Raw genomic sequence first — 144,179 nt, 5'->3', positions numbered from 1 at the left:
GCCCGCAGCGGAAAGGAGAGGAGAAGGCCTCCACGGGCAAGACGCAAGTGAGAAGAAGCGCGTCCACCATCAACCTGTCTCTCCTCGCAAGGCGCTATTGGGATCCACGTGACCTCGAGAAGAATCTTTCTCTCCCTCAATCACTCTCTCTCTCTTTCTCGTCCGCTACGCGGCAGCACACGACAAGCGATCGGCCCGGTCGACTCGAACTTTCGACCACGCATGTGGGTAGGCTGTGGCGTTGTCTTGTCTTCTTGCACGGCTGACCGCCTTGGTCGCGCCGTGACCAGTGACGTGCTCTTCGAAAGACGTGTGTTTGTCGAGCTCACCGTCTCGCTTGAACGGCGGCGGTGGCCGTGTCCTGGCAGAAGCGAACCCGCGGACGACTAAACGACGACAAAGTGGCGCAGTCGACAGGACGCAGGTTGACGTTGACGGCCTGTCGTTGTGCCAGGAAGACAATAAGCGGTCGAATAAGAAATGCTTGCATAATGGAGGAAGACTCGCTCGGCCGGGTTTTAATTCGTCCCGTTCATTGCAAATTTTACGCTCTGTCCTCAAAGCCTTACCAATCGCTGCCAACAATGTTACTGTGTTTGTACGGGTCTTGCTTTAGCACGTATTCACTCGTTTAATGAGATAAATTCGGTGGTGTTAAGAAGTTCTTTGCAGTATGTACTATAAATGCTACGTGACAACGACGCAGTTATGGTATAGGACTGGGCGCAAAACATTACGAATAGGAAACTGCGTTTTTGGAACGCTAATAGTTGCCGTGTCATGAACTAGGCTTTATTTTTAACGGAATAGTGACTATTCTAAACGCTAGCAGATTGTTTGAACAGTATAGCACAGCACACGACACTTAGAGGGCTGGTGAAATGGTTCTCGGAAAAGTAGCAGCGGAGTAGACGACAACGATCAGTTGGTAGTCGAATGATGGGGACGAAAAGATTGTAAACGCAATCTAATTTTTGTTTTTGTTTCTTTTTGATTCTAACTTAACACGCATTGAGGCTCGATTTCACACGCGACGTCATCTTAGAACGCATCAACTTCAAGGCAGCTGCGGCAGTCTCTTCACCACTGATTAAAACAACACCGGCCTTCTAAGTTCTCTGAACGCAAGGCGTGTCCGAAATTTCATTGCTCAACGAAGATGATCCATCAGCACCTATCTTTATCTGTTTTTAGCACATATCTATTGACAAGTCTCCCTTCTCTCGGACGGCAAAAATGTACATCAGCCTGCGCCAGTTTTCTATGATTAAATTGAATACTTACGACCTCTCACAGGTCACGCTGACGGGAACGTTAACTATGTGGAATGTTTTTATCTTGATTTGAGGACGAGCGCACCGAAATATGATAAGGAGCAAGATCCTCATCGTCAGCCCTTAAAAAAATGTAAAGTGTGATGTTCTAAGGAATGTTCTATCTCAAATGTCGTGTCTTGGAGGTCCATAAGCGCCTCCTAACGGCCGATAGCTGTTTTGCCTATATCCCCAATCAAAACACTCGTGAACGGACCGGCCCCACCAGATGTCACCCACGATGGTACACGGCGGCGCCTCGTTGAATCCGATATGACTGCCGACGTCAGAACTGCCAGCGCAACCTCTTACGTCGTTAAAGAGTGAGTCGCGAGGCACGACTGTGTCGTCTGCTGACAAGTGAACGCAGACGACACATTGCCCTTGCTTCTGCGTCTGCCGCGGCGCGGCGCCACTGTAAACATCTATGAAGGAAACGTTTCTCCAACGGCTTCGGGGATCCGTACATATCGGTTCGAGCTTGTTTCCAAGCGAGCGCTTATTTGCATTTTCTCGAATCGTGCCGCAGTAATGACAGTCCGGAATAAGTATGTGGTCAGCAGGACGACCTCTAGCGGGAATGGCAGCAGACGTCGTCGGTTCCGTGAGTCACGGCACTCGGGCGGGTCGTCTGCTTAAAATGGTCCAGACGACGCCATTGATGGATTACCACGCCTTTGCTTGTTCGTTTCTCTTTTTTTCTTTTTTTTCGTACGCGGGTTCTTGCAAGAAAGCTGGCCGTTCAAGAAGATGACAAGCCGAGAAGAGAAAGCCCGTACCTCATTTACATAATCCGCAGCGGGAATGGCGTAACGTCTGTTTGTCGCTAAGCAGACGACGGACAAACCGTATGCCTCGCGTTCTGCAATTACATCGGTTGAGTCACCTATGATACGTAGTTGCACCAAGGCGCTCTTTCGGTATATATATATATATATATAGTGAGAGAGAGAGAGAGAGGTAAACGGGATGAGAAAGGCAGGGAGGTTAGCCGGACAATATTCTGGTTTGCTACCCTGCTCCGGGGGAAGAGTAAGGGGAAATGAAATACGGAAAGAACAGTGGAGAGCAAAAGCAATGAAAGGTTTCAAATGTGATGATGGTGTTGTAGGTACATAAGAGGGAGGACTTTTCTTAAAACAAAAATTACAGTTTTTCCCCGTGATTGCTACTTCACTACTTCACCATCCTTGCATATTACCCAATGCTACGTTCGACCCTGCCGAAAGCACAGTGCGCCCGGAAGTATATAACACGGCGAAGGATTTTGAAGCTTCTTAACATTTATACAACCATACGCTGCGTCCAAATGAAAATAGCAAGTGCACTGCTATAGTTGTGCACTTGCAGTCGGCTTCACCCAAACCTTAAGCCGCTTCCGGGAAGCCACACTTCAGGTGATTTTGTCACAGATGTGTTGAAGGCGCAGTACTGTATAGCGCAAACGTAAGTAGACCTGAGTTGGTTTAGAGATCGAATTAGGCTTAATCGAGCTGAACTAAATATGTATCGACGCAGCTTATCTTTGAGAAGAAAGTGGAACAACTACACCAGTTATTCCGTTGCTCCGCCGAGCGTTGTCGCTTTCATGCGAAATGAAATCGTAGTTGTATACCATGGAATGATTAGAAGTGCTAGTTAGTTAGCTGGTTAATCCTGTAGCAAGTGATTTTATACCGGCCGATTAATTCCTAGTTCATTTCCCTGAAACCATCTCCAACCACTATGTAATCAAATTTACTCGCCGTGGTTGCTTAGTGGCTTTGGCTTTGCGCTGCTAAGCGCGAGGTCGCGAAATTGAAAAAAAAAAAAAAAAAACAAGAAACGTGTACTATGCGTTGGGAGCCCGTTAAACAACCCCAAGCGGTCCAAATTAGCCCGGAGTCCCCCGCTACGGCATGTCTCATAATCATATCGCGGTTTTGGCACGTACAACCCCAGAAAATTATTCTTCGGGGGGGGGGGGGGGGGGGGGGGTAGAGGGGGATCGAATTTGGTACTCGTTCGGAGAGAGGGTCACTATCAATGTTGACTCTGTGATGAATGCTTCGTCCGCTACAACGGAGTTTCTAGTATTCCGGCCGAATACATAGCTTGATAAGACCCTGTAGGTTACCTGCAGTGATCGTGCAAGTGTGTGTTTTATTTTCTCACACGCACATATATCTCTCTATTCAATGCAGCATTACATACTACATCTGGAGTCAATTTCACAGCCTGTAGCTACGCTATTCACTCCAGTTAACTTCAGACTTCTCGTTCTCTCTGTCCGCTTCAACCTCTAGGATCGGTACGCATGTACATCGACCGAGGATGTAACACATCCTAATCAATCAATCAAGCTAACAAGCAATCAATCAATTGATTTATTGATTGATTGATTGATTGATTGATTGATTTTAACTCCACCAAACGAGGCCTGGGTTCCAAAGGAAACTGTAGTGGTTGGCAGCAATTGATTTCCAAGCCCCCTGGATATTTCGTCAATTTCAAAATTTCACTGCCGCGAACAACATGTTGCGCCCTTCGCATTGCGTCCTTTCAAAGAAAATATCAGGCTAAACGTAATCCCTCTGTCTATATTGCACTCTTTCTCCCGAATTTCTTGAAAATAAAGCATTGAGCCCATGTAAAGATATGGGTGCCGGAACTCCATGTAATCCCTTAAGCAAAAGGCAGTGACAGGTGCTGGTAACACGTTTCAGATTATTCATCGCATCGTGTTATCAGTTCTAGAGCTGAGAGCAAAAGTATAGAAGCATCAACGAGAAGACTTCAGTTAGAGACATGCGGTCACCATCGAACGAAACATTCACGGCTTACGGACGTATCAAATAAAATAGCAAAGCTCTATATCCACAGAACGCTCGATGCTATCGAAATAAAGTGGAAAGACATCGAAGCATGTAATAACACTCCAAAACACCGAAAGGTAGAAAGGCTGCCTTAAGGCGCACCAAGACAGCGAAAGTTCAGGTATCTCCCATCAATTCAATCGCATGTTGCATGCATACTACACCGGGCCAAACATTCTTTTGTACCCTTTACCATTGTCTAAATCGCTACTATTGCCCACATTTCAATATAATAAAGTGTCTTCATTCATAATCATCATATAGGCTGATGATTATGATGATAATGAATATAAGAAAGTGTACGGTTAGGGCTAAGAGCTCGAGACTTTCCGTTTCTGTTCGTCGTCTGTACCCGAAGGCAAACGAAAAGAAAAACATTCAAGGAACAGAAGTCGTCTGCGAACGCCCATGGACTCCTGACATCTCAAGGCCACCTACAGAGGCAACGCCGGTATTGGGAAGACAGACAAGTGCTCGCCCTTTGAAGCTGCGCAACACGCTTAAAAGGAAGAACAGAAGAACCTCAGCGCCTCGCTTTCTGTCGTAGTGCAAAAGGCAAGACAAAAAAAAGAACAACTAAAAACATGAAAGAAAGTAAAGGCTGGCAAAGGAGCTTGTCTTCTGCTACTTCTTTTTCGGCTGCTACTTCTACTACATGACAGACGGCGCGGAGGCTGAGAAGGAGAGCCTTCAAGGAGCAGACGGCAGAAAACGTGGGTGAAAGCGTTTCTGCGCAGGAAAAAGTACGAATGGCGCACCCCATGCCCGCCACCGCATTTCTTCGCGGCTACCAGAGACTTCAAGCCCGCGCGTCTCTTATGCAAAAAAGGTCGAATAGGAGGTGTGGTACGGTGGCGGTCGCCGGTGACCCGAGCTACCTATCGGGTCCCCTGCCACTCCTGTACTACATAGTGGACCCGCGGCTGTACTGCAGACGACAGGCAGACAGACGAACAGACAGACGAACAGACGGGCACGTTCGGTAATGGAAAGCGAAAACCTCCTTCCGTGAAGAGTCGAGGCTGCAGAAATCCATCGCTTTCAGCCGGTTAAAACGAGTCGAGTAGAACAAGCAAGCAATGCGTACAGCGTGCTGTACAGTGTATGCTGACAAATAACGCGAAGCTCGCCGAAGGCCGCCAGAGGGCAGCGTGAGCGTTGTCTGTGCGCGCGTGCGTCAGTGAGTGTGTCTGTCCGTGCTGTTCGCGTGTGTGGATTGCCGAACAGGTGGCCTTTCAATCAACGGACTCCTTCGCGCAGATGTGGGTTACGTACGGGGTCAAGTACGAAACGGCGCGCAGCTAGGCCTCGTCGGGTAGGAGGGTACGCGGGAAGTATTTTTGTTTGTTTGTACGTTGGTCGGCCGCAGTATACTGACGCCTTTCGAGGCAGTGTGTGTATATCGTGTCTGCCGATTGGAAACGCTTTTGCGGTTTACCGTCGAGCGCGCGCCCTGAAGTACTCGTTTTCGTTTAGTTACTTATTTGCTGCATAACGTTGCGTGGCTGTCGGTGAACTCAGTCGCAGATCCGCCAGAGGTTCTGTGCGTAATTGCAGGGGCGTTGCATAATCGCCCAAAATCAGATAATAAAGCTTTCTTTTCTTTTTTACTGGCTCCGTTTGATTAGCCCTTTCAGATGCTTTGTACACAATCGCGCACATTCCGAACTCGTACGTTTTCTTCAGATGTGTGCTACAAATGCTGCCCGTTCCACGGTTCCAAGCGAATTATGCCGCTCTTCGTCATGCGGACTGCGTGGTTTACTGCGTCATACAGCGAAACAGCGGATAAAACCATACGTAAAATATCCGGCATGGCATCACGTGGTTTGGCGTCACCAGATAAGCTATCTCTCTGATTTCTTTCTGCATTTTCAGCATTGCCCGTGATTTTCAACAAAAAAAAACATTGACCGTCGATATAACGATTTATATATAGAGTGTCTGAATGCCAAAATTACAACGAACGCACACGACGGGTTTCCTCTCAATGTCCTAGTTTGTGTATGGTCACAAACGTATGATGCGACGTGCTCGGAACGATCTACGCAAAGAAAAGGGCTCCACTCGGCTATCTAATGAACTCGCATATCTTGTTCTTATTCTTGTGTCCAAACACTGGCTCCTACCCACTACGGGGGATTGGACGAGAGGCAGGTGGTTTCGCGTGTGTTTTATTATGACTATAAATGGAATAAAATTTTGCCTAGGAGAGCGGGTGTTAAATAATGGTAAATTTAGAAATTCGAGAAAGTTTAAAGAATTTTGAGATCAAATAATTTAACATCAAGAAATAAAATAACCGAAATGGCTGATCATTTTGGAAATTCAGCGAGGTAATCTTTTTTTCTGCCCCTAATGAAATTGTAAATTGCGAGAAAAGCATCCGCGCGGCTGAATTCCAGCGCACACGCACCAAAGGAGAGAATGGTTGGAGAGATTATAGTGATAGCCCAAGTTGCCTAAATGACACTTCCGCGAGTTTTCTTGGTCTTAAAAATCGGCGGCGTACGGGAGAATAAAAACGCTGAATAGATATCTATGCAACGTTTATTGTGCTGCCTTCTTCCTCGTTTTATGAGAAGAATATCGACAGTGGGCACAAGAATTGTTTGAAGAAAGTCCTGAAAAAAAAACGGATGGAGAAACGTCTCGGATGTCGATCTAAATAGGCGACGAGGGGATGATGTTGCCGGAGTCCATTTTGATTTTCAAATAAGAATTTTATTTAGCTACACACTGCCACCCGATTCTTGGCATATCCCCTTTAGTGGGTATACGAACCATGATAGAGGTCCATAATCAGCACCATCGTCATCACCATCAATACTGCTTGCATTGAAGACTTTGATTATTATAATGTACTGTAGTATGATACAACTAAAAAAAAACAGCAGGTGGCAACAAAGGCACACGGACCGCGCGGTGTTGTGTTACTCCGCCAGCCAATCACAGAAGCAAACAAAATGGTCGTCATGCGACCTTTTCAAAATGGCGTCGTACTTGATACGACCGTACTTGTCGTACTTGTACGTTCCACTATAATAGGCGAGTGAGAAAGTATAAAATTACGCGTTTATAATTTTATTTTTGTGGTTACCGCCTTATTTAGGTAACAGGGAAAGTTTCAAGTACGAACTATTAGCAACCTCGCGGAGGAACAGTGGCTGGCGGTTATGAGGGCGTGGGCGGGGCTTCGCTGCAGGCTTAAGTTGCATCCGACTATATATAGATGCAAAATTTTTACAGGTATCTTTGCACTGTGGGAAAAAAAAGTGAAAGAAACTTTGCCGGTATATCCGCGACAACCTAAACATAAAAGGTCATACGTGCGCTGTTCAAAAGAGAACTGGTACAGATGTGCTATAGCCAATTAGGCTCGCTTATTAATGCGCAAGCATAATATGCCCCACTACGCGAAAAGCCGTCGTAGTAGGCGGGACTCAAAGGCGGTACCAGAAATAGCCGATGGCGTAAAGAGTAAAAACACGTTAAAGAACGCTCGGATTGACGTCAAATTTCTCAGGAGGTTCCTGCAAACAAAGTAAATGAATGACTTCCGAAAGAAAATCTGGTACCTGTCGGTCTGGGTGGGAATCGAACCCCGGGCCTCCGGGTTGCGAGCCGACTACGCTTCTCCGATGCTACGACGGCTTTTTTTTTCGCGTTTCTGGCAGACAAAAGGAGTGTCTAATGCGTGCGTTCATGGGCGCGTTCATGGGCGCGTTCATGGGTGCAATGTGCGCGTTCATGATGGTCCCAGGTCTACAGACTGAATAATGCTTTCATATTCCCGCACGTAAGCAGTCTTAAGTGTCGATGCCGAAATTTCTTTGCGCTTCGAAAGTAATTTAACGACACTACTACTACCTTTGAAACAAGTTGTAGTGGACGCGCGTTCAACCAGCTCGAATAGAAATGTTATTATTAGCATTAGCGTCGGCAGCGAAATATGTCTGAGTTATCACATCTTCACAATGTGAAGAAATCAGCCGTTACGATAAACGGCATCTTGTTTTGCTCCGTACAGGTCTGTCCTTCTCTGTCTGGTTTTAGGGCGAAACCTGAACGACTTGGCAAATTTTATGGTTGATCCTGGACATCACTGCTCAGCCAAAGGTAACATTTTAACTCGAAACAACGATCTTTTATTTTTCCAGTTAGTCTGCCGTCTCCATTAGCAGAGCAAATGTCACTAATCTGTGGCCTGATTCCAGCTGACTCGGCGGTCTGTCAGAGGTGAAGGCTAGGTGCACTGCGTTTTTGTGGGTGGAACTTGTATTGGATTCATAGGTCGTCAATGGTCGTCACCGACTAAGGCACTCTGAAATTCCGCCATATTGTCGAATTCGTCACGTTCATATATCTGATTGGTATGGAGGGTGGCCCCACCTTCTCTTACTAACTAAAGAACCCACCATCGTGGTGGATTTAGACACCGTCGTCGAATATGACAACGTGCAGAACAGCACCGCTGCTATCGTTGATAATTTAGCTTCCTTCTATGTAACGGCAGGCGTATAGGCAACATATGTTACGAGTCGTCAAAATATACTCGGTGTTAGTGAGCACAAGGTAGAGAGTAGGTCGTTGTCAGTGAACGTAAACACTGCTGTGCGCATCAGAAAACTGTTACAGAAGTTCGATGACTATCTATGAGAACGCGATAACATTTGGTGCTATATGGTATACAGTACAACACAGTTCGTAAGATTGTATTGTATTTATTGCGACTAGATATACGACATTCAAACTGAGTGTGGGGCTCAGTATATATATTATTCACTGCCTATGACACCGAATAAGAGATGGTGCGCGCTAAAATATGACACGTCTTCCCAATTTCAAATATCGTATACTTTTATTGCGATAGCAATTATATGGACACTTCAACAGGATTTCTGCCGTCGGCGTCGCCATCGCCATCGTCGTCGCCGTCGCCGTGAGGTTCCGTATAGATAAAATCTTCGCCGCGCGCCGTATGCCCGAGCGGAAGCGTGCGGGGGACGCGGAGGGAGGCGGGGCGACGCTGCGCTCCGGCACCAAAGGCCTATCTTGCAACCGGGCGAAGGGGAACTTTCCACTCAATCTCCCACGCGCAAGCAAGGAAGCGGGAAGCCAGCGCCGAAGGAAGCGGGGGGGGGGGGGGGGGGGCACTTCTACTCTGCCAACAACCGCGCTCGTCGCTCGCCCGCACCGTCTCTTATCTCCACACGGCTTTGACCTTTGTATGCGCGCTGCATTCGCCGCTCAGTTTCCGTTGAAGCGATAGACCGCACGTACCTTCGCCCGTTGCGGCGTATGGGCTCGCTGCCAGCGTTTTGACAGTCGTTGTCTCCAGTCATTCAGTGTGATCTATTCATGTTTGCTTGTGCGCGCTCACACCACGCTTATTCATTCAGTTAGTAATAGTCGGGCCACATTTTCGAACGCACGCTACACATGCAATGCTGCCCGGATCGGCAGTGCAGCTCTACAGGTGTGTCCCTTCGCACGCGCTACCCACGGGAAGCGCTTCTCATCAACACCACCGTTTCACACGCGCCTTCTCGTGGTCATCCAGTCTCTCTTCATGTCGGTCTACTTACGCCGCAGCACACCTGTTACTTAATCAGCTCATGTTTACTACAATTCATATTGCTACCAAAGCCGCTCACCTTACTTCGTATGACATTGCTGTGTTGCTATCGCATTCATTGCTTCGCCCTTAGGGCGAAACTGTGACATTTTTTGAAAATACGTGGTCAAATAAGCATAAGGTATTTGCGGTGGGTGTTAAGTGCGATCTACACCTCCAGATAAGATATTTCGTTTTCGGTGACTCTACTTTTAAATAATGTGATCCGCTAAAAACCATTTCTGGAAATAGGAAAGTGAGTTTACAACACAACTGTTTCGCATTATCTTCCTCTCCTTCTATTATTGCGAAGCATTAAACATAGCAAGCTCTCAGGAAGGTCACGCAAGGTCATTCTCAATTTTTCGGTTCACCTTATAAAATCAATTTCCCGCTTACAAATTCGGCAAAATAATGCGACGAACTTAGACTAGACCTAACGATGTCTTATATATTACTGAAAAATCATGAAGATATCTGCACCAGTTAATCAAATTTAAAATAAACTCAGTTTACTGGTTTTGTGAGGTAGTGTCAAGTGATGATAAGCTAACTTAGGAGTTTGAAAATAACCGACCTGTATTATCTAAGTCGTGATGGGTTCACTTAAGGTGAGTCACGTGACCATACGATAAATTGTGGATGCTGGGTCTTCTGGGTTCGAAGGCCCCATCGCCCGTAACAAAGTCCGAAGCCCCGCCCCCTTCACACGCTAGAGGCGCAGCTACAGCGCAACCTGGAGGTCACGTGTCGCGGAGGCGCGCGCTCATTGGTGCAATGATTGGACACCGGGCGCCACTCTCCACAGCTGCTCCTGCTTTCGCGAGGAACGTCAACATGCCTCGACCAATGAAAGTGAGCGTTGCTTCTACGTCATGCGCCAGAACAGCCAGTGATCTGCAGCGCTACCCTAATGTTACGAAAGAAGAGAAACAAGAACGGTTAGCAGGGAAGTGTTTGGTTTCTTCATCTTGTTTACATTCCTTTTGTTTTTCGAGCAGTGCAATGCAATTGTTGAGTAGCATCGTAGAGCGCCCTATCGCTGCCATAGGGTTCTTTTTTTTGTCTTATTTCTTATCATAAATCGGCGAAGATTCGAGGCCAAATAGATAGCTATATTCGGAAAATTGGGTGTGCAAAAAAATATATTCAATATCGCACATAAATCTCTGTGCAATCCTTGTGCAATTCAATTGTTTTCACAAAGGACCGACCACGCAGGAAAACTATTTACAGCTTTGCGAGGCCAGATTTAGGAAAGTGTCTGGAGATGTACGCAAATAAATGCTCTCGCATTTAGAAGACGGATCGAGGGAGCTCCACATTAGCGGCTAATCTTTTTCTTTTTTCGAGTTTCAGCCGTATATAGGGGCGTCGCCCGCCATCCGAAACTAAAACGGTCCATAAAACATTGACCTAAGAACGTACACCCGTTTAGAAGTGTCTCAAAGCAATAACTAAAACGGCCTATATAAAGCAGCATTCTAACAACGTCTACCTATTTAAAACTCTCGAAGCACAACGAAACAACAAGAAACACGCTCTCGCGGTTATTGTATTACTTCGAGCAAGCACGGTGCACCGACTTCACAACTTTCGAAAGCATTAACAACCGAAAAAAAAAAAACAACCGAGCGCCCCCTTTTACGCGAGCTTTCGCGGTTTTTAATTACAGCCCTCTCGAACCAAGGGCGTTCCCTCTTAACGACTCCCGCGACGACGAGGAGTCACTGGCTTCCGTCATTCCGTACCCGCTCCTTTTAGGGTTAAAGCCCGAAAGCCGTTAAGTACTGCGCAGGCGCAAAGCGATCACTCGCCCTCCCGGCAACCTCCTATATACCTGCGTGCCTCTTGACCAGCGAGGCTAGCGGCGGCAAGGTAAGAGCAGGTGCACCGGTCTTTCTTTTAAATGACCATACATAACTTCTTCCAACGGCCACACAGAGAAGATTACTTCCGGTTCATTTTTTTTTACCCCTTGAACCACGAAGCAAATGCTGGCCGGGAGCGGTTGCTCGGTGTCCAAGAAAAATCTGTGCCGCTCGAGTAGACAAAAAAAAAGCAAGAAGAAAGGAAAGAAAAGAAAGTTAGAATGATATGCATATCTATACAATCCGCATGGGGTCGCCTGGAGGATTAGTTCTGCTCTGCGTTCCGTCCTTTTCATAACCACAACGCCCAGAGAACGGCGCGACGCGTACATATAGCGGGCTTCGTTTTTTTTTTTTTTTTTTTGCGTTGACCGCGTCGATTATTCGGACGCGAGCTGTAGCGCAGTCGCTCTTAATTCTGAAGAATGGTCGCTGCCTTTTCAAGCTCTCTCTCTCTGTGTACTCGAGGGCTGCACTCTATAGTCAAAGCGCGCGCGTCGACAAAAGGAGATAACAAATGCAAAGCAGCTAACGAACCCGAATGCGAGCGACCTGCCGAAGACGACTTGTAAGCGAAGAGGCAAAAAGCGGGTGAAAGGAAGGAGTCACGTGCTCCGGTTACCGAGACCCTGCAACCGTTGTGCACGGTAGACCTCGCGTGCTGAGTATGTGCGATGGCTAAGTTTACTTCGTCCAAACGTATGCTAAAAAATAAAAAATAAAAGCTGTCAGCCCTTCCACTGGGGTGGAGATGGAAGACCAGCGAAGCTGTACTATGGTGGGAATTATGTATTTCCGATTATGACTATTAAGATGTGATGGTGTAACTGGTTATTTCAGCTATTAAAGAATGAGAAATATATATGATCCGGTGGTTTTTTATTTATTTAGTGACCACAGGGACCATGGCCTTATGGTTGCTACGGTACACCGCCATAGGGTGTACGGCAAAGGTTGGCACGTTCTTCGTAAACACGTCACCAACGCCGCGCACGTTCGGTGCGACCGCGGCCAAAACGCCGCCGCCGTCGACAACAGTTGTGCGCGTTGTTTGTGTGACGGCACACAACCGCTGTCAAAACGCTGGCTGCGTGACGGAACGGCTAAACGCCGTTGTCGACACAGATCAGGGAGAGGCGGGCGAGAACCCAGAGAGAGTCAGCGACACAGGCGGCAGAGGCCGGCAGGGCTGCGCGCATGCGCCGCAGTGGGAGAGCGGGTACGCACACGCACAGTCTAGGGTGCCTCGAGAGCTTGGTGGCACAACCCCTCCCCCCCCCCCCCCCCCCCCCGTTGAAAGGGGACGCTCATAGCATCCATCCATCCATCCATCCATCCATCCATCCATCCATCCATCCATCGGTGTAAAAGTTCGGGGCAGCGCCGGAAACACGGATTGTTCGTCCCCTTTGAACAGCGTTGCCTCTGTGTATTCCGTACTTTCCTTTTAAAACACAGCTCCTAGGCGCCCGTTCCTGAGGCGAGCGTCGGCGTCCTCGGCGTAACCGAGCGAACGAGCACAGCGAAGGGTTAGAGAGCGGACGTGGAGCGCAGCTGGGGATGAAAGACGGCGATAGCGAAGAGAGCCCGAGGAGGAAAGCGGAGGAGGAGTGTGCAGCAGAACCATGAGGCATAAAGCGGAGGAGGAGGGTGCAACGGCACCCATGAGAAGAAAAGCGTAGTACCGCGCAAGACAGGCTCTGCGGCGACGATGGCTACGAGACGGCGGCAGAGTATAGCGCGCGTTGTATGCTCAGAGATGACGCCAACGATAAGGCAAAGGGCGAGCGCGTCCACCGATACCATATATGGAAACAAAGCGCTGCATGAGCGGAGGTCTGTCTGCGGCGGCTGCTGCGTATCGCACCCACGCGTCACCCATGCGCTGCCTCTCGCGATCTCCCGATTAGCGATGCATTCGCGCCACACTTCGCTCCGTTTGCAACGTGCCGCACGAGACAGATTGTCCGCGCCCGCCAATATATGGCGAAATGAAAACACGTATAGAACTGCGCTCAAATTTCGCATTAGGAAGTATCGTAATCATCGGCGAATTTTTTCTTGCTCTGTTTGTTTGCTATCCACTGGCCATACACCCGTGGAATCGTGAACCAACCCTTACAAAAGTCGTTGCTCAAATTCTACAGTGATTTTATTGACTTTTCGCTGTCTTACATTGCCTTTCTGTTCAGACATAATTGAATATTGTGTGATTTCTGAAAGGAAAGCAGCGCGGTTTCAAGTTCAACAAGGCCGGATTTCTACCCTTGTCAAGTTCCGTGGGAAGTCCACTGCGTGTTTGCCCTTACACTATCTTGTCCTGGGTTCTTTTAACTGTGACTCTTACTGCACATGACACGTAAAAGCACGGCTTAGGCTCGTCTCTTCTAAATGTCTGCAGGGTCTATGGTTTCCAGAAGGACATACAGGCTTCAGTGGGCTATAATGAACAGAATTACCAGAAGAACAAAGAAAGACAGAAAAGAAAAGAAAGATGAAGATAATATACGAAAAATGAGCGAGCGAAATCACTTCGTTTAGCTTTGCCGACCGTAAATTACCCACGATGCAACGCTGAGCGCAGTAAACGGGATACCCACTCGGAAAGAAATATCGTTAATGATAACAAAACGAACAATGTTCCGGCTTCCGAGTGACCGAGCAGACGACAGCAGCGATGGTCAAATATGATCGCCTCAGTGTTTGAGGGTCTTGCAAACGGGCGTTTAAAAAAGAAAGAAAAAAAAAAGAAGGGAAAAACAGGAAACAAATAAATAAAAGGCGCATCCGCTTTCCCACACCCGTTCAGTGTCGGCAGCGGGAAGCCGAAAGCCGGGTCGAGCCACACGATCGTTTCTTTTTTTTTTTTTTTTTCAGCGCAGGAGAGCAGAGCAGACGAAAGTTAAACCGGGAAGCCGGCAGTAAAGCGGACGCCGTCTGCATACCGTGCAGTGGACGAACAGGACGCATTCCTAGCAGACGACAGTTGACCTCTCGCCGTTCCTAACGTGGTGTCGAGTTGTCAGCATAGCTGGGGCGTTGTCAGGTGTCGTAAGGATTAGGGTGCGAATGAGCGCGGTGGTGTCATGGTTGGGCCGTTAGTTAAGAGGAAGGCTTAGCTCGGATGCCGCCCATTCAAATACGTGTAAAACGCAGAAATGCATTTATGAGATAACTCCTGGACCGATTTCAATGCAATTTACTGCATTTGAGGAAAAAAAAGTTAAATTCTAGTGACAGTAGGAAACGGGATCTTGATTTAGGATGTGGAATTTTTTACAATAGTTACCGAAAACGGGTAAGTATAAAGAAAAATAGAAGCACGAAGTTTACAAATTCGTAACTCCGCAACAAACACATATATCGCAGTGCTATACCCTGGACGTGTTAGAGCATCTAGAGTGGACACATTTGACACAAGAATTTATAGCTCACGGTAATTTGTTATAATATTTACAAGGGTGTTGCTGCAAAAGCACTACTCATATATTAGTGGTATGCTTCAAAGCAACGTATAATACATCAAATTTGTCCACTTTAGTTGTATTACTATGTTCAGTTTACGTAATTGTGGTGCATTGTTTCATTACTGAGTTACGTAGTTGTTAACTTGATATTCTCGCTTTAAAGATGTTTCGATTGTCAAACATTTTTGCAAAAAAAAAAATCGTCGACCTAACTAAAAAATGTTCTTGATACAGCCACTAGATTTTGCTTTTTTTATTTAAATGCAACAAACCTCATTAAATATCGATGAAGTGTTTGTCGAGAAAAACGACTTACCCGTGTCCCAGGTATTTAAATAGAAAATCCAGTGCTGAAGCTTCCTTTTAAGAATCAAGAACCGCATGAGGAAAGTCGATATACGCGAATCTTGAAGGAAAAGCAGTTGAAGAAACGTATCGTGGGGTACAGTCAGTGTAACTGACACGCACGAAGGACACGTTTACGGGAAAACAAACTTTGGGCTAGGTGGTGCACCTTGTATAGCTTGTTTCAAGGTTAACGTTCAGTATAGTGAGGAAGAGGAGGACAGAAAGAGAGAAGGCAGGGATGTTAACCAGAAATGCGTCTGGTTGGCTACCCTACTCTGGGGGACGAGAAAGAGGGAATAGAAAGATGATACAGAGGATCCAAGTAAAGTGGCAGCTACGTCACTGAAGGCATGCACCTGCTAACGGCAACATCGATGCCAAAACAATGAAGTCGAAAACATCGCGAACGGGATAGGATGATTTGAGTCACTGAAACAGCAGAAGGCAATGAAAGGAACGGACCGACGATTCTGACATGCAGTGGGAATAAGCAACTTCACTCGATGCCGCTGCCACAGTTAGTACGTCAATAAAAAAAACGCATTCCGGACGAAACGACAAAGAACCTCACAAGCACCCGACAGCCGAACAGAAGGTGCAGACGTCCGTCTGCAGCAAACGGAAGACAGCCTACAGAAGCAGACGAAAGGTTCACCTTGGTCAAGTGTCAAGGTCGGGCAACGGGGGCACGCACAGAACGGTGGTAAGATACGCGGAGTCGCACGAAGGCAATTGCGAGCTTCATGACAAGTGAGTGTGAGGTGAGATGAGGGTGGAGAGGGGGGGACGCCAAAATGCAGCGGAATGACATCGCGAAGCCGATCGGATAGGACGTGGATGCAGACGAACATGCAAGAGCGGGAGCAGACGAAAAGCGGGCGGGTCAAGCGAGAGCCGGAGAGGTAACGAGAAAATGACAACGTAGGGAATGATAAAGAACACAGAAAGGAGGCCGCCCCGCTCCAAATGATGAGGTCACAACGGACCTTCGAGATCATGATCGAAGGGCGTATTTAACCGTCGGCGAGTGAGATAAGGTTATTGTCCGCGTGGTAGAAGAACGCAAGACGCGCAGGGCGGGTCCGAAGCAGATGAAACCGAATCGAGCAGACGAAATAAAAAAAAAAAAATGCAAGACGAGGCGCGACCTCTGGAGGCGGCTAATAGCAAGGACGCGGCGGCACAAAGCGAAAAATATATGAAGAAATAGAGACGCTAAAGAAACAATGAAAGCATGATTCAAGCAGTGTTGGAGAGGTGCTTATCAAGCGGATGTGATTCGCTATACGATAGCTGCCGCACCTTCGTCTGAATGACACAGGGAAAAAAACAAGCAAGATGAACATTTGTCTTCACCATCGCGCGCCACTGCAGGAGCTGCAGAATACGAAGCAGCGCACTACTTGTAAGCTGCTTTTAAATAAGGGGGCATTCACATTTACCAGATGATTAAGTGAGCATGACTGTGCATTGGTGTTTTCGAGGGAAAATGTCTGCGTGGTTTTCCTGCCAGACTACACAACGGCAGACTTGTATATATTGAAAGATAGCCCAGCGAACATGCAAAGTCTGGTCCATTGTGATATGAAACGAATTTTCTAACTTCTACATGCGACTTCAATGCATCCATCTTTAAGAAGAGTTACATATACTCAGCAGAAATTGATTGGAAATAGTCCTGGGCTCGTACTTAAATAGTAACTTTTCGTTATTTATTCACTCATTTCCAACACTAATGCTCCTAATCGAGGACCTAACAGGTATAGTTACATAATGCATAAAAAATGAAGTCAAGGGATTATAGAGACTAATGTAGTGCAAGGACAGATAAACGTAGCATGCGAATCCGAAACAATGCTGAGACAAGAACATGCCGAGTGGTGTGAGCACGCCAAAAAACACCAATCATACACGAATAATCATACAACGTTTTCCTACACCACATTCCACATTCCTACAATCATCATCGCAGAAATGAGACTATTAAGAATGCCGCAGCAAACAAATGTAAATGACAAGGTTGCTTAAGGACGACATGGTATGCTTAAACATCGAAAGACGCAGTGTTCTGGGGTTTACTTCTTCCACCCTCTCTCTCTGTGATCATCTACCTGTGTACCAGGTAACCAGAATGCATTAAGAGCAAGGAGATTTTCTAGACTAGACTTTTAGACACTGAATGCTAGCAGTCAAGACAAGTAACTTCAATTCAATCCAAACATATGAGTTCGCTTCCTGTTGGCTCACACTTATCTTATGTCTCCCCGACTGCTTAATGGCCTCCAGTTCTAGCTTTGACGCCACTGCACCGAATTATCGAAAGGTAGTGCGCAAAGGCGGTGGCGCAACAAACAAGCCTTCGGGTCTCCAAATGACGAAGAAAGCGATCGCGAAGAAAGCAATGGAGAAAAAAGAAAACAGAGAAAGGCCTAGGAGAGTCACTTCCTGGCCATTACTGAGGGTGAGGACGTGCTTGCGGCAGCGGAGGGCGAGAGAGGGTTAAGCGAAGCGGGCGGCGAACGAGCGAGTCGTAAAAGGGATCGGGCTCGGTCAACGAAGGTAGCGGATTCGAAACGGCGCCGAAGGAACGAAGGGGTCAGAGCTAAGTGTCAGGACGTGACCGAACGTTCGCCCAGCCAACCCTCTCCCACCCTGCTGTGGTTCTTCTTCGCTGGACTGACCGCGAGGCGGCGTCGGGTACACCCGACAAACTGGAATCACGGTCGCACCGCGCGAAATAAGAGAGAGAGAGAGAGATCTCGGTTGCTCCGGAAAAGTTGATCACTTCTATTTTCTCCGCCATTTCGCGAGGCTGTATATATAATCTGCCGGAATGCGGTTCCGCTCTCCCCGCCCCATCCCTTCCACTTCAATCCCTCCCTCGCCATTTTCTAACGGTCCGTCGCGCCGCTTCGTCTGCTTTGCAGATCTGCTTTCTCGTCATTCTGTCGTCTGTTTAAAACATCATAGCTGGCGTCGTCCCTCTGCTGCGATCTTCTGCTTTTTTGGCATCGTTGTCGTCTGCTAGAAAAGAGCATCGTCTGCAATAAAAGAGCATGTGTTTACGCCAGTTTCATCTGCTCCGTTACATTCGTCCACCGTGCGCGTGTCATCATACGGCTACAGCGGTCGTCTGCTTCCCGTCTGCGTGTCGTCTGGTACAGCTCTTTGGAGAAGCACGCACTGACGCAGTTTCGTCTGCTGCTCATTGGTGTTGCAGAAACCTCGAGCAGCTCAGGGTTGTGTTACAGAAGAAAATAACAAGACGAAGAAGAGAGAGAGAGCGTTTAGCGAGGATCCGCAGCTACAGTCTCCTCCATCTTAGAACTCCGACACGATGACACTGATGTTGACGACTGCTGTGGTCAGTGTCGTAAAACAATGCACCGGTCCTATTTTTTTTTTATTTTTTTTCATTCAGACCATTTTCTGCCGAAGTATGCTAGTCGGCAATTGTTGCGATGACCAGCTTCCCTAGAAGGACGTCTCGGCTTCTGCTATTTTCTGTAAAGGCTCAGACTGCCTGGTAGCAAAACTTAAGAGGAAGCTTTAGCTCGGAGGTTCCTATCTAAATACATGGGAAAGGAGAAATTGTCTTTCTCGGCAATCATTGCACCAAATCTGATGAGATTTGTTACAATTAAACGAAAAAAAATAAAATCTAGTGACCGTTGCAAGGTGATTAAATTTTATTTAAGCCGTCAGTTTCCTTATAAAAATTGTTTAAAATATTACATTTTCAGAAAACGAAACTATCAAATTTACAACTCAATAACTCGGAAATTAAAAAGGATATCAGAATCCTGTAAATTGCATCTAATAGTACGTCTAAAGCAGACAAACTTGATCTATTATACGTCCTTATAAGATATGCAACCAATGTGTTAGTGGGAGTTGTAACAAATTCACATAGAATATAAATTAATACATGAAATTTGCCTGCTTTGGATGTTCTAACAGATGCAGCTAACAGAACTGAGATATCTTCTCTCGGTGCCAGACCAACCGGAGCAATCGTCAATACCACCTGCCCTCTTTGATGCATCTTTGTATGCCAGCTGGACTACGCCGAAGAGAGGCCACTATGCTTTATCGCTTATGGCTAGGGGTGGCATTCACTAAATCTTATTCATTTCTGATTCTAATGGCCGACAACGCTCTTTGCAATGCCTGTCTTTGCGAGGAGACGCTGGAACACATTCTATGCGACTGTCCTGAATATAATGTTCAGAGACAGTCCCTGGCATCCGTTATAGCGCAACTTGACAACAGACCAATGTCAGTTGAAGTGATTCTCACAAGTCGTCGACGGAAGACATCGCAGCTGAAGGCGACGAAGGGACTACTTCGGTTTTTAAAAGAAACGGGCTTGGACAAGCGGCTGTGACAGTGATGTCGCGTACCACGCAAGAGTGACGGACTGTGACTGACGATGTGTGTGCTGTGCTGTGTACTCTCTCTCCCTCTCCTTCCCATCTTTCATTCCCCCTCATCCCGCTCCCATGTGTAGGGTAGCAAACCGGTTGTGCTGAACTGGTTAACCTCCCTGCCTTTCCTTCTCCACTCTTCCCTTCCTTCCTTCCTTCTCTCGGTGCAGAGTTATGGATTTGTAAGCTTCGTTCATCTATTTATTTTCAGACTAACCGACTAAAAAGCATATCTGCGTTTTACACGTGTTTGAGTAGGTGGCATCGGAGTTGAACCCGAGCTAAAGCGTTCTCTTAATCACAGGGGTCTGTCTCGCAGGAGTGTTGAAAGGACACTTTTAAAAAGGAAGAGTTCTTTTAGCTGCTTGAGTAAATTACCCTTCCACGATGCCACAAAATCCACACTTAGTGCTAGAGGAAGGCTTGATAAACCAAATAAGACGCATAAAAGAAAGACTCATGGTGACGCCGCATTGAAGTTGCCGCAACACTTGCCGTGACGTCATCCATTTTGATTACGTCTGCTCGAGCCTAGTTATAGTCCTTTATGGATAAAGACTGTCTTCGTTATTTATTTTTTTAAGCGAGAGAAAAAAAAAAAGACTCCACGTAGGAAGTTTTCACGACCGTTACTGGGTCAAAACAGCCAGAATGCGAAAACGAAACGTCTTGCAATAAGCGACGTCACATTGGCGCGCAAGCTTCGGTGTTTCGGCGCGAAATTCGAAAAATGGAACTCTCGCCTTATTACCACGAAATTAGCGAATATAGAGCTCTTCAAGAATATCCTACCAGTCGAAGCTGATTTGACGTTCGTCGTTTAGTGCCCCCTTCATTAAAACGCAGTGACCATATCAGTGCCCATGCCATATTTGAGCGAGTCGGCAAAGATTCAACGTGTTCTCTCAGGCGCTTAGCATATAATGCTTAAAAAAAACGGGGGGGGGGGGGGGAGACAGCGGAACAAACCATGGTCCGTCATCACTATTTTATTGTTCTGCTTGGCGCCAAAGACATGACATTCAATCAACTAACCCCTGTCAGGATGCGTCATAATCTCAGACGTCACTGGCAGCTACTTCGTGAACCATATGCGACGGCATAGAAGCCCTCCTCAAGTAATTTATGGAGCATCTTAGCATATCGAACCTTCGAGAGCCCCTGTTTCAGAACTGTAATTGACAAAGGTGCGGACCGATTCAATAAATCGATGGCGTCTTCTTTTTTTTCTTTTTGAGAGAGAGAGAGAGAGAGTGCTCTCATTTAACGTTTAATCCACGCTAAATTAGGAATTCCGCCACTCTCGCGTTTTTAAGAAATAATGCCACACAGTCCACAAACAGAAAACACACTCAGATGCGCTATGGCATCGCGGCATACCACCCAAAATCCAACAGGACCTTGGGTGCAAAGAATCCGTTACTTGCCTCGATACGGTAAGTGTCGCGGTGGATTATAGCGTGACATCCGAGCGCCGCCCGCGCTGTTTAGCCGACAGCATGCACGAATCCCACGGCGGGTAAGAAGAACGATCCAACACCGGATTAGAACCGGCCGCGCTTAGGAATAATTCAGTCGTATAGATAACCGCCGCACACCCAAACATACGTATAGAGCCTCCAACATTTCTGTCTAGAGCGCACGAGCGGGCCGCCATACGTTGTTGTTACACTTACCGTTATCAAGCAATGGCCTCGACGGAGCGCAGTTTGTGCTAACGCCCTGTAGGTGCTTAAGGAGCCGTAAAACTTCTGCACCGTACTGGTCCAACACGCGACCGTGCGAAGGATTATACCCCGGTATACAGAGATAAGAGCGCCGTCCAGCTGTGTGTATACATATAACTAGTTCACTGCAATGGCGTCCAGATAAGAGCATTGCAGTATAAGGGCTCGCTGATACGGGCGTCCGGACGCTTCATTAGCAAAGCAGAGTTGGCGTGTATCGAAAGTTGACCGGCCGCGTGTATCAAAGACGCAATCCAGAACGGGGAGGAGAGTGTGTCGGGAATCTTTAACGAAGCCTAATCTCTTTCACTGAGAGTAACGATCATCAATTCTCACCGTTGGTAGGTATACGGCCGGGTTCCACGTAAGCGAACACCACGGACGTTAGCATTTCGAGCCGCTATCACTTTAAGACGACAGGCTTAAGGGGCCAGCTTCGACTTCCCGATTCATTTTCATGTGAAACGCAGAAATACCTCTTATTCGACGACCGCGGAACTGGTTTGAATGAAACGTCTTGCGCTTGAGAGAATTCTGGGCATTCTACCGAGTTGGAAAAGCAGAATTTCGATCTATGCCCTTTGAATTATTCACAGATATTGGCGAAAATTGATAAGTTTAAGAAAATTGAAGCATGAGGTCTACAAATCCGGAAATTTTCACACACACAAAAAAAATTCAGAGCCCTTCTACTTCTGTGAAGATGGAAGCCAGCCAGCGATGCTGTGACTGCATAGTGAGTCCAAAGGGGAACGCTGATAACAGCGCTAGCGCGATCTCTACGTCACGAGACAAAGGGGCACAGTGATTGGTGGGACGTGCCGCTGCGGAGTATCGCGACACTTCGGTGGCGAGGGGCATAACAATGGGCCATCCATCATCCGTTTTGACACCTGTGCTAAGGCACTTTATACATAAACCGATATATATCCGCCGCCTAAAATTGCTGTTCTACGCGTAGTTTTGCCCGCGGACGCGATCCGCCAGAACCTAGCCATATACAGCTTCGCTGTAAAAGTACATGTCACAGTTCTCTAAACTCCACCTATTAGAGCATCTGAAGTGCACAAATGTGATACGCTTGCTTACGGCTTAAGTATACGTGTTACAATGCTTTACGGGGGTTTTAGAAACGTCCTATACACACAAGCTTTCTTTCTGTCAGGGCTAAAACAATTTCACTGTGAACAACCTTCTCAGCCAAATCACCAGCCTGATTAGTGATTAAATGTACCAGACGTCGCTCAGCGCTGAATGCCAGCGCGAAGCGATGGCAAAGGAACCAGCATTCTTTTACTGCTCCCGTAGACACTGTAGTCGTACCAGAGTCCTTTCTAGCAATTTTCGTACAGGCAAACTCTGTTCCTTCCGCAACGTTGACATTTCACCACGAATAACATTTTCACCTGCACAAAACGATCAACCTCGTTCAAACACTGGCATCGCACGCCGCATCACCGCACGCCGACGCGTTACGTCGTAAGCGTGACGGCCGTGGCCTCGAGCTCTTGCGTTGGACCTTTCGGTGCGGCGAAATGCCACGCCGAAACCAGATGGGCCGCTTCCGTCACGTATAACGGCCAGTGCGACTTCTTTCCATTTCCTTTTTTTTTTTTTCTACGTCGGCGTTCACTGCTGTCTCTTTTTCAAGGAGCGAGCGTGACACTCGAAATGGTCGACGACTTATTTCCCAACCCGTCATTTGACGGCGAGCTGGGTGCAGCCGGTGTTCTTTTTTTTTTCAGTCGAGCTACGCGGTGACGTTTAATGGATCACGCGGGAAGTTTATGGCCGACCTGTCGCCACTCCGCGCAGTGTACACAGCGTCGTACCGCAATTATACTTAAATACTTGCACTGTCAGCCCCGCCGGACTGGTTCTGTTGTGAAATAACATATTCGGCAGGGGGCGGGCGGGGGGGGAGGGTATTCTGTAAGAGTCCACCTAGCGGACTCTCCATTTCGGCTGTCGCTGATTGGCTGAAGTTGCACGAGCCAGAAGGAGATTGGCTGGGGCCAACTGTCTCCTCCTCACTCATGCAGCTGCAGCCAATCAGCAGCGGCCACAATGGACAGTCCACTAGGTGGACTCTTACAGAATACCCCCCCCCCCCCCCCAGAAGCCATCTCACAAAGACTGGGGACAGTAATGCGTTTAGCATTGAATCAACACAGCGACACACTGTATTGCCACCGTCGAAACGTGTTATGTATGAGGCGTGTACTGGCAGCGGGACTCCTCTTTCGCGCTTGCCTTAGAACACTCGGCGCCATCTAGCGCCACCCCGCGAAGCCTGAGCGTGGCCTCCGAAATGCGTGGCGCGCCGGCGCGTGCGAACGCTTATGAAGCGCGTCATGCGGCAACCGGGCTCCTCTCTCGCGCTTCGTTCTGGACACGCAGCGCCATCTAGTGGCGCTGCCGAGAAGTTCGAGCGTGGCCTCCGAGACTAGAAGCGTGGCGCGCCAGTGCCTGCCATACGCTGAAAATCGTTCCCTCGCTTGCCGCCCACACAGTGGAACATACTCAATGACCCAAGTTGGCCAGAGATTCCTTGAAGGGCGGCACATACCCAGTGCATTCACGGCGCAGCTCGCTAAAACGTTGGCGGCGTGAAAGGCGTTCATTTAAAACCGGCGTATGCCCAGCGCATTTGTGGCGCAGCCTGCTAAAGCGTCTGGTTGCTGTCCTTGAAGAATCCTTCTGACGTGGGTTGGATTCCGCTCAGCATCGGATAAATTTTAAGCTTTTTCCGTCATTGTAGAGCGGCACGTTATCAGTTGTACGTTCGCCCGCTATAACATGCCCAGTGCTCCAAGTCGGCGTCAAAGAGTTTCACTGACCAGCCGTACCTACCCAGCCCGGCATCTACAGCAATCCATGTCGGCCTGAAAGAGGTTCCTTGAAGAACGGCGCATATATGTAGACGCTGCCACATACTCAGCCACCCATGTTGGTTCCGACGGTTGGTTTGGAACCCTGTTCCCTGTCCCCATTCGAAGATGAACCACCCAGTGAACCAGGTAGGCTGGGAAAAGATACAAGCGTAGCCGTGCCCCAGAAAGTGCGTCAAGTACCCTACAAGAATGCTAACGTATAAAAAAAAGTTCCCTTGAGCAGATACCACTTAGGTGCCGCTCGGCATCTTTCCGCCCCCGCGTAACAACCCCACAAACCACGCCTTCTTGCAAATAACTAAATATTGTGACGCGTCGGTTTCTTCTAGTGCATCGGCCAATCGAAACTCGCAAAGCGTCTCAACGCGCCGGCGTGAACGCGAGAAAGGGTGTTCAATGCCGCTTGTCGAAGCATGCGTCCATGGCGTTCGACGTTAGAGGCCATGCAGATGCGTACGAAGAAAATGCATCGAACTCGACTAGAAAGCTTCGCTTTAAGAAACACAAAATGTGAGGAGACTATAAGAACAGCAGACGCTCATGAGAGGTGATGTCAGCTTAACTAATATACAAAAAATGCAATTTCACTACTGTTCAAGCGGAATTTATTGATTCACTGACTAATCGACCATATGAGAAAACAGTGTGTGAGGATTAATAGCTTTCTACAAGTGTCACACAATGCACTTTCTTTTTTTTTTTACCACGATCGAGTCAGACCGGGATCAAAATTTTCGCACCGCGATTGGCTTCCTTCCACAGCTTGCGCAAAGGAGCCAATCGGGATCGAGAAATACCATCCAGATAGAACTCGATCGCGATATAAAATGCATCGCGTGATACCCGTCTTAGAGATCATGAGTTTAATCGCTATACGCTCAAACAGCGCTCGTACGGGACAAAGCTTTCTAAGTATGTTATAGTCCTTTAATATTGAAACCCGCGAGCAGCAAACACCACCAATCAAGCAATCAATTAATGCAGTTAATATTCTGCCTGCGCCAGCGTGCAAGTGTTACTGCTACGCCGGGAAGCTGAACGTGCCTGTGGAAAATCCACATTCGGCCGCACTTACTTGTGGTTTGTTGTATAACTAGCGATAGTTTAAAAGGCCTGCACAGAGATCAAAATTCGTGTCACTGTTGCTTTTGCATTATAGTTTAATTATTATTCTCGCGAAATATTTCAACGGCAGTCAAAGAAATAACTTGAACAGCATTTATGGTTGCTTAAGATAGCCAGCATTCAGCAAAGCACTACAACTTTGGCTCCACTTACATTGGAAAGTACTGCGGCAACAAGACTTAACCTGCAGATCGAAGAATTACAACTCTGCTTTAATTTTTTTTACAATATCCAAATGAACTTGACACATACTTTCTCTAAAGCTTTATTAAAGACGATAGTCTTTCTTGGGGAACTTAAACGCTGAAAATTTGGTCTGTCTGTCTGTCTGTCTGTCTGTCTGTCTGTCTGTCTGTCTGTCTGTCTGTTTGTCTGTCTGTCAACCGATTCAGCCACCCGGCTAAAGTTGGACCACTTGCTTACCGCCCACACTACTTAAACTGGTACGGCTGTTCATACTTGTGAAGGTTATCGACCAAAAGGAAATATTACGCATATCTGAGGCGCAACATCACTAGGTAAGTATTAGGAGGTGTGTTCCTTTAATAGAAAATACATAGATACGTAACTCTAAAGACCCTAGTTTCTTAAGCTGCGCTGAAAATGCCATGCTATGCGCGCCGACGAACGACGTCTGCCACGAAGGGAGGGAACCCTCTGCACAAGCTCGTGTTTCCCCGACTGCGCGCCGACGAGCGCCCTCTGCCATGGAGGAAGGACACCCTCTGCACAAGCTCATGTTTCCCGATGTATTGCCAGAGGGCGTCGCCATCTACATCCAAGAAATGGGACACATTGCCCTCTGCACGACGCGCGCCGACCTAATCTTTGACAACTCTATGGATCCTAGTGTTGATGCTCGCCATATAGGTGACATCTGCGCAGTTTACATGCGCCTAGAGTGCACGCCACTGCTAGTGGTAGCTGTGTATGTGTCGCCCGGCCACACTCACGAGGCCATCAAGGCGTTCCTCCGAACGCGCCTTTGGGCCCATTCGAAGCTGCCTGCTCAGAAACAACATTTCGAGGGCACCCACCGCACGCTTGCGGACATGCCAATGATAATCACTGGCGATTTCAACGTCAACTTGCGTAATGGCCAAAACCAATGGCTACCAAACTTCATGCGTGACCTCTTCGGCATGAGCTTGGCAAGCGAAAGCGAAGTGCCTACAACCCGGTTTGGAACGACTCTCGACCACGTCTTCCAACGCGGGCTAAAGAACGTGGAAGTACTGAAGTACGCCTCCTACTTCAGCGTACACAGACCTCTGCTCTGCTTGGTTGCCAATGCGTCGGACGACGAGGGATGTCATGGTGACACTCAGTGTGCCAGTGGTACCAGTGCCACTGTGGAACGTGATCGTGCCTCACACCCTGGCGTCACCGGAGACGGGAAGGCGTCTACTTCGGCGCACCAGTAACGCACATGCGCACAGCCATTGACCCTTCCACGCAATAAAATACATTCATGTCTCACAAATGGTTCTTCTTTGCAAACTATCATGCTATACAGTATACCACACGCGACCGAAACATTGCTGACATATCGTGGAGGTACGAACACATGGCATGTCAGCAGTGATAATGCGGTAAAATGAAATCTGTTCAAACAAACCTCCATTGCATTTATCATGCCAGGACGGAAATGGTACGAGAACAGCCTCACGGGTGGCCGCGGATCACACCAGCACTCATGTAGTACGGCCGGCAGAAGACTATCGTCTTTCGACGACATTGGCAGCGAAGCACGCAGATACGCGGCCATTTTACGCCTGCTCCGTTTAACGCCGGCTTCTTCGCCAAGCTCCCGTATTGTGCCACGGCCGGACTGGCGAGGCGCGCGCCTCTCCAGTCCGGCCGTGAGTGAGCAAGCACCATGGTATAGGGAGCAAGCAAGCAAGCCACGGTCGCGGCCTACGGAAGCGGAAACGTTCCAGTGTGCATGTGGATGACATTCTTTGGAAATATTTCCAGAACGTACTAATCCACATACACACTGCAGCCGATCGAGTGGCTTGCCTATATAGGTCATGACCATACGATCTACCGAGTTATCGTCATCATGCCGTCATCGTCTTCGTTTCCTTCACCGTTGTCGTGTTCGTAGACGTGCTGTCGTCGACCGCAATCGTGCGACATTCGCCGCCGCTTTTCGTCACACTAGAGTGTACTAGAATGTGGTCTAGTACACTCTAGTCACACTTGCGTCTTGCTACCATCATGGTCGGCATAACTGTCATTGTTGCCGTGTCGTTGTCTTCGCCCTGGACTTGCCTACCAACTGCCCTCAGTGCGACTTCTGCTCCAGCATGTTGTTTTCCTTTCTTTTTCTTTTTCAACAGATGTTGCCACCTTGTTTCGGCCCGTTGTGACAGGAATACACCCAATTTTTTATCCCGAAATCGTCCAGCCAACCTGTCTTGCCCCCCCTTTGCTTCACCCGCCCCATCTGGCGGCAGGGGGTATAAACACCGGAGGCCAACGATGGTCACGGAGACGCGTCCGTCATTTGACGAGTTCTCTCAAGCGCACGCCTGTACTATACAACGGCAGCCCTTGCCGGCGACCGTGGCCGGCGCCAATCGCTCAACGGGTCAGCGGTTTTTCTTCGGGGTCTACGGGGCGTCTCCGCGGCAGACCGCGCGCGCTCGCCACCGCCAATAGGTACGCGGAAGGCCTGCAAAACAGCGGCGAAAACAGCTCGTACATCAGAGTATATAGGAAAAAGGCTCCGGCTGGCTGCATGCTTACAGGGGCAAGAATGACAGCCATCGAATGCATAACCCGGTTCGTCCAACGTAAGCCAACAAGATAAAAAAGAAAGAACGCTTACCAACATGCATGCAAAAAATTTGGAGGACGCTTATGCTTAGCCTTTAAGAGTGGAACGCGACAGCATTCAAAGATCCCTGACTGCTTCTCACGCTTCCCGGCAACTGCAGCTTATGTAAACGTAAAGTTTACCGGGAAACACTGGCGGCGAACGCTATGCACGAAGGCAAGCTTTCTGGTAGAAACGCGGCCTCTTGCGTGGGCCGGTCCGGAGGTAGTGCACAGCAGCGTCAAAAAAATTACATCATTTTCAGGTTTCGGTTATTTCGGTTATTGTTTCGCACTTTTTAATATTTTCGTCTGAGGACATTTAACATAAAAGACATGCGCCGTCGGTGTTCTGTTTCGTGACATTTGTTTGTGGGCTGACATTCTCAAAATTCCGAGGAATAACTGTGTCAAGAATGTAAGACAAGGTATGAGCAACTTTGGTGATATATTAGTGTGGTAATATAACCCGCATAACCGCATGTTACATAGCAAGGCGCGGTATATAGCACATATACCTAAATTTATACGGTAATTTTCGTTCACGTGACGCCGACGCCGGACGCCTACACCTGGGAGGGGGGGGGGGGGGGGGGAGGTATTCTGTAAGAGTCCACCTAGTGGACTATCCACTTCGGCTGTCGCGAGTGGCTCCTGCGGCACGCGCGAGAAGAAGCCAGTCTCCTGAACGGGGCCCTTAACGCTGTCGCGTTAAAATCTTGGTAGGCTTGCATCTAGAAAAACGTCAAGTCGGTAGAGGAAAGTTCTAAAGGCCCACATTCGAATGCAATATGTAGCTAATGCCGGAGTCTTCATAAGAGACCATTCAAACATGCAGCAGCTTAAAGAATACAACTATGAATTTTTGGCAGCGGGATTTGAACATGCAATATTTAGCTGGTGCTTGAATCTTCATAGAGATGCTTCAAACCTGCAGCAGTTGACATGAAGACCCTATAAACCTTTGGCATCAGGTTTTTCAAATGCGATATTTAGCTTATGCTGGAGCCTTCAAAGAAATCCCTCAAACCTGCAGCAGTTGTCATGGAGACAATTGTGAACTTATAGCATTGGGATACCAAAATGTAATATTTCTCCGATGACGGAGTCTTCATCAACGTCACTGATATCTGCGGCAGTTTACGTAAAGGTCAATATAAGCCTTTCCCATTCGAATTTCCAAAAGAAAGTTTTAGCTCATGTTGGACAATCAATAAAAATTGTCAGACATACAGGAACTTGCATAGGGTCAAAACTTGTTTTGCTGTTGCTGAAGTTTTCACAGGAAGCAGAAGTTTCAATTACAATCTTTAGATAATGCAGGAGTCGTGATAAAGATCAATCAATACTGCCGAAGTTTTAGTAATACCGTTATAAGTTACTACATTTGTTCTAGCGCTTAGCACAAGAACTTGAGACAAAACGGACAGAATCCGGTGTGTGTCTCAATTTCTGTTCATTTTGTCTCGCGTTTCTGCACTAGGCACTAGAAAAGATGGACGAACAAGGCCAAAACTTACTGCACTTACTGCGTTTGAATTTTTAAATTGAATCTATAGCCGATGTTGAGTCTCTATAGAGATGTCATGCTTGCTGAATACTGAAGACCAACGTACACTTTTGGTATTTCGATTTTCAAGATAATGTCTTTGGGCGATGCTGCAGAGTCTTGAAAAACATTAGCCAAGGCTGCAGAAGTTCAAATCATGATTTTTGTGACGTATTGCAATTGCATTTCCAAATGCACTCTTTAGCTAATGCTGGTGTTCTCGAAGATATCACTCAAGCGTACAGAAGTTTACGCACCTGGACACTTGTAGACTAATGGCAGTTGGTCTTTTTTTTCCGAATGTAACCTTCAGCTTCATAAAGATCAGTCAAGACTGCAGAAGTTTGCATGTGGAACATTTTCAACGTATCGCGCATGAATTATCGAAATGCAATCTTTAGCCGATGCTGGAATCTTGATAAACTTCAGTCAAGCCTACAGAAGATTCAAACGAGACCATTCTAAACTACTGCAATTGAGTTTCCAAATTCAATCTTTAGCTTATGTTGTAATTCCCAAGGAGATCACTCAAGTGTACAAAAGATCGCATCTCGACTGTTGTACGCCAATGACACTTGATTTTTTTTCTGAATGTAATATTCAGCTTCATAAAGATCTGTCAAAGCTGCAGAATTTTGCATGGGGAACATTTTCAACTTATCGCGCATGAATTATCGAAATGCAATCTTTAGCCGATGCTGGAATCTTGATAAAGTTCAGTCAAACCTGCAGAAGATTCAAACGAGACCATTCTAAACTACTGCAATTGATTTTCCAAATGCAATCTTTAGCTTATGTTGTAATTCCCAAACAGATCATTCAAGTGTACAAAAGATCGCATCTCGACAGTTGTACGTCAATGACACTTTATTTTTTTTTCTGAATGTAATATTCAGCTTCATAAAGATCTGTCAAGGCTGCAGAAGTTTGCATGTGGAACATTTCAAACTTTTCTGCATTAATTTTCCAAGTGCAATCTTTAGCTGATGCTGGACTTCCCAAACAGATCACTCAAGCGTAAATGTCTGCATCTAGATAGTTGTACGTCAACGGCACTTGATTTTCCAATTCATGCGTTGCCACGAGACTCTAGAATAGCTTGGCTTAACCCATTAAGGTCAAGAAAAAACTACTGGACAGATCTCGTTTATTGCCACCCAATGGTCTTCACAGCCTATAACCGCATTGTTAAAGCTATCTGAATTTTTATTTATTATTTCAAACGCTACAATAGCGTACTTTAAAAAGTACGCTGGCCCTCTATGGGATCAAAACCCAATGCAGGTCCTCGAAGGTATGCTTATAGTTTGAAACTTCTTAAAGCGAAAAGGCTCACACTGAATGGTGAAATTAAACTTTATACAGGTCCGCTTAGCCTTCTAATGGCAAAATTTGCATTTTATTGGCAATAATTATTTTAGGAGGTGTTTTTACTATACAAGCACGTAACATATTACGTCGGCTGGTGACTGGGAAGGGCTTTAGTGTTGCTTTCCGATGTACAAGCTATGCTGATATATTATTTGATACTGATGAAGACATGATGTTTTACATAGAATTCAGGCGTACAAAAGTAAAGCATTCAACACTTAGTTCAGTGGTGGCTGAAACTTTCAACCTAATGGTGGCCTCTTTTGCGATGACAGTCGATTTCTTGCATTATAATACTGTCACGCACGATTTGTTCCGTGGCATCTTTTGTTAAAAGTTTCTGACCTATCATGAGATGCAGCCCTCCTCTAGGTCCCGAATGCGGGTTGACCCATTTTTATTCCGTAGCTAATTTCATTTGCAAGAGGAATATGCGTCGTTTTGGTTTTCTCCTGCGTACTTTGCAATTTGTAATAAAAACGAGCATAAATGACTTCTACTTATAAACATAGTTCATAAAATATCTAAATTGTTGGCAACTAAAATAATAATAATTTGTAAAAAAAATTTTTAATAAATTTGTAATAATAATGCAATCTCACGCAATCATTATTTACAGCATTCTTTTCTAAAAATTACACACAAAAGTCAACTTCGATAAGCAAATACTAAGCATTATTAACAGCGGTATTTGCTTTGTTCAGAACTTCTCCAAATTTAGCGATGAACCGATCAAACACATCATGCAGCTGAGTAAGAACTACAACGTGGTCTTGGCAAGACCCTTCTTAGTAGAATGGCATATTAAGGAGGGCAGTATGTTTCTTCTGTACTTATTTACAAATGAAAATGGTGCTGTATTTTCAAAAGTTCACTGGGCCCTAACAGGATAAAGAAATTGTGTATTTCATTTAAAGGCGGTCGGGCGAGGGTGGGGGCATTAAGTAACTGATTCAAAGGCGTCCTGTATGACTACGTTCTGACTCGCAAGAATAAACCAACATGCTTGATCTTCCCGTTCAGCAGTTTCATGAATATACTTTATGTTCCTGACAAGGTTCCATTTGTTGCCTTAATTTTGTCCAGAACAACACACTTCTTTACATTCGTGCACGTAAAAGATACATGCATATATAAGTTCTCTCCCGAGTCTTACAAGCACAGCCTTATGGTTCTATGGTTCCCGTTTCTGTGCTTGTTAGTACTCTATTAGGCGCAATAAGATTGACTGATTGATTGATTAATCGAAGAATTTCCAGCTCCATTTCAGCAAGTTCATGACGGAAACTTATTCTCAGACTCACCCTAAGCCGAAGAAAACTCAAGTAACGCTCACACGACCTTGTCCGTAAGTGAAAGAGATTGAATGAACTCAAGGAAGCCCCCACCACCTAGCACGATCTCTTTCTGCTGGCTTGCAAAGAGGAACTTAAAACCTCGCACATGTTTCTGCTATTGAGGGCAAGAGCAGGGCACTTTTCTCCGTACCACCAACAAAGCTGGTAGGGCTATACGGGAAGAGGCGCACTTAACGGACCATAACCGCGAATGCCTGAATCCTCCATCGCAGTTTCTTTTTTTTTTCTGTTATTTTCGATATAGGAAGCGCTGTTTCTGTTGCTATATAGCTGTACGGCCGCGATACCAGTACTGAACTCATTCAGCGTATACGGAATCGCGGTGGTAGCGCGTTCTTACTGCTCCTGTGAGATACTATCGAGATGGCGGCTACCGCTTGTATACGTTTGGTTTTCGCTATGCGAGAACGAAAACCGCGCGCACTTCCTCTCCCCGAGCGTAGAAGAAACGAAGCCGCTCGGAGCCAGCAAGGATCCAACTCGTAGCCAGTCATCCGCGTCGACACAGCAAATGCAGACGACCTCCAGTCGTATATAGGCGCGCAGTATACTTATCGTCTGCATGAGCCACTGTATACGGTATATCGTCTGTGAGTTCGGATCACGAGTCCTGCCTTTATATTTTTCGTCCTGCTCTTTCGAAAACCCAATGCTTCCATTTTTCGAGCGACGAAAACCGTTCTGACCGTTCCTGGTGGCCCGCAGTATTCATTTCCTCTTTTATATTGCATTACTTCTTTCCTTTCCGTTCTTTCTTTCTTTTTCTTTTCTCATCTTCTGCGGCCAGGCTGAATGGCGTGAGGTTAGATTGCGGGCAGACGATATTTTCAGGAGCAGACGACCTCTGTATGTATAGCAGACGATGTTTTCGTTGCAATTGTTGCTTCGTATATACTTTTTCTTCTGCTTCTAAACCGGCAGCTTCGGAGACGGATTCCGCTTCCGCAAGGACTACCGTTACTCGGAATACAAGGCCACCGTCACGCAAGAGTGGCCGCTAATATCTGTCAACAGTTCGTGACCCAGCCATATGACCGCTGCTGCTATGGCATTGTGCCGTTTATCCAGGTCACCGTTTGCTTCTTTTTTCAACAGTGCAAAAGGATCACGCACTGACACTTCCCCGTAAACGTTCGAAAGAACCTCAATCCCGCCAAAACGACTACGCGGCTCCACTAGACACGCCTCTTGCAGAGCGAAGTTTTCATGATTGGACTGCGACAAGGCAAATATATAAAAGTGTGACGTTTATCGCATATAGCACACTTTGTACTGAAACAATCGCCGCCTCGCGTTAGATCGACACGCGATTTTGAAGGTTTCACTGAAACGAAACTCGTCGGAATGCGGCGGGGCCATTTGACGCCGTGCCAGTGAATGTCGCCGCACAGTACGGGTCAATGGACGCGATGCGTCACTCGGACGGCGGCTTCGTTAATGTGCCCTGCAAACCACATTCTGCAGCACCTCTTACCACTTTGCCGGTGTAGGTTACGAGGGGCAGAGTGGCACGGGTTGCGAAAGAGGCTCGCATTCGCGCGTTCCTCGTCAGCAAGTTAAAATGTTTTAAAATGTTCCGAGAACAGCAAATCGCGAGATAGCAACGTTTTTTTAGGCAGCCGTCTTTCCTGCACCTTCTTTATCTGGTAGTGTTTCGGAGAGAGAAAATTGTTTTGGCGCATGTCAGATCCCTGTTGAACCCGATCATGATGTTGCTTGTGTGATTTGGTTTCTTGAGAGTTCGCTTTTTTTCAGGGGGGGGGGGGGGGGGGGGGGAGGAGTGGGACGAGTGACTGAGGTTTTAAAACCGTGCTCTGGACACCTTAGGAGTGTTCTAGACGTAATCCCTGAATCTTTGGCTCTGCCGAGTTTCATGCGTCAGCTGAAAAGTTCAGTTGTACTTAGTGAACTGCCTGTAAATACTCTCTAGGTATAGTCTCGTTATGTTAAAGTTATGAAACAACTTCTTATGGAGAGAAGTAACGAAGGCGGCGGCAGTAGGTGGGAACGACAAGAAAAAGTAGGGAAGCAGAAAGTTGTCTCTTTGGCTCGGGGGCTCGTATCTAAATACATGGTAACGGAGAAATCGTTTTTCTGGGCGACCTCCGCACCTATTTCGATGAGTTTCGTTGCATTTAAACGAAAAAGTTAAAATCTAGATACTGTTGGAAGCCAACTTTTATTTAGGCCAGCAATCTTAAATAAAAATTGTTGAAACCTGCATTATTTCAGAAAACGAAATTACCACGTTAACAACTCTGCAACTAAGCAACGAAAAAAGATATTACAATCCTGGAAACTTTAAGTAAGAGTACGTCTAAAGCGGGCAACACTGATGTATCATACATGGCTCTCAGTTACACCCCTAATATGTGAGTAGGACTTTTGCAAAACCCTCGTAAACATTCTATTCAATTCACGTAAGATATAGACTGATATACTAAATTTGTCCGCTTTAAATTTTATAACGAAAGCAGTTTAAAGAACTGCGATAACTTTTTTCGTGAAGAGAAACTTCGTGTTTCTGTTTTTCTTTTTCCCAACCTTACCGATTATTCAAATTTTTTGTAAAGATCCCTAGGCCCTAGCTAAATGAAAATTCCGCTTGCTACAGTCACTACAATTTTGTTCTTCTCTCAAGTGCAGCAGATGTCATTCAAATCGTCCCAGGGGTTTCGGTGTTTCATGAAAGAATTTCTGCGTTTTACGTGTCTCCGAATCCGCGGTATGGGAGCTGGCCCCGAGCCAAAGCTTCCTCTTAAAGGTGCCATTCAAAACAGTGACAGCAGAACACCATATTTGCGGTCAAAAGTGATTATTTTTATTGCGATAACAATTACACGGAAACTCGAGACGCATTCGCACAGTCGGTGCCGCCGCCGCCGTGCTGTCACGATAACTACGGGCATGCGCAGCCCGCGCGTGTAGGGTTAACAAGTCCCCCATAATACGCGAGAGACGCGCAGTGCGTTTCTGTGCAGAAATGAGGAAGCCACAGCTGGACACGCCCTCGAGCACACTCCATTCAATCGTTCTGCCTCACTGCTGACGCGAGCGTTATCCGCACAGACACAACTCATCTCTGTGTGCATAGCACACCGTGGTGCACACATGCATTGGCCCGAGCGGAACGGACAGTTCATTTCGAGCTACAAACTTGTGTCCCACCTCGTCCACCATTGAGGTGCGACGCCTGCAACGATGAGGAGCGCCGGTGAGGAGCGCCGCCAGCGCCGCCCGGGTGTGGCGGCGCTCCTCACCGGCGCTCCTCACTTGCGCTACTCATTGTCGCGGCGCTCCTCAATGCGTAAGCGTTTTGAGAGTCCCAGTAGCTGCCAGGTAGCTGCTTCTGCTGCTTAGCAGCAGTTGCCTCACATGCTGCGTCATGCCAAGTTATCACGCCCGCGCATATTCTTAGAAGTTAGAGCACCATCTGATAAGCTTCAGTGGAACGTTGACCATTGCAATCTCTTTCAGTATACTTCGCCTTTCGGGCGAGGCTGCCCAACGTATCTTCTTCCTGCGGTAAATTAAACAAAATATTCCGCGAGGACATTTTGTCGAAATGAGAACTATATATATAGCACATACATCAGTGAGTCATGTTCAGATTCGCATGTTCGCGAATACCACTGCCTGGACACAGATTGAGCGTATCATTTCAGTGCGGAGTTGAAGCGGAATGACAGCCACAGTTTCGAGAGGGCATGCCAGTTGATTCAAACTATGTACACTTGTTGCTTCGCTTTTTTATTTCCTGGCTTCGGTAATTTAAAAAAGACACTTTAGGCTTTAGATCAGGTATTTCTGTCCTAGAGTCACTACAGTTCAACCCCCTTTTTTTTAGGATGAAACAACTTCCATGAAATTTGTGCTACCCTGAAAGCTTCAGAGTGAGCTTTGGATCTTTAGGATAACAACTTCCATGAAATTTGTGCTACCCTGAAAGCTTCAGAGTGAGCTTTGGATCTCGCGCTTGCTCGCCAACAGTGGCGCACATGTTGGTGTGCGAACCTGTGTGCACCGAATGTATTATGACAGACGCCAGCAAGCGAACCAGGAACACTTAACAAATGTCGCTATGAAAATAGAACCGTCGAAGCAACAAACGACAGCAAGTTTGTTCACTGGCGTCTGCTTTCCTTCGTAGCAGACGGCGGCAAAGTTCATCGTCTGGTCGCCGATCGTCGTCTGCACCGGTTCGATACAGGTGCGACACACCCGTTCACGAGTCATTAAGACGCGCATTTATAAACACCGCGCGCTCTCTAAATGGCAAAGCAACGCTCGGCGATTCGTACGCGTTAACAAATGACACTTGCTGGAGCGGTGCATAGCTCTCTGCATTGCGACCGGAATGCGAGAGACAGAACGCGGAAACACACAACGTCTGCAAGTTAGCGCCCACCCGTCTGCTTCCGCGATTAGCAGCAGACGACGACGGCAAAAGTTTATCGTCCGTCCGATCGTGCGTCTACGGGGGGTCGCTCGCTGCAGTGCTCTGACGGGAATCTTGCGCGTTCTTCGAATTTGTCGCGCACGTTCCGACCGGTCCACTGTGCGGACGTTTCGGCTCACGTGCACCTAAACAGCATCGAATCGCGGTGTAGACGTTTTGTTTTGTTTCCGCGTCGTCTCTTCCTCTACACGTCGTACATACACGTGTAGGGCGGTCGCTTTGCAAAGTTTTACTTCGACTCGTGACCTCAGATCGGGAAGCGACACGATGTTTCTCACCGAGAGCTTTCTAAACTCGAGCCGTTGCTGCATAGTACACCTTCTCATTTTTGTTTTCTCACATTTTTTTTTCTCAACTCTTTGACGCTCACGCTGTACTGGTCATCGTGATTCTTCGCCGTCTGCTACATGGTTCGCGCCCTTTTGTCTTCTGGTCCGTCTCGCCTTGGCTTTGAAACTGCCTTTACTGAGGAACGTGTTTTTCCGAGCGTGGGCTATGCGGAGCGTTTTTCTTCTGCTTTTCGCGTGCCTCCATATTTATAGCTCAACCTTGCCCGCATTTATCCTTTGACTCTCTGCGGGGGTGTTCTGCGGTCGAGGTGGTCCGAAAGAGAAAAATGGCGCCCCGGTGCCATAGCTTTAGTCACGATCACCGGGCGCGCTGCTCCGGTATAGTGCGAAGTCACGCGTTTCACTTCCTTTTTTTTTTCTCTCTCATCTTTCGTTCCCTTTGTAGTTATTACTGGCTCCGTGCCCTGAAGAGATCACTACGATTTGAATCAGACCAGACCATTTTTTTTATAGCTTGACGTTGCTTTAGCGGACGGTGGAATGCTGCACTTTTTTATTCGTGTGTGTGTGTGTGTGTGCTGTTGCATATAGTATATCACGTAATGTGAATTCTCCAAGCAGTCTCAGGTCATGTTCGTCTTGTCTGAAGTCCAGTAACTACAGCTCGCAGAACTTAATATGTTTTCATAACGGATACCTGTTGCGTCATGTATGATTCACTAGTATATGGAATGCTATCCACGCTTGCGATAAACGGAATAACTTTTCATGTGCCTTAAACATTTCTACCTCATAATCACTGCTTCTACACTGTTATTGCACTGTTATCTCGTACATGGTAGGTGCCTTGTAATTCTTGAGTATAAATGAATGAAAAAAATCACAGTTCTTTCTTTTTCTAGCTATTACTCTTTAAAAATCGCCTGCGGCATGCAGCGTAATTCTACTTCTTGAGCTGGATTGTTCTAAGGGGAGGTCATTATTTGCACGAGAAATCTAAATACATATTCGCCTAATTTCCCAATTTTTGCTAAGTACTTTTTAAACTAATTACTTTACGGCACACGCGTTTCAATTAACGAACTCTAGACGGTGAGTTAGCAAAACATATCCGCTTGGAAAAAAAATTCTGAGGACTACGCCGGTTTCACGATATGCGTTCCCAAAATTTGAGACGAACTACATTGGCATTTCAGTTCATTCATTCATTCATTCATTCATTCATTCATACCTCAAATGCCCCTGGCATGGGGCATTTGAGGGGTTGGTTACATTTGTGCGAGGTCGTCGATGAATCACTTGAATTGGCTAGGATGGGAGTGGTGCGCAGCGTCGGTGGGCAGATCATTCCAGTATTTAGCTGTTCGAATGAAATATGAGTTGAAATGCGCAGTAGGGGTGCGCGCAGGCGGTGGGTATACAGCTTTAGAATGACTGCTGCGGAGCGAAAGGCGATGAGCAGGTACGATAATCGAGTGAGGAAGAGACGAGTGGTTAAACCTGTGGTAGAAGGACAGGGGCGCTATTTTTCTGCGTGACACAAGGGTGGGAAGATCGGCTGTATGTTTTAGATCGGTGACGCTAGAATAGTACGAATAATCCGAGAAAACAAATCTAATAGCACGGTGTTGGATGGACTCGAGAGATTTTTGCAGGTTAATCTGGTGCGGGTCCCAAACTGCGCATGCGTATTCCAGTTCGGGACGAATAAACGTTTGGTACGTTAGCAGTTTTAAGTGAGAAGGGGTGAACTTGAGGGTATGCCGGACAAAGTCAAGGACACGGTTAGATTCGTTTGTTATACTTGCTATATGATGCGACCAGCTGAGATTATGAGTCACTGTCATAGCCAGGTACTTATATGATGAAGCTAAAGATAATTTGGAGCCAAAAACGACGTACCCATGCGCTTGGTAGCAAGCTCGGCGGTGGAATGAGATCTGCGAAGTTTTCCTGATATTTAAACACATCAATCAAGATCTGCACCAGTTTTCAACCATTAGTAAATCGTTTTGAAGGGAAATGTTAGCATGGAAGCTATGGATAGCACGGTAAAGGACACAGTTGTCTGCAAAAAGGCGAATACAGGAGGAGATGTTTGTCGGTAGGTTGTTGATGAAGATTTAAAAAAAAGTAATGGTCCGAGGACGGTGCTTTGAGGAATTCTGGATATAACAGGCGCTAACGAGGAAGTGTGCCCATTAATACAGACAAACTGTTTCCTGTTTTTTAGGAAGTCACACAGCCAGTCGGAGACAAAGGGGTTAAGATTTAGGTGTGAGAGCTTAAGGAATATCCGTTTGTGTGGCACCTTGTCAAAGGCTTTCTCCAAGTCGAGGAATAGGGTGTCTATGGGAATATTGTGACCAATGCTTGAGCTGATATCATGAATAAATATTGCAAGCTGAGTCTCTCAAGATAAAACCTTTTTGAAAACCATGTTCCTGTGGGTGAAAGAAGCCAACAGAGATTAGAAACTTTGTTATATGCGAATAAATGACGTGCTCCATTAATTTTGAGGACACACTCGTTATTGAAATGGGTCGATAGCTATTATGTGAAGACGTAGTACCTTTCTTTGGAACTGGGATGCCCACCTTCCAGTCCTGTGGCACCACTCCTAATGACAGTGACTGTTGGAAAATATGAGACAGGATGACACTTGTACTATGTTTGGCATTTTTTAACACCTTCGAGTTAATTCCATTGACGCCTGCAGAAGATGATAACTTAAGATTGTCAATTAGTTTTCTGACGCCATGAGGGCTGACTTGTATGTCGGGCATAGTAGGGTAACTAAATTCAGAAAAATCGAACAGTTCATCATTGGGTTCGAGAGCGAATACAGAAGAAAAAGCTTCATTGAGTACATCAGGAACGTCTGCTTCAGGAAGAGGGTTATTGTGATCGTCGCATAAAGAAACAGTTTTATGGTGGCCTGGTTTAATTGTTTTCCAGAATTGCTTTGGATTATTACGCAACGTTGTAGGTAATGTCGTAGAAAGGAATCGTCGCTTAGCTTCCGCTGCAAAGCGCTGAAATGATTTTTCTGCCGCGTTGCATCTTGCCTAAGCGCGTGCATTGTTTGTATTTTTGGCAACTCGAAAATGTCTCTTCTTTTTGTTGTTCAGACGTTTTAAGTTTTTATTGAACCAAGGGGACGATACGCGCTCCGTAACATAAATGGTTGGTATGTATCTATTAGTTAGGTCGCCGATGTTTGTGCTTCACACGCAATGACGTTATCTTAGAAAAAGTAAGTGAAACAACACTGAATATTTACCGCAAATTTGGCGGCGCTTGTCTCTAAACTAGTGCCAGTTTCAAGGAGGAGGAGGAGGAAAAAAAGAAGAAAGGAAAGGCAGGGAGGTTAACCAGACGCACGTCCGGTTTGCTACCCTTCCGAGTGCATGTGCCTCAGTACTCGCTGTCTTCAATTCGTAAAATGCGATGTGTAGCCTATCGTAATCAGTTAAAAAGGTGATTAGTTAACTTTCGTTTATTTGTCGATTATTCATTTTATTTATTGCGCAAATAATCGGGTACTCGAACTCAAGCATTAGATTAGCGCTGGATGTCACAGTCAATTAAAACAAAATTCCTGTTATCCCCAAAAAAAGCACTGTATATTTTGCCCAAAGAAAACTATTAATCCACTCATTACTTCTTTTTATAATTTTCCGCAACTTCTGTGAGAAAAAAAAAGGCAATGGAGGCCTTATCGATATAGTCTTCGCTCAATAGTTAGTAGAATGTAACTTTTTCTTTTAAATGCGACAAATGTATTAGCACTCCTTTAAGCGGTTGCCTGAAAATAACAGTTCCGCGTTTTACACGTACATGAAATGGGAAGTGAGTGTGCGCAGTAAAACTTATTTTTGATAGAATAATGTGCTGCAAAAGCAGATTTGATCCAAGTTTTCAGTTAAGCCTGGCTCGTTCTGTCATCCTCTACTACACGAAACCTCATGGTTAGTCCTGTTGGTAATGCAAATAAGCTGATCAGAATGGGCTCGAAAATGAATGCTGTATTTTAAACTAAGATGTACGCGTTTTCGCGATTCATGTATGGGCTTCGTAATAATCTGCTGTATTGAGATAATGACTCGTTTTCTCATCCAGAATAGAAAGAGAAAAAGAGGGAGAGAGTGAGTACTGAGTACACGTGGGACGATGTAAAGGGACGCTATAAGCGATCTCTTAAACAAGTGCACTTCAAGTAGGGTAGCAAACCGGACGCTCGTCTGGTTAACCTCCCTGCCTTTCCTCTACTTGCTCTCTGTCACTCTCTTCCCATCCCGAAACCGAAACTATGTTGCGAGAACGTCTGCCATAACTATTCTATTGAGTGGTGGTGAGCCATACAAGGTCGATCCACATAGGTCGCGAAGCTTCGGGCGAAAAGCGGTTCAGAACCAATTGTCACCGACATAGCAAGGGTGGTTATGGGAGCAGCGATTGAAGCGCGACTATGTTTGGACACTGGGAAACACTGGGAAAGAAAAAAAGCGTTTTTAAATTAAAGCGAGACGCAGTTAGATTCATTCAACGAAAATAAAATTCCTAATTCATTTTATATATGCATGGCGAGAAAAGATACAACTGTATTTTACTAGGTCATTATCAATATATACCTTTTTCCAGGGCCCACCGTGAGAGCGCCCATCGATAGCGGCGGGCGTTGACGCCGCTATCACTTGCAATGCCATGCAACTCTTGAAGTGTGCAGAAAGGCGCGCTCGTAAAGTTCACCTGTTACAATACGCCCCCCTCACATGTGTTGTGCTGCATGTCGACGTTTGTCTGAATTAGGTGACGTGGGTAGTTTTATTGTCTCTTAACCTGTGCAGTCAAAAGTAGTGAGTTGCGACCGTTAGATACTTGTTTACTTTAGTTGTTTTCGTGCAACAGCGCTGGCCGACGGGCTTGGCGTCCGACGAAAGGACGGGCACTCTACGCAATCTACGCCCAAAGTGTTCGTCGGCCTCCAAAGAAAGTATGTTCTGTGCAGCGATGCGATTTCGACACCCGTACGGCTGATCTTTTCCGGCATCGCTTTTCGCGCTGAAAACTCGGAACGATCATTAAGTCGAATGGCGGGGCATTTGAATATACAGCTCTAATGGCAGGCCTCCGAAAACAAATTTCGCGCGTATGAGAACAAAATGACGTCACTTCTGTTTTTGACGGATATGACGTCAAATTATTTTTTCTTCCGCCGGAAGTGTTCCCTCCTCACACAGAAGGCGCTTAAGCCCCATGAACCGGCGGTAAGCAACCATGTTTTGAACGTATGGGCTTCTATGGAAGCTTCGCTACCAGGTATATCTACCTTGAGCCATATCTGTATTCTCAATCATGTTGAGTGACTGGGCACTTTGGTTACTCTGAAGAAATGGAAATTGTACATGTGACGACTGTTCTCTTTTAGAGACATGAAGCAACGTTTAAGATGTAGATCCCGTAAACGAAAACAAACTGTGAATAAAAATGGGTGATCAAGCGCCTGAAACAGATTGGCCGACGTTCCGATTGGTCGACCTTTCTTTGTCAAAGACGCCTCGTTGTACGTGCGTATCAGTGTATTGCGGATAGTCATACGACGTCACGCACTGTTGCTGCGTGGTACCGACGGCAATCTGCGAAGCATCTTCATTTAAAATTGCCACCGGTAACAACACCACGTGACGCCTCTCCACAACCTAACACTAGTGCGCTCGCTGAATAACGGCGGTAGAACAAGGAACGCCACTGAGACCAAAGTTCCGACAAGGGGACTTGTCTTGGTCAGGGCAGCAATCCGTGTTATTCACTTCAAGCCACATTTGCCATGTTTGGCAATTTTGCCCTTGTTTGGACAAGCAAGCCAAGGATGACGATATCCACCGCCTTCGATATAACCAGCTTTCTCATCAGAACGCCGGGTCAGCTCATCTCACATATTTGATCTGATAGAGTGGTCATCCTCCTTCTGAATCAACATTAAAGTAATCTCCATGAATCTGACTCACCTGGAGCGATCCGTTTTCTGCCGGCCAGCCTCCTCCACCACAACGCCGTAGCAGACGAACTCGCGACGACGCGGCTCGTAGCAGACGACGAGTCGCGGGTCACACGATCAGACGAAAGCGGCGTCGTCAGCAGCACTTCCATATTCCCGCACGTCACTCAGAGAAAACGGGCGCGACGCACCAATTAGCGACCACTTGACTACACCGCAGTAAAGGCCTAATATCTGGCTCTTAGCCAATCACCTTGGCACACTAAACCACTACCACTGGTTCAAAAGCCCGCCGAGATGTTCTTGCGTGATTACGGGAGTCGGGAACCAACGCCGAGTCTTCGGCAGAAGCACGTCGGAGACGAGAAAAATAGATTATTGTCGTCTAGTTGGTAGTGCGAAGTCGGTTATCACATCCAGGCGTGCACGTGACAGCAACTGGCACGTCTCTCGGTTGGTATCAGAGTCGATCGTCCCTCAGCTGGCAAAGGTGCAACTCAGATGGTGACGCTTCCGGAATCTTATCAGTCAGAAAAAAACTCGTCGCGCCGATTAATCGACGGAAACGCAAGACTCGTACATCCCGAAGGAAGCGCACAAACCACGGATCTGTCACCAAAGCCGTCTGCTTGGAAAAAAAAAAGTCTGGCCAGAAGGCGTTGGTCCTACTCCCACAAACGCAGTTCTTCTTCTGGAGTCCCTTTCGTCTGGTTCGCACGCGTACCGCACGGTATAGCAGATTCGTGCCGAGATAAAAAAAAAAGGCTTAGCGTAAAAAAACATGCCCCGCGTCTCGCCCTCCTCACCCGCTGCAGACCCCAAGAAAGCACCCGGACGACGCTATAGGCGACGACATCGGCGGTTCGCTCCGAACCTCTGACTTCTTTCTTTCCCCGCCTTTCGCTTGACTCCCGATACGCTCCAAGTCGAAATCCAGGGCAAGCCGGGCTTAGGGCAGGGCCGCGAGAGAGAGAGAGAGAGAGGAGCCGATGCGCGCAAAATAAGCGACCCGCGCACAACGGACGACGTTAGAACAATGACTAGAAACGCAGGCAAGGGGAACCGTATACAGTCGGTTCGTCGCGGTTCTTCTGTTTCTCTGTCTTCTTTCCCGCCCTTTTTCTCTCGATTTCTAAACACGGCGCATTTTCTTTACCCAAAGACCGCGTTGCGTGCTTACTCAATACTCACGCACACACACAAGCCCGCCCTCTCGCGTTAACGCGCCACCTCTCTCGACTCACGACGCACTGTCGACGTCGTCTGCTACTGCACACTCACGCCTGCACGCCCGCCCAGAAAGCGTCGTCTGTTCCCGCGAGTTCACGAGGGAAACGGTACCTTCTTTGGGAGATAAGAAAGCGAGCAGTGGGGCGTGTTCGACATTCAAATGTGGGGAAATGGCGCCGCCGTATATATAAATACATATATATGCAGCGCTCAACAAATCCAAGGAAGGCAAGGGCGCGAGCAGAAGTCGCCATGCGCACGTGCTGCAGACGTGTACTATAAGTATACATGAACGTCAGGCTATATACGCCACCTGGGTAACAACGGCAAGTTTCGGGTGCCTCAAAAGAGAAAAATAAAGAGACGAATTGAGCGCATATATATACACGAGTGAAGACAAAGAGAGGCGTACGATTCCGTACACACATAGATAGGCCCGCAGGTATACAATCACAGCCATAAAACGCGATGCATCACATTCGAGGGCCGCGCGCTGTGGAAGGCCGCCATGTTGTATGGCGCCGCGGCCCGTGACCGTCTCTGTTGCCGCGTATGGTAGCAGACGAAAGAAAGAAAAAGAAATCTTCGCGCTCTGCTGCGCAAGCTGGCAACATGTTGCCGCGTGAGAAGGCGGAAAAGAAATGCGCCATCGTATACGCGCTGAAATGAGCGTATAAGATGGAACAATAAGGCGAAGCACTCCTCTTTTCTGAGGCGGCTACAGGGTGCCGTGTGCGGAACGGAATGAAACGAAAAGAAAAACGTAACCTCTACGCGAGAACACACACGCCGCGCAGGTGGTGCGCGGAAGGCTATAACAAGACGACGAGCTTAGGAATTCCGATATCGCGTGCTACCCAGATGGAACGCAGAATAATATATACCGGCATGTATCCGCCGACCAAGAGTGAGCAAGGCGTGGACTTTGGGCGAACAAAGGCACCGGCCAGGCGTAAGGCTATGAAAGGGATAAAGAAAACGTTCAAGCGACCGTGCCTGGTTCGGGATCGCGTACGCTTACGATGGAAATTTACCAGACGCGTGCATTTGCGGTCGTACTATATAGCGTATCAGGGTCGCAAACGCGCGCGAATCAGAATGCAGTGCGTTGAATGAGAATGACAGGCGCTTGATATGCACTTCAGGGTCGCTGCTCACTCGGTTAAGCGTGACGGTGCCTGCGGGAAGCGCATGCGCGGGTAAACGCGGTGCGTGCATTTAAGCGGTAGCGCTTATACCTCCAGTTTAACGGTTCCGCTAAACGTACAATTATTGCGGTTAGAAAAACAAGCTCACTCGGTTAAGCTTGACGGTGTTTACGGAAAGCGTATGTGAGTAAACGGTGCGTGGGTTTGAGCGGTATATTATGCAGTTTAGCGGTCCCGTTAAGCGTAGGTATAACGGTTGCAAAAACAAGTTCCTTTTCCCATGTTATCATGTTCGGTCTAAGTAGGTAATTCACCGGTCTAAAGAAAAACCACTTTTTCGTTCGTGAGCAAGGAAAATCAAATACATTTTATACGGTTTAATCGTGAGCAGTACAAGTGAACAGTCTAACGGTTCCGCTAAAACATACTGCGATACCGGTTAAAAGAAACAAGTTACCTCAACTGTATTACCACGCTTGCTTTAGGTAGATAACTCACCCATGTCGTGGGAAAAAAAAACGTTCTCGTTAGTAGCAGAGAGAAACCTGTGCTCGTAGCCTCTCAATACGACAAGCGACTATAGGAATGAGCACATTGTTTTAGCTGTATATAAACCCCTTAATACCAGATTTATGTTAGAGCCCTACGATTCCATTCCATTTTTCCATTCCATTTTATTTTCCTTCGTCAAAAAGGAGGGGACGGGACTAAAAGTCGCAGCAGCGCGACTTGACAGAGGTCCCGACTCCCTAGCAAGTTTCTAGAGCTTCTGGCCATATGCGTACAACAATTTAACCGGAATGAATTATTGCCATTGCTATTTATTTATTTATTTATTTATTTATTTATTTATTTATTTATTTATTTATTTATTTATTTATTTATTTATTTATTTATTTATTTATGTACCCTAAGCGCCCGAGGGCATTACGTGGGGGGGGGGGGGGGGTGTATTACGGATACATGAAATCTATACACAAGGCAAGGTATACACAAAAAAAAAAAACATTTTAGCAGGAACGTATACACACTATTAAAAAGACAAATTGCTCTGAGTAAAACAGGAAACAGAACACTAAATCAGGTAGCTAGGCTGAACATTCACGTCAATAAAGAATACACAGTGAACAGAAGCAATACAAGCAATATGCAGAATTTCACATATTATTACAAGTATGTGGGTAAAGCGTTCACACCCCAAGATGACTCTAATTTGTGAGTGAACTCGTCATGGTCGGTGATGCAGGCAAGTGTCGCGTGGCAGTTTATTCCATTGTTTATAGCAAGGACAAGAGGTACAAGTAAACTGGAAACTGCATTGAGTGGTACACCGGGTGTCCATTTTTACGTTTTACGGAATTTTCAGAAATCGCCTGTGGCAGGTAGCATAATTCTTATCGTTGAGCTGGGTTATTCGAAGAGGCGGACATTCGCAGCACGAGAAATCGAAACACACATTCAACTAATTAACAAAAATTAACTAGTGAACTCCTTAGTTAATTACTTTACGCCACATATTGCAATTTACGAATTGTAGCCGGTAAGCTTGCAAGACGCATCCACTTGAAATGAATTTCCAGGATGACACCAGTTTCGAGATATTATTTCCCAAAGTGTGGGACGAAATACATGGGCGTTCCAGTTACTTTTGTGCTTCAATGTATAAAACAGCATTTTGGTAAAAAAGTGGAACAACAGTGCATTTTTACAGCGAGTTTGATGGCGCACATTTCCAAACTGGTGTCATTCTGGAAATTGATTCCAAGTGGATACGCCTGAAAAGCTCACCGGCTATACAATTCGTAAATTGCAATACGTGTCGTAAAGTAATTAACTAAGAAATTAATTAGTGATTTTTTGTTAATTAGTTGAATATGCATTTCGATTTCTTGCGCTACTAATGTCCTTCGCATAACCCAGCTCAATGATAAGAATTATGCTACCTGCCACAGGCGATTTCTAAAAATTTCTAGAAACTTAAAAATGAACACCCTGTGTATATAGTATAGGTGTATAGATATACTGCGAGTTGGTGACATTGAGCATTAGGTCCTTATTCGACAAATGCCGTACATTCGGCCTCGCTGGTTCAACTGCCGGTGGAAATTGGAGGAGTTGTTGTGTTCACTGAGGCAGAGGTGCAACATTGCACTCGGAGCACACGAAAACCGTGCATGAAACTGTGCGCTGTAAGGTGTCCGAAACTTCGGCCGTTCTTATTTCGCCCGTCTACGGGGCCAGGCTGTCCGGACTGAATGTACCATGCATTACTGTCCCATTTTTGCTCGCTTACCTCCTTGCCACTTATTTTTTTAAAGGATGGTTTTCTGCATAGTATAAAGGTGTCGCGAAAAAGTAACCAGACTTTGTCCTTTTCGAAAAAAAGAAAGAAAGCTAACACTTTAAAGCTTGCTTCTCTTGCTCCATTTATTGAAAGTTACAAAATATGGGTTCCGGTTAACGAGTTATTTTTCATCATCCAAATACAAAATCAAGCAATACAGACGCTGTTGTTTTGGTAAACCAGCAATTCCGTTTAAGCAATTTCTGTTTACCGAGATTCTACTGTACACCGTTTCATACGCAGCGTGCAACGCAGTGGAGGCTTCTTGCAGTAGCTCCGTTCGCACGAAGAAATACATCGGTGTTTGTTCTTTTCCGGCAAAAACGTGAATGTTTTTTTTTTTTATGCACAGTGATAAATGAAAAAAGTTATATACCTCAAAAATGAACAAACTGTGTTATATGGCTGGCAATAGGTTCTTTTAGATAATTTTACGTTTCGTTGTTTTTCTTTCCGGGTTTATTATTGTTTTATTTTCGTTTGCAGGCCGTCGCGACGTCTCACAACCGGGCTCGCGCGAAGATAAGTGACCGCGCAATTTGACTACCGAACGCGCGGAGTGATACATTTTAGTCACCGAACTTCTTGCGTAGCCCCCACAGCGTTGGACGCTAAGCACGCAACCGAGTGTTTTGACCATAGAGTTCCTCACAAAAATCACTAGAGGGAACCCTGACGCTTCTATCGTTCAGCCACCGTGGGAATCATGGTTATAATAAACATATAAATTTGTCTCACCTGCGTGCTTGTGGCTTGAGACGTTCTTGCGGCTTCGTTTATTGCGCTCTATCTACCCTCATCGCCTAAATTTCAATGCAATCTATCGGAAAGCGGAGGAGCTAGGAGGCTATATGGCGAAATCGTGAGAAGAAAAGCGTAGTGCCGCGCAAGACGGGCCCTGCGGCGACGACGGCTAAGAGATCGCGCCATGGAGAGTAGCGCGCGTCGTCTGTTCACCGATGACGCCACCGACACGTTATATGGAAACAAAGCGCTGCATGAGCGGAGGTCTGTCTGCGGCGGCTGCTGTGAATCGCACCTACGAGTCACCCACGCGCTGCCTCTCGCGATCTCCCGATTAGCGAGGCAATCGCGCCACACTTCGCTCTATATTTTTCTAAATGCGGAAGGCAACAAGACTCTGCGAACACGCGTAATCGCCACTAACTTGCAGCGGTATGCCGCCTGTCGAGGTGGCCAAATCGAAACGCGCCGTCTTGCCCGCATGCATCCGTCGATGTCGACGCATGCGCCCGTGGCGTAATGCTCCGCTAGTGGTCCTGTGTTCAAATCCTGCAATCGGGCAATTTTAGTAATGTTCCTTTAATTACTCATAAAGCAGTATATACTTTGTTGCAACTGACGAGTTTGCAACCTCACGGAGCCGCTGGAAATCAGAAGGACGAAGTTTGGGTAAATACATGTACTAATCACCGTGATTGCCGTGCTGGCTGGACCTACCTGCTCGCAGCTCCGGCAGACATTATCGCCGGAGTTTCCTCTAGTATGAAAATCAATATCCGCGTTTGCATGAATGTGACAACTGGCACATCGCGTTGCATCACGTCAACTTTCTAGCGCATCGCATCCATGTAAACAGGGTTCGCGTTGCATCACGGCAAGTTTCCGGCTCATCGCATCCATGTAAACATGCTAATACGCAAGGAAAGCGCGTCACATTAATGCGCCAGAGAGGGGTGTATTGAGACGAGTAAGTCGACTTTCGGAGTGCGTGTAAACGGCGATCGCATCCCAGTAGGAATTATGGGAAGGCAATTTGCTGCGGATCTGCCGCACTCGCCGAGGGGCGGGACAGCGAGATCGCTGAGAAAAATGGCGACCCCGAAGGTGACGCCGGAAGCGCCGCTTTGGATACGTTCGATGTGCGACACCGTGTGTAGACGGTGGCGCATCGCATTACTCCTTATGCGCTATACTATTTGCATTTATGTAAACGCGGCTCTCGTCAACCACAAACTGCTACTGATCCAAACATATATCGAAAATGCGCGTTACAGGCCATCCCGCATAACCCCAGCAGCAGCTCTGGCCAAGCGCACAGGTTTGGGCTAAATGTATTTTTAGCATCTGCAAAATCGCTAAAAATTCAATCATAGCGAAGAATAACTTGGCCCACGTCCTTTAACCGAATAACCGCGTTAGCTGTCATCAACTGTTGCAGACATCTTTTCTTTTTAAAGCATTATTCGGGCATTAAAGTGGAATTTTAACTTGTACGTGTAAATCTCGCTCCTGCAATAGCGAAACACCCACGCTTACTGTGAGAGAAAGGCAAGGTAAGCCAGTGTTCCTGTATCAGGGGACGTGTTCTCGGACGATCACTTTCGGCGAAACTATCGCTTTCGCGAGACGTAATGCCAGTATAGCGCACCCAGGATTTCTGCCAGGAGGGGAGGGGGGGGGGGGGGGTAAACAGTTTGCCAATATCATCGAAACAGCACTAATTTCAATTTCTTCATGGGAAATTGTCAAAAAATGCGCTTTTTGCGAGTGTGCAGACGATTGCGCGTCGTACATCTTATGTGCAGTACTCAAATGTGCAAGGAAAGAAAAGGGGTTAAACAAAATGGGGGGTGAAGTCGGCCTTAGGGGGGGGGGGGGGGGGGGTTACAACCCCCGAGACCCCCCCCCGTCGGTGCGCCACTGCGTAATGCTCACCCAGCCAATCAGCTCATCTGGTTTTGCTCAACCGACCAATAAGCGTGCGCCGAAAGCGACGTCCGAGAATATATATGTCCCCAGCTCGTCGCGCTTAAGCCGTTTTCATCGTCAGTGACGTCTTTATACCTTGCACGACGCCGGGATGTCACAAGACGTGGCGTGCTCACCCAAACACAAGCGGCAGCTGGAAGGCAGCTTTGTGTTTGAGTATCCGCGTAACAAAATTATGTTTTCTCGTATGTTCGAATTACCCTCCCCAGCTATCATGTCTGCAGGTTGTGTGTAGGTCTTACTTTACGCCTTATCTCACAGAATTTAATGTTAAACATTGCTTTAGTTCGATAATGCGCTTGTGCTTAGCGGAGGGCCTCGAAGAATAAGGATGTATGCTGCACTACCGCACACGTGCGCGCATGCGCGTACATCCACTTCCACAGGGTGGATTGGAGGGGATTTCTTTTTCTTTTTTTTTTTTTCTTCGCTTCGATCGCTGGCAGAGCCACAGCTCTACCAGCGATCGAAATAGGAGGCGAGTCAAGTCTGAACATTGTCGATACGTAATATACTGCTGAGTGTCATTATCGTCCGTCTAGCCTTTATTAAGGCACCACTCAGGTGACGTCAATCAGAGGTGTCTCCGTGCACCATGCGGTATGCCGCACCAGCGTATACATCCCAATACAGGCAACCGCAAAGCTACGAGGAAACACGTTTTGCTATAGCTTTCGTGCTACTAAAACTTTCGCGGAACCATTTTCTAAGCATTGTTTACCTCGCACCCAGATCATCAAGCTTCCCAAAATAAAGAACTGTAAAATAGTTCTACTGGAAGGGCCGTTAACATGGAGCACTCGGTAAAACGACCCGGTGACAGTGGCCGCGAATATGCCGCGATCAACCAGACGCACGCAACGCGTCGAAAGAATCTGCGCACTCTCAGGTCTCGGGTGGTGGCTGTGCAAGGTCACCTCGTCGTCTCGAGAGAGCTGAAAAACGAACTACTCTTTGCAACAGCTAGCCACTTTATTTTCCTGAATAATACAGCGCGCGATGCGCCGCTTTGGCCAAGCAGCTTGCCGGTGAAGTTCGGAAGCACGGGACAGCCGATGTGGCCGGCACACGGTAGGCATGGCTTTGGTTACGAAACGAAAAAGAACGCACATTCGTTTTCACACACATTCGTTTTCTTAGCCGACACGTACTGTTTTCATAATAACATCCTCGGTCAACTTCCACCAGAACGTTGATTACCAAGCATGACAATCTTAGAACAGATTTGAACAGAATAATTTTAATGCGCAGAAATAGTTGACTTCGTCCATTCTTTATAGTTGAGTTGGTGATACCAGCTAGTTATAAGATCAGCTAGTTAGTTGAGATATGCCAGCTAGTTCGGATCACGGGTGCCGAGGTCATCGCCATGCGCTCACTGGAAACAAAATATTCTCAACGTACATGTGACGAAGCTGATGGCATCGAGTCCTTTCTGTTTATGCTGGCAATAAAAAGCGGGCGCTTAACTGTCTCCAACCACAGCGGCGGAGTCCACGGAGTCGTCGCGGCTGAAGATGTGCCTCACGTTCGCTCCCGAAAGTTATTTCTTGCAGCACATTGGTAGCCCGTTAACCTTGGGTCATCTGACAACGCAGGAATCACAGACAGAACATGTTAGAATCGCACCAATTCGCAATGACACCGCTACCGTTCCAAGCTGCCGCTGATGATGATGATAAGTGGTTCTTGAGGGAAAGGGAAAGGTTGGCGCTATCTTCTGCAGCCCTTGAGGCTATACGTTCCTCTTCGCCGATAAAACGGTCTACAGAGTCCGTTTACGATTCAGAACAAGACATATGCATGCCAGCAGAACTGAACTGCAACTAACGCGGTTATTAGATTAAAAGATGCACATCGCGGGCTAAGGTATTTTTCATCGTGAATGAACCTTAAAGATTTTACAGATGCTGCAAATTTCATTTAGCCAGAAACCTCGCACCCGGCTAGAGCTGCTGTTGGCGTTGCCTGGGATGGAGTATCACTAGTGTTTGGGAGACCACTTCGATTTTTACGAAGCGTTTAAAATGGAGCACTATTAATGCCCGTAATTCGAGAATGCCCTTAACTGACTATAAAAAGCAAGAGGCCATGTAATAGTGATGGGCGAGACTTCACATCAGTGAGCGGCTCGGAACGATTCAGCTCACTGAAATCAACCGGTTCATAGTCTAGTTGTCTGGCCTCGAAAACAAATTATATATGCGTTAGTAGAGTAAGCGTGTTACAGGCGTTTTGACTATGCTTGGTAACTATTTAATATTTTTTATTGCGATAGCAATTATATGTTTTATTCGCCGAGATGACTCGAACGAACATGGTTGAACGTTGGGAACGCTGAGAAAGAACGAGAACTGCCGAAGCGCCGGCTCATGACGGAACGGCTCGGCACAGCTTCCTCTCTAAAAGAACCGCGCCGCTCAGTTTTACTGAACCACGGCTCACTCGTTCTTTAATGAGAGCGGCAAAATATCATGCTCGCTCCTGACCAACCCGTCTCTACCCTGCTTGACTTCATCCAGATGACGCCTGGCGCGAACGTGTACCCAAGACGTTCATAGCGTTTCCTTCGGCACTTTCACGTCAGGCGTCATCTAGATCAAGTCAAGCACGAGCTTCTTCGAGTTAAGGCGCATTTATGAATATGGGGGGTAGGTAACCGCTGCGCCGATTTTCAATGAAACATGTTGCTTTTAGCAGTGTTGCGATTCTAACGATTTCGTCGCTCTAGATTTGGCGATTTTCTTGCCTGTCAATATGGCGACAAATTCTTTTTCTTAATAGTGCCCGGCGACTTTTTTTTAGCGACAGAACAATTGGCGACATTTTAGCGACCTCGAAATCCGGAAAGCTGCTTCAAAAAGAAAAAAAAAAACTGTCAGCCCTTCGACTGGGATGGAGATCGAAGACCAACGAAGCTGTACTACAGCATGAATTATGTATTTCCAATTATGACTATTAAGATGTGATGGGGTAATTGGTTATTTGAACTATTAAGGAATGAGAAATATATACTATCCGGTGGTTTTCATTTATTATTGCGATAGCAACTATATGGACACTCCAAAGCGGATTTCTGCCGTCGGCGTCGTCGTCGCCGTGAGGTTCCGTATGACGTCAACGACGATGAAATCGTCGCCGCGCTCCGGACGCTGTATGTGCGAGTGAAAGGGCGCGAGGGACGCGCGCTTTCACAGGGAGCGAACGCACGTCGGAGAGCAAACGCGCGTTCTGCGTCGTGCTCCCTGAAGGGCTGCAGAATTAAGCGTCTCTTTCCTCCTTTCCATATATAGAGAGCAAACGCGACTTTTTCCGTCGCGCGAAAGGTTGTGGGGGGACGGGAGGGGGGGAGGGGAGGCGACGTTTAGCTGCGACACCAAATGCGTATTTATAGAAAAACGCCGCGCGCGTTCGGTGCGAACGCGGGCAAAACGCCGACGGCGTTGACAACAGTTCTGCGCGTTGCTGGTGCTGCTGCATGTCCAAGTTTATACAGCTGATAAAACTACTATCCTTACTCCGCATGGCTCTCTACTAATTTGCTGTCGCAATTGATGCTTCGCCTTTCCGGTGTAACTGCGACAATTTTTGTGACCACAGGGACCATGGCCTTATGGTCGCCACGGTACACCGCCATAGGGTGTACCGCAAAGGTTGGCACGTTCTTCATAAACACGTCACCAACGCTACGCGCGTTCGGTGCGAACGCGGGCAAAACGCCGCCGCCGTCGACAACAGTTGTGCGCGTTGTTTGTGTGACCGCACACTGGGAAGTCGCGTTTGCTCTCCGCCGAGCGTTCGCTCCTCATGAAAGCGCACGTCCCTCGCCCTCGCGCGCTTGCACTCGCACATACAGCATACGGCCAATGAGAAGCAGAAATAAACTTTATTTAAAGAGCCGGCACTTTGCTTTTAGTGGCCTCAGGTGTGGGCTCGAAGTCCTTGGACTCGGGCGGCATCTTCGGCTTGCCGAATGGCCAATGAGAGTTTTTTTTTTTTTTCCTATTGCCGGACGCGACTATCGCAGAGTGAGCCCTTAACAGCTCCGCTGTAAAAAACGCTTAACCTTGCACTCGGCCGCGCAACGCTTGAAAGAGCGAAGCTGGGCGATCGTAGCCCAGCATTTTCCGGAAGTGCGCGCGAGCTTTTCATCTTATTACTCATGATGATGGTAATTTATTTTCGCGCGTCCCGGACTTACTACCGTCACTGCGCGTTGCATAGCGCAGCTTGCAACACCGACACCGCGTTCCAATGCCGACAACGCGTTCCTGCAGATCCGCTCCGTGAATGTGTCTCTCTCTCGCTCTGATGATGATGATAAGTGGTTCTTGAGGGAAAGGGAAAGGTTGGCGCTATCTTCTGCAGCCCTTGAGGGAGCACGGCTCAGCGCTCTCATAGCGCGCAAAATCTCTCCTCCTCGCAGAGCACGAGCGCGTGCGAACGCGCCAGCTGTGGACGAAGACGACGACGCTCGAACGCAATCATATGGTTCGCATAAATGCGTGTAAATCCAAGACTCCTGGAACCTGCCATTAACAAATCTAACTGATTATCGACAACTCCTATTTCCTTGGAACAGAAAATTCTGCCATAATAGAAAACTTGAAGTCCTCTTTACCAAATTCAGATGTCGCATTCCTACATTAAACTTTTACCTGCATCTTTCTGGTCTGGCGCCCTCCTCCTTGTGCTCATACTGTGGTGAAGACGAAACAATAGAACACTTCTCCCTGTCATGCCGCCGTTTTTCATGATTAAGAAAACATGCTTTAGAAGAAAAATTTAACAGTGCTGGATTAAATTTAACGATACCCAATATTCTGTCTTTTGGTGCCTCTTCTCTCGGACACTGTCATAGGGATGTTGGTGCAGCTGTTTTGGGGAACGTAATTGAATCAGGACGATTTCCTTGCTAAATTATTAAATTTTACATGAATAAATTCCTTTCGTCATTCGAAAATTTTCAAAAGTGATCCTTATTAGACTCCGATAATTGTTTTCCTTCAATCACCCGATTGTTGGCCAATCCCCCATAGTGGGTACGAGCCACTTTTGAAGGCAAGCAAGCAAGCAAGCAAGCGTGTTCTGCAAGCGTGGCTGTATATCCTAGTGGCACGGCCGCTGGATGAATTATCCAGCGGCGCCAGCGTTGACAACAGCGTTGACAACAACAGCGTTGACAACAACAACACGGCCGCTGGATGAATTATCCAGCGGCCGTGCTCGTGGTTACGAAGCTCGCCTTAGGACCGGGCATACGCGAGTTCGAATCTCACCTCGGCAAGAAAGTTTATTTTCTTTTATTTTTTCATACGAACCACAAATTACGGCTGGATTATCAGCTTCGCTGTTAAAATAACTTTCTATGAGGCACTTAAATTATTTAAAAAATTCAGAGCGCTTCCCCTGTCGAGAAAATGGGGGTAAGCGAATCTTGCGGCAAGACGAGACTCTCACCGGCGTTCCGCTTCGTTTGCCCTGAACTCAGGGTCGGCGGCTCTTCGTTGACGTTTGGCCTCAACATCGCGCTCCCGCAGCTCGGGGTCCGCGGCTCTTCGCTGACGTTTCGCCTGGGCTTCGGAAGCCCTCATGTTAGAAATCGACAACAAGCTTCGCTTACCCCCATCTTCTCGACAGGTCAAGCGCTAATGATTTTGTCTCTTTGGGTCCCACGGGCGACAAGGGTAGTTCAAGGGCGCTTCACAGGTCCCCGAGCCCACAGGAGTATGTGCCATTGAGCTTGGACCCTTTCTGCACTGTCACCAGGATCGGCCCACATGACAGGGATATGTGCCATTGAGCTTGAACCCTTTCTGCACTATCACCAGGATCGGCCCACTTTTCAGCGTGACACTACCACCACTACCGCCGGACCTTGTGAGCTCATCAAGCTTCGCTTAAAACTACGAGTAAGTGGCACACATTTCATGTCCGACACGTACGTGGGCTCTCTGACCACAATGAAGCAACGATTGTCTTCACATCAGTGATGTTCGCATAATCCTTGTGCTCCCGAGCACGGTGGTCTTAACACGCTTCATATTGTGCCCGCAAAATTTACCATTACTTTTGTAGTTTTTTTTTTCGATACTGATTTGAATGGGCTTTAACGCTGCAGGCTTCTGCAGTTTCTCTAAAGAACGTTCAATTGACGAATGTTCGTAGCCCTAGAAGTAAATTAATTAACCAAAACTAATTGCACTAAAGTGTACGGCGAGATTTAGGACGCTGCAGATGCATAATCAGACAAATCGACTGCGTACACGTCGCAGCGCGACTGAGCTCGCGTTCACACGAGTCTGAACGCACCAGTTCCGTTTGTCGCCGCTTTCGGACAAATCAGCTTACTGCACGAAGATTTCAGCTGGATCAACGAGCGGAAGCGTATCACTTTACCTACATAAAGATCACGCAATTATGCTCACCGCGCTAATAACATACGACCATAAGGCGCGCACCGAAGAAATTTTGTTCACACTTCACAAGCGCCGAGAATTCCAAAATTTTCAGGGATAATGTGGTCCAGTTGCCTTGAAATCCTTGCTAAGTAAATAAGGTTACCCGTGTTTGTTTTTGTGTTTTTTTTAATCGTCCTGGATTTGTAACCTTGCAATCTGAAAGTAAACGCCAAATTTCATCTCTCCTCATCCGCTGTGTTGTAGACATATTAGTAAATTAAAAGCTATGTGCACCCTACCGGTAAATTTACTGGTTATCCCTCAACCACACGGACCCTAGACAAACGTGAAACGTAGACGATTTACGCCATATTAGGTTTTGTTATAGTGTTAGAAAACACATACGTCACTTAAAGTTAACTCGACAGTTTCAGCGACAGTATTAACGATTTTGAGGCAAAATTAAGCGGTAATTTAGCGGCCTCTTTGTCTAATTATAGCGACAAGCACAAGAAATTATGGCAACACTGGACATCAGAAGGAGTAAATTAAATTCTAGTAACTGTAGGAAAAAAATATTGTTTTATTGCACGATTTCTTTTTTTTTTTTTTTTTTTTTTTTTTTTTTTTTTTTTTTTTTACAGAAGCTCCCAGAAATAAGTAGATTAGGAAAGAAACACAAGCCCGAATTGTACGAATCCCTAACTTCGCACCAAAAATAGATATCGCATTTTGGTAAACTGTATGTTAGAGAATCTCTGGCCTACAAGTTCGATACATGACAGCTAACGCGGTTGCAATGCTTACGAGGGCTTTGCACAAGTCCTACTCGTAGATTAGCGATATATTTTAGTGCGGTCTATAAACCATCAATTTTGTCCACTTTACATGTAATAATAGGTACAGTTTACAGAATAGTTATCGTTTTTTATTGCTCAGTCATCTCCTAGCCATACAGCTGAGTCATCTCGTATAGCCGAGTTATCTCGTAGCCGTGCAACACAGTTGTAAATTTAAAACTGGAGCTTTTTTTTTTTTTTTTAACGTTCCAACTTTAGTAGAAGCAGATTTTGGTAAGTGATGGATTAAAACAGACCAGATGTAAATACAAAGCATGTTTAAATATAAATAAAACGTAAGTAAAGAAACACGCATTATAATGTGCGACGAGCAAGCTGACATACAGACTATGTACCGTGTAGAAAAGATATGGAGAGATATGTAGAAATAGGTACTAAGTGAGTACTTAATATAGACCTCCAACACGCTTTTTACATAGCGGTGCGAATGAAATTTGTCGCCGGCTTTCTTTCTCACTTACTCGCTCTTCTGTCGACGACTTCCTGCGTCTAAAATTACAGACGCTCGATCGCGACGCCCATTACATCTTTCTTTTTAAAGCTTATTCCTCTCGTACGAAATGCATCGAGCTGTTCACGGATTGAATGTGCAGATATTTCTCTTTTATTCGTCGGACGAAATCTATAAAACTATACATGAGTTCCCGTTGCGAGCTCTCGATTAAGAAAAATAAGAAACAGCTTCCCTATGTCGCGCAGTCGAGGCTGCTAACACGGCGGGCGCGATAGTGGAAATTTGGGCTAGGTGGGTCTCGGTCTCCGGTTGTACAGCGCAAAGGGAACGACCACAAAAAAGAAGGACAAGACGACACAAAAAGCGCGAAAGGCGCGGTCATCCGTCTCACTAAGTGGAGGCGGACGTTTCAGGTATCAAAAAAAAAAAAAGAACTACACACTCTGATAAATTATCTTTCGACGCCCAATCATCCCGCCATAGCCAATCAATTAAGGGCTCGTTTAAGCGTAAAAACGATTTCCTCATTTACACCGTTGTCAAAAAGCGGCGCAACCCGAAATGTGGACGTACGGAAGCGACCGAGATGTCGCGTGTGCAAGATACGAGATGGGCGGAATTGGTTCTCGGTAGGCGAAACTTTGTATACGCTGGGAGGCGACAAGGCTCGTCTTTTACGGTGAAACTGTTAAGAGGAAGCTTTAGAGGGGGTGCTGCAATCTAATCACGTGTTGAGAAATCGTTTTTCGCGGCCACTGTCCTGCGGCGAATAACATTAGGTTCCTTGTACTTTAAAGATAAAGTCTGGAGACTGTAGGAAGCCGATTATTTTATTGAGGCTGCCAGCATAGTATTTGTTTTTATTTCTTGAATATCGCGAAACTGACAAAAAGGTAACACTCGGGTATCAGGTTTACAACTCTGTAACTGAGCAATGGATAAGACATCAATTTTTTTTTTTTTTTTTTTTTTTTTTTGTGAACTGCACATAATAAGATATCTAGGCGGGCAGAATTTATGTATAGTACAACTCTGAAATACAGCACTAATTTGTGAGCGTGACTTTTGCGAAACCCTTCCTTGTATACTTTGTAACATTTCATCTGTTGAATTCATATACCAAATTCGTCCGCATCAGATTTTTTTGCATTCAGCCTAATTAAATTAGCGTTAATTAATTATTCAACTTCTTAATTACTATAATTAAATAAAAAGTGTCAGTGAGAAAGTTGTAGAGCAGCATCACAAACTCCCCATGCAGCTTTCTGTTGCTCAATGCGTGCTACATAACTGTTTTTCCGAGCGTGAAAGGAGCCCGCGAATACCCGCTAAGTGCCTCGAGTGGCCAGTCGCGCGGCAATTTTGCATGTATTCGCGGGCATCTGTCACTCTCGGAAAAACACTTTTATGTAGCACGTATTGAGCAACAGAAAGCTGCATCGGGAGTTTGTTATGTTGCTCTACCATTCTCTCATTGACACTTTTCATCTATTATAGTAACTGAGAAGTTGATTAATTAATTGAGGTTAATTATCTAATTAGGCTGAATGCAAAAGAATAATAATTTGAGTATCTTCGAGCAACGGCAAACAACATTACCTTGGTTCTGTCCAGCTACGTGACATTTGCATATTTTAAAGTTTGGTTCAAGTTAAGTGAAACACCCTGCATAGTACTATTGATAGTGCACTATCGATACTACCGTGGATCGATAATGTGAAAACACTGACGTACCGCGCGTACACACTGCGCAATAAGCTTGGCGACATTTCAATGTTCCGAAATGCCTGAACTTAACGTTACTGATGGTCAGTTATCGCAAACTTTCTTGTAGTGTCAATAGCCACAAATTGTCTATCAAAAGCACTGTTGAAGTTGAAGTTTATTTCTTTCTTTGTTACAGAAAGAGGAACAAGAGCTAAAGGCCATGTGGTCTGACAGAGGCTCTTGCTCCTGAGCGCGTTCCTAAACATATTCAAAGCAAATACAGCACAATAGACTAGTGAGTACAATCTAGAAAATACAAATAAACAAGATAGATTTATACAATTATTACATGAATATACATTCTATGCTCGAAAAATTATTGGTATGTACTTTCACATTACAGCGCAGACTGAAACATACATAAACAGTGCATAACGAAATGTTAGTGCAATATCATTTTATTTATAATGAATTTGAGAATGCAAGAGAAAAGTTTTTATACATTCTTTAAAATGGGGTGCATGAAAATCAATTTTTTGTTCAACGATGTTTAGTAGCTTACGTATTTGATAGTTTAGATCCTGACGTCCATAGTTGGTACGCGTAAATGGTGTTCTGATTTGATTGCGTAGTGGGTATCGAGGAGGAGAAATGGGTAGGCTGACAAGCAAAGCAAACGTTTTTTTATACAGTCAATAGCAAGCTATCGTAATACTATTGATAGTCTTTGTTACACTATCGATAGTTTCATAGCGAAATATCGTAATACTATCAATAGTGCTATCAACAGTAACAGTATCGATCGTCGATACCATCGCTATGGTAGGATACAACTAAAAAAAAAACTGCAATTGGCAACAAAGGCACACGGACCGCGCGGGGTTGTGTTACTCCACCAGCCAATCACAGAAGCAAACAAAATCATCGTCATGCGACCTTTTCTAAACGGCGTCGTACTTGATACGACTACACTTGTCGTACTTGTACGTTCCACTATAATAGACGAGTGGAAATGTATAAAATTGTGCGCTTATAACTTTATTTTTGTGGTTCCCGCCTTATCTAATTAGGTAACAGGGAAAGTTTGAAGTACGAACTATTTGCAGCCTCGCGGAGGAACGGTGGCTGGTGGTTAAGAGGGCGTGGGTAGGGCTTCACTGCCGACTCAAGTTGTGTCCGGCTATAGTCAATTTACCGATAGTTCTGCATCAATATGAGATAGTCTTAGCTTGACGTTCCGTGCCGTTCAGACCAGGGCTGTTATTCTCGCCTGATCACTTTCGGAGATACTCTCACTTTCACTGCAGACCTAAGTTGTATCCGGCTATAGTCAATTTACCGATAGTTTTGCATCAATATGAGGTAGTCTTAGCTTGACGTTCCGTGCCGTTCAGACCAGGGCTGTTATTCTCGGCTGATCACTTTCGGAGATACTCATACTCTGTCTACCGGCCCCGCTTTAATTCTTTCTCCTCAGGACCTCAATAAAGTTCGTACTCACTCACTCTCACTTTCGCGACATCTTGCGCGACTAGCGCCGGCGCATCTAAGGGCAAACATAGTTCCTGGCGCAATGCCGAGCGCACTGTCTATGGCTCATTATGGCCCCCGAGATTTGCGCGCCAGCTGGTCGCGCGCAAATCTCGAGGCCATGAGCTCATGCCAGGAACGCTACCGCCCTGCGCGTCTCTGATCGCCATTAATTTAACCCTCCCCGCATAGGCCGTTCCGGCTGCCCCCGACTGTTACAGGTACTAGAATACTGTGCAGCACGAAGGCGGCGCCGCCGATAACGCGAACTCGCCTTGGGTTTCTGCATAATTGCTATCGCGCTAAACATAGACATACTTGCGGTCTGTATGGTACAGGAAATGAAAGCCTCTCAGGAAATTCCTCGTAGTCTTTTGTTCTTACCTCCTGAATGTTTCTTAATTAAGAAAATATGACGGGCTTTCCGCAAGCAGCTCGAGCTATTTCTTTTTATTTCTTAACTGCCATTTCTGTTTCTTTCTCTTTCTATGTTTCAGTAATTTATCATTTGTTTTGTTTTGGCTTGCTCGTTCATTCAAAAGTTTCTTTCTTATTCCAAAGTACGGGGGGGGGGGGGGGGGGGGGGAGAAACCGCGGAAGTCGTGAAAGCGCAAACTTGCGGTCGCGACTTTCCGCTCTCGCGCGCGCGCCGCGCGATACGCTCGGTTTAAGTTCCCCGAGCGAAGTGTCCAAATGATCTAGGCGAGCCAGTCGATGGAAAGTTTACTGAGCAAGGGCGTCGGTATAACATAGCAGAGGCGATAATTCAGCAGTGACAAGCAGTACACCTATCAGAGCTACAGCGGCCAAGTGTCAACCCTTTTTTTTTTTTTCCTGGAACGGGCGCACCCAGGCGACGACAAAACGACGCACCGAGACGACGAGGAAGATCGGATCTCGATTTATAGCATGGCGATCGCTTTCTTTTTCTTTCCGGGACAGTGAAGCCTTCGTAAGGGCAACTCTTGGCTCCACGGAAGAGTGCTCGCTAAAGTGCTCGCGACAGTTGCGCGCTCTCTACCCAAAAGCGTTTCACACGCGGTTTCTTTTCCTCGTAAAGTGCACTTCGTGAATAACACTCTGGCATGTACGAATGAAGTGGGCAGGGGGAGGCGCCTTCGGAAAAAGGTATTTTGGCAATCCACGGACGTTTTACAGCGACAGCTGTTGAGAGATGTCTTCAGCTCGGGACCAACTCCAACTCCCTAATTAAAATAGGCTATAACGTAGAAATACTCCCATTATACTCCGTTTCATACACGGCAGGCAATGCTGCGGACGCTACGCGAGTAGTGCGGTCATCGAAGTCTCACCGCGCACGTTTCGCAGTGCCGTTGCATTTGAACTGCGACGCTTTCTATGGAATGTCTATACTTCATGCACCACAGCTACAACCTGTGAATGCAAGGTTATACGTCGAACCACGCGTCAATTGTGCACCTTTGTGACTCCCATATGTGACGCACTGTTTGGTTGCGAGCGCAAGTGGTGTGCTGTGACCGCCAGTCGCAGAAACATGTCACTCCGCGCTCGTCTGGCGACAAATAGTTCGAGATCTCCGGCGCCGTCCGCGGACGCCTTATTTCCCAGTACGGCTTATTTTGCGAGATTAGCGTGTTACTTCATTTTACATCCAATTACATGACGCCATAACCATATATTTATTTCATCTACGACGCACTACTTTCTGGTCGCGAATGCGAGCACACTCGCTATCCTTCTGTCGCCTGCTAGGTGTAAAACGGAGTATAGACAACCGCTGAGCCGATTTAATTGAAATTATGAAATGTAACAAATTTCATAATACGAGGCCCAAAATTAAAGTGTTGCTTCCTATAAGCAACATCTTAATTTTGGGCCTCGTATAGTTTATGCGAAAATGTTTCGAAATAACTGAAGCGCACAATTTGCAAATCCGTAAATGATCGCCAAAAAGCGATATCGCAGTTCCGTAAACGGCATCTGCTTGGGGCATCTGTAGCGGACAAATTGGACACGTGTGTTTACAGTTTCTGCCCATAAATCAGTGCCATATTTTAAAGAGGCTGTGAAGTACATCGATTTTGTCCGTCTCAGATGTCCCCGATGCGTCAATTAGTAGGCAAAGTTTAGAGAATTGTGATATAATGTCTCACTGCCGAATTTTAGTTGTAAATGTCATGCTTGTTCTTCTTTCTTTAATTTAGCGATTTCTAACGATTTTGGTAAAGAAATTGATGGCCTAAATAAACAATCTGCTCCATACAGTCAGTATATTATAACTCTTGCTTTTTAGATGCAACAAACCTCATCAAAATTGGTGGTGGGTGCCAAGCTAAACGATTTCTCCGTTTTATTGCGATATCAATTATATGGACACTCCAAGCGGATTTCTGCCGATAAAACCATCGCCGCGCGCCGTATGCTGCATGTGCGAGGGACGCGCGCTTTCACGAGAGCGAGAGAGCAAACGGCGAAGAGCAAACGCGACCGTCGCGTGAAAGGCTGTAAAGAGATGGGAGGGAGGGGCGACGTTGTGCTGCGGCACCAACGGCGCAAGGGGAACTGGCGACTCAATCTCACCAGTGAAAGGAGGAAAGCGGGAAGGCAGCGCGGGAAGGAGGGGGTGCGGCTTCTACTCTGCCCGCAACCGCGTACTTGTACTTTGCGCGTATCTTGAAAGGGATCTGCAGACGGCTCACAGCTTCGTATGCGCTGTGCTTTCGCCGCTCAGTTTCCGTTGAAACGATAGACTGCACGAACCTTCGCTCGCTGATGCCGCTGCGCTTGCTCACGCCAGCGTTTCGACAGCGGTTGTCCGCGGTCGTCGAGTGTGGTCTATTCATGTTTGCTTGTGCGCGCTGACACCATGCTTGTTAATTAAGTTAGTAAGCGAATGTGTCCAAGTTAAAGCAGCCGATAAAACTACTATCCTTACTCCGTATAGCTCTCTACTAATTTGCTATCGCAATTGATGCTTCGCCTTTCGGGCGAAACTGCAACTTTTTTTACATATGTACATAGATAGGACATGCATAGATCCCAGCGTACTTTAAGGCATAAATAGGAGCCCGTAAAGTATAAATCATCCTCTTAACCCCACAAAGTCCAACGTATCATTTTTGAGACGCTCAATTCGGTGCCTAGAAGCTCTGGAAACATTGTACACGGTGGTCCTTTATGAAAGGAAACACGCGAGCGCATAGCCTGTGCTGTGTCGGCTGCTTACAGTGGCCGTGAGAAAGCACGTCCGCTTTTCGTGTCTTCTAGTGACGGCCAGAATAATCAGGCATGGCCGATAGGCAAGCGCTTGCTGGATTTAGTAGGACTGTTGCGCAAGGGGCGGGGCCTGCGGCGCAGCGTCTGCTGTAGCAAACCGCGCTTGGTACGCGAGCGTACTGGAAACGTACGTGGAAGTGCCAACATACGACAGGTAGTTACTAGGCGCTCCCAGCGTATTTTAATGCGTAAGCATTCTAGGGCTACTTCTCTCGGAATTGTCTGTCCTTTCGTCCGTCTATCTTCAACGCGTGATACGATGCGCTGCACAGGTATACATGGGGTTCCTATGGGTATACAGGGTGTCCCAGCTATCATGCAGCACGATTTAAAAAAAGAGGTACGGCGTTACGCGACGCAAACCCAGTGCGTGTAGTTTCCAGTGCAGTGGAGTAGCCGCCAGTAATATTTTCGTTGCTGTGATTTAATTAGGTTATTGTAATTAATTATCTAACTCGAGAAGCACTGTCCTAATTATCAAAGTGTCAAATGAGAAAATTGTAGAGCAACATGAAAAACTCCCGATACAGCTTTTTGTTGCTCAGTACGTGCCACATAAATGTGTTTTTCCGAGCGTGAAAGGAGCCCGCGAATACACGCAGAATTGCCGCGCGACTGGTCGCTCGAGGCGCTTTGTCATGTCATATAGCTCGCATACCTAAATATATGCGGGAATTTTCGCTCGCAGGACGCCGGCGCCGGACGCCGACACCAGATTTTCTGCGAACACAGGGCCTTAACGCTATCACGTTGAAACGATGGCTTGGATTTCCACCACACCGGCCAGGTTTCGGCCTTCGTCAAGCACCGGACCCCGGCTTAAATCTTGGAAAAGATAAAGTTTTTCGTACGTATGTCCACGTACTATATAAGTATATCCTACAATATATTAAGATTCGATTCAGAAATATTGTTGCACAATTTAACACCCTAACACCACTCCTACTTTGCAGATAGTGCACGCTGAGCAGTGCCTATTAGCTATATGCACAAAGGCTGCCAGGTGAGCGCGGACGGTCGCCACATGCACTTCGGAGCCGAAAGTGAGGCCAGCACCATCTGAAACGTTCCGAACCTTCCACCTCGCGCTCAACGGCACAAAGGTCAATGTGCCAACGCAGAGTCGAGGGCCACCAGCTGGAAGAAACAAACATTTCTTTGCAGTTCTCACATATTCTTTACTCGTTTCATTTTACACGCGAAGGAATGGCATCGATAAAACACAACACACATGTACAGACAGCGTGAAAATTTTACAAACCCAGAGATTGATAAGACTCTTAGCGCTGAACAGCACAACTTGAGACAAAGACAAAGAGGGATTTACTTGTATGCGCGTTATTTTTATCGCCGTGTCTTGCTATCGTTTTCATAGCTGCTGCATCTTTCCCATAACAAAAATTTGGAAGGTGATTCAACCTTTAACTAACGTCGCTGAAACACAGTCTTCCTGAGCAAGTTGGGGATGAGAATGGAGTGTATGAACCGCGTAATTTGTTGTGAGAGCAGCACTGGAGGGGCGTTTGATCGACGTCAGTTAGAGGTTAAATTGCTTTCCCTGATTTCTGTCCTCAGTTATTATCATCATAGTCATTAAGTCATTACATACCCAGTGTCATCACATACCTAGTGACGCGTGTTGCACATAGCCAGTGGCACTTAGACAGCACTATCTCTGGGATCGGCCCACAAAAGAGGTTAAAAGCACACACCCACCGTACGGAAAAGTGGGGGTAACACGCCAAGAATGACTTCGTCTCAAAGAATGTGAAAGGACTGAACAACGTTCCTGTGTGGAGGCCGAAGCATCATTGTAATCTGTTCGCCTCGGCCTGCACTTGTCCCTTTTCAACGAGCTAGCATCATTGCATGGGCCAGGCATGAAGGAGCGCTCAAAATATAAAGGTGCTAAAATTTCGGGGCGCCCAATTTCACGTTAATACGATATATCACACAAGCACCAAAACCACACTGCGCCTAATAACTCAAGATGAAACAGTGCATCTACAATCCCTCAATTTTCGTGAGCTTTGGGCTTAACCAGAAGGGCTTGCCGTTGGTGGATGCTATACAATGCTCGTGATCACTGGACAGTGGTGTTCAGACAAAAACAAGAAGTGCTGAATATGACATTAAGTGCATAAAGCCTTAAAGCTAACTGCGATCCTCACCCCCACAACGGTAAGCATTATGTAATTAAAACCTTGGTTCTGCCAGCAGTTTGCCTATTTCGGGCAACTACGTAATTTGGCCAACAAATACTTATACTCTCACTTCTCCGTAATGTGTCTTCTTCTTCTTTCTGGGGTTTTACGTGCCAAACCCAGTTCTGATTATGAGGCACGCCGTAGTGGAGGGCTCCGGATTAATTTTGACCACCTGGGGTTCTTTAGCGTGCACTACAACGCAAGCACACGGGCGTTTTTGCATTTTGCCTCCATCGAAATGCGGCCGCCGGGGCCGGGATTCGATCCCGCGACCTCGTGCTCACCAGCGTAACGCCTTAGCTGACTGAGCCACCCCGGCGGGCTTCTCTGTAATGTGCATTGAGCAGCATATTTATACAGTGCTTAACAAATATACAACCAAAAAATTAAAAATGTGACTTTCGTGAAATTAAAAATGTGACTACATCAGTGATATTGAAGACATTTTGGGCTGGGTGTGTTTTTTTGTAACAGTGTCATTGAGCCCACAATGTGCTAGTTATGCAGGTGACCGATAAGTTACTCTTCGTAACCTCTGCACAAGCGGAGGAGCTGCTTCTGCTGAAAGTTATAAATGCACATCACTCATACAGATGATGACTTAAGACCAACTGCAACAAAATTTCACTTTGGCTAAATTGGTTATATATTAGTAGTACTACCCACTATCGAAGCAATCTTGTCAAGACAATTGTCAAGGCTGGCAATTGTCCAATTTTTTCAAGAATAGATGGAACTTCATTAGAAGATGTGTGCGCCTGGTGGTTAGCAGATACGACACAAATCTCAGACCATGGCCTCGACATGTCACAGATGCCGCTGCCCAATTTCTCAGGCCGTGGCGAGGGAGCTAGCTGCCCTAGGATTCTCAACGTTCCGCGGTTTGTGTCACTTGCAATGAGCGATAATGGTAGCATTTTTTTCCAGCTTCGGCATCAAGAACATCAACATTTCAGACCCTTTCCTGACTCATTCGCTGGTATATTAGGTAAGCGTAAAGTTTTCAACAAAAGGATACGCTATACCTACACTATCTGAAACGCAAGTTTAATACACTGCCCAAAATTTTCGTTGCAGTTGGTCTTTAATGTTGCAAAGCCTCATCCAACCTCCTCACAGCTACGCTGTAAGACAAGCACCTATAACGTCAACAGGCTCCATACATTAACAGGAAAAACACAGCACAAGCCGACACTGCCTTTCCTCTTCACAACCCCTCAACAACCTGAACAAACAAGCATATAGACACATCTCCTTTTCCATGTGTCCTAAACTACAGTCACTCTCACAGAAAGGCATGCAGGACGATGTGCAGAGAGTTCAATAAATGCGTGATAGCTATATGTTGAAACGCTGCACATCTTGATGACCTGAAATAGAATCGGCCGCTGGGACGTCACACAGGAGCAAGTGAAGATCACCGAGGGTATGTGCATATTCAAAATTTCAAATATGAATCGAATGCATTTGTCTTAACTTCGTATTCAGTTCGTTTAGAACTTCTATTATGAAAGAACATATGGGGCTAACACTATTATTGGAGCTTGGCAGGCATGAAAAAAAATTGTCTTTGGTACACCAGCTGTTTTAAAGGGAAGCTGAAGAGGTTTTAGAATTGGGAGATCTACCGGGGTTTGGAAGGCTGACACAATATAATTAAACTCCTGGAGTTATTTTCTCGATTATGCGCTGTAGCAACGTTGCAATCGCCATTTAAATTTTCAGTTGAAGCTCTGCCCTCCTCGCAGCGGAGTGTAGCGGCGAAAGTCCGGGCGTGAGGATGACGTCAATACAGGGGTCACGTAGGGAACTCTATTCGAATCACGCACCTCACCGATACCTATGATGACTATCACGCTCCTTTTAGCCATCAGAGCCCGTGAACCGACCTGTGGCATCTCCTGCAGACGCTGCGGCTGGTTTTTGCTAAATTAAAGTGACTAGCGGTGACTTCTGGCCTGGTAAACTATGATTTTCGTATTCAAGGGGTGAAAAACTATGATAATTCGATGAAAGCTCAATTTTTTTTTAAAGTGCTTCAGTTGCCCTTTAAGTGCCTGTTTGAAGCCAACTAGGAACTATCGCAAACTTTCACTTTTTGATCATTTGCAAGGTGCTTAGTCAAAGCCACTTTCAAACACGAACGCATATAAATAGAACCTCGATGATACGACCCCGTTTCGTACGATTTACCGGCGCCAACGTTGGCGACCAAGAACAAAAAAAAAGTTACCCAATAAGTTATGCTTCTTTTTTGCCGGTTGATAGGGTCCAGGAAAACACTATCTTTCGGCACCGACGTTCAGTACATCGCCAGACTGCGATTGTATGATACGTATTCCGGCCGCCAGATCCCATGTAAACAAGAAACCTTGAAGGACGCTTAAGATTTGCCTTTAAGAGTGAAACGCGATAGCATTCAAAGATCCCCAGCTGCTTCTTATGCTTCCCGGCAACTGCAGCTTATGTGACCGTAATGTTTACCGGGAAACGCTGGCAGCGAACGCTATGCACAAAGGCGAGCTTTCTGGTAGACACGCAGTCTCTTGCGCCAGCCAATCTTCTGTTATTGTTTTTCACTTTTAATATTTCAGTCTGAGATGGTTTAACACAAAAGGCACGCACTGTCGGTGTTTTGTTTTATGACATTTGTTTGCAGGCTGCCATTCTTGAAATTCCGAGGAATAACTTTGTAAAGAATGTAAGACAAGGTATGAGCAACTTTAGGGATAGAAGAACTTTAGAGCCGTACAGAACATATACAGCAATTTTTGCTCACGGATGCCAACGCCAGCTACAGCGCCGGACGGCGACACCGGATTTTCTGCGACACAGGACCCTTAACGCTGTCGCGCTAAAACACTACGCAATAGAAAAACGACAATGCGCACCTTGGCTCACTCGGGCACCGCCAGCTCGACGCTCATCGGCGTCTCACTCCGCAACGATTTGCGCTGAGTGAGCACGTCAAAAGTTGCCGCAAAATGCCTCACGCGAAGAAGCTGCATGGCCCAAGCCAAATTCGAGAAGCGCAAGTGTAAGCTTGCCGAAGCAGCAAAAACGACTACGCGCATCTCAAGCCGCTTGGGCCTCGACAGCTTGGTGCGCGTCGGCGTAGCGTGCCCCAACGATTCGCTGAACACTTCGCGCTACTAGATGTTAACTACAGTTGAGTCTGCCACATTTTTTAGTGACTTCGGATCGTATGTTTTCCCGATTAGTATGTTTTTTTATCTCACTTTTTTTCTAAAATGTATCAATGAGCTTCTACTATTTCAGGAAACATAAATAAGATTTTTTCTGCAGCATCTTCCTCTTCATGTTGTTTTTAATTTAGAAGCAACAAAGCATATGCTGTTTGATTCAATACTTGAGCACATATCATTCAAATGCATTAGTATCCGATTCGAATTGAAAGCTTGATTAATTCAACACCCCTAAAGATCACAACTGGGAAAGACATCAGCCTTTGGTCACACAATGACTCTCCAAGAGCTTGACCAGAGTAACAATGCGTGAGTACATGATCAGAGATGAGATCATCCCATCTACGATTTCTTTTGCGTGTAACATTGTGGGCAAAACGTCAATCGAGAAAGACATCAGTCAAAGACATCAGCAGTCTATGGACAAACAATGACTTCAAAAGAACATGACCAGAATAACAATGTGTGAGCACATGATGAGTGATGAGATCACCTTATGTATAATTTCTCACATATAGCAATGTGGGTGAAACGTTCATGGTCCACAAGAAATAACTGCACAGAGAGGTTGCCAGCCCTCACAACAATCAACTTTTGGTTTCAGCACTGCAGATGTTGCACCATCCACACTGACAATTAGGGAGGCGCTTCGTGCGAATATCTCTAGGATACTTTGCCATTCCAGACTTCAAGACTGGTACCTTGTGCAGCCACGAATAGATACATGCCGCCAACTCATCTGCATAAGAAAAAAATATGGGAAGGTAAAAAAATTATTATTGCAAATAGTCCCACTTTCCTTTCATCATCAGCTTTTCTTTTCTAACGGAAACTTGCATCCTACATGTAAAGATGTCTGGCAACTACAGATGCACTTAGCACTCCTCAATACCTGACATGCTCTCAGTTTTCCATAACGTTTTGCTAACCTTCTTTCAGTGAAACTTGTATCCTAAATATCAAGATGTTTGATAAGTAAAAATGTCCTTAGCACTCCTCAGTACCAGACAAGCTCTCATATGATCTTTTACTAACCTTCAATTAGTTAAACAAGTCAACAACTAATGAACTGGAATGTCAAAGAAAGACCCATTAAAGAGACACTAAAGAGAAAAGTAATTTCATCAGTATTGGTAAACTACCCATCTGTGGTACCAAAAGGCCACTCTTACCATAAGAGGCTTGTAAGCCACAAAAGATGCAAAACACTAAAAACTGGAGGCATCAGCGTCGCCTTGGAGTTTCTGCATAAGACTGCTGTGACGCAATATATTTTGACGTCTGCTAAGGCATAGTTAAATTTTTGTAGGTTAAAGATGGGCTACACTGTAATATTATGAAAGAGCCAAAGACTTACAGCCCACTTAACAAGTTTATAGAAGTTTCATTGAGCCAAACTAGCTCAAATATATAAAGTACATTGAAAGCCGTAAAATCACACTGGACGTATCCTCACTTGAGTTTCAGAGCAAAATTTAAAAAAGTGAAAGTTTGCTCTTTATTTTCAGCTTTAGTAATCAAAGTTTTACTGCGAAATTAACTCAAATAGAGTGTTGAAAGAACACCAAGTGTACATTGATTTAGTCTTCCCCTTTAGTGTCCCTTTAAGAAGCATAAAGACTTACCCCATATCCCGTTTCCCATTCCATTCCTATGGGGTTTTCTTCTGTGATGCCTTTCCGCCTTGCTAGAACTCGGCTGAGAAGGACTCTCTTGTTTCGAATGACGTCTATAACAGCCCATACCTGGGTCACAGGAGAAAAAATGTAAAGAAACAAGCACATGTTATTATAAACTCTTCCAACTCTATATATCAGATATTTTACTGCAATAGCAATTTAGTGAACAATCCAGGCGAATTTCTTCCCTCTTCGTCAGCGTTGCTGTGATGTTCCATATAAAGTCCCAGTGCGATAAAATCGCAGCCACACGCCGTATGCCGTAGGCGTGAGCGATAGCTTATGAGGGTGAGCCAAGTATGGTGGCTTGATGCGGCGATGTCTTCTCACGCTCGCAAGGGAGGAAGGTGGGGAGAATGCGCGCAAGAGGGGGAGGGGGGGAGAAGGGAGATGTGTGCTTGCTAGGATAAGTGGGGGATATTAGTGTGCATCTCCTCTTCTACTACAGCTGCGGTGGCTGAGCACAGCCACGTCCTATCTTGGGAGGCAATCTGCACTGGGTTCGACGGCTAGCCGACTGGATATAGCTGATGGCTTTGTGTGCGCCGAGTTCGTGCGAGCCTAGTTCGCGTTGAAGCGAGAGACAGCACAAAGGGCAATTCACTCGCCACTGATGCCGCTCTTCAACACGCCATCATTCCGACAGCGCGCATCCGTGGTCATCGAGTGAGATTTGTTCGTGTTTGCATGTGTGCACGTGACATGCTTGTTAATTTAGTTGGTAAGCGAATGCTAACCGCAGTTCATGCAGCTGATAAAACGACCAACCTTACTTCGTATAGATGTCTAATAATTTGCAATCCCAATCAATGCTTCGCTTGTAGAGCGAAACTGTAACTTCTTTTTATATTCAAACTTCATAGGTGCCAACTGGGAGCAGGAATTACACGTGACACGAACAATGAAACAATGTTTTTTTTCTCGAATTCTGTAAAACAATAGGTTTGCTGCCCGTGGCCACACCAGTGAAGCACCTTGAAGAACATTTATGTTTTTTGCATCAAACTTGTGACTACCTTCTGATGACATTGTCCTGACCTCATGACTAATCCAAGTAAACTTTGACACACCTGCGCACCTCTTTGCAAACCTGGGCAGCTGATTTCAGCTATGACTATTGTCTATGACTATTGTTATGACTATGACTATTGTCCTTGTGTCCTCATGCTGTTCGCAGCAAGAGAAAATCACATAACAGCTATCACTGCATAATACCACTTTACAATGAGGGGGAGCTTTAGCTCTAGGGCTCTTATCTATATAGTGCATGGAAACAGAGAAATAGTTTTCTCGACAGCCACTGCAACAACTTTGATCAGATTTGTTGCATTTGAAAGGAAAAGTTAAAATCTAGTGACTGTAGCAAGCGCCTTTTCAATTTACGCTATGAATGTTTTTGAAAAATTCATGAAAGGTTAAAGAATCGAGAAAGAAACTCAAGTATCAAGTTTACAACTCTGTAACTAAGCAATAAGCAATGACATCACAATTCTGTAAACTGCACCTAATAATACATCTAACATGGAAAAACACAAGTATGTTATACATCGCTCTAAAATATACCACTCATATGGGAATCGCACATTTTGCAAAACGCTCCTAAACATTTTAACAATCTCCCATAAGCTATAAATTTATGTATCACATTTGTTCGCTTGAGATGCGCTAATAGATTGAGCTTACAAAACTGCAATAAGTTTTTGGCACAGAATCACAAGTTTGTAAGCATTGTGCTTAAACTTTCTTAACTTAGCAATTTTCAGCAATTTTTGTAAAAAAATGTATTAAAAATATGTATATATCTGCATCCCAGAGGATGCTAGAACGTAACTTTCTCTCTCCAATGCAACAAATTTAATTCAAATCGCTCCACAGGTTGTTTCATAAAAGCATTTCTTCATTTTACATGCGTACTTGAATAGGGAAATCAGAATTGGCCCCAAGCTAAAGCTTCCTTTTAAAGGCCAGTACAACACCGCATAGTGACATTCCATGGGGGCAGCGATATTTCTGATCATGGCATATGGACAGAAATGAGCAGCAGAGACTACCTTCATTGCAGAAAAGAGGCCACAAAGTATTTCTGGTGACAGTGATATCCCTCCAATATTCAAGGTGCTTGCACAAAGTGAAACAAGACTGTGACTGTACCTGATCAAACAGTGGTGATACAAGGGATGCTGAAGGCTGGAGCCTATGTTTCTGCAAGGGGACTTGTCTTTATTAGGGCCCTGATGCATGGTTATGAAATACCTTGTTTTCTTCCGTTCGCTACGGATCCTTCTGTAGTTTCCTTTTTATAACCATTCCCACACTAGCCTAGTCGGCTACAGACCCTGGAGGATGTGACACATTTCGTACCCAAATGAAAGGAAAAATAAGTTTATTATCGTTGTCCTTTGTTTGACCATTGATGATCGCTTTGCACAAATTAAAAGCAGCCCCAGAGAGAGCTTGGTTGCTACCTCTAATTAGCAGGCAGACTGCACTGTTATACCCCGTAACTTGCACATGTGAATAAAGTGCCTGCAATAAATGAAGAAACTCCATCAGTGTTGACGGAGTTTCAATGTGCCTTCAATGTGCCCAGTGCAAGAACAGTTCTCTGCAGCTATATTTAGCAGGTAATGCTGTGAAAGCTATGCAAGTAGTGCAATCATGGAAGTCTTGACTCTAAACATTTTGCAGAGCAGTTGTAGATCTTATGAGGCTTTATGTGGAATATCATATAATCTCGAGTAAGGGCCCCCACCTGTGTGTACACTGTACCTCGAACTTAGCAGCCAAAAATTTGGAATAAAGAAAATCCAACTAGGAAGCGATTGAGTTTGGTGCGCCGATGCCGTGCACACTCGCTAGCTAATGAGAGTTGCACTTTATCTGCCGATGCCAATTTTCTCTGTGCTGTTTGTTTGCACAGCCAGCTCAGCGAGCTCCTTTGGCTCATCTGTCAAATGCTTGGAGTCCGCGATGGTGAGGGAGCATTTGATGGTGTACAATGGTGCATTTAAGCTCAAGTTGTTGTGTATGCCAAAGAGCACGGCAAGTGAGCAGCCAGCCGCAACTTCTCTGTTGACGACAAGTGCGTATGTCAGTGGCTGAAGCAGAAAGAGGAGCTCACCCCAACAAACAAATCGAGAGAGCTGTTCCGTGAGAAAGGGTGCAAGTCCCTAGAACTTGTAGCGGGAAAAATTAGACCAAGTGGTCTGTTCCCGTGTAAGGGCAGCCGCTCGTCGCATTCTAAAAAAATGTGCGACTCTTACACAAGTGTACATGGTACCTACTTCATATACTATTACAACTAGAGGGCAAAAGGCCATATTGTCAGGTTACATCAAATCACATATTGTTGGTATACCTTTGTGCTTCTAGTATGCAATGTACTATGTCCTGGTCAGCTGGTCATTGAAAGATATCACTGCACTCGTTTGGTGGTGGATTCAAGTTTGCAGTCGCCTTCCATGTAATAAGTATCTTATATTTTGGGGCACAGAGGTATGAGACTTAATGTTACATTGACTGATACCTATATACTTCTTTCGTATGTGACTGACTAGTTCTTGGTTGCGAAAGCAAGTAATGAGAAGTCTTTGCAGCCTTTGTATCATCCACGGCTGTGTATGAAATGGAGTAATAGCTTTTTGTCTAGGAGGAAGGGGAGGAGGAGGCTTCTCCACAGCAGTGCTGCCAACCTCTGAAGCCAGCTTTCCCTTAAATCGGATAAGGAAATTGCCTAGATTTACCTTGTTTCTTTAGGATACAGTCAAACCTTGATATAACGAAGTTGTACTTACAGTGAAAAACTTCGTTATATTGAGAATTTCGTTAAATCGAGGTTTCGTTAATTCAATAGAACTATAATGAAGAAATAAAAATAGTTCGTCACATCGCGAATTTCGTTAAATCGAGGTTCATTATATCAAGGTTTGACTGTACAGTTGTTCACTTTGCCAATATACTTTTTGTAGAAATAAGCTTGCTTTGGTATGCAGATAGACTGCGAAAGTATAGTTTAAATTTACTGCCAAGCTCATTTTTATAAATCTAACTAATGAAGTCGCTGCACTCAAGCTTAAATGATGTTGCATTGCAAGATTTTCTTTCCTTCACAAATTTTCTCTAGGTATAAAAAGTTTTTCCTAAACAAAACCTAAAATCCCTAGATCTAGGGAAATTTCTCTAGGATTGGCAGCACTGCTCCACAGCCACTTGCCTGGTCGTCAGGGCCCACAGAGACAGAGTGAACATTTTCTGACATCAAGGTCCAGACAGTGCCTTCCGGGAAGGTGTCCATGACTTCGGCACGACGCCACAGCTTGCCCGAAGCATCGATGGCACATACGGTAGCATTCCCAGCCGAAACCTTTGTCAGTGTCGTGCTACTAGACGGAGGCTCTATGTGGAACCAAGCAGTGCCTGTAAAATGAGGGTTAAAACAAAACATTCAGATTCTTCTTTCTTCCTACAAATGATAACTTGCTGATACTACAACAAACAAGTGGAGTAAGCAGGAGCAGGTCACAACTTGGGTGCAGAAACAAACACACTAACAGGTGACTGCTACTATTCGTTCAACAGATGAAAGTGGACACAAAAAAGGTCATAAAGGAAACACTGCAGTACTCAAATTGATACAAATTCAAACTTTCTTCTACATTATGGAGTAAAAAGCGGCCGACTATAAAGATAATGCAGATATCCATTAATGAAAGATGAATCTGCAGGCCTTCATTTCATATTTTCGGCTATGAGCATATGAGTGTTAGTGCGGTCTTCCTCTTAGAAGTGTATGACCCTATACGAGGTGTGTTCAAAAAGAAACTGAACTTTTGAAATAGCGCGCCAACCGGCAGAGGGAGCGTGCTGCCGCTACTGAGCGCATGTAGCGGCAGGTTTAGACAACAAACTGCCATTTGCCCCGTTTCGCTCTGACCGTTAGTTGGCGAGCTACAGCCGCTGAAGTGAGCACATGAACAAGCTGTTCTTCGGATTGGTGCCAAAGTGACAATGAAGGAATTGGAAGAACAGCGTGGTGTGTGTGAAGTTCAGCTACAAACTTGGGAAAACTTTTACAGAGACATTTCAGTTGCTTAGCCAAGCATACGGGGAGGACTGTATGAGTCACAAGCAGTGCTATGATTGGTTCAAGCATTTTGAAGACGGAAGAATGTCGGTCTGTGACGATCCCAAGCCTGGACGACCTTCCACATCCACAGATGATGACCACGACGAGCGAGTTCGAACTGTGATTCGTGGAAATCGTCGTTTGACTGTTCGAGAAGTCGCTGCCGAAGTGGGTATCAGCGTAGGATCATGTCATGAAATTTTGAGTGACAAACTTAGGATGCGTCGTGTCAGTTCAAAATTCGTGCCGCGTTTGTTGACTGACGGAACAGAAGCAGACCCGCGTTGAAATCAGCCAGGAACTGCTCGCCGCTGCCAATGACGATGAAAACTTTCGTAAGAACATCATAACAGGCGATGAGACATGTGTTTATGGCTATGATGTTGAAATGAAAGTGCAGTCATCGCAGTGGGTGGCCAAAGGTTCTCCTTGTCCAAAAAAAGCATGTATGAGTCGGTCAAAAATGAAGGTGATGTTGGTTGTGTTTCTTGACTGCAAAAGCATTGTCCATCAGGAATCTGTGCCACATGGTCAGACGGTCAACAAAGAAGTTTACCAGAGAATCCTAGGACGTTTGAGAGATTCTGTGTGCAGTAAGAGGCCTGAATTGTGGGAAAATCAGGCTTGGATGTTGCATCATGACAATGCCCCGGCTCACGCGTCGCTCTTTGTCCGCAGCTACTTAGCTAAACACCACACTCCTGTTGCGCCCCACCAACCATGTTCTCTGGACCTAGCCCCCAGCAGACTTTTTTCTATTCTCCAAGCTGAAAAGTACCTTCAAAGGACGTCGTTTTCAAACCGTAGAGGAGATCCAGGACAATGCGAAAAGAGACCTGCACGCCATTCCAGAAAGTGCGTTCCAGGAGGCTTTCCAAAAATGGAAGAAAAGATGGGAAGGAGTGCATTGCCAGTAGAGGGGACAACTTTGAAGGGGACAGCACTTAAAATGTTGTACCATAAGCAGTAAAGGTGTTATAGCAAAAGTTCAGATTCTTTTTGAACACACCTCGCATATTGTGGTTTAGAGAACAGAAGAATAGCAGGCCATACAAAAATTGCTGTTATTTAAGACTGTAAAATCAAGCAAAATGAACCACTGTAGCACACCGGCTAGCCATACACGCCCATGTACTCAAGTCAAATACACATAAGCTGTCAGAATGGGCAAGCCGTAGAAAGGCTGTATTTCTTCATTGCATGGGCTTGCAGCCTCATTAGTCGTCAACCTGATGAACTAACTAATATAAACCATCAGGCAGACCTAAATTATGAGTTAACCTGAAATACTTCAAACCAAACTTGATCAACTATGAGCACTCGAATACTAATGACTGCTAGCACTGCCTGTCCACTTTAGGAGAGGAATCTTAGCCTTTAATTGCCGATTAGAAGCTTAAGTCTAAAGTGAAAGCCTGGCAGTTGGCCACTTGTTACTAAATATCTGCATTAGGCATTATATAGACCAAGTTCCTAAGGTGGAAGAGATGCTGAAGTTTTATCAAGAAAGGTGATAATGTGTTTCTCTTAAAAACTAATGACACTGTACCTGTCTGGCAATATTGCAGCACCTCCACCGATTCCAACCATTGCGCATAGGCCACGACAAAACTGTTGGTTTTTAGACCTCAACTTTACAAGAAGTTTCATTCAGCACGCATACGCTGTGGCTTAGAGTCCTTGAAGTGCAGCTGTCTTCTGTGACTGCATAACTTGCCTTTAGATGCCAGAGTCTACAGACATGTAGAGTACAGACAACTGTGATGTTACATTAAGCACAAACTCCTTAAAATTGGCACTGCAATTCATTTTCATTATGAAGCAGCAGAAACAACAGCTTGTTCAAAACTTCAAGTTTAGAAATTTTGTCAAATGCTGCGAGATACTTGACCATCAAAGTCATAATTCTAATTCCCTGAGGTGCTACAACTTCACTCATTCTTTTTAAACAGAACGAACTTGATTTTGTAATGGCAGAGCAGTTGACTAACTCTTGCTATTCCGCATGTGTTTCAAGAGCTTTTCACAAGAAAAACACATGAAACACACCTATATGATGTGAAAATACACAGAACCGCAAGTGCGACAGCATGTGTTTCATGTGAGAACACAAAGGACACATGAACTGTTAAAAGACCACATATGTGCGTCATGTAAAGATGCATAGAAACGCATGAAGTGTTTCGTGTAATACAGTGGAATCCCGTTGATACTCTCCTTGCTGTTGCGTTTTCCCAACTGCTACATGGTGTTGTCATGGTCCCAACCTATATCCCACTGACTCTCATGTACTATGTTCCCATTTGATATGTCGCTATTCTGTAATGTAAATTTAGTGGTGCGAAGGGAAATTCGCTCTCGCACAGTTGCAACAAATGTCCGGTGCATTGCAACGAGCGATCCGTATTTTGCAACAAGTGACCGATTCGTTGCAACAAGCAACTGATACATTACAACAAGTGACCAATACGATGCACAAGCCAGGCGCTGTACAAGCATCAGGAGAAAATGTGCACAGAGCAGTTGGCGAAGCACTCAAAAAAGTGTGCATAGGTTAAAACCTACCAGGAACCACACACACGTGGCCAAATCTGCCGAGTGCAGGCAACAATTATTTTGAGGCCTGCAAGGGTCTTATTTGCATTGCATACTCGCCGGTTCCCTTTAGTCAGTTTTGCCACAATAAAGCTATGTTATGGGGTGAAGCATATACAAAATCTTGCAGTGAAGCATATCAAGAGTGGGAAGAGGCGACTGCCATGGAACATCATACGTGTCCCTTAATTAAGCAAGGACGCGCACGCGGTCCCTGGTCACAGTACGAGCGCAAAGACATCTAATAACTGTATTGGAAGCCATTCAGAGCTGTTTCCAACGTTGCTGTGGCAATCTGCGCCATTCCTCACTGTTGCATTTATCTGGCTGTTACACTTTTTCCTCCATGATCTCTTGAAAAATGAATCAAAAGGGTTCTACTGTATTCATGTGAACAACATGTACTGCACTTGCTTCGACAAGTAAATTACAAGCTTGACCAGAGAGCACTTTTCTTTCACTGAAAACGAGAGTGACCTTGCTCAAGAAAACATTTGCATGCACAAGTTCATCAACTAAGTTGCATGTGGCTGCTCACCCGTGGGTCGCTCGTCCGATATGCCGTTGCGCGCATAGGCCCAGCCATCCTGGCCAATCGCCCACACACGGTGCCGGGCCCCAACACTGATGGACTCAAACTGCTGCTCAGTCGCCACATGCATCCATGCCTTGCCCTAGCCAGCATCAAAGGCGATCAAAAGAAGAATGCATGATCATCATCGTCGAAGATGTGGGTCCAGCATAAAATCAAAGCTGGCCAGTCTGTTATTCGGCAAAACTTCAATTTCCCCACTAAAATGTACTTGAAGTGCAGAAATGATTTCACTATGTAAGAGCTGAACCAACTTTAAAATAATTTGCCAGGTATAAGAGAGAAAACCCAATCCTATCGAGTGTTGAAATCAACATTTTGATTTAGGAGGAAGCTTTATACCTTATGAGCTCTTATTTAAATACGTATAAGAACAGTAAGTTTCCTCGGCATTCGCTGCATTGCATTTAATGAGCTTTGCTGCATTTAAAGGAAAAAGTTTAAATCTACTGACAGTAAAGAGTAGACTCTTTCCTTAGGATATCAATCTCTTTACAAAATTTGTTGAAAATTGCAAAATTAAAGAAAGAAAACAAGCATCATCCTTTCAACTCTCCAACTCACCAGCATAAGACAACATCACAATTTTGTGGAGTGCACCTTTCGAAAGATCTCAAATGAACAAAACTGATGCACATCACTTCTCTGGATAGTACGTCACTCTGAATTGTATACCACTAATATGTGAGTAGACCTTTCGCAACACCTTCATAAACAATGCACCAAGTTCACGTAAGCATGTCATGTATCCAATTTTTCTGGTTACAAAATAACAGATTTGTAAGCTTTGCTTCAACATCCCTAAAACTTACCAACTTCTGGCAATTTTTGTGAAAACTGAGGCCCCAATTCGAAATTCTGTCTCCTACTATCAGCAGAATTCAGCTTTCTATAATGCAGTGAATTTATTTGAAATCCCTTGAGCGGCTGTCTCGGATCATTTCTGAATTTCTCATGTATAGAAAGAAAAATCAGAGTTGACCATGATCTAAAGCCTACTCTTCAAGCCTACCATTCTCACTTTCTTCCTTCATATTAAAGGGCATTTACAGCAGCTGCCATAAAAAGGAAGAAAGAAAAGAACATTCACTTATTCATTCAAAATGAGAAGCACAAGAAGAAGCCCACCTGTGGGCAATCGGGTGTCACACCCTTTCGGTAGACGGCCTCCCCGGTGGAAGACACTGCCCACAGGGCCACGCCTCCTTCACCCACGTGACCCGGCCTAGCGTCGAGCGACAGCGACACGTCTCGAAGGGGCATCGGCTCCACCTCGACCCAGGGCCCGGTCGTGTTCAGCCGGCAAAGCCTGCTCCCGGACATGATGAAGACAGCGGCAAAAAAAAATTATGTATGGTTGTATTTTTCAATTCATTTGATTTTCTTGTTGGTATTAGGTGGAACTGTTTTTAAAGAACCACCCCAGGTGGTCGAAATTATTCCAGAGCCCACCACTAGGGTGTCCCTCACAACTCGCTATGCTGAATGGCATAGTGGGAACTGAAGGAACACCGGACAATGAGACGGACAACTAACGAGCACTTGCACTCGTCTTCGTCTCATCATCCGGTGTTCCTTCAGTTCGTGCTACCATTCTACACAGTAAACATGTACGAATTAGACCAATCTGCAACCCATGTACTGCGCACTTTCGGAAAGTTTGAAGTGCATGCGGCTGCACTAGAAGCTCTTTTGAATAGGTTTGTCCTTTCACAAAAGATTCAAATAAATGGGGGACGGAGTTGACTGGTCGATTGACTGAGTGACTGATTAAGTGACTGATTAAGTGGCTGGTCGATCGGTCTACGGACTAGGCAATTGTTCGACAGCTTAGAACGCCCTGAAGCAAAACATAGGGTTTTGAAAGATGTTTTCGTCATTTCGTCAAGGGCTCCACATGAACTTCGACCACTTGAACTTCGACTACTCGAGGGTTCCTAATGGCCGGCTAAATCTAAGTAGACCGGAATTTTTAATAAATTGTGGGTCTTATTTTTTTGCTTTGCCTTTGTTTCCATGACATTTGCTATTCCTCTCGACCACGCCGATTCAACAAAGCTACATTGTTGTGGAAGCTAAAGAGTGCTATGAAGTACCAAACAAAAAAATGAAAGGAGCGGCTCGGAATATGGAAAAAGCAGTACAAAGGCTCATCAGTGACTGCAGTACTCAGCTCTCTACCACAAACTGACCTCGCAGCTCGTCTAAAAAGCGAGTACGAACGCGAGCAACCGCGGCAACTTCATCAGCTCAAGTACGAACCGCCGCGCAGATTCGAACGCTCACGCGCAAGTACGAACGCGAGCGACCGTGCAACTTCGCCAGCTCAAGTGCGAACCGCCGCGCGGATTCCCGCACGAGTACGAACGCGAGCGACCACGCACCTTTGACAGCTCAAGTACAAACCCCCGCGTAGATTCGAACGCGAGCAACCGCGCAACTTGGGCAGCTCAAGTACGAACCGCCGCGAAGATCTGAACGCTCGCACGGATGTATGAATACGAGCGATCACGCAACTTCAGCAGCTCAAGTACGAACTGCGGCACAGATTCGAAGCGCTTGTGCACGTGCGAACGCCAGCGACCGCGCAACTTCAGCAGCTCAAGTACGAACCACCGCGAAGAACCGAACGCACGCGCGAAAGTACGAACCACCGCGAATGAGCAGCTTCAGCAGCTTAAGTACGAACCGCGGCACAGATTCGAGCACTCGTGCACGTACGAACGCCAGCGAACCCGCAAATTCAGCAGCTCAAGTACGAACCGCCGCGAAGATTCGAACTCTCACGCGCAAGTATGAATTCGAGCGACCGCGCACCTTTGACAGCTCAAGTACAAACCCGCGTGGAGATTCGAGCGCGAGCAACCGCGCAACTTGGGCAGCTCAAGTACGAACCGCCGCGAAGATCCGAACGCACGCACGAAAGTACGAATGCGAGCGATCACGCAACTTCAGCAGCTCAAGTACGAACCGCGGCACAGAATCGAGCGCTTGCGCATGTACGAACGCCAGCGACCGCGCAACTTCAGCAGCTCAAGTACGAACCACCGCGAAGATCCGAACGCATGCGCGAAAGTACGAACCATCACGAATGAGCAGCTTCAGCAGCTTAAGTACGAACCGCGGCACAGATTCGAGCACTCGTGCACGTACGAACGCCAGCGAATCCGCAAATTCAGCAGCTCAAGTACGAACCGCCGCGAAGATTCGAACTCTCGCGCGCAAGTATGAACGCGAGCGACCGTGCACCTTCAACAGCTCAAGTACAAACCCCCGTGCAGATTCGAGCGTGAGCAACTGTGCAACTTGGGCAGCTCAAGTACAAACCGCCGCGAAGATTCGAACGCACGCACGAAAGTACGAACGCCAGCGACCTGCGCAACTTCACCAGCTCAAATACGAACCACCGCGAAGATCCAGACGCTCGCGCGAAAGTACGAAACACGAGCGAACGCGCAACTTCAGCAGCTCAAGTACGAACCGCCTTTAAGATTCGAACTATCGCGTGCAATTACAAATGCGATCGACCGCGCAACTTCGGCAGCTCAAGTATTAACCCCCGCGCAAGTTGACAAGGCCGTGAACTGCACGCGAGCGCTCCCTTAACCATGACCGTTCTGCCTTGGGTTCACATGCTATACAGGCTACGATTTTTCCTTAAAAAACTTCGGGCTGAACAGCTAACATTTTGCAAAATTAAAAAGCAAAAAATAACAAAAAAGTCGCAGTTTCGCCTGAAAGGCAAAGCATCGATTGCGATAGCAAATTAGTAGACAGTTATACGAAGTAAGGATAGTAGTATAATCGCCCGTATAAACTTGCAAACATTCGCTTAATAACTGAATTAACAAGCATGGTGTCACACGCACAAGCAAACATGAACACATATCACTCGGTGACCACGCACACTCGCTGTCAAAATGCTGGACTGAGAAAGCGTGGTGGCAGCAGCGAGCGAATTGATCATGGTGCTGCCTCTCGCTCCAATGCAAACTAAGCGGCGGGAACACAGCGCACGCGAAGCTATTAGCACTCGGCGCACTCTGTTGCCATCGCAGATCGCTTTCAAGATAGGGCCGGCGCGGCCGCGCCAGAGTAGGACGCCCCCTCCCTCCCCCGGTACCTTGCGCGTGACGGTAGACGTGCGCTTCCTCGGCTTTCCTCTTTTGTGCGCGCAATATTGAGCCACCATGGTGCGCTTACCCTTGCACGCTCTCATTCGCATATATAGCATACGGCGCGCGGCGACAATGTTATCGCCCTTGGACTTTACACGGAACATCACGGCGACGCCGACGGCAGAAATGCACCTGGATTGTTCATATAATAGCTATCGCAATAACAACAAAGATAACATTGTGTACAGCGAGCGTGAACGCGAATGAATGCCCGCCCTATTGAAACGTTACGCAAGCACGCATGCAGTCCAACAATTCCGCCTCTTTCCTGAACAACTCTTAGTGGAAATCATATGGAATCCTTATTGCTTTCGTAAGAATGGCACGGAAAACACATAAAACTAAATCATTTCATTGATGTAATTGACTGCACGCCAAAACGTTTCACTGTACCATTTAAGGCACGTCAGGAGCAGCTGCTTCTCGGAGTATGACATCGCCCACGAGAGCCTCAAATATCTCGCGCACCTGCTAAGTTACATGCAAGTTGCATGATATAACACTAACATTATATTTATAAGTTCCACGACGTTGCTCTAAATGCAACCGACGGATTCCTGCCACAGTCCAGTTTTGAACATTAAGTCGCCTATGGTGCTCTTTTTCATGAAAAGACGTGTAAGTAAAGATGTGTAAGCAAGGACATGTATGTAGTAAGTGTCAATGACCCGCGGTAATAGTCACGGCAGATGTGAGGAGGAGGGTAACACTCCGTTCGCTCACCTGAACCAACGTCTCCGGCGCACGTAGTCAGTGATGCCCTTAGCGCCGTGGTATGAGAAGGGGAAGTCGGCCGCATACTGCCATCCGTCCTGGTCCACGCCGCCCGGGGTGTGGTAGTCCACCTGCCAGTCGCTCACCTGCAACGCCGAGACAGATTTATTATGAGAATATCTAGCTGTCCTACCGAGAACACAACATAGGCCGATGTAGATGTAGAGCCTGATGCATTAAATGACACACTGTTGTTTGCTTGCTTGCCTTCGAGAGTTGTTATTAATAATGATGGCGATGAGCATGTTTCCTCCACACAAAGTGGCGCATACCCACCGTAGCGGATGACGCCCAAGAATTGCGCAGCTTGCATAAAGTGAATAAAAGAAGTTTAGAAGATAAAAATTTATGAAGAACCAACCAGTGTTCCTGTCCAAGAATGTCCCGATTATTGGCCTATCCCCTCAGGGAGTACGAGTCACAAAAAAAGTACTCCATCTCCCGCTAAAGGGAACCATGTGTGGATGCGAAGCAGCGGGGAGATGGTTAGCTTGAGTGGGAGATGGTTTCGTGGCGCAGCGGCCCGAGCGCTCATCGCGGCCCTGCACAGGAGAGAGAATGAGGCGCGCGCGCTCCGTCATTTTCATACCGCGGAACTACCGTGGCGCCCCCAGCGGAGTATGCAGCTGTCGCACCACCTGTCGTGCGCGCCGCTCCGGATTCCATGAGGAGAGAAAGGGGGGAGCGTAGGAGAAGATAGGGGGAGGGGACGGGCATGCGCTGTGGGGGTCATCATCATACCCTCCATCATCATACCCACCATCACCAAGAATGCGATTAGCACGCTTCGGGAGGCGGTGGTTATTTGCGGCACTATGTCGCACTGCATGTGTTATGGTGGCTCTCCCTTTAACACTATGCTATAGGGTGCCTTTATGTCCTCCTCGCCCGCCGCTCCGTATAGGGTGGAGACAACCACCCCCATTCTCATGCCCGCTCTGACGTGCCCGCTCTGACAGACGCCATCGAAACGTGGCAAGCATTCACGTCTCAACACGCGAGCCGGGCATGGCAATGGTGGTTTTGGCGGCGAGAGCCCCGTCAAAGATTGCCTCCCTCCTAGAACGGAGTGGTGGGCGAGGAAGTCATCGAGGCACCGTGCCTTTAACCGGTACTTGGAGTGCCACCTCCTCGAGGACTAGCTCGGAACCCCGTGTAGCGTCTGCAGCGTCTCAACGTCGGGGTATATCAAAAGCTAACTGTCACGATGGAAGTATGCGAGAACTTTCCATCTTGTCACCGCGTGGTTTCGCCGTGCCACACGGTACTGCCAGTAACACCGTGCGGTTTTTACCACTGTGCCATAGACTGTACTATCTTCAGGATCGGCCCACGAAGATGGTTAGACACAAGAAATCAGTTAATACCAAGTAAATATAAACGCTTCACAACCTGTCTTACTGGGGATAGGCACGTTATTGCACGGTGTTCATATACCCTCCTTGGGGGATCGCGTGGTCTATCTCGCGGACAGTTCCATGATCACCATCATCATGATCGAATGCGGTAAACGGCCACAAGCAGCACAGAAGGTCACATCTAATGCAAGGCTACGGAGGAAAAGTTGACAGTCACTTTAGCATAATTCCTGTTTTGGAAAAAATAACAGTGCTGGGTAGACAAGGACACAAGGAAGAACACAACACCAGAACCCACCAACTCGCCCAAGTTTCTCTTCTAGTACTTTAGCACAAGATGAAGGTGAAAGCTTGTGCACACGAGGCATTCATTAAATTACTTTTGATCCCCCACGGTGGGTATGTGCCATTTCCACAAAGGATCATCATCATCATCATCATCATCATCATTACTAGCCATTCTCATTCGAATGTGTTACTTAAAATTACTTGTTTTCTCCAACCAAAGGTCATGCGTTCGAGTACCTTAACTATATATTTAACTGAGCCTTAATTAACACCAAAGGTCGTGGGTTCGACTCCCACCAAAGGTCATGGGCTCGAGTGTCTTAATTAACTCTATGTTAATTAACTGTCTTATTACCTTCGCCTTATTTAATGCCAAAGGTCGTGGGTATGACTTCCACCAAAGATGGGGGTTGGAGTGCCTTAACTATATATTAATTAACTGTGCCTGATTTAACTTCGCCTTAATTAACATTAAAGGTCATGGGTTCGACTCCCACCATAGCTAGGTTGTGGGTTCGAGTGCCTTAATTACCTCTATCTTAATTAAATGTGCCTTAATTTACATAGCCTTAATTAACACCACAGATAATGGGTTCGACTCCCACCCAAGGTAGAGCGTTCGACTCCCACAAAGGTTGCGGGTTCGAATGCCTTATTTAATGCTATCTTAATTAAGGTGCCACATGGTGGTGTCACGAATTTTGGTGCCATAACACCGGAGGTTCCTTAACATGCTCAAAAACCTAAATACACGAGCGTTTGAACAGCGGAGCTGATAAGCCGGGCATATTGTGTCTGCTGAATAAAAAAAAAATCTCGCCGAGCGATCAGTCACCTCAGTTGCCTAGCAACCCCCTCGCGGAGCGGCCTGTGCTTTGCCTCCTCTCCGTGCCGTGCACATGTAGCCTTGACATGGGACGTTAAAGAGAGGGAAGGAGAGCATGCGCGCGGGGCGCGCTATGCTCGGGAGAGAGAAAGAGAAAATGAGAGCGAGAGAGAAATTGTAGCCGCACCAACGAGACAACGCGCAGAGCTGCTGCCGACGCCGTTCGCGTTTCCCCGTTTCCCCGTGTTCGCGCGGAACGCGAGCGGTGTCCGTGACTGCAGCAGGCGCCTCTGGCGTCGGCTCGGCAGGTTTCGACCAGCCACGCCTCGGCAAGTGTGGAGGCGCAGCTTGGCCGTGAGGTCACCGGGGAGATAAAGCTCGGAGCCGCCGCGACGACAGCATGAACATCTCGTTGATTCGATGGCGAGTACATGTAGCCTTGACATGGGACGAGCAAAGAATCCGGACACCCGAAGAAGAAGCCGCTCATCTTAAAGCGCGTCGCGCGGCCAAGCGAGAATCTACGGGTGGGCGGCGAGCCGATTCGGAATACCGTGCCTAGCAGCACTTGGAATTTCCTAGCAAAACTTAGCCAAGCCTAGCAAGACGTGGAAGAAAAGCTAAGGCGATCACCAGCTCCGCTGTTTACTCCAGCCTTGCACCACTAGTGCAAGCTGCCCACGTTATTTTTACAGCCTAAGCTGTTATGGGCTCATTCCAATAGCCGTTTCGGGCCGCGACGATGCTGCCGCCGGCGTCCGCCGCGTAACCGCTATCACCGGAAACACGAAAAAAGTACCCGATTCCCACCAGGATCGAACCCTTGCTCGCTGCGTGGGAGCCGGATACTCTACCACTGAGCCACGCAAGCGCTTGCTACCGGGCCGCGGAAATTACCCATATATAAGGCAAGCAGGCAGGAGGAGACGACTCACCTCCGCCAGTATGGTGGCGCCATCTAGGTAAGACGCCTGCAAACGCAGCGTCCGCAGGCGCAGACGACGATATGCGATTCAGACGAGGCGCGCAATCAACGCGCTCCCGAGCTGCCGAGCCTCCGCCAGTATGGTGGCGCCATCTAGTTAAGGTGCCTGCAAACGCGGCGCGCCCGACATGTAAGTTGCAGTACTAAGGCTTGATCGGGCTCAGCAGACTGCTGTACAGAGAGCATTACAAGCCGCAGCTCACCGTCGACGCCGGGCGGACAGTTCAGATTGTTCTCGTCAAAACGAGGCGAATAGACTGCCGCGAAGACCCTGTTGTGCGTGGTGCCCAAATTGGAGCTACTCTTAAGCCGCTCCACCAGCTTACGCTGTGACTGTGCTGCGTGTGCCGCGCAGGCCTGTGACTTTTTTTTTGCATTTCGCCCCCATCCAAATGCGGCCGCCGCGGCCGGGATCGAACCCGCGACATCGAGCTCAGCAATGCAACACCATAGCGACTAGGCAGCCATGGCAGATGAGGAATTACTAGCACGGCAACCATTTCACAAACAGCTTCAAACGAATGCCTGTGGTTAAAATTTAGTGTCGGTGCCGCAAGTAAGAGTACAAGTTTACAAGCGCAGCTCCAATAAGCGCCTCTTTAATTGCGATAGCAATTATATGGACACTTCAAGCGGAATTCTGCCGCCGTCGCCGTGAGGTTCCGTATAGAGTCCAAGTGCGATAAAATCGTCGCCGCGCGCCGTATGTGCGAGTGAAAGCGCGCGGGGGACGCGCGCTATCACGGAGATCAAACGCACGGCGGAGAGCAAACGCGACTTCCGTCGCGCGAAAGGCCGTGGGGGTATGGGAGGGAGGGAGGGGGGCGACGCTGTGCTGCGGCACCAAATGCGTATCTTGCAACCGGGCGCAAGGGGAACTGGCCGCTCAATCTCCCACGCGAAATGAGGAAAGCGGGAAGGCAGCGCGGGAGGGAAAGGGGACGGGCGGCTTCTGCCAACAACTCTGCTTGTACTTTGCGCCGGTGCGGGCTGTCGCGCGCACCGTATCTTGAAAGCGATCTCCACACGCCTCTGACCTTTGTATGCGCTGTGTATTCGCCGCTCTGTTTCCGTTGAAGCGATAGACCGCGCGAACCTTCGCTCGCTGCGGCGGCTGCGCTTGCTGCCAGCGTTTTGACGGTGGTTGTCTGCGGTCATCGAGTGTGATCTATTCATGCTTTGCCTTGTGCGCGCTGACGCCACGCTTGTTAATTCAGTTAGTAAGCGAATGTGTCCAAGTTTATGCAGCCGATAAACTACTATTCCTACTCCGAATAGCTCTCTACTAATTTGCTATCGCAATCGATGCTTCGCCTTCCGGACGAAACCGCGACATCTTTTTTTTTGTATGTGAGCTCCCTACGCACATTTCATCTAACCCAGGTGGCGCTACTTGTGCGCGCGCTGCAGTTATGTGCACGTAAGAGAAGAACAAGAAGATATCACGAGATGCCGCGTTCGATTCAGGCTGTCGGTTCGGTTTTGCTTTGATTGCCTAGAGAAAAATCTAATCATATCCGAGAGCCAGGTTCAAGTTCTGCTCGTCGACCTCCAAATGCCGCTACTCAACACAGGCCAATCGACAGTCCGACACGCAGCACGATGGGCGGCGCGCTAGACGATCGCTAGGCCTAACGCTCGAACGGACTCTGACGGCCGCGCCAGGCGCAGCTGGGTCTACTGACATCATTTTGTCTGGAGCACAGCAAAAGCATTGTACTGGGCAGGTGCGACGAAATACGGAGGTAAGCAAACTGGGCACTGTGTAAAAAAAGGACCCCGAGCAAGATACGCGTATCTAAAGCGAGACCGGATTCTATCAAGAGTGCCAGTTGCCCAGCAGGTCAGGACAAGACAGTGTTTAAATTCCTACACCTGTTATGGCTATGAGGTCTCAGTGCTAAATATAAACGCTGAGAACGAACATCAAGGGTGCGATTGATCAGAACCCTACCATAGGGGCGGCGACGTATAGAACATATAAAGACAGGAACCCGATTGACCAAACTGACCCGCGCAGATCGAAGGCTCTGCAGAGACCGATTTCGTGCAGCCACGGCTGCTAGCCTGACACTGAACGACACGCAAGGAGCACCGCAAGGAACGCGTCATGGCCCAGAACGCAGCGGACCAGGAAGAAGGCAGCTCGGCCAGCGAAACCGAGCTCGAGTTCGTCACCGCCGACTTCGCTGAACTCTGCATGGTCGGCTTCGGGCTCGTCTCCCTCGTAGCCCTGGTGGCCGGGCTCGCCTGGTATCTGATCTTCTACGTTCCCGCCGAGGACGCCGGCGGTCGGCGGGGAGTCAACTACACGCGGCTGCTCGAGGAGTCCATCACTCGGTCCGTGGCGCCGTGCGACAATTTCTACCGGTTCGTTTGCACCGGCTGGATTCGAGACCACAGCAGGGGCCAGCACCGCAGCGTCGCCGACTCGGTGCAGCGCGAAGCGCTGCTTGACGCCAGAGACGCGTTCGTAGAGGCCGCCAGGAATCATCGGCGACGACGATCGACCGGTAGAACCTCATCGCGCGAGGTCTCCTCGGAAATAGAGAATACCGATGAGACGCGCCGAAACGTGGAAGGTCGTCTTCTACAAGACCACCGCCACCACCGGATGCCACCGACGTCGTCGTCTGCGCAGCAGAAGACGCCGATGAGGGGCTCAGCTGTTCTCAAAGCGGCGTCCCTGTTCGAGTCGTGCAAGGAATTGGTGGCCAAGAAGAAGTCCGAGACGATGAAGTTGGCCGAGTTCATGAAAACCTACACCAAGTTTCCCGCTGTCGAACCGCAGGACGCGGCCGATGCCGTGGCCGCGACCATCGAGCTTTCGCTCACCTGGCGCATCGACACGATGTTCATCGTGAACGTCTTCGCCGACCTGGACGAAGGCGGTCGACCCACTGTCGAGATCGCCGAAAACGTCGAGCTGTTCCAGTGGCTCCGCCGGCGCAACGTGCTCAAGGACTCGGGAAAGCTGGAGGAGTTCTTCCTCAGCCACCTCCAGGCGCTTCCGGGCTTCCGGTCTTCGCGGGACGAGTACCTATTGACCGACATAGCCGACGCCGACTCGCAGGTCATTCCTTCGCTGCGGACGGACGAAGTGCTGCCGGACGACCCCACGTACCGTAACCTGTCGGAACTGATACCTGGCGTCGCAGGCCAGACGTGGGTCGACGAAATCAACAGGCAGACGGAGCCGTACTTCAAGGTGGAGGCCGATCATAGGCTCAGGCTGGAAAACGTCCACTACCTGCACCAAGTCGGCAGAATCCTCAACTACAGGGGAAAGCCGCTGCTCGTGCCCATGTTCGTCGGCTGGACTGTGCTTCGCCAGCTCGCTCCGCGCGCGTCCTACAAGGCGGCCACCTTCTTCCACAAGGACAGTTACGTCGACGCCTGTTTCAGTTACGTGGCCGAAGCGATGCCCCTGGCGACCAGCTATCCTTACTTGAGCAAGCTACCCACGGCCCGGATGGAGGCGGTCGCCAGGACCATGGTCAAGGACGTCAGGCGCGAGCTCGCGGCCATCTTCGTCAACGTCCCCTGGATGGACAACGTTACGCGCGCCGCGGCCGGCGACAAGCTGGCCGCCATGGCCGAGGTCCTAGTCAAGCCGGCGTTCCTCGTCGACGAAGGCGCGCTAGACCAGCACTACGCCAACTTCTCGACTCACGGCGACTACCTGACGGCGTCGCTGCAGACCGCCAGGTCCTCGACCAGGCTCGTCATGGCGACGCTGTCCTCGTACCGAGACGGCGGCGGGAACAGCGTCGGCATCGAGGAACTCGGATTCCCGCCACTGACGGTGAACGCCCTGTACGACAGGGCGCTGAATGCCATGGTCATTCCGGCCGGCATCATGAGGCCTCCGTACCTGGATGACGGCACGTGGACGGCTTTCAACTACGCGGGTCTCGGTGCGGTGGTGGGCCACGAGGTGATGCACGGCTTCGACGCGCACGGCAGAGAGAGGGATGCCAGCGGGGCGCTCCGGGACTGGTGGTCCGCCGACGTCCGCAAACGTTACGAGGACAAGGTGGCGTGCCTCCGGCGGGCCTACGACGTCGGCAGGTCGCGAGAGGCGCCGAATTCGGCCGCTTTCGAAGACGAGGACGTCGCTGACTTCACATCGCTCCGCGTCGTCCTGGGCGCCTACAGGCGTCGGGCGTTCCTCCAGCAGCGCGGGGTGTGGACGCCGGCGTCTTTCCTAGAGTACTCGGGCGAGCAGCTCTTCTACCTCAACTACTGCTTCAGGTTGTGCTCCGCAGATCAAGACCGCGACCTGCTCGAGAGTCCGCGCGCGGATTTCGCAACGGACGAAGACCGGTGCAACATACCGCTGCGCCACCTGCAGGAGTTCGCAGACGCATTCCGGTGCGCCAAGGGGGACCCCATGGTGGCCGTGGACAAATGTTCCTTCTGGGACCTGCCCGTGGAACAGTTCCGCATGAACGAAGATGCGATGGCCGAGTCCCCGTGACAACGCTGGGGTAGCGTTATCTCACTGGGGAACTGATAATTGCAAAACTATACGCGAACGGCGACAAAAGTATACCATTATTAACAAAAGATATATGTCAATGAAGGTCGCTCTACCATATTTCTGTCTGTTTCTTCTACATGTCATTTTCGCTGTATTTGGAGGACAGTGTTGGATATTTTTTTTTCTGGCAGGACACTTTGACTTTGTTGGCGCCAGACTTTTAGACTCGCAAGACGCTTGCATGTGGGCCGCGCCTTACTCGAGTCGTCGTGAACGCAGCGGCGGTGTTGCCATCGCCATTACTGCCAAGTACTATAATCTCATTCGCGCATAGCAAACGCATAGTAACGTAAAATAGTGTGAACGTTATAACAGCTTCAGTATTTCGATTTTAAGCGTATGTGGAGATTCGTTTAGGTTTTATAGCATCGAGTGACAGATTTTTTTCCTTGATTGTTTTCTTTGCGATATGTTGTATGCGCGACGCAATAACATAACCGAGTTAATTCGACTGTTATCCTTTTTATTTGCATTTCATATTCTCATTAAGTTCCTAGTTCAATTTAATAAATTTTCAAGCGATTGTTTCGTCTGTTATGCGCGTCGCACAGATAAGGCTGCGCTTCACCCCATAGTTACCAAGCCGTCTCTCGTCCGAAACAAATGATCGCCATCGTTCATGATGTCACGACGACATTAGGGAGCTTTAGAAGCACGGGGACCCAGAGTTAATTTGCTATCAGTAGGGCGTATTGGGGGCGAGGAGTTACGGAGTCGCCATCTGTCGGAAGCGCCTCGTTTGCGTAGTATAAGGGATAACGCGGCGCGCTCCTCATAGGTTTGGCTGTCGGCGCGCAATAAAAAAAAAAAAAAGCAGCAAACTATGTGAAATATGTTCTTATAGTGGGCTATCTCTATCATCAAATGGAGGTTAAGAGAATGAAACTTCAATGCAGGGTTTGCAGTGACCGACTGCGCGTCTGCATGCATGTCTGCGCACAATGTTTCGCTTTCGCTGCGAGCGCGTTTTCGCACCGTGCCGTGAGTTTTAGGCCGCAGCATATGAACATTTGACAGTACACAAGCAACCATTGTTGCGTGGACGCTATCAGAGCTGTTCAAAAATGATTTCCTTAAAACTAGGGATTTCGACGCTATACACGGCGACTCGTGATGTGTTATCGCGACGATTCAAGTGTTCTTTTCTTTTTCTAAATTCTTGGACGTTTCAATATCGTTATTTCTCAAGTTGCGTCGCACTCTATGCTTATGGGTCTTCGGTCTTCTCAGCAAGGAAGTTCCTGCTGCTTCTTTTTGTTAATCCAGTGCATTCATTGTTTGGTGCTAACACAAACATGAGCATATGCCATGCCTCTTTTGAATGGGCTTCTAACCGTTCCCTTTCCGTTCTGCTGAACTTGCCAGTAACTAGCATCAACAAGTTCATAGACCAAACTATCATGACATTAACCGGGCAGCGCGCGCGGGCGAGCTTCTCAGTCCGCGCTTTCTGCTACTCGCCGAACATCGCAGCCTCAACGCCGTAGCAGAAATCTTCCTCGCGGAAGTGCTTGCTACACACCCTAGTTGTAGCCGATGGCTGTTTGCCGGTTCTAAGTTTCGCAATCCAAGCTACATGCAGCTCCTTGGCCTGCGGGTAAGTGTGAAGGCTGACACCGGGCGCCATTGCGTACGCGTCCGGCACTGCGGTACCGAGCAATATACCTACCATGTCGGACGCCTTCAGAGGCAGCCACTACCTATTATAGAGCGCTCAAGTGTTGTCAATCAGACACCCGAAGCGGGAAAACATCCCCACTTAATGAGAAACGTAGCGCAGGTGGGACTAAACTTTCGTTTTCAGCTCGCTTTGGCGCTTCCAAAGCATACGACGCGGCCGCTGTGTCCACGTGATCCCTCATATACCACGTCACGCCGACGGTGGCGCCAGCTTTTCCAGTGGTGGAGCTCGCCCCCAATAGGAGAACGCAAGAGCGCCCAACTCTAAACGTCCTTATCAAGGAGTATCAGAAACGAAGGGCTCATAATTAGTGGACTCTAACTTTGCGACGCCATATGTCTCCCTATTAGGGAGTTTTAGAAACGGGAGGCACAATGTTGGAGGACGCTATCGGCCGTGCTTACAAAACAACGCGAGAAGAGCACGAACGGAGCCATTAGCATAGTTCAGGTTCTGCGCGCGAGCAGTGCCACTGACGCTGTTTTGGGCGGCACCTGTTGTGGCTCATTCCACAGGAGATACGCCATAAACCAGCAATTATTTAATAAAGGGAAGCGAAAGAAAGGAGTCTGCATTTCATCCGTTCAATAAATATTCACTTAAATCTCTCATGTGTTCATATGTCTGTTTAGTAGTCGGCTACGCACTATTCCTGCTTTTATAAATTTATTTTCCGTTCTTTTAGCTTCATTGTTCGTGGTTGTCTTATTATTATTGCGATTCATTGCAAGCGCCCGTCCTCCGCTGAGGCTAAGTGCCACGTTTGATATCAACAAACACAAGAAGTTCATTAACTCGGCGCTTTCCGAGCTTTCCGGGTGACAATGCAGTTCTACCGGTGGAACTGAAAGTTTTCGAAAAAATTTCCAGGCGGCACTAGAGTCATCTCAGCACTGAAAAGATTCTTCTCGGAAGCGCACTGAAACGCATCGAAGAGTCCGGAGCTCACAGAGGCGCCTTGTATCAAGTGAGTTAATGGAATTAAAGGAGTGAACGGGGTCTCGGGCTTTTCTCTTTCTATTTCTCTGTCACTTACAAACTCTCCCTTTTATCCTACGATACGCTGAATGTGAAACTACACCCGCACTTCCATTGCGATATCAATTATACGGACACTCAGGCGAATTTCCGCCGTCGCCGTGATGTTCCATATAAAGTCCATGTGCGATAACATTATGCCGCGATGTTATCGCGAAAGCTAGCGAGAGTGAGCCGAGGAGGAGGGTGGCTTGATGCGGCGGTGTCTTCTCGGGCTCACAAGGGAGGAAGGCGGGGAGAGTGCACACCGTCTTCTCACGCGTGCAAGAGGGAGGGGGAAGCGGGGAGGGGGGGGAAAGGGTGCAGGTTAGTGCGCATCACTTCTACTCCAGTTGCGGCGGCGGAACGCGGCCGCGCGCGCCCTATCTTGGAGGTAATCTGCGAGGAGTTGGAAGTCTAGCCCGAGATATGGCTTCGTGTGCGCCGTGTTCTCACGCGCGTAGTTCGCGTTGAAGCGAGTGGTAGTACGAAGCGGAATTCGGCTAGCCGCAGGTGCCGCTCTTCTCGACGCCACCGTCCTGACAGCGAGTGCCTAAGGTCATATCGAGTGAGATGTGTTTGCCTGTGCGTACGTGGCAACGCGCTTGTTTAGTTAGTAAGCGAATGCTTACAGCACTTTATGCAGCTGATAAATCGACTAACCTTAATTCCTTTAGCTGTCTAATAACTTGCTATCGCAACCAATGCTTCGCCTTTCGGGCGAAACTGACTTTGTTTCCTCTACAATTAGTTTTATTACCTAAGTATAACGTCCTAGTTCTCGTTTCGTTATTATCTTTACTTTTCCTCCCACACCTCCGGTTCCTCGGCGCACCTATCCCCTCCCGTGCGTGCTGGGTAAGTGCCACTGTTAACGCTTTGCTCCGCGCGAACATATCAAGCGCGAACGCCGATTCTGACGCTTGTTTTCTTTAATTAATTCAGGATGACAAAATTAATCTAATCAAATTCTGGGCTTTCACGTACAAAAACCACAATACGATTATGAGGCACGCCGTAGTGGGGGACTCCAGAATTAGACTTCATTGGCTGTGGTTTTCTGACGTGCAACTCTACCCACGGTACAAGAGCTTTTTTCGCATTCCACCCCCATCGGAAATGGGGCGTCGCCTCAGCCTGGATCGAACCCGCCACGGTCAAAAAAAAAACAAAAACAAAAAACTCGTCAGCCCTTCCATCCCGTGAAGATGTTTAACCAGCGAAACTGAAACGTGCGGCCCCGGTGTTTATCACTGGGTTAATCCCGACGGTTCATTAACATATTTCTCAATTATGAGGTTACCCACACGTTCGGCTGCGACAGAGATAACGACGTTACGTTTGCGTTTCGATGTCTCAAGTTTGCTCGGCGGCGCGGTTAGCAGCATTCGCCCGCCCCATTGCCGCTTGCGATTCTTCGAAATTAAATTGCTTCAAAATTAGATATGTCCGTCACGGAAGACGATGAATGGCTCATACCCCCATAAACGCGACCTCCCCATTACGACGACTGAAGGGAAGTGAAATTGTACGCCGGAATGATTAAGCGCAACGCAGCCAGCTGTGGAAGAAGACGACGACGCTCGAGCCAATGCTGATGATGACAGTTTTCTGTATACACAGGCGATTTCGCCTAGCCATATACGATTTCGCCTAGATATATAAAGCTTCGCTTTAAAAAAATCATGACCCATTCCACTCCGTGAAGGTGGATGACCAGCGAAGCTGTTTGGCGCACGACAAAAGAGGTGACGCAGAATTTTCAACAAATTAAGGTACGAACATATTTATTGTCCTGATCGGTGGTCATCGTGACGGTAGATATACGCACACACATTCGCGTGTCACCTCTGTTATTAAATCTGTCCGTCACGTAAGACAATGGATCGCTCATACCCACTTAAAGGGGAAATGAAGCACTTTAAAAAAAAGTGAGCTTTCAACGAAGTATTAGTTTTTCACCCCCTGAATACGAAAATCATAGTTCAAAAGACCGGAAGTTACCGCTAGTCGCTTTAATTTAGCAAAAACAAGCCGCACCGTCTGCGGGACACGCCGCGGGTCGGTTAACAGGCTCTGATGGCGAAGACGAGCGTGACGCCATCTTATGTATCGGCTAGGTGCGTGATTCGAATAGAGCCCTCACGTGACCCTGTATTAACGTCATCCTCGCGCACGGTCTTTTGCTCGGCGCGCGAGGGGGGGAGGGGAGGGGGGCGGAGGTTCAACGAAAACTTAAACGGCGACTGCAGCCCTGCTACGCGCATAATCGAGAAACTAATTAAGTGCGGGAGTTTAATTGTACTGTGTCAGCCTTCCAAACCCCAGTAAACCTTCGAATGTTAAAACCTCTTCCGCTTCCCTTTAAGCAATGGCTACTACCCCCGTAAACGCGGCCTCCATATTATGACGACATGAAGAGAAGTGTAATTCTTCGGTGGCATTAAAAATTATGGGGTTTTACGTGCCAAAACCACCATCTGATTATGAGGCACGCCGTAGTGGCGGACTCCGGATTAATTTGGACCACCTGGGGTCCTTTAACGTGCACCTAAATGTAAGTGCACGGCTGTTTTCTGCATTTCGCCCCCACAGAAATGCGGTCGCCGTGGCCGGGATTTGATCCCGCAATGATGACGGCAACGGAGCCGGCTGCGTAAGACGACGCCGAACGAGCGACGGGAACGAGCGCGGTTGCACCGAGGGGCGCCAATGAGCCAGATGTGAAAGAAGACGAGGACGGCCGAGCCATTGCCGATGATAATAGTTCTTTTTTTTTTTTTTTGCACAACGGAGCCAGCTGTGGAAGACGACGACGAATGCGCGAGCAGTGGCACGAGCGCGTTCGCGTGGTTGCACCGAGGGTCGTGAATGAGCCAGATGTGAAAGAAGACGACGACGCTCGAACCATTGCTAATGATAATAGTGTTTTTTGCACAACGGAGCCAGCTGTGGAAGAAGACGACGACGCTCGAGCCATTGCTGATTATAATAGTTCTTTTTTTTTTTGCACAACGGAGCCAGCTGTGGAAGAAGACGACGAACGCGCGAGCAGTGGCTCGAGCGCGTTCGCGCGGTTGCGCCGAGAGGCGCCAACGAGCCAGCTTTGGAAGAAGACGACGACGCTCGAGCCGTAACTGCTGATGATAGTTTTGATGACAAAACCCCAGATCTTAGCCATAGACAGCTTCGTTATAAAAATGTAACGCTGCTAAAACAGTGGGGGTGTCCCGTGTATACGCTGCTCTTGAAACTGCACTTTTCCACCTATAGCCTCGTACAAGGTCCATAATGTGGTTGCAGCAGACGAACGTACTGCGACGGCCAGAATTGGCTGGTGAACGAAGAGTTCAAAGGTCAGGCAGCAGGAGCAGCACGTGCCACGCACCGCGTGTAGCGTGTCACGGGCTTCGAACGTTCGCAGCTGCCAGGCACGAGCGCACGGACAAGCACAGCAGCAGCCGAGCTCCGGCACAGGCGAGTCCGGTGTCAAGCGCGGTGGCATGCTCGTACGGCTCGGTCTTCTGCTCTGCGTTGCAGGTGAGCGACGACCCCCTCCCCCTCTTGCTGACTGTCGGCGACGACTCGGCCTCCCGTTCCAGAATATATCTTAGGCCTGACTGACACAGCCACCGTCCCGTCGCCGTCGCGGTACCGCGGCGTCCGTCAGGAGAGCGTGTCCTCGCCCGTTCCTCGATCCTTAAAGACGGGACGTCGGCGACGTTGGCCAATAACGTCACCGGCCTTCCGTCTTTGAGGATCGAGAAACGGGCGAGTGAACGCCCTCTCCTGACGAAAACCGGTGCCGTGGCGTTACGTGGCGAATGAAGGCGGCTGTGTGAATCAGGCCCTAAATATAGAGCTGCGCTACAAACTCGCAGCTTTACTTAAAGGCCTGCGGCGGCGCTTCGAAGCCACGAACGTCGGACGAGTGGACGGTCACTTCAGCGCGACGTGACGAATGCTCGTAGTGTTTATATATAGTCTGTCGTCACTGCTCACGGGACTTCTGCATTAAGCTTAAGTTCGAGGCTATCCCACGGATGTCCAGGAACCTGTCCCACGGGTGTCCGGATCCGCGATTTAAACCACGTTCACCACACTGCAAAGAGTTGCTCCGGGGCTCTCTACATACGGATTGCCTCTTCGAAGAGCGAAGTGCAACTGTGGTGGTCCGGAACAAACAACCGTCAGTTGCACTGATATTTATACAAACTTTATGGTATAGGTATCTATGGTTGCCCCAAGATTATAATTGAAAAGTTAAGGCACTTCTTAAAAAACACATTTTTATTGTCGACGTCTCGGCCTTACACCTTTCTCCGCTCACGTTCCGTCATCCGCCAACGCCATTGCGTACACCGGAATACCGGACACGCTAAAGGACTCTCCAATGACGTCACAATGCTCGTTGGGGAATAGTTACGCCCAGGTAATCCGCAAACGCCATTGCGTATACCGGAATACCGGACACGCTAAAGGACTCTCCAGTGGCGTCATAATTAACGCTCGTTGGGGGAACACTGCGCAGCGGCTCTCGCCAAGCGCCACCGACCCGCGGTCGTAGAGCTCGCGTCGAGGGGGGAGGAGCCTCGCGTCCCATCGGACGCCATCGGTGACGTCGCGCTGCGAGACCGGCTCGAGACTGTCCACCGGGCGAGGTTGGCGCGTCTCCTCAGACTGCGCCGCCAGCAGCAGCAGCAGCGGCCGGACTCTCCAGAGCCTCGGCAGCGACCCGTGCCTGTGGCGCATGGCGGCCCGAACGCGCCCTTGGAGGCGCCTGCGGGAGCTGGCGGCGGGAGACGCGACTACGACGACGACAATGATGACGACAGCAGCGGCGACGACGGCGACACTCTGTACGCCGACGAGGAGGAGGAGGATCAGAGCGGTGGAATGGTACGTAAGATAGATGCGCGCTTGCTTGTCGGTGGGATCGTCTTGAAACGAGAGGCCTGTATAGCGCGGACAAGGAACAAGGACACGATAAGTGTGTATTCCTTTATGTGCCTTGTCGTGTCCTTGTTCCTTGTACGCGCTACAATTCTCTCGCTTCAAGGTGAAATGGGATACGCGCGCCCCCTCCTTGCCGGGACCTTTTTGTTTCTCTTGCCGCGACGTCAGTTTAAAGGCACACTATAACCCTGAATCAGCTTAGACGGATGAAGTATTCAATTTCTCGTAGATTTCCATGCGCACAATCGACAAATCGACAAGGGCACGAAAGAATGCAACACACGGACAAAATGATGCGCGCTGAAATCTACAAGTAATCCTTTAATCCTTTACTCGCCTAACTTTCCTTTCTACTGAAGTATTCTTTCAAAACTTAATTTATAATTTCCCTATAGTTGGGTGAATATTCCAGGAGACGATTTTTTAATTCCGCGCCGGAACACCTGTGTCGGTGTGACGTCACGAATTTCGAAGTATTTTTTTTTTTCGTATTTGGGTCGTTGCATGGGGCAGTAAAAGTACTCGAAACTTGTTCCAGAATACAATTTGGTTATTTTTTATCCATAAAAAAAAAATGTCACAGTTTCGCCCTAAGGGCGAAGCAATGAATGCGATAGCAACACAGCAATGTCATACGAAGTAAGGTGAGCGGCTTTGGTAGCAATATGAATTGTAGTAAACATGAGCTGATTAAGTAAGCAGGTGTGCTGCGGCGTAAGTAGACCGACATGAAGAGAGACTCGATGACCACGAGAAGGCGCGTGTGAAACGGTGGTGTTGATGAGAAGCGCTTCCCGTGGGCAGCGCGTGCGAAGGGACACACCTGTATTGCTGCACTGCCGATCCGGGCAGCATTGCATGTGTAGCGTGCGTTCGAAAATGTGGCCCGACTATTACTAACTGAATGAACAAGCGTGGTGTGAGCGCGCACAAACACGAAGAGATCACACTGAATGACAGCAGACAACGACTGTCAAAACGCTGGCAGCAAGCATACGCCGCAGCGGGCGAAGGTACAGCGGTGAGCACTGTTAGGGTGAACACGCGAGCGCGTGGCCGACGGCACTATCAGCGCCGCGTAACAGCCATCGTTGGAAACATTGCACATGCGCAGCATGTGCTTTGCGAAACACTCTTTCCACCGCGCGCATCACGTCATCGATACGCTTGTTCGTCGTCTGCTAGCCGCATTTTTTGTTCGCTGAGCTGATACCTTCTGCATTTCAAGGTCCATCTGGATTGAAGATTGGCGCGTGAAGGAAAAAAGTGAGTGTAAGAGGGATAATTATTAAACTTTTTATTCAAGAAAATTGCACTTTTGCAATTCAAGTTAAACAAGACCAAACGTCGACTCATCCGAAAAGATGACGCGACCCCACTCTTCTGATGTCCATGCTTCGTGCAGCTCAGCGAACTGCCGTCGTGCGTCCTTGTTTGCCGCCGTTAGTAGTGGCTTCTGCGCTGCGACGCGACTGCGAAGGCCCGCAGTACGTAGGCGACGTCGAACAGTGGTGTCCGAAACGTCCAAATCCAAGTCCTCGCGTATTGCTGGGGCTGGCAAGAAAGGGTTACGAACAGCAGCTGCAACTATGAGGGCGTCTTCATCGTCTGTGGTAGCTTTAGGGCGGGGCGCGCGGGGTGCATCCTGAATGCGACCTTCATACTTGTAGGCTTGAATTATCCTGTTCACAGTCTTCAGGGGCCTATTAACTAAAGCGCCAATATACCGCTGGGAATAACCTTTCAGGGAAAGATCGACAATTGAGCGCCGTTCATCATCGGGAACCCTAGCCATAATACGATCTGGCGACAGAATGAACGGCTGCGAAAGATGTTTGGTTGTTTTATATACGGCGTTGCATGCACAACAACTTTGAAGGGAACGAATAGACACGCCCCCATAGATATACAAGTTTTTTTGTCTTGTTCTGTTCAAGCACAGATGTTTAAAGAAATCTTAAAATGCAGGATGCATGGGCTTAGAAAACAAAAATGCGGCTAGCAGACGACGAACAAGTGCAGTCATGACGTCATGCGCGCGGTGGAACAATTATTTCGCGGAAGGCGTGATGCGCATGCGCAATGTTTCCAGTGATGGCCGTAACGGGGCGCTGACAGTGCCGTCGGCCACGCGCTCGCGTGTTCACCCTAACAGTGCTCACCGCTGTACGTGCGGTCTATCGCTTCAACGGAAACTGAGCGGCGAATGCCGTGTGGAGATAAGAGACGGTGCGAGCGAGCGACGACCGCGGTTGTTGGCAGAGAAGTGCGCCCCCCCCCCCCCCCTTGCTCCCTCCGGCGCTGGCTTCCTGCTTCCTTGCTTGCGCGTGGGATATTGAGCGCGTTCGCTCTCCGTGATAGCGCGCGTCCCCGCACGCTTCCTCTCGGGCATACGGCGCGCGGCGAAGATTTTATCTATAGGGAACCTCACGGCGACGGCGACGGCGACGGCAGAAATCCGGTTCAAGTGTCCATATAATTGCTATCGCAATAAAATGATTAGCTAGGCCGAAGCAAAGGCCATCAAAATCCATGCTGTCATGGCAAGCTGGCGCGGGAACTTCAAGGTGGCGTCGCCACCAGTCTTCAAGACATCACCAAGCAGCCACGGTCAGGAGGGTCCGGGAGGGTTAGCAATAACGGCGTGCGGCCGCTATGTTATCGCACTTGGTCTTTATGTGGAACATGACGGCGACGGCGGAAATTCGCCTCGAGTGTCCATTTATTTAAAAAATTTGCCGTGGTTGAACGCGGTTAAACCAAGTTGCAATGGTCTAGCACGGTCGGTTTCGCTTGCTTTGGGAAAGGACACAGACGCTGCTCGGCGCCGTCAGCCATTACCGCATCTACAATTGCGCCACAAGACAACACACAGACGCTGCTCCGCACGGCAGCAGCACCGAGCGAATTGACCTTCATGCTGCGTCTGGCTTCAACGTGAACTAAGCGTCGAAAGCACAGCGCATACGAAGCTACCAGCCCTCGGCGAACTTTGTCCACATCGCAGATCGCTTTCAAGATATGGGCGCCCACGCGGCGTATGGAGCAGCCGCCGGTAGTGAGTGGCAGGCTAAGTCCCAGTTTGACCTTGGCTGAGCTTTGAGGTCAGATTTACGGAACCAGGTGTTTTCTGGGTTTGTACCTGGAGTAGTAGAGCTATCGCTTTAAAAAGCTTTGCTTTAAAATGCGAAGGGCATCGAAAGTAGCAGGACAAGAGCAGGCAATCTATTATAAGTGTGGGCTCCCTGTTGCATGCAGCGAAATAATTAGCCCGCAGCATTGCCTACAGATTGGAAACATTTTCCTACCTTGTTCAAAAAATGCCTTGGTGTTCTTTTTATTATTCCTCTTTAGTGTCCTTTAAACATACTGCAGTCTAATAACGAATGTTTGCTAAGCCAAACTGGGCTGCTTGCATTACTAAGGTACAGAAATAAGTTTGCCCCTTAGGTAGACTGAAGGCTTACGTCAATTTAGTTCTACATTGCTAAAATCTTTGTTTAGACACACGAAAAATATTTAGCACGACTCGGTATTACTGAACACGTTCTGCTAAAATATTCAATTCGATCTGGAAATATGTTTGGTATTGTGTAAGCACTGGACGAGTTGGTACATGGTCAACTAAGATGAAAACCAACGGGGAAAACACGCATACACAAGAAACCCAGCATCATCCCAAGTCCAGCATCATCCTCAGTCCAGTACGTCCAGAGTCCAGCATCGTTCTGTATACTTCTTGTTTCTTATGTACGTGTTACTTTCGCTGGTTTTTGTCTTAGTCTCACTTCTTATACAATTCGAAATAGAAACTATTGTTTGAAACAATTTTTAGGCGGCTCGAACAACCAACAAAATGTGAAAAAAACTTTTCTTATACCACACCCATAACCCAACCTCTCTCAAACTGTCAAAATAAATCTGCGACGGACAAGTGTTTCTCACTTATATTACCTTCTCTCCCTTGCGAAAAACAAAAACAAAAAACTCAGCATGGCGGTGTTGGAAGAGGAGGAAAGCAAGGAGACGGACGATCCGGTGGACGGGTCGGGAGCAGTCACCGGGATCCCTACACTGATGTCGGAGACGACAACGACGACTACAGCTATGACCACAACGACAACAAAGGAAGAGGACCCAAGGGACTCTCCGGGGGAGAACTGGAAGGTGTGAACGGGAGAGGCGGACCCGGCGGTTCCCGGGATGACCAGAGGCTGCGACGACGCATGGACTGCATTGCGGTGAGTGCACTCGTCATCGCCACCTTAGCCTAACCAAACCTAAGATAACGTGACTTAAGCCTAGCCTATCTGAATGGACAGGACTCTTCTGGATGTAATAGATCAGCGGAAACCCGCTAGGTGGAGAGAAGTAATTAAAGGGAAAATGATGCATCTACCCAAATGTAGCATTTGCTACAAAGGAAACCTCATACGGGTTCCTATTACGTCAAACACTTGCCTTTGCTTCGAGTTGTTGACAAATTCGACTTTGCCCTGCCATCTGCTAGCCGCCTGGTTAGCTCAGATGGTAGAGCGGCTGCCCCGGAAAGGCGGTGGTCCCGGGTTCCAGTCCCGGACCAGGACGAATTTTTCTTCAACTGCGAGGCTTTCTTTCGAGGAACCCGTATGGGTTTCCTTCGTAGCAAATGCTACATTTGGGTGGATGTCGCATTTTCCCTTTAATTAGACCTTTCGGATGCTTTATGAATGCAATGTAGCAAACAAAACCAACTCAAAGAACCGAAGAACCCGACACTGGCGCTAGTAGTAGAATCCCACTGATACGTTTTTCACAGGACCGTAAAAAAAACACGTAAGAGCCGGGAAACGCGAGAGCCACAGGTAAAATTCAGAAATGGGAGTAGTGCTGAACTGCACACAATGTCATTTTAATTCTTGCGTGTGAAAAAAAAAAATAAAAAGTAGTTTCGACCGACAGCCGAAGTATCGATTGAGATAGCAAATTAGCAGACAGCTATACAAAGTAAGAATAGTAGTTTTATTGTCCGTATAAACTTGTAAACATTCGCTTATTAACTATATTAACAAGCATGGTGTCAGCGCCCGCATGCAAACATGAACACATCACACTCGATGAGCACGGACACGCGCTGTCAAACGCTGGCGTGAGGAATTTAAGCGCCGCTGCAGAAGCGAGCGAAGTGACCTTTGTGCTGAGAACACACAGCGCGCACAAAGCTACAAGCCGCCGACACACCTACACTGCGTAGACACTGCCCCCAACGCAGATCGCTTTCAAGATACGGCCCCCGCGACCGCGCGCCGCCGCGCAGTACGCACAACGCTGCCCGCTATCCCTCGCTCCCTCGCCAGTGCCTTGAGCGCAACAGAAGAAGGTGCGTTTCCTCCCTGCTTTTCTTTCGTTCAGTTAAGGGAAACTGAGACTTCCACCCAAATGTAGCAAATTGCTACAATGGAAAGCGCGCGAGATTTAGACGCGGTCGTCGGCTCCCCTCGCAGCAACACTCCAATTGCTAGTAGATACAGCGTTCGACCCTGGCGCCACGCTGCGCCGCTCGCGCGTACCGCGTTTCTAGGTGGTTTCTTTCGCCGAGGGCGCTCGAAAGCAATCATATGGTTCGTATGAATGCAACCCTTGGGAGCGTGGCTGTATGGCTGAGTGGTTACGGCGCTCGCTTCGAGATCATGCGTACGCGGGTTCGGATCCCGCCCTGGCTAGCATTTCTTTTCTTAATATCACGCTCTTTCTTTTTTTTTTCCCCCTCTCTGTTTGCCAGCGCGGTCGTTTGAACCCTGGTGCCACGGCGGCAGCCGTGGTGCCGGGCGCCGACGCGAAGCGGCGGTCGTTGGGGTGTTGCGGAGCGCAGCGTAGCGTAGCGTAGCGTAGCAACACCCCATATAAAAAAATACTGCTCCAGTCAGGTAGACTGCTCCCTCCCTGATAGTGAGATTATATTTGGATCATCAAAACAGTGATGCATTTATTTAGGAATACCACCGATCCCCTAACAGCAAGCTAGTCACCACCAGCCCAGCGTGTTCTCCGTCAACGCCTCCTCCGTTCGAACGGCGGCGGCTAGAAACATGGTACGCGCGAGCGGCGCAGCGTGGCGCCAGCGGTCGAGCGCTGTATCTACTAGCAATTGGAAATACGGCCCCTCGCACGCTTTCACTCGCACATACAGCATACGGCGCGCGGCGACGGCGTTATCGCCCTTGGACTTTATACGGAACATCTATGAGTCAGGAGGAGGAGGAAAAAACTTTATTCAAAATTTCAGACAGTAGATCTGAAGGCCTTGGCCTCTAGGTGGCCTCAGTTGAGGCGACCTGCAGAGCCCAGGTCGTGAGATTTTCTTGGACGGTCTTGTCTTCTGACCTTAAGAGGGCCTCCCCGGCTTCCTCGGAGGGAGCTGGCAGTAGTTTTTTCGGAGGGGGCTTGGCAGAGCATCTCCGCCAAAACCAATGTTAGGGCCGCAACGCGTCATAGACACCACCTTTAGATAGCAAATACGGATCTCAAGGGTCATACTTTTGCTGGCGAAAACCGAAAATACATCATAAGTGCCGCCCCCAGCACTTCGGGCGGCCAATGCCATCGTCAAGCAATCAAGCCAAGCGACATGAAAAGTCAAAATGGCCGCTCGGGCCGGCGCGGGGCGGCAGTTCGCAACGTATGATGCGGGAACGGTCCCACAGTTGCGACGTAACAGCGGGGTTACCAATGCATTGGGTTCTATGGGAGCTGTGCCGGGACCGGCCGAAAACGACGTAACAGCCGGAAAAACGCAGCACCCGGGAACGTAACAGCGGGGTTCTACTGTAGCACCCCTGATGCCCAAACTAGGTACCTCTGGGCTAGTTGGTCTGATACTGATCGTAGCTTTTTGAGTGGTGTGGACATGCAGAGAGCTGACAAAGACAGTGTGCTAATCTTCAACTAAATGTTTATTTCGAAAAATGCCATATTTACACATGAGCTGAAGAGGAAGCTTTAGCTCTGGGCCAACTCCGATTTCTCAGAACAGCAGCTAACAATTTCAGTTCCATTACTTTATTGGCATGAAACTTTCAGCTACATATGACATCGGTGTTGCTTGCGCAGGACCGTGTAAACCACTGCATCGAATGGTGCCGCCTGAAACCCACCGACACCCGCCTCCGTCAAAACCGGGACAACGAACCTTGCCGCTACTGGGTGAGTGGCGCCGAGAACGCGTGAAATTTTCTGAAATAACTCATGGGGTACTGCACTTATATTTGAGGCTAGAGCAGACTTCCCAGGAAAATGAAATTCTAAACAGTTCACCCAAGATCTGTGCATAGTATGCAAAGACGTTGCAAGGACGATTAGACATATCCTGTTAGAATGTCGGAATGCACTATATGTACTACATGCAAAAATAAGTGTAGTCGCTCCTTGAATGAGGCCCTCAGGTTTAAAGACTGTAATGAACGGCTAAACCACACAGTAAATATAAGCAAGAACCCACAGGGATGTCTAATAAAAACTGGTATGTAGTCACTGATGTAATCGTGAATATATAGTATATAGAAGTTTTATTGAGGTTTAATTTAAGTAGTAGGTCGACTAGTACAGCAGTAATTACCGTTACAAAATTAATAACTCACTGAATATTAAAGATATGGTGATCAGTATATTTTTAGACATTAAGAAAGCTTTCGACAGTGTGGATCACAATATACTGCTAAATAAACTACACTGTCATGGTTTTCGTGATAACTTCCTTAAATTTTCATGGAGTTATTCGACAAATCTGCAAGCAATCTATGTAGAAGGTGTAGAAGCTATGTAGAAGGTGGCAATTTCTGCCAGTTACCCATGGAGTACCACAGGGACCGCTTTTATTTGCAATATATGTAAACTATTTCTCAAGCTGTTTGCATGAAGGACAAGCCACAGTATATGCAGACGATACCGTGGTACTTTTTTCCGGAAAAGAAATTGAACTAAAACGAAATGTCAATGGAGAACTTGAACATGTAGGAAATTGGTTGGTAGATAAGACGTCAGCAATTAATGTTAGTCAGACTAATTGTATATTATTTACGACTACTAGAAAACAGATAAATAAGACTATACAGATAAAATTATATGGTGGCATTATAAGCGTTGCCACTTATAAGTATCTAGGGGTCACTCTAGACATTATTTTAAAGAACATATAAAAAACAAACGAGTTAAACTAAGTCGAGCTTGCCTCACGCTGAATCGGGCACGAAATTATTTTACTTTAACAACGCTGAGAATGATAAATTTCAGTATATTTCATACCCATCTAACACATTGCTCAGAGTCATGGGGCGACACATATCCATCTTATCTCCCACCCCTCACTGTATTACAAAAATGTTCAATAAATCAGTTGGTAGTTAGCACTCTGTGTGTGTTTCTCCCTTGCCTGTGTCTGTTTAGTGCCCTAAAATCATGTTTTCCAAATAAATATTAATCAATGCGAGCGGGCAGTGCTGCTGCTTGCTAGAGATTGAATGCAGGCTATAGCGTTTTATATAATTAACCAGAGCAGCACAAGCAAGCACTAATGAGGCTAGTGATGAATTCGTAATGAATTTGGGGATCATATAGGTATTTGAGACATTATAGGGCATTCTCAAAAACGGCACAAGCACCATTGTCTCAGCAGCTATGGTCTACTGCTGATGTACAACATCATGGCACGTCCAATTTCTGGTTGCATTTTGATGCAGGAGGAATGCAAAAATGCTTTCGCATTTATGTTTTGGAGAACAGTAAGGGCGGTTTCCATGTAAAGTACATCAGTACACAGGTAAAGTGTCAACTTGAAAGCAGTGCACAATACAGTCAAACCTCGATATAATGAAGTTGTACTTACAGCAGAAAACTTCATTATATCGAGAATTTCGTTATATGGAGGTTTCGCTAGTTCAATAGAACTAAGATGGGGAAATAAAAATAGTTCGTTACATCGCAAATTTCGTTAACTCGAGGTTCGTTATATCGAGGTTTGACTGTATAAATGTATAAGGGGTAATTTAGTCTAGATCAGTGTCATCACAGACTACACAAAGCATCTGCGAAGTGTTTAGATCATCGCAAGATAACCTCAGAATCAAGGAGGCAGCATCAACATGGCCACCCGCCACAGGATGTTGCATTGTCATCTCTGTTCAGGGGAAGAAAAGCTTTTTACCACATCAAACATGACGAGACAGTTTTTCAACATACGAGTCAGTCAAATGATTGGAGGAAATGGAATCAATGTTTCGAAACGTGGGCTTCAGAAGAGGCCTAATGTTTGTTTCCTCTGCCTGTATCTGTCATTTACAATAACGAATCAATACCAACTTGCCCCACTTTCGGTTCCATTAAATTTTTTGTCTGTAGCAGCCTGAACCCAGTGCCCTAACACTATAAAATCGTCTGCTGCTCTCTTGCAGAAGGGGGACTCAAAAAACAAGTGGATGCAAAGCGGAATCTGCCACAACGGGAGGTGTGCCTGATCAGGTGGCACCCAGATGACAAAAAAAAAAAACTTTTTTCTTTCCTTGTTTTCTTGTTCTTTTTCGCAAGTAAACAGATCGCTGTCTTCTCTTTGAAAACAGCCTGCTTTCATTTCCTGAATGAACTTTTGAAGTTAATGATTTCACACATCATGTTTCGTTCATGTTAATTGAGTGTCATGTTCCACGGGCAGCACTGCCAGGTTCGCACAAGATGAAGGCCTTGCCTCTGAACCGTCTTGCACAAAATATCACTTTGTAGAAAGTGCACCTCTGTCGAGGCTTACTGCTGTATTCATGAATGGGCCTTCAACTGCACAACAAAACTGCTTGTTGCTTGATTACTCTTAACAGTCGCTAAGTGCTTTCCGAGTGGATGTTCACAGTCGAGGAGTGGTGCCTATCTTGGGCAAGTAATTGCTTCAGGATAGCTATTCCTCATTACTAAGAAATTTGCAGGCACAAAATTGCGTCAGCTGGTGCAAGACAAGGGGCGATAGAAGAATGCTGGGAGAGGCCTTCGTCCTGCAGTGTACATAAATGGGCCAATGATGACGAGCTATACTAGTTCCTTTTCATTTTCTGCAGTCGAGGCAAGTATTGTGAGGAGAAATGTCAAGGAATATGGCAGCTAAAACGCAAAAAAATTAAGAGGTCTACCCTAGGTTAAATAATAAGCACAGTGTGTAGCTCACGTGATGAAGGTTCTAGAGGTAAGGCTCGCCCTATATTATTGGTGCTGTACAAATTTCATATTTTTTTCTTCTTTTGTCACCTTCTCTGTAGCTTCTAGTGCCTTCCAATCTCTCATCCCCTACCCTATGCAAATTATCAGAACACTGGCAGGCTCTCGCTCTAGGGCATGGCGAGAAACTCTCGCAAGTTTTCATGTCCAAGAGCTGTATTCTCTAAGGATTCTTTTCTTTTTCAAAAAATCATTTCTTTTCATGCGTGGCAGAGGATGGCCAATGCTCACAATAACAGAAACCTGGCTTCATGCCAACCAATGATGAAGGACAAAAAAAAAGTTAGACAAGAACAGTTACCAAGTACAGCCACAGGAGTGAATTCAAGCAATACGCAGAGCTCTTTCGCATCGACTAGGATTCCTTATCACATTCAAGGAGAGCCTTGATGATGATGATGATGATGATGTACCTCTGTCATGGCTCGCACCCACTAAGGGGGATAGGCCAAGAATCAGGCGGCAGTGGGAATGCTAAAGAATATTCTTATTTGAAAACAAGCAAACAAGAAACGCCAAGTAAAAGACAAAAAAAAAAGGCAGATGTCGCACTAACTAGATTAGCATGCGAGCGAGCAGTCAGACTAACTGAAAAGGTGAAAGTGAAGAGCTGTTACAACCAGGGTTAGGTCATAATAAAACAATTTGGAGAAATCAATTTAGGTGATATGAATGCATCTGATGCGTAGAATACAAATACAATAATTAGGAGGGTAATCGTTTTGTTTCAGTTAAAAAATTAAATACTGCGCAACACACGTCTCTGTGACTATATAGCCTAGTGCTGAGGCCCCAAATGATAACAATACTGGTATGTTTAAACCTTGTTGCCTTGTTGGAGAGCCTTGTTGACAGAGCCCCAGCACCACTTCACATGTATCTACCTTTTTTCCTATTAGGTTACGAGCCATCCTTTCTAAAATTAAGCTTTCTTTTCCTTCAAACATGTCGCAAGCCCTTGCATTACTTCCTCCATGTCAACCTGGAACATTCCCGTGTGTTGCCTCTTTGATGCTCATTTAAAAAAAAATCCACTCGACAGACCTGAATAGATGAAACAGATATGACAGAGAAGCAGACGTGAACAAGATAAACAGGATAGCCAAAAGTGCCTTCCCAGTTGTGTTTGCGAGTTCCAATGAGTGATTCCACACATTTTGGTAAATGTTCGAAAGATGTTTATTCAACCGCACTAAGGAAGGCCTGGTGATCAGTGAGATATGCTCCGAGTAGCCCACGCACTTCCCTTGTGACCTGTATCACCCCACACGGCACGTGACAACATGTTCCACGTATAGACCCAGCAAGCTGCACACGGGCCATCAAAATTGGCAGGAGACGCGTTGTTGTCTTGTGAGAGGCATCACTTAGACTTGCATTTCTTTCACATATAGACGATTACGATTTACAGCAAAGCTGTTAAGGGCAGTTCCACAACGGTTCTCACCCGGCGATGAAGAAACGGTGGAGCCCGATTATACAACTTTCTCCAGACCACGGGAAAACATCATATAATCAGGGTGTCACATAATCAGACCAACAAAAATTGTCTTTAATACACGGTTTCACACTACAGAGTAGCGAGGAGCTTCAGTTTAAACTATCGGTTAATACTCTGCTAGACTCTGAAACCAAAACCGCCAAGAAAGTTAATTCGAAAAGAATGCTGTAGTGCAGGTTCCAATAGCGCTTTATTGGGGGGAGTTAGCATACCAAGATCCACGTCTGCCGGCATGCTAAATCATTTTTTTTCTCACCTACAGACTTTTTCAAAAATAAATTAGTGTATTTTTATAGACTTTCTCTGAATAATGCCGTAAGAGCTATCTTTCGAGCGCAGCAATGTCCGCAAGGAGGTCACCTACACAGTCGCCTTCAAAGACGCATGTCCAACTGTTGACAATGCTATGTAGCCCATCGGCACACGTAGGCATGGGAGCATCTGGGGCTTTGTGTTTGTCTGAGGGGTGGCATCCAGCAGCGTCGACATGAGGGACTGCCCCCTCACACATCCTGTTTCGTACAACAACCATCGCGAACCCAGTGATGAGACACCCAGTGACGGACGCATGAAAAATCTTGTGCGCCCACGCGCGCGTAAACTTAGAAAGCTCCGAGCCGCTTGTGTGAACACATGTATCCGATATTATCCATGTGCCTTCCAGTGGCTAATTGGTTCGATCTTCGCACATGCTTTCATGCTTTCCATAGAAGCAGGGACAGTATTTTTGGGTGATGACTTTCAGATAGTTTCACTTCGCAAGACTCTGCACTGAACGGCCGACAGCGCTCTTCACACTGTGCGAAGTTAGTGATCTTCGCACAGCGCCAAAAATGGCATCAGCTGTATACACGCACGCGTTAGGGTGACGGGAGCAGGCTCTGCTGTGAGAACGAAAGGAGACCGCAATTGCCAACGCTCACATCACAAAATCGGAGGACGTATAACAGGGGTTTGCATTGCATCAAATGTGAACGCAATGCAACGTGTGTCGGGAAGCTCCAAATGTGCTATGAAAATGTAATGATAAATTATTATAAAATAAAAGGTACCTTGCATATATCTTAATTCAAGTAGACAGCAGCAACTTACACGCACAGTAGCATTAACCAGTAATCCGTAATTTTTGCTTTTCACATTGCATTATACCGGCTCCATATTGGAGGTCAGCTAGTAGTTTGTATGGCTGCTGTGGTGAGAGCTGATGCCATGAAGCTGCAACGCAGGGCCGGTATTTTGTAGCGATGCGTTATGCTTTATTCCATGCTAGTCTTATCATCCACCGCTCACTGCCGGCTCCGTTGATAACGTGAGTGGACCATCGATCCGACCACTGACCAAGCACGAAAAGCGCGAAAAAGCATTAGCATCGGAAAAGCATTGCTACAACATACCGGCCCAGCCTGCGTGAGAGCCGCCACTGAGAACAGCTAGCCATAACCAAGCTTGAACGCAACCAAGCTCGAAGTTTTTATTTTTCCGCCAACGTTTCGACGTGCACTCATAAAGAATATAGAATATAACGAAGTCATTTTCGTGTCGAATGCGACTTCATTACAACAAGGTTCGATTCTATAAGCATGAGGTGTCATCTCACGCTATAGCAATAACACATGCACAAAACAATAGAACTTACATTATACACGTGCAACGTAATACAGTCGACTACCGTTAATTCGACCCCTGTGGGAGAGAAAGGTTTGGTGTAATTTTATTTATTTTATTTATTTCACATACTGTCAATCCCTTGTGGGATTAAAACAGGAAGGGCAAGTACAAATGGTAGTACTTGCGAACAAAAAAAAAAGCAAATATAAATGCATTATATAACCACAAAAGTGTTTCAAGATCCAAAAGGTCAAATTACCAAACGCCGGCAAAATGACCGAATTCAAATCTTCTTCATTGCTTGAAGTATTCTGTAATGTCTTTTTGCTTGTTGCTCTTGAAGTCCGACACAAACAGCATGTGGCGAAGAACACCACCATGTTTAAACACTGCCTCAGTGTGACATCACACAGAACAAGCGGGAACAAATGGCTTCACAGACACAAGGTGCATTGGCCAACAAATGATAAAAGTGAAACACCTTCACACCTAGGGAAACAATAGCACCATCTGCAGAATTTCTTGCGCTTTCAAGCTTTTGGTAACTGCTGCATGAGGGGCGCCGGTGGAGGTCAAATTAACTGATGCGGCATGCCTTCAAGTTCAATCTAACGTAATTTTCCTTCCATAGCAATGTACGCTTTTCCACTGGGACTTTCCATTGCTTTAGAATTAAGCGAAAAGACAAATTAACCAAGGTCGCATTCGTGGCAGTCGAGCGTACAGCACGCAGTAGACAACCAATGGATTGGAAAAACCAAGACCAGATGATCGACTCACCCAGTGCCAGTGGACGGAGTCGAGCTTGGTGCCCTCCTTGGTGCACTCGACCAGTCCCGAGGCATCACTCCACATGTAACGGTCGGTGAGCAGACCTCGGGGAGCGAACCCCGAGATGGGGTTCCAGCGCTGGTTCTCGTAAATGTACACGCACTTCATGTCCGACATGGGCCCCACCCCCACGTTGTGGCCCGTCAGACCTGCGTCGCAACAGCAGTGAAAATCTAAGCCACGAATTGCAGGGCTTGTCGGACTAGCAGCTGATGTGATGCCGCGCAGGAGTGAGTAAAGAAGGGAAATACTGTAGCCAGTGCTGACCAGGTACTAAGTATGAAAGTGATAGCCTGCATAACTCCAGAGTACCTGCTGCTTTGAATCTTATTCTTTGAATGGAGTGTTGCCATATAGCTCAATACAGTGGAATCTCGATGATACGATCACGGCTAATACGAATTTCCGGATGATACGAATTTTTCTGTGGTCCCGGCTGAGCCTCATTACTTTGCAACGTGCTAGAGAACGGTTGTTACGAATATATTTTCGACCAGTGTCGGTTGATACGAATAAACGCCGCCCCACCGACGGCCGCGAAAGGTGCGGAGGCGCATCGGTGCTCTTTCGGTGCTCTTTTGGTGCGGAGGCGCGGATGCGGCGCCGGACAGCACGGAGGCCCCGCGACTGGGCGCGAAGAGTTTGACGCGGTGGCGCTTTTCTTGCTTTTGCGCGCGGCCGCCGCAGCGAGCGCAGGTTCGTGCGGTCTATCGCTTCAATGGAAACTGAGGGGCGTAAGCACCGCGCATACAAAGGTCAGAGCCGTGTGGAGATTGCTTTCAAGATAAGGTGCGCGCGACAACCCCGACAGCCGGCACAGGCGCAAAGTACAAGAACGCATTTGTTGGCAGAAGCTCCCCCGGTTGCAAGATACGCATTTGGTGCCCCGCAGCACAGCGTCGCCCCCCCCTCCCCCCCCCCCCCGGCCTTTCGCGCGACGGAAGCAGGGCCTGGGCTCGACTGGGGCGCCCGGCCGTGACGGAAGTAGCGTTTGCTCTCCCCTGTGCGTTCGCTCTCCTTGCGTGAAGGCGCGCGTCCCTCGCGCGAAAGGCGCGCTTTCACTCACACATACGGCGCGCGGTGACAATCGCCCTTGGACTCATGCTCCACATCTCATGCTCCTCCTCCGCATCGCCTTCTTTGATCTCCTCTCCCATCGGTGGGCACACCTCGTTGAGAAGCGTGCTCGCTACCGCCCTTGTCGGCTAGATTTTCCAGCGGAAGCCGCATTATAACCGGCATTTCGTCTCACGCGGCTGCACTGTAAGTGGTATGCGTATACATGGAGTTCTATGGGAGCGTAAACGGGAGTTGGAAAAGGCCGCGTTGTAGCCAGTTCTGCACTATAAACGGTTACGATATAAGTGATCTATACTGTAAATGCTTTTTATGTGTGCGTGCCTTAGTGAGTTCACCTCCGACTCCTTAATTTAGGTAGCTTTAATTGTGTTTCGATTATACGAATTTCGGCTAATACAAATATTTTTCGTGATCCCGTGAGATTCGTATCATCGAGATTTCACTGTATATAGCTCAATGTATGTGTGCTTGCGTTGTAGTGCACGTTAAAGAACCCCAGGTAGTCACAATTAATCCGGAGCCATCCATTACGGCGTGCCTCATAATCAGAACTGGTTTTGGCACATAAAACGCCAGAAAAAAAGAGAATGAAAGAATATAGCTCAATGTATATTACGAGATATCTCCAAGGAACAATGATAGCGATGGAGAGCTCATGTTGCCCAAGGAACACTTAGTTTTTCTAATTATATAATTTAATAACATAATTTCTATTCTTTTTTTATTTTCAGATTCAAGTTCGTAAAATATCCAACAACACATCGGTAATAAATGGAATTTCACTTTTAAGTCCGCATATAAGTTACTCAGACAGAAATTGAAATTGTCACACTTCAGAAGAACGCACGGCAGCCAAAAGGTTAATTTTATGACGCCAAAATGGATGTGGATGCAGAAAAAGATTTGAGTGCATGGTGAGCCATACACAGCTACACTAAAAAAGTCTCAATAAGACGTACCTTTAAAATAAAAAAAAATTCATTCCGGGGTTTTACGCGCCAAACCAAGATATGATTATGAGGCACACCGTAGTGGGGGACTCCGGATTCATTTAGACCACCTGGGGTTCTTTAATGCGCACCCAATGCACAGTGCACGGGCGTTCTTGCATTTCGACCCCATATAAATGCGGCCGCCGTGGCCGGGATTTAATCCCACATCCTCAGGCTTAGCAGCTTAACGCCAAAACTACTACGCTACTACGGCAGGTAGACGTACCTTTGAAGACGCCGCCTCCATAACCTCCTGTGTAGGCCCACGCCGTCTTGTTATTGCCCAGTGCCCATGTGACGCCGGCAGGGCAAGACTCAACCATCTGGAAGTGGCCGCCACCCAGGTGACGCCAGGAGCTGGTTCGTGAAAGAGAACAAAACAGAAATTGGACCTCCAATAAAAAGCAACAATTACAGTCAACTTCTGTTAATTCCGTCCTGACGGGACTGAAGAAATTGGTCAAATTATCCGGCGGGTCGAAGTAAACAAAAGGCAGAAAGAACGCTGAAACACGCCGTTGATCTAGTCGGCAATACTTGCCTTTCAAATCAGCTTCGCCACAATACAGCCTTGTCATGCAGCGAAGCATAACACGCGAGGAAAGGTGCCACTTTTGCGGGACATTGCACGTGGTCCTTAATTTACACACACACATACACCGTCTCCAGTCACCGTACGAGCACCGAGACGCCTAGCAAGTTGGCTGGCAGTCCTTCCGTGTTTTAGATAGAGTCCCGCTCTTTTGTTGGCTTTAAACATCCCCTCCACTCTCCGAGAGTTTTCATTTCACCGACTTCCTTTTCAGTGTAATGAAGAAGAGTAGCCTGCGCCTCAGCAGCATCGCCACCGGCATGACCTTGCAGTTGCCGTCCTTGGCCGAACACTTGCGACTGCTGCCCATTCGCCTGCGTCCGCTGTTAATAAACCTCTTAGGAAGTGGTGGAGGTTGCTGGGTTTCGCCCTCCCTGGAACTTCAGAGTCGCACACTACCCCCTATCATGCCCGACGACGCCAGCGACACTCCTCCAACGGCGCCGCCCACCCTGGTTTGTGCTGGTGCCTTGTGTCAGTGAGATCACCAAACTTTTTACGTGGCCTCAAATAGAACACGTCTTTGCTACCTGGATGACGACAGTTGTCTTTTCCACTGATTTCCACACCCATCTCAGCGTCTCGAGCACAGTTCTGAAATGCCTCACTGACGTGGGACTTCAACTCAACTTATACAAAATGTCGTTTTGGTGCCCGAAAGCTCACCATTCTTGGCCATGTTGTATCACGAGACGGCATTCTTCCAGATCCAGCCAAGCTCCGCGCCGTCGCCGACTTTCCAAAAACAACAAAGTTAACGGAGCTTCGAAGTTTCGTTGGTTTATGCTCGTATTTCCGACATTTCATTCGAAATTTCGCCTCCATAAGTGCACCCCTGACAGACCTTCTAAGCGGCGACAAAGAACTTTCAGATTGGTCGCCTGCCTGCGATGACGCCTTCACAAAATTATACCGCCTGCTAACCTCGCCACCTTTCCTCCGCCACTTTGATCCTGCAGCCCCCACCGAGGTTCACACCGATGCCAGCGACATTGAACTCAGCGCTGTACTCGCACAACGAAAAGCGGGGTTCGATGAATATGTCATTGCCTGCGTGAGCCAAATTCTGACAAAAGCCGAGGCTAATTACTCGGTTACAGAGATAGAGTGTTTAGCCATTATTTGGGCCCTTAGAAAATTTCGCCCTTATTTGTATGGTAATCCATTCGACGTCGTCACTGACCACCACGCCCTTTGTTGGCTGTCCACCCTTAAGGACCCATCTGGTCTACTTGGTCGCTGGGCCCTTAACCTACAGGAGTACGACATCTGTGTTCTTTACTGTTCCGGCTGCAAACACACGGACCAAGAGTGACCGCCCAAGTTGGAGTGAGATTGTGCAAGCATCTTGCTTTCCGGACACTCGCTTGCGCTCTAGTGATTCACCGACGCCGTACTTTCATCAGCGGTCATCTGCTCGGCAAACTGGGAGCGCCATCAGAACACCGCCTATTCGGTGGCGTAGTAGACACAGAAAACGTTCGGAAAGCGAAGCGTGATGCTTGCGCGATCACGCCGCTGAGCGGCGTCATGTTCCGTATGAAGTCCAAGTGTGGTAAGATCCTTTTACACCCCGCATGCTGTATGCTTTGGGTGCGAGCGAAAGAATGCGAAGGGCAAGCCGAGAATGACAGTGGCTTGATGAGCGCAGTCAACCCACGCGAGCAAAGAGAAAGGGTGGCAGGGGGAGTGAGCTCACGCTAACATGATCAAGTGCGCGCAAACAAAGGGAAGAGGGGTGGAGGAAGTGGGGGGCAGGTTGGCGCACGGCTGTCAGCACGGCTGAGCAGCATACGCAGCCCGCGCGTCCTGCTTTAAAAGTAATCTGCTGTGTGTGTGTGCAAAGAGTGGGTGTGGCGAGATGGCATGGCATCATGTGCGCTGTCTTCCGAGCGTTTAATATTGGAGGTTGCGCGAGCTCAAGTTTCCAAGACGTGTTGAAGCAAGAGGCAGACGAAGCAGTCGCTCGCTTCTGCCGGCGCTTTTCATGATAGTGTCGTCCCACAGCAGGTGACACTACCAGCCGCGAGGGCGGAGTGCAAGCGAAAGCGGGGCTGGTTTCGCTTCGTACCGTTGATGTGAAGATATCATCAACACGGCATGAAACCGTATTTGAATATTGCGTGTAAGGTGTTTATGTAAAGTTAGTTGGACGGTAGATGTCTGGGTGTTTGCTTTCAGTGTCAGTGTGTCATCGTGAGGTGGGTTCCCTTCATTCGTTGTCTTTCGCAATGTTTTACAGCCAGCATAATACTTCAGATGACTGGATGGGCACTTCCTAAATATGCTAGACATGAAATTGTTGTTCTCATATCTGACGTTCCTGTAAGAAAGTTCTCTCGCATGGAGTCCACATTTCTGTAAACTTGACAAAACTTGCTGAATCCATTCCGCAGCAGCGTGTTTTTAATGATTCTAAAAATGCAAAAGACGTGGTGAAACTATATTTTCAATGGACAGGATTAACTGGCACCTGAGGAGGATATGGCAATGAAGGAGAAAAATAGAGGAGTATGGCAAGAAAACGAAGGGTTGAGCCTGTACTTAATTCTGTTGTCATCAAGTACAGATAAAGCATTCAAGACTACCTACATGTCTGTCATGGCCATGTCATCGATGTGTGACTTGGGCTCGCCATCTTCGTGGACGAACACGTGACCCCGTTCCGCGACACCCCAGGCAGCGCCAGCAGGGACTGCATTGTCAGTCATGCCTCGCATTCCGAAGGCCACCAGGTTCAACGTGGCAATCTGCGTGATAAAGGACAATGTGAGAACTAGATTTCAAATGATGGTCCCAAAGTGACTCTGCAACATGTCAAACATTTATCTTTAGCCTTGTTCTTCATCTGCATTGCCACGAGCAGTTAGTCAAACTGACATTTGTCAATCTGACGTTAATTTAACCCATTATTGCCAATGACGAGTTAACTCGGCATGACAGGTTGTGCCTGCTTTTGTGCCTACTAATTGACACATAAATAAATAACACACAATCACACAAGGTTGTGCCTACTAATTTTGATACATAAATAAATAACACAAAATGTCTTCTGCCATTATTTTTTTAACAAGAACAAGTGCTACAGTCAATGTTCAACTTTTCGGAATCGATAAAATTTCCGAAAAAACGTCCGAAAAATCAGGCAGTCCAAAACAATGAATGCATGTCTTTCACTACAACCAAGGGCTCAAATCACCACAGGCAGATCCGAAACAGCTCTGAAGGCCTACCAGTACACTTACTAGGAGTATCAGTGCTTGTACTGTGAGAGGATACGGCGGCTGCACATGTGTATAATTAGACAATACATGCTGTGTCCTGTGACATTGGCCCCTTTTCACTCTTGATATGCTTCACCGTAATACATTACGTATGCTTCACCGCGTAACACCGCTGTATTCAGGCAAAGCTGACTTTCAAGAACCAGAATCATGCAACACTTGAACCTTGCCACACTTTCCAGTCTTCGAAGCCATCGGCGAGGATGACAAAGGCAGAGTCGGCGCCGTTGCTGACAGCAGTGAATCCTTTGCATAAAAAACACGGCACCGAACAGCAGGAAGCTTAGTAGCGAATGGCGAAGCAGCCAGGCCTAGCATTGCCGCGGTGGTGGCTACAGCTGCTAGCGGATCAGCATGCGAGAGTGCTAGTTCAATGCTGCAAGGTAATCAAAATGGTTGCAGTGGTGGCTTCAATTACTGCCTGTTTCGGACCTGCGTTCACAGCAAGAAGTCTGGAAAACAGGCGGTGAAGGGTTTCAGCACCCGAAATTTCAGATGTCCTTATGCACTCGCTCTATATCGGGTATACGCGGCGGTGCCGCGAAGACGTTCAAATTATGAAGCGCGTCTGAAAAATCGGGTGTCCTAAACATCAGTCGTTGACTGTATAGGCCTTCCCAGTATGATATTTGTTAGAAAAAAAATGTCACAGTTCCGCCCTAAGGGCGAAGCAATGAATGCGATAGCAACACAGCAATGTCATACGAAGTAAGGTGAGCGGCTTTGGTAGCAATATGAATTGTAGTAAACATGAACTGATTAAGTAAGCAGGTGTGCTGCGGCGTAAGTAGACCGACATGAAGAGAGACTCGATGACCACGAGAAGGCGCGTGTGAAACGGTGGTGTTGATGAGAAGCGCTTCCCGTGGGCAGCACGTGCGAAGGGACACACCTGTAGTGCTGCACTGCCGATCCGGGCAGCATTGCATGTGTAGCATGCGTTAGAAAATGTGGCCCGACTATTACTAACTGAATGAACAAGCGTGGTGTGAGCGCGCACAAACAAACATGAATAGATCACACTGAATGACTGCAGACAACGACAGTCAAAACACTGGCAGCGAGCCCATACGCCGCAGCGGGCGGCAAGACAAATGCAGGTAAAAATCAGCACTCTTGATCAATTCAAAATTTCCTGTGGCATTAAGGGGTTAGCACACAGAATAAGAGACCACAATGTACATAACTATAGAAGCCGTTAGATAGGATGGCAAGAAGAAGAGCTTGTCTTCAGGCAGAAGCGTAGAAGGCGATACAGACCCAGTCTTCGAGTTCGTCGTCAGTCCCGAACGCCAGCTTGATGTAGGAACGCTTCTCATTCAGGGTCTGTGTGTAGATCCCCAGCAGACGGCGTTCCCGGTTCGACAGGTCACAAGCGGATGTAACTTCGGCAAGGTTTAAGGCCATCTGACAGAAAAACAAACAGCACAATAAAATTTTAAAGGAGGCAGAAGCGATCAGTGCCTCTCAAAGTCACTATTTAAAGGACAACATTTTGTCCACAAGAGACTTAACAGCACTACGAGCCTGACCCTGCTTCTAATGAGGTGTTATAACTCGTTCTTCGTGACACTTCCTTTTCATAACATGTTATCACTCGCTTCTCATGGCATGGTATGACTCGTTTCTTTGCAACTAACTCCTCATGACACTATAATTCACTCATGACACAGCTTACTTCTCACAACCTTTCATGACTTGCATCTCATGACCTGTTATGACTCATTCCCAACATTACAACTTGCTTCTCATGGCCTGTTTTAACTTGATTTTCATTCTTTGATATAACTTGCCTTTCACGTGTTAATGCTGGTGTCGCGAAACAACCGCTTCATGTCTACACTGCGCTTACCCTCCTGTCAGAACCAGCATGGTGGTAGAGCAGCCTCAAGATGGCCAGGTCGCACGCTTCCCCTTCTGAGCCGAGCCGTTCCAGCTCGAGCCGACAGCGCACCCACTGGCAGGGGTGCGAGTCGCGCCACAGCTGCGCGGTTGCACACTTCACCCATGTAGACTGCACAGAGGAACAGTGAAACAGGCTTTTTATTTCCATCTCCAATGGTGCAAAAGAGAGTGACTGCAGAGGAGATAGCTGCACTAAACAGCCTGAAAATCCCATTACAGCATTTACGTGATTATAACACGCACCTTAATTTATTTTCAAGGAAAATAGGTTCGGAAATTGCCTACATGCTGCAATCGAATACAGAACCAAAACCACTGCGGCGATTCTTGTAGCCACCTCCCCCACATGGCTATGGCGGAGTTTCTGCCGCATCACCGCTTCTCCTAGCGAGGCACTGCTTCCGCAGCTGCGCGCCGCGCCTTTTTGGCCTTAACAAGAGCAGCCTGTAAGAGCGCTCTCAGATTGGCTAGGGGCATCTTTCTAGGTGGAGAGGAAGATACAGTTAAACGTCAATATAACGAAGTCCATAAAATCGGCAATTTGCTTCGTTATATCGAAATTACATTGTTTTGAAATTCGGCCTTTTAGCGTGCGAGGGTGAGACAAGAAAGATGGTGGCTTCACGAGTGCCGCCTTCCCGCGCGAGCAAAGGGAAAGAGGGGGAGGGAGGGAGCTCGCGGTAACACAATCAAGCGCGCGCAAGGGAGCAGGGGGGTGGGGCGGAGTGTGAGGTAAGTTGGCACGCGTCTTGGCCGTGGCTGTGCATGGCTGTAAGCGTGGGTGAGTGCATACGCAGCCGCACACACTGCTTTAGAGGTAATCTGCCGCGTGCGCAAAGAGTGGGCAAGCCAAGACGGCGTGGCATCATGTAAGCTGTCTTCACGCCCGTTTAGGATTGGAGGTTGCGTAATCTCGAGTTTCGGTGACCCGTTGGAGCGAGAGGCAGATGAAGCATTCGCTCCCCGCTACTGGCACTTTTCATGATAGCATCGCCCCAGTGCGGGTGATGCTATCAGCCAGGGGGTGAAGTGCTCGCTAAAGTGTGCCTGGCTTCGCTTAATTCGTACTGCCGATGCGAAGATATTGTCAACGTGGCGTGAAACCGTATCATTTGTCGCTGACTCCCAAATTCATAAAAATGAATTGTTTTCTCATTCAAATTTGCTTTTTTCGATTGCCTGATAATGAAAAAATTCTGCGGCCCCTTACCGTAAAAAAATTTCTCAAAATTTTACCCGCATAATGAACGCACCCCCAACTTTATGCATATATTTCGGGAAGAAAAGTGCATTCATTATGCGATTAAATATGGTAATTCAGAGACACAGTAAACCAGCTTATTGTGCTTTATGTTGGGATTCGTGACTTCATAATTCCACACCATGCCTGCTGCACTGGCAACAGCCTACCGTCAGAGCCAGCAACATCACCATACAAGATGGCGACACCCGCTTTCACCTAAGCTAGCAACAGTGGGAACAGCCCAGCAGTTTTCATTACAACATCTCATTTGAGAAAGTCATTTTACATTACAGGCTTGCGATGAAAAGACGCGCCATGCATTTGTGGTGCTCTGGAGACCTGCACGTATTGCAGGATGAACTGGTGGTAGGGGTCATTAGTCGAGACGTGGCCCACTAACTCGGTCACTACAGTTACAGAGCAATTCAAGAAACACAAAACAGCAAGCTATATTAAACTACACGGAGAACATGTAGGTTGCTGTAACAGGGCTCTGTGACAGTAACAATGACAGTGACATTCAGCGTGAACAAATTTACGTTCTGTGAAAGTAAATTCTGCAGGTTTCATGTTGTTCTGGGTGTGCGTCAGCTTCGATGACGCGTTATATAGTCAAACCTCGTTAATACGTACCCGCTTAATGTGTAATTGCAGTTTAAACGCCCCCATTGAATCCCATGCATTGGCTGACCGCTTAAGCCACAGTCGCTCATTGCGCACCAAACGGTTAGTACATACTATTTTCTTTCTTGTTCTACATGCACAGACAGAAAATTGGCCAAATCTCACGTGCGCAGACATTCGTTTCTCTAGTTGCGATGCTTGGATGACAGCCGTCAGCGATAGTGACTTTAAAACATGGCCACCATGACGTATTTCCTGCTCATACAGCTGTTGCCAAGTGCAACGCACAAAGAATGGCCTTCAAGACTGGCCTCCGGCTGCAGCAACAGCTGGCTGTCGCGATTCAAAGCCCGCTACGGCATAGTCGGAAAAGCTGTATGTGGTGAGGCTGCTGCAGCAGACAGAGACGGCGCCGATGACTAGCAGAATGACCGTTTGCGGGAAACCTTGGCAACCTACGCTGCCGCCGACCTCTTTAATTTTGGTGAATCAGCACTTTTCTACTGCCTGCTTCCTAACAGGACACTGGCACTTCAATATGAAAAATGCACCAGGCGGTAAACATGCAAAAAATCGAATATCGATCGCCTTCGGCGTGAACACGACCAGTAGTGAGAAGCTGCCACTCATGGTGATCGGCAGGTACAGAAATCAGCGGTGCTTCAAAGACGGCCGTCTGCCATCCGGTGTTGTTTACAAAAACAACAAAAAGGCGTGGACCGCTCAGCTTGTCGAAGTGTACATGCGCCAGCTGGACCAGCGTTTTGCCAACCAGCAAAGGAACGCACTTATCGTGCTCGGCAACGCATTGCCGCATGTCCATTGAGATAACTTGGCAAGCATCAAGCTGTTGTTCTTGCTGCCCAACACGACAACACTCGCCCAGCCCCTCGATTAGGGCATCATCCGCGCTGTGAAGCAGATATAACGGAAGAATCTACTGCGTAGAATGTTGCTCGCCATGGATAGCCCAGCCCCTCAATTAGGGCATCATCCGCTCTGTGAAGCAGATATAACGGAAGAATCTACTACTTAGAATGTTGCTCGCCATGGATAGCGATAAGACCTACTCAATAGGCCTTCTGGGTGCCATACACCTGCTTACTGGATGCAGGTCTTGCCTGCGACTGTGCAGAACTGTTTCGCGCGAGCGAGATTCGTCGTGCGTGAAGGCAGTGACGACGAGGTCAATGAGGACACTGAAGACTGCGAGAGCCTCCTTGCGGAGGTACTAGAGCGGCAAGGCAATGCTGCGGAGCAAGTGAATTTTCACACCTTCCGAGACATTGACAGTGACATTGTTACATCCCCCGAGTTCTCAGATAGTGACATTGTTGCCGCCGTCACACCTCGCCCAGCTTCAAGCGAAAGTGATGACGACAATAACAATGTGGAAGTGGATGACGGCCCGTCATTATCTGACGCGGCGCATGCTTTGAGCGTCATGCGAGCTTTCAGAAAGAAGCGGGGCCTCATGGACAAAGTGGCTCGCAACCTTACCGAGTCTGAAGATGCCGTCGTCACGGCAAGGCCACCACGGCGGCCACCAATGTTTTACTGCCTATCCGCAAATAAAGCCTGTCTGAGAGTGTGTTTGAGAGCATAGTGACGTAGTTCCTTTCCGGCCGGTAAGTAGCCACTAAACTGGTATTGGCGGTTAATTCGTACATCGTTAAGTGCCGACCTAAATGTCGTTCTCGGTCGACTAAGCATTAACGAGGTTTGAGTGTAATGAGCTAAATGCAGTACTTTTTTTTTCACACTATTGTCTCTCACTGCCACTCGCAAGGTCCACTAGAGAAATGCAAACAACCTCAACCTTATCAAGCAACGTGATGTCACCTTTTCGATTGCGGAATCGTAGTCGTAGTTGTCCGTCTCCTTTTCCCGACGGTCTCGGAGGCGGCGCAGCACAAGCTTCCGCCACTGAGCATTTTCCAAATGTCGAACGGCGCCATCAACCGTTGAACCTGCACAGTGTAAAGAATTACGCAGCCATTATGCAGCATTTTGCTGCCCAGTTTATGCACACAACAACCGTTACACTACTTAAAACAGCTACTGAACGATACACTGAGCAAATGAAGTTTTGTTTCCATTCCAGGATACCAAGCCCTTATCCACCAATGTTGCCAGCAGTCTTCCTTACAACTATTCCACTAAACCATCATTCAGAACAAGCATCAGAATGGCTCAAAAATCCTTGTGAACAAGCTAAAACTGCACCAATAAAAATGTCACGCTTGGTCAGCTAAAAAACCACTGTCCACAAAATGCCAATATTTATAGCTAAATCAGGCTAGAACTTGCCAGATCTGCTGAAAATCTGCTAATATGCAAAAACGCCCGTGTGCTTGCGTTGCATTGCACGTTAAAGAACCCCAGGTGGTCAAAATTGTTCCGAAGCCCTCCACTACGGCGTGCCTCATAATCAGAACTGGTTTTGGCACGTAAAACCCCAGAAAGAAGAAGAAGAAGAATCTGCTAATATGGTCACAATGCAGCTACAACGCATAATCTGTACACCTGTCACACTGAACCCGTTGAATAGAGCCCCCTGGGAAATGAATGGTATCGTACAGGCTAAACTTGCAGTGCCTGTGGTTAGAATCGCTCAAAAACCAGGGCTGCTGGTCCTTACAGCAGATGATGCAGACATATGCTAAAAAGACTAGAAATCCATTAGATATAGCAGAAAATTTGCTAAAACAGCCAACACTGCTGTCGCAACATGTCATCCACACACCTGTCAGACTGAACCAGTTGGGCAGGGCACCGGGGAAGTCAATCGTGCAGGCGGTACCACTGACCCAAGACCACGTGATGGAGCCGACTACGTCATGGACTGCAGGAGTCGGCCAGTCGTCGGGGTAAGTGGAATTCCTTAAAAGTGGGCCACAGTGAAACACTTCAAGAGACGCCGACACACTTTTTTTGAACACGGTAAGAAAACTTTTCCCATCTGTACTGTAGACGATGCTGCTGTAGACATGCAAGCCAAATACAGTAGACTTCTATCAATTCAGCTCCCATTCATTCAATTTTTCGGTTAATTCGATCCCAACTGGAGGTCCCAGCCAGCACTCATACATTTCTATGGACAAGACACTCTGTTATTTTGATCCTAAAATTAGCCAACGCACAATCCAAACATGACTGATGAGCAAACACGCACCAGACTGCAATGACGCCCCCAATCATGGACCCAGTGGCAGCAGCCATTGGGGCCACTGATTGCAGTTTTAGTAGCACTGAGGAAAAGTGAATGCATTGAAAATGTGTCATCTCCAGCTGTCTGCCTTGGCAGGCAGAAAGAAAGTTGATTGTATTATTTCGTTGCATGCAGGGAGAAGCCCTCAATTTCACATACAGTCAAACTTTATTATAAAAGTCGCGTTCGTCAAGGAAATACCTTGGACATATCTGACATTCGCTACAGTAAAAGCTCGTTAATTCAGAACTCACTAATTCAAAATTTTGGATAATTCGAAGTAGCCGCCGCGGTCCGTCCAACAATGTATTGAAAGCAATATGTAACGCATCCCGCTAATTCACACTGAAATCCGCACCAGCCCCCGATAATTCAAACTCCGCGCCATCATGAATGGGGAGAGTGTTAGTGCGCGGGAGCACGCTGGTGACTGCTAGTGTCGCCGCGCGGGCCGTGCAGCTTTGCTCTTGCGCCCATTCCCGAGGCGAGCAGCGGCGGCGGCAACTTAGCTTAAATTAACGCGCCCAGGCCGCTTCGCCGACGGTCGCACACAGCTGTTCGAAGCGGTGCACAGGTTGGGCATCGTTCTACACATGCTCCAAGAGCGCGAGCGACTGGCCGCAAGCGACGCTCGCCCTGCGCGCGTTTATAGCCCGACGTTATCGGCGCGCAGGCAAGCGATGCTTGCTGCCAGTCCCGCTACACCGTTTGTGCCTGTGCCTGTTTGCGGTGCACGGGCGAGCGTTGCTTGCAGCCAGTCACGCTACGCCACTTGTGCTGTACCAGCCGAAATGCCATCCCCTCTATACATTGACGCGCGCACCATCGGCTGCTCTCTTCGAAGCATGTGCAGAATGATCCCCAACCCGCGCGCCACTTTGAACGCTGTGTGCGACCGTTGGCAAAGCGGCGTGGACACCTTTTTCTTTCTTCGCGCAATGCATTGTGGGTCGGCACAGTCGGCACGAAGAACGCGTGGATGGAGCAAGAGCCATCTCGACGTCAGACCGCATTGGCCGCGTCCGGTTACGTTGGCTGTGCCAGTGCATCGATTTATGGACATTCTCGCCAACGTGACGTAGCGTGTGTGCGTACACGCTCACGCTACGTCAGACTATATACGCGCTTTCAACGAGCGATTTTTTCTGACTTTCATTAGTTCGAATTTTGTATAATTTGAATTTTCGTAGCATCCCCACGAAATTTGAATTAACGAGCTTTTGCTGTATCTACGTTTGGCTGTAATAGATTAGCTTGCTCTCTCATGCGGCTTTCAAAACTCCTGCTTCCTTTTTTCCATATTAGGCAACGTCAGCGAATACGTTCCATCAAGCGTGACGACCCACAGGTGCCAGCAATTTGGCGCATGCAGTCATTCGTATTTCCTACGAAACAGGGAAGCGGAGGTTGTTAATGTGCCCCACCTGTGCCGTCAGCATTCCTTTGTTACCCTCGGGCACCTTTGCCAGACACAAGCCTCAGAGGGCTACCTATGAGCACCATGGAAAGAAGAAAAGTAGCAACATGCAAGCCATTTCTATCGCCACCGCCCTGGCTGAGAGGAACCAATGAGCGGAGGGAATGATGTGAAAAGCAAACATTGCCTTCCTTCTATCTTCCTTCAGAATACATTACAGCGTTAAACCTATGAATCAATTCATCAATCCCAAAAATTAGTCGTGATTGACTCGCAAGCCAGTGAGAGCCATGTCATTCAATTCGATGCCTGTCAAACATGTGTCTGTCAAACTCTTTTTTTTTTTTTACTACCAATGCCATTCCTCGTTTCACAAGCACAATTAACCTCTCCCAACTAGACAGCTTGATTCTTGCAAGCTCCTCATCTTTCATTTCTGTTTTGTCACTGCACCGCGACCGTGTCCAGCACATGTGTAACATACTTACATGCAGGGTGAGAGTTCGCCAAATGCCGACTGCGCAAGGTTATGCATTGGAGATGAGCCTGCAGATTCCTGCAAAGAAAATAAACAAGAAATCAGCAAACGTCAACAATTTCTCGAGGTTCGATTTCTCAATCCAATATTTCATGATTGTCTATACAGTCCATATACCCTCAAAGGACAGTGAATATTTTTAAATCGTACAAGTTTAAGCAATAAGCTAAGCCTGTAGACCAGTGTTTTAATTTATGGTCTGGCACTTACGGTTGAATTGTGTCAGCACAGAAAAAAAAAGAGTGATTGCTCAACGATTCTATTTCTCAATGCAATTTTCCGCAATTGTCTGTCTACACAGTCCACAGACTATCCAAGACAGTATACATTGCACAAGTTTTCAACAAGGATCGAAGTTTTTAGACCAGTCTATAAATTTACGGTCCTGCACAAAAAAGTCCAGAAGGCTTCAGCAATTCCTCTGGCTCTGAACTTGCTCAATTGTCACGGCAGGAGGCTCTCGCCCCGGCAGCCACCACCATCAAGAACAACTCGTTCTTTGCGATGCACGCAACGTAGTCCTCGTTCACTACAGCACTGACTGACAAGTGCAAGTGCAAGTGCCACTGCTCTCAGAGTCTACCTGGGGTGCCAAGCGCCGCCAACCAGTTGCCAACCTCCAACACTGCGTGACAGCACAGTAGTTAGTTACTGCTCGGCTCCCAACTCCACATTGCCATAAAGGCATGAGTTCGAATCAGAGCAACGGTATTAGGCCTAGCTTGGTTTTCCTAGGCAACACTTCAGAAACACTGTAACACTATGTTATACTTTTACCCTTGCATACTGGTGACGATCAGCAGCAGCCTGTAAACGCCCCCTCCAACATTTTAGATTTCCAAGTTATGGAGTGCCCTCCTGCACTCCCATCTAAAGCAAAGAATCATGCTCTGGCCAATCAAGGCCAATTTCAGGATCGAAATAACGAAAGTTTGGGCCCATAGAAATGTATGAGCGCCAGCCAGAACCTCTGGTTTGGATCGAAGTAGACAAAAAATTGAATTAACCAAGGTCGAATTAACGGAAGACTGCTTTACTAGATGTAACGAAGGTATTTGTGCGTCGGATGCAGCTTCGTTATAGAGTGACTGAAGCGTACTCCTTCAGCAGACATTTTCCGTTCCATCGTCCACTGCACGATAATGACAATGTCGAGGAGTTTCTGCTCCTGCACATTTGTGCTCCACGGCATTCTTCGGTACTCGCCTGGTGTCTTGCTACCACGGTGTCGCTGCACGGCGACCCGGAGCGCGAGCTGTGGCGAGACATCTTCTTCCGCTCCGGCGTCGGCGGCGGCATATCGTCGCCGCGTTCCGTCACCACCGCTGCGTACGAGGGTGTGGCCAGCCGAAGGCTGCCCAGGGACGTCAGCGAGCTCACGCTGGCAGTCCGGCTCGGAGCGTTCCCAAAGGGTGCGACAATCTCCTTCCACTCCCGGCCACTGGCCTCCTCGAGCGTGACCCCAGTACGCAGGCACAGCTGGCGGTCATCGCGCGTGATGCCCCATACCTGAAAAAAATAGCAATGTATTTTATTAAATCATCAATGTACATCAAAGAGAAACACTTATTTAGTTTACACTGATAATGTGTTCTTTCAAAGATCTATTATCATTAATTTCATGGTAATATGTTGATTACCTGAAACAAAAATGAAGGTCACAGCTTTGTTTTAAAATTTTGCCCGGAAATCACAGCACAGGTAAGACAGTAATCTTTAAAAGATCCAGCACTAGATATGTTGTACACCCCATTAACACTTTTAGATATGTTAAGCATAAAGAAACCAAAAGAAGTGAATGTAGCACCTAGCTTCTGCAGATATTTGGGTAGAGTCGTTGGCTACTGGAGTGACTACAGGCACCGCTGGTTTCAGTTTTAAAGAGGCGCTGGCGGCATATTAAGACAAGAACCTGGCTCGGTGGCCGAATAACATAAGCTCATGCAGAGGGATTCCGAATTGTCGAATGGCAAGCTGTAAGGCATCCAAAATTTTGGTTGTCCTTATTTTGGTCACCTATGGACCAAGTCGCAGTGCTGCGAAGCAGCTGTCCAGGTCTGCGCATGCCATGCATTAAAATCTTATCAAATTTTTGCCTGCTTGATTCTCTGCCACTGCTTTATAAGGGTGGCTTTCTGTACAGGAGAGAATATTTTGCCAGAACGTATTTCACATTCCGTCACATTTTCAAAAAAAATGCTTTAGAGCTTGCTTCTGTGGTTCCATTAAGAGAGTTGCAAAAATTTTGGTGGTTCTGATTATTGAAAGTTTTTTTTTGCATTACCCAAATACAAAAATAATCAATTTAGAGGTTGTTTCACTTAAAGGGACAGACAACCATTTAGAACATAAATCGAGATAGTCTTGCTGATGGAAAGACTCGTATTGACTGAAACGAGCACTGTTTTTCTCAGTAAATGAGTATTTATATTTTTAATTCTTCATATCAAGTCTCAAAAAATTACTTTTGGCGCCCTCACCTGGTAAAAGCATGACCAAAAATAGCAGGAACGCCATTATTTCCGGATGGCCCATCATGTGACTGTCTATTAGTGTGCGCAGCTGCTGGGCCTTTTTTGAAATACTGAAATGCAATACATTTCTTTCTATAATAAGCATTTCTGTAACTTACAATGGTCAGCTAAATCTTCTATTGTTATATGGTTAGAAAAACAGCAAAATGACCTCTGAGATTGGGTAGTGCAGGCTGTAGCCCGACCTTGGAGGCTACAGTGACACTGCGAGAACTAGACCCCACGGCCAAAAGAGGGCGCCACATTTCCACACGCACTAGGAATTGCAGTAGTCACAGATGTAGCAGCCTACTATTGCAGTAGTTTTCTTTTTTTTTTTCAGCAGTGGCTGAAAAGGTCAAAATGTGGATGATTGACATAAGTTGTAGTCACTCCGGTGAAAGCCGCCCATCGCCCTGCTTTCCCAGTTTGCGAGGCAAGCCATCGGCATCACTCTCACCTTTCAATGTTGCTGGTGTCGGGACCTATACATTTTAGACCAAAAAATTCTGCCTAAAAAATTTCCATGCAGTCTTCGAAAAAAAAACTGGGTCCTTAAAAATCAGTTGTCAGTTCCTTTGTGTGGCCATTCTATTTAGGCCGACTTCAGTTTACCAAGATTCTGCCGTGTTTTCCGCCATTTTGGCACAGTAAGAGTTCTCGAAACTCTCGTTTTCGTCTCCGACATTTTTTAATGCAGTCTAGGCCCTGTTTACCAAAAAAAAAAATTAACTAGGCAGCCCAAGCAGCCACCGTCGAAATTCACGACGTCATGTTGAGGTGCAGCAGGAACTTCAAGGTAGCATCGCCACCCATTTACAGTTAGACCTCATTCATATATTTAGGGAAAAAACTCAAGGAAAATGTACTAATTGGGAAAACGTACCACCCAAAATCACTAAAAAATTTGACAGACACAACTCTAGTTGACATCCATGTAATGTGAAGCATTGCCCTAATCTTTGCAGCACGAGACACCCGAGACACACATTGCTGTTCCTGTGGCTTCAGGACAACAATGGTGCTGGGAAATCGTATGTAACGGAATCGTATTGACGAGCTTCTACTGTGTTCAGTTCTTGTGTCTTTTCTGGCATTTCCAAGACTCCTCTCATGGTAAGAGAGGCTTTCTGGTACAGTCAACGACAGACACCGACAGCCCAGGCGCATAACGTGCTTCGCACCTAAAACAGCCTGACAATAAGTTCAGCCTCCCAAAAAGAGGAAGCCGAGTACATCACAGCTCACCTGGTCATTGGGACCGACACTGATCATGGCCATTGTGCCAATCATCTTCACCCAACCGGACCCCGTAACCGAGGCCCGACAGCCGAGGTCGTCGCACCGTATGCCCTTGCGAAACCAAACCTGCAAGGGAGTCACGCTGCACAGCAGCACTGGTGAAGCATGCCAATCCTCTGACACGTCTGCCAAATAAACATCTTACAGAAGAAAGTCACAACAGTAATCAGTGAGCAGCAAGCCTGCTTGGAGGCTTGACCTGCTAAAGCAATCTCACCAGATCCAACCACCAGATGTGCCACCAGATCCGCCACCAGATCCACCACCAGATCCACCAGGTGGCACATCTGGTGGATGGCACCAGGTTGCACCAGTCAGACTTGTCACAACTCCATTTGCAGTGATGCAAAACTCTCTCGAGTAAAAGGCAGTCTGCGCCGAACATTGGGCTACCATATTTACTTGTGTAAGGACTACGCCTCCACCTCGGAGTGCAAAAATAATGGGAGGCAAGAAAGTTTCCCTAAGCATCACGTGCATACCCACACGCTGGTCAATTTTTGCAAGTCGCTACTAGATGGCGCTAACTACTGTCCTGCAGACAATGGCATCATCATCATCATGTATCAACACACCATAGGTCCACTTCCCTTCAGCAGTATCAGCGGCGCAGCGGTGCATTTAGCTGCATCACCCTTTCGCACGCATTCTATTGGCGACAATAGGGAAGCACCTGACAATGTATACCGCGGGGTCACAAGCGGGCAATCACAAGAAGACCCCCCACTAGGCGCACATAGAGGGCATCACTGCACAAAGTGTGGACATGGATTATGAATGCGCGGCTTGCAGTTTCGTTTGAAACTGTTAAGAGCTTCAAGGCGACGGGAATCTCGCAAAATGTGAATGTGAGCAAGGACAACCAGCTTTGAGAGAGCGCTGATGAGGCAAGCTCGACAAAAGATGAGGGCAGCGGAAACCACAAGGACGACTGAATAAAGGCGATCCTAGTCAGCCACCAGTGGTTGCATTATTCTGCATAACCCTCCTCCAAACGCAGTTTGACGCTTCAGTGAACTGCCGTAAGCCTGCCTCGTGCAAGACCCACACCCTGTAAAAGATTTCTTATTTTTATTGTGCGTACCCTACACAAGTAAGCATAGTACTTTCCCAGACCATACTTGCCACCACTCGCGAATTCCTCACTGAAGCTTACAAATTTGGGCTTGATTTACAATTTCAGGAATGTTGAGTCAAGTTTTACGAAAAATACGGTTTGTGGAAAAGTTTCGCTAGACCGTCTCGGAACCTTCCACTGGAAGTCTTTTGATGGTGAAAGGACAAAAGCACGGTACTTGCTTTGAGTAAGTTTATATAGACAAGTTCCTAATGCAGGCAAAATCGCTAACAGCAAAGTTGCTGTGACGTTGAAAACAATCTTTTGCTTGTTAGTATTTGCTGAGCCAAGCTTATTGTTGCTTTTGTGGTGCATCTTAACTTAAATTCTCACTTAACATTTTTAAATCCTTAACTCTAACCCTGAAAAGGCATGCATTCAGGGAAAGCTTTAAAAAAAGATTGCGTACACCCAGTTGCGAACTGTATCACACAACTGAATCAATGAATTTAAGTTTCCTGTTTACCAAATAGATTCCATGCATACTTTACATTTCACATTGTTTAGAAATGAGAAAATATTCGACACACGATTGGATATTCGGAGGTCATCATCTTTAGCATATTCGTATTCAATTTTGTTAAAAAATTTCGCTATCCAAACACCCCTACCGAAAACTAAGTTAACCTTAGTTTCCGCACCTTAGTTTCCACGGCTTCCGCGGCCGAGGTCAAAAGTGCTGTGACTGGCGAACCGCCGTCCGCTAAGAAATTTATCGTTTTTTATGATCTTTCATAGATGGCAGCACATTATTTGGTGTTTGTTCTTTGCTTGATATGTTCTCCGCCAGATGGACATAGTTGTCCGCTGTTGGAGCTCTTTGTGTGGGCTTTTTTTAGCGGCGTAGGAATCGCGTTCCCATCTTGTTCAAAACATGGCATCGCAGAAAAAACATGGTTTGATGGAAGAAGAAATTCTTTAACTTGTGTTTGACAGTGACGCCGAAAGTGACATCTGTGATGATGACGATGTTCTGTTAGACGATGGGGAGTACCAAAGTGATGGAAGTAGTAGTGATGGAAGAGGAGAATGTGTGTTCAGCGGAAGCTCCGATGGATGCTTTGCCACCATCTAGAAAGAAGCGAAGGATGGAAGACTGGCGATGGGAAGAAGATGACAGTGTGGAAAAAATTGTCAAGCCCTTTTCAACGGTCAGTCAGGCATCAAGAGATCCATAGAGCTTCAAGTAGGTGCAAGTCCCAGTGCTCTTGGAGTGTTTCAACGCGCTTCTTTGAGAGGAGATTTGGAACATCATCGCATTGCACACAAGTGCCTTTGGAAGCGACAACCGAAGAAACCCGCCTGTCGCGGCTACACCAATGCAGCCTGCAAGCCACCGAGTGGGCTCATTTTCCTCGTCAGATTCTGCCAAACAAAATAAAGAATAATCCCTCAAGACTGTGCTTAGTTTGCAAGGCACACGGCAAAAAGTCCGAGAGCGGATGGGAGTGCGAAAAATGCGCAGTTGCGCTTCACATGCCTGTGTCCTTCAAAGCTTCTCACACACGAAAATCTTACTAAAAGAGTTGATGCAGTGAAGCATTGCGAACAGAATAAAGCAAAATTTGTTCTTCTCTGTGACGTTTTCTGCGGACTTTATTGCGATTTCTATACACCGCCCCATGCTGCCCGCTGGCGCGAAACTTTAGCCACGGAATACCAGGCAGGAACGGCCACGGAGAGCGCAAAAGCCAAGGGGTTGACAGCAATAAGAGTGACCATGGGAGCAGTGGCAACTGACCGTTCCGTTTCTTCCTACGGCCCACACCATGTTCTGCCCCACAGCAACTTGCAACAACTTCTCTTCAGCATCGGGTGCAGCCACTTCCGTCCATTCAGTTCCTGCAACAAACACTTTTCTTCGTGACTCTAGCACTCTTCTACGTAAAACTACTAGCGGTCTCTCTGATGAACGCTGAGCACTGATTCCAAACTCCGAATCTCAGAGAAAGAATACAGTTCATTCATTTATTTGCTCATTTATTTACTTATTTATTCACAATACCTCAAATGCCCCATATATAGAGTTTCACATGAGGGGTGGGCAAAAAGTAGACGACGTTACAGACGAAAATTTTATTTAAAAATGCATAGTGCAAGTCAGTGAAACAGTGGGTTCAAAAGTGTGGAACTGAATTGAATTTTGGGGTTTTACATGCCGAAACCACGATTTGATTATGAGGAATGCTCTCGTGGGGGACTCCAGATTATTTATGATCACCTGAGGATGCTTAACGTACCCCCAATGCACCGCAAATTTTTTTTTTAACACGAAAGTGTTTTATGCCGGGGTCCACCAAGACTTCACTGACGTATTTCCGTCACGGAAATACGTCAGCTTACAATGTACACGAACATAATACAAAGAAAGAAACCAGAAGAAAAAGTTCCACAAACATGCAAAATCTGGAAATCGAACCCACGACCTCTCGGTCCGCGACGATAGATCGCCGAGCGTTTAACCCATTGCGCCACAAACGAATTTGCAGAGAGCTACACAGACGCGCCTTATATATCTAACACTCCTCCGTGTACCCGCGCTCTTGCTCGGGGCGGTGCCGCCGCCTACGAGCAGAAAAGAGAAGTACTGCATTATGACACTAACGCGCACCGACAGTGAACGCTTCGGTGGTCTCAGCACTACGACGCCTCGATGCCAGCATTCGAAGGGACGCTGGCATCAAGAAGCACTACCAACGCCAGATGGCGTTCACCGTACTCAGCACAGCGGAGCGTGGCCTCCGCAATTAGCTCTGAAAATGTTTCTGAAGTTGATCGCGGAGGCTGCAATTACGACGCGCTGTACGCGCTGATTTGACTCGGCGACGATTCAGTCACGTGCTTTGTCTTGCGCGTTGTATTAGTGTGTCAGTTACGTGCTTCGTCTTTCGCGTTGTGCTAGCGTGTGCAGCGTAGTGCAGCTTCCATATGCACGACGGTTGCTCATGGTCATCGACGTTGGTAGTCGTGATGGAGGAGACGTGCCACCAGGCGTCAGCGTGGGTGCATCAACGCCTAAGGGCGCTTTAGCCACAAAACACCAATAGACATTATATATCAATGTGCAATAAACATTACACTACTTCTGTGAAGACACGTTTCACTTTCGTGTTCTATACCGATTCCTATATAAGAGGGATCAACCACATTTTTTTTAATTATGGGGATTTAGGTGCCAAAACCATGATCTGATTATGAGGCACGCCGTAGTGGGGTACTCCGGAATAATTTGGACCACCTGGGGTTCTTTAACATGCACCTAAATCTAAGTACACAGGTGTTTTCGCATTTCACTCCCATCGAAATGCGGCCACCTTAGCCGGGATTGTGCTTCGTAGCGCAACACCATAGCTGCTAAGCCACCGCAGCGGGTCAGCGTGGAATTCTCTGCCCATGGTGAACGCCATGGCAACTTCCCCACAGTGCTCGCCCGCCCGTGCCATGCCAACTAGCACTCGGTTTCCTCTTCCGGCACTAGCAAATGTCACAGGCTGTCGCACATCGCATTCACAGCTATCGCCCCAAACCTTAATGAGATAAGCATCTTCCCCTATCTGTTTCACAGTGCATGTGAAGTAGTGCCGTTGGAAGTGTACTGCATGCTTTTAACAAGCGACAACCCAAACGCATTATTGTTTCCTGCTGCAGGCTGCAGGAAGTAAGTGTCATGTTTCGCTCTGTTGGTACCACTTTCTGGCACTGCTAGAGAAGCATCTAGAGAAGCATTTACAGCTGCAGCATCTTGCTGAGAGCTGGTTGGAGGCGACTGAAGTTAGTTGTGAACCTCACCGATGTAACTGTAGCGTGACACACCGAGACGGACGAGTGCGTTTCCATTCCAGGCCACCGCCCAAGTCAAGCCGGTGCGACCGACGGAGACTTGGCTGACCTCAGAGTTCTCCGGAACCGGCACTGGAATCCATGACGTGCCCTCGGGGCAGAGTCGTGTGACATTCTCACGGAACAACACCTGGAAATGCAAGTACAAGGAAGTGAGCCCGGAATCACACAGAGAGCCATCAAGCTTTTTTTTTTCCTCGGTTCTGTCGGTGCTCTATGGGGCGAAAGACAGACTGACGCACATTGGTAATCAAAGGGGTGCTAAATTAAATTGACTGCTGTCACAGACTCTTTTTCTACATCAAAACCAAGACAATACAGACAGCTCCGCGTTTTCTAGATGCCTGCTGTACAAGTTGAAAACTTGGTTCCACTTCTCTCTTTCCCCCACTGCCAGTGAGTAAGTGTATTAAGTGAGAGAGTGATTAGGTGAAGTCGGTGAGTGATGGTTTAAGTGACTGGCTGGAGTGAGGGGGTGTTTAGAGTGACTGTAAGTGAGTAAGTAATTGAACGGAGTGAGTGATTGGATTGAGGGAATAGAGTGAGCAAGTAAGTAGTGATTGAGTGAACACATGTATGAGTGAAGGGCATGATTGAGTGATTGAGTGAGGGATTGAATGAGTGGAGTGGATGAGCGATAGAGTGCGTAGGTGTCAGTAACGGAATGGAGTGAGTAAATGAGTGAGTGATTGGGTGAGCATATAGGTGAGTGATGGACCGAGTGGAGTAAGCAAGCGAGTCAATCCACTGCGTTCAAATAGTTCAAAGAACTATTATGCATTCTCAGACTGCTCAGGGACTGAATGACGAAACGAGTACTCACCCTGCCAAGCACAGTGACGACCCAGACAGCAATGTGGTCAGGGTCACCACCGGGAACCTCCACGCCGCCAATGGACACATCCACCACGGGTTCCTGGACAGGATCTGAATGGATCCCTTCAATCTGCAGCGAATGCGCGTTTTGAAAGCATTTCTTTTTATCTTTAAACAATGCATTTCATATCAGCCAATTCCTCTTAAGAGGGAGCTTTACCTCAGGGCTAACTCTGATTTTCCTATAGAAGCACGTGAAATGCAGAAACGCTTTCACTAGATAACCGCTTAACAAATTTCAACGTTCAAAGTTTCTTACATTTAAGGTAGAAAGCTGTACTCTACTGATTGCAGGAAGCAGAATTTTTATTTAGAGCCTCAAATTTTTTATGAATATTGTCAAAATTGTCGAACATAGTAAAAAGAACTGTACCACAAAGTTTACCCCCCCCCCCCCCCCCCTTATTTGTAACCCTGCACCAAAAACAGATGTTGCAGTTCTGTGAACTGCATCAGTTAGAGCACCTGAAGCGCACAAATGTAACAATGTTCACCTGGGTTTTGTAAAAGTCCAACCATTGGTATATTTCAGAGCAGTGTACTATAATTCATAAATTTTTTCAACTTTCAATGTGTCAATAGATGCAATTTAGAGAATTGTGACATTGCTTTTTGTTGCCGAGTTACACAGTTGTAAACTGAATACTTTAGTTCTCTGTCTTTTGTTTTATTTTCAGGATTTTTTCTAAAACATTGATGGCCTAGATAAAAAAAGTTTGCTGCCTACAGTCATCATCATCATCAGCCTATATTTATGTCCACTGCAGGACGAAGGCCTCTCCCTGTGATCTCCAATTACCCCTGTCTTGCACTAGCTGATTCCAACTTGCGCCTGAAAATTTCCTGACTTCATCACCCCACCTAGTTTTCTGCCGTCCTCGACTGCGTTTCCCTTCTCTTGGTATCCATTCTGTAACTCTAATGGTCCACCGGTTATCCATCCTACGCATTACATGGCCTGCCCAGCTCCATTTTTTCCTCTTAATGTCAACTAGAATATCGGCTATCCCACAGTCAGTAGACCTCAACTCCTTTTCAATGCAATGAACTTCATAAAAATCAGTGCAATAGATGAAAAGCAAAAATGTTTCTGCATTCCCATGTACTTTGATAGAAGCTCCTGCAGCAAAGCTCTCGCTTAAAGGAATGCTAGTGTTACAACAAGCCTATACGATCTTGAGCCACAAGGTAAGCGACAACACAGTGACAACACAGTGACAACAAAGTGACAACAAAGTGACAACAAAGTGACAACAAAGTTACCATCTAATGGACAGTGTCCATCTCTCATGTTTGTTGACGAAAAAAAAAAAAAACACCCTGTTTAGGTGAATGCATGGACGAAGCCCAAACCACATCAAAGTTCATTACGTTAATTCTTCATCCCAGACAGCAGCCCAATCTCGTGGCATTAAATATGTACAGTCGAACCACAATATAAAAAACATAGGTATAACAAATTATCGGGTATAGCAAAATAAATTTTAAACATTGCTCGCCAATATTGCATGTAAGTAACATATGCTTGTAAAGAATATTGGATATAACAGTAGTATTTTCGTGTAAGACGCGACTTCATTATACCAAGGTTCGACTGTACTTCACAGGTTTTCTTCCTTGTCAGTGATGATGTAACAGTCTCACGCCAAACTAGAACCCCCTTTTTTTTAATTGGTGGCAACAAGACGATCATTGATATCCGGAGTCGCTTGAATCTAGAGCTGATGGGGTTTTTTTTGTGGTTTTTTTTCTTCAGTTATTGCTTCTGGTTCAAGGTCAAAAAGAAAAAAAAAAGCATGTGCCAGTAAACGTGGGTTTCCATCTAAAGCAAATAGTTGGTAAAGCAAGCACATCTGTGCTACTTTATACCGTACCATCACAGTGATACTTGACTGTAGTCACAACAACATTTGAATGTAGAATAAATTTTTTGAGGCAAGAACCAACGAACGTGTTCAGTAAAAGAAAAATAAACACAAAATGATCTCTTATCGCATCTTAGCAGAATGGCTGATTGGACTACTCAGCAATCCATAGCTGCGAGTGAAGAGCACAAAAATACAAACAGAAACAAAGATGAGATGAAGCCAGTGCCTATCTTTGTCTTCGTTTGGATTTGAAATAAACAATCCTTCATTTCGTAGAGCGCACACACAAAAAGCGAGAAGTAACAATACGGGAAACTATCTACATCGGTACATTGCTGTTCTCGAAGGCTGCCATTCAGCACTTGCTGGCACTTCCCTAAATTAAGTGCGACGACGTACATAGGTGTATTTTTACGTATTAATATGCCGACTCATTATTTAGCTTCCGAGGTGCACTGTCTGCCTCATTATCGCAAATGGGCAACAGGCCCCTTCGATGCAGCAGCTTAAACCACCGCCTCGTTCAGCTGCTAACAGGCTTCGGTACTGGCATCAGTGTTTCCGCAAGAACACTACGTGTTTTCTAAATGAACGATCATAGCCGTAAAGTGTTAGTCTATGTCTACTTTATGGAACACATGAATTGTATGCATGAAAAGAGTACGAAGAATGAGAGGCAGCATAACAACGCTCCCGTACTACGGTCTCCCGCTCCCTGTTATCAGTGTCCGGTGACTCATACCAACGTGACTCAGGGTGATGCAACAGTGCTTATACATGCACAAAATCTGCATGCTTTGCTATGTTCTAACATTATTTGAAGTCACTGATGCACGGCTTGCATTATATGTCAAGTGAACAATGAGCGGTTGCTGTACAATGCCGCTGTAAACAAATGCAATGGCTAGTGCCTTGAACTGTCAGCGATGCTCTTCCAGGGAAATTGTGAGTTCTATAAATCGACATACAAATGCGGAAAGCAGCTCTCCACAATATCTTATAGTAAGTATGTGAAACGCTTCCTTGAGAAGGGGTAAAACACACAACATAGCAAGCAGCATGTATCAAATCAGTGTTTAGGGCTACCCTTGGTCTCGACATTGCAGCGCAATGCGTTGCACTGGGCGCTGGCTCTCGTGGGGCGGATCGAATATGAACGACGATTCGTGGCAATTGAATTCATCAGAATCACAGCTGTCACTGTTTGACAGCTCTGAAGAGCTGGTGCAGCTGACATTGTCACCCGAAGATATTGTGCCAATGGTCTCGCACTATCACGAATCAGCTGAGCATCTGCTCTTTGCCGCTTTCGTTCTCCACGTTCGCGAGCCGCCGCTTACGTCCCACGAAGGGGTTCTCTCGACTGCTCGGCCAGGTTTCGGTTTCGTTTTTGCGCCTTCTAGCTTATTTAAAATTCATTTCGAATTTGTGGAGAAATTCTACTATCAGACACGTGATAGCAGAATCTCAGGAGCATAAACAGTGTCATTACCCTGGTATGGTACAAAAATCGTCAGAGTTGCCCTTTAAAGCAGCAGTCACTCTTGGTGCACATTGCTCCAATAGAAGCAGCAGAATTACCTTGCATCATTCAACTAGCAGAACACAGAACCCAAATTTCAAAGCAATCCAGTGAGTCAAAAAATGAGCAGCTGAAGGACTCTGTGAGAAAACACAACAGGATGATAGACCGGCAACAAGACTCGCCTCAGCCCAGCGGTCAGTGGCAACGTAGCGGCGATACCGAATCCACTTGCGTCGCCGGACCATCGAGTTCCAGCGCTTCTCGTGGGTGTAAGTGAACGGGAAATCCACAGAATAGGTCCAGCCCTGCAACAAGGCAAATTTAAGACAATGTCATTCTTCATGCTCTTAACACGACTGAAGAAAACTGGAGTTAAAGTTGACTTGTGATGGAACTGTATGTATATGTTTAAAATGAGGGCATTACTTGTAAAGGTGAAGTAAAAGAAATTTAGGAAAATTTTTCTTCTTTTCTTTTTCTCACAGAAATAACTTGGGGGAGGGCTAAATAGGTTAACCATTGCGACATATAGCAATAGAGCCTTTGTTTGCGAAGTTACTCACTTCCTCCCCTTGTCTAGTCCTCTGTCTTCCAATTATTTTTAATTTTTTTTTAGCACGTGTTGGTCTGCTGAAAGCCTTGCCAGAGGTGACAAGTACACTGTGAAAATGCTAGAGGAATGTGCGAAATGAAAATTAATGCTGACAAAAGGCGTGTCATTCCATTTCTCATTGTGATCATCGGCAGCCTATCTTATGGTCTTATGGTCACCATGAGACTAAGACCTCCCCAGTGATCTACTATTACCCCTGTCTTGCACCAGTTGACTACATTCTATGTTTTGCAAATTGTCCAATATCATCACACCACCTAGTTCCGTCGTTCTCTACTGCATCTCCCTTCTATTGG

The 144,179-nt window shown here is 47.2% G+C and overlaps 4 protein-coding genes across 4 annotated transcripts in view; 2 read left to right on the top strand and 2 right to left on the bottom strand.

The window, feature by feature from the left end:
• LOC119453076 (uncharacterized) overlaps window positions 1–44,375 on the bottom strand; it is a 244,767-nt gene extending 200,392 nt beyond the window's left edge. Inside the window, exon 1 of the mRNA XM_037715068.2 lies at window positions 43,506–44,375. Coding sequence (XP_037570996.1) covers window positions 43,506–43,647 — 142 coding nt within the window. The 5' untranslated portion in view covers window positions 43,648–44,375. The remainder of the gene's footprint in view (window positions 1–43,505) is intronic.
• A 21,608-nt stretch (window positions 44,376–65,983) lies between these two features.
• Window positions 65,984–143,599, bottom strand: LOC119454005 (tectonin beta-propeller repeat-containing protein 1; the record flags this gene model as incomplete). Its single annotated transcript, XM_037716023.2, has 20 exons — window positions 65,984–71,312; window positions 72,199–72,318; window positions 76,466–76,668; window positions 80,511–80,646; window positions 81,693–81,873; window positions 85,466–85,602; window positions 115,293–115,492; window positions 117,642–117,772; window positions 120,600–120,757; window positions 122,552–122,698; window positions 123,144–123,305; window positions 126,906–127,033; window positions 127,810–127,946; window positions 130,180–130,247; window positions 131,436–131,738; window positions 133,991–134,110; window positions 136,903–137,003; window positions 138,951–139,131; window positions 139,825–139,947; window positions 143,453–143,599. Coding segments are annotated over 20 exons (2,934 nt in total), but the record flags the coding sequence as incomplete, so codon positions are not given.
• LOC119453075 (neprilysin-1) lies at window positions 90,432–93,510 on the top strand. The gene has a single exon (XM_037715067.2). It carries the CDS (start codon window positions 91,084–91,086, stop codon window positions 93,451–93,453), a length of 2,370 nt encoding a protein of 789 aa, XP_037570995.1. The 5' UTR covers window positions 90,432–91,083; the 3' UTR covers window positions 93,454–93,510.
• Window positions 99,427–110,736, top strand: LOC125945559 (uncharacterized). Its single transcript, XM_049667531.1, has 5 exons — window positions 99,427–99,754; window positions 100,746–101,113; window positions 105,163–105,411; window positions 108,260–108,352; window positions 110,596–110,736. The coding sequence occupies exons 1-5, from the start codon at window positions 99,718–99,720 to the stop codon at window positions 110,656–110,658; spliced, it is 810 nt and encodes a 269-aa protein (XP_049523488.1). The 5' UTR covers window positions 99,427–99,717; the 3' UTR covers window positions 110,659–110,736.
• Window positions 143,600–144,179: the final 580 nt, after the last annotated feature.

This window comes from Dermacentor silvarum, chromosome 5 (assembly GCF_013339745.2).
Source record: "Dermacentor silvarum isolate Dsil-2018 chromosome 5, BIME_Dsil_1.4, whole genome shotgun sequence".
Lineage (NCBI taxonomy): Eukaryota > Metazoa > Arthropoda > Arachnida > Ixodida > Ixodidae > Dermacentor > Dermacentor silvarum.
This window is presented reverse-complemented; position numbering and strand designations above follow the sequence as displayed.

What these genes read in the sequence shown, in the direction of transcription:
- LOC119453075 (XM_037715067.2), top strand. Translation starts at nt 91,084, where the DNA reads ATGGCCCAGAACGCAGCGGACCAGGAAGAAGGCAGCTCGGCCAGCGAA.
- LOC125945559 (XM_049667531.1), top strand. Translation starts at nt 99,718, where the DNA reads ATGCTCGTACGGCTCGGTCTTCTGCTCTGCGTTGCAG. An exon ending in TCTTCTGCTCTGCGTTGCAG is followed by an intron (nt 99,755 to 100,745) that starts GTGAGCGACGAC and finishes AACACTGCGCAG; the next exon opens with CGGCTCTCGCCAAGCGCCAC. An exon ending in AGGATCAGAGCGGTGGAATG is followed by an intron (nt 101,114 to 105,162) that starts GTACGTAAGATA and finishes CAAAAAACTCAG; the next exon opens with CATGGCGGTGTTGGAAGAGG.